Source organism: Pagrus major, chromosome 4 (assembly GCF_040436345.1).
Source record: "Pagrus major chromosome 4, Pma_NU_1.0".
In the NCBI taxonomy this organism is placed as follows: domain Eukaryota; kingdom Metazoa; phylum Chordata; class Actinopteri; order Spariformes; family Sparidae; genus Pagrus; species Pagrus major.
Genome location: NC_133218.1, coordinates 36,188,737 through 36,332,915, shown reverse-complemented (window position 1 = coordinate 36,332,915; position 144,179 = coordinate 36,188,737). Strand labels below are relative to the sequence as shown.

General features: G+C 41.4%; 3 protein-coding genes across 3 annotated transcripts; 2 read left to right on the top strand and 1 right to left on the bottom strand.

Annotated features, from left to right (window-relative positions):
* Positions 1-27,750: 27,750 nt before the first annotated feature.
* Positions 27,751-30,008, bottom strand: cartl (cocaine- and amphetamine-regulated transcript-like). Its single transcript, XM_073464099.1, has 3 exons — positions 29,793-30,008; positions 28,762-28,839; positions 27,751-27,945 (listed from the first exon to the last, which is right to left on the bottom strand). The coding sequence occupies exons 1-3, from the start codon at positions 29,928-29,930 to the stop codon at positions 27,838-27,840; spliced, it is 324 nt and encodes a 107-aa protein (XP_073320200.1). The 5' UTR covers positions 29,931-30,008; the 3' UTR covers positions 27,751-27,837.
* Positions 30,009-33,878: 3,870 nt separating this feature from the next.
* iqgap1 (IQ motif containing GTPase activating protein 1) lies at positions 33,879-77,420 on the top strand. Its single transcript, XM_073464098.1, has 37 exons — positions 33,879-34,019; positions 35,236-35,338; positions 53,819-53,975; positions 54,346-54,423; positions 55,346-55,422; positions 56,480-56,547; positions 56,972-57,085; positions 57,783-57,961; positions 58,477-58,564; positions 58,664-58,821; positions 58,911-58,995; positions 59,556-59,719; positions 60,717-60,877; positions 60,967-61,091; positions 61,678-61,841; positions 66,493-66,583; positions 66,723-66,890; positions 67,437-67,579; positions 67,663-67,833; positions 67,916-67,999; positions 68,573-68,644; positions 68,957-69,026; positions 69,109-69,473; positions 70,336-70,499; positions 70,596-70,820; positions 71,677-71,817; positions 71,909-71,993; positions 72,615-72,847; positions 72,933-73,065; positions 73,206-73,308; positions 73,572-73,707; positions 73,804-73,891; positions 74,826-75,035; positions 75,128-75,294; positions 76,383-76,505; positions 76,744-76,852; positions 76,932-77,420. Exons 1-37 carry the CDS (start codon positions 33,974-33,976, stop codon positions 77,043-77,045), a joined length of 4,962 nt encoding a protein of 1,653 aa, XP_073320199.1. The 5' UTR covers positions 33,879-33,973; the 3' UTR covers positions 77,046-77,420.
* Positions 77,421-82,990: 5,570 nt separating this feature from the next.
* On the top strand, positions 82,991-127,967 carry crtc3 (CREB regulated transcription coactivator 3). The gene is made up of 16 exons (XM_073464138.1): positions 82,991-84,216; positions 89,192-89,302; positions 91,560-91,691; positions 98,687-98,745; positions 107,089-107,151; positions 110,090-110,193; positions 114,432-114,482; positions 114,569-114,654; positions 115,985-116,034; positions 116,951-117,171; positions 119,288-119,523; positions 120,347-120,406; positions 120,879-121,076; positions 121,635-121,718; positions 122,634-122,844; positions 123,725-127,967. Exons 1-16 carry the CDS (start codon positions 84,085-84,087, stop codon positions 123,928-123,930), a joined length of 2,004 nt encoding a protein of 667 aa, XP_073320239.1. The 5' UTR covers positions 82,991-84,084; the 3' UTR covers positions 123,931-127,967.
* Positions 127,968-144,179: the final 16,212 nt, after the last annotated feature.

Here is a 144,179-nt window from a genome sequence, read left to right as displayed (position 1 = left end):
CTTCAGTGATTTTACAGGTTTGTCACCTTGAAAGTAGTTTTGACTTTCAGAGTTCACCTTTTATCTGATGTGCAGGGCTGAGCCGTGATTACCAGCTGCAATCAAGCGATCATTGAGAGGGGAAGGCTGATTTATCAAACTACTGAAGTCATTTGTGCAGCAGGTGACCTCTAGCAACAACATTGGCACTCAGTAGAGCGCATACCTCCACCAGGGCACACCAGTCCCCTTTAACTCAGTCAAACCTAATCCAACACCAGACTCGACTGCCCTCATAATCTCCACTGTGTTGTGGAAGAATAATAGAGAAGAGAAGCACTGATAAAGTCGAGCTGGAATGAAAAATGCCTTTTTAACCATTTGAGATCACGTCCACGGTCACGTTGTGCACCGATTTAACATCGTATTTTATCGAGACAATGTAACAGCTAACAGTGGCTAACAGCTAACAGGGGCTAACTGTACCAGGCTCCAAGGGAACAAACACAAACTCTGAGACCCAAAAAGCTAACAATGTGAAAGACACGTGAGCATCACAACCCAAAATGCAAAATGACTCGGTTCACTGTCGCAGCTTGGACCATTCGCTCCGATAACATTTGGAAAGTCTAGAGGTGCAATTCAAGTTAGCGGGGAGCTAAACTGGAAGTTAGCCGGCTCGGTCGGGGGAAGTCTGTAGTCTTCCCTGGAAGTCAAGTTTTTTTTTTGGCTTCAAGCACCACTGAGCAACTTTTATAGGAATGAACAGGGCTCCATCTCTCCATCTCTAATGCTGTATTCAGGTCTCATAATGCGTCCATGGATGAGTAGTTTTTGAGTAATCCAGCTGACAAACCAACAGACACAGGTGAAAACATGACTCTCCCTGGCCAAGATTTTGAAAAAAGGTCAAAATTGCTTGTTTTTTCTCTTAGAATTATTATATATAATGTTTCAAAACACAAAGTGTTGTGCTGAATGATAAAGAATCTAATTGTTAGTCTCTGTGCAGTAAATCTCTGATAGCATCATAATTAATAATGATAAGAAAATGAATGAAATAATTACTCTGAGCTTCGTATCAGTGATAAATGATGTCAGGAAGTAGAAGCTGGTGGAAGTGAGAATAACTGCAAAGCAAAACAAAAATATGATCAGCTGCACTGAACATGTTCTCCGCCCCTCGGCCACAATATGATATAATTTTACCTCTTATGCAACCACTGATCCCACTGTGATAATGCAAAGGATGAATGTATACACACACACACACACACACACACACAGTATGGACTGCTGTTGTTGCATGTATTGTGTATTTAATCCTGTGCCGGAGTTATTCAGGTTCACTGCATTGATCGCTGGTTTCGGGTCCGTCAGCAGAGACGGAGACGAAGGAGCAGGAAGCTTTGATTGTGCTCCAGGCTGCATGACTCATGTCTCTCTCTCTCTCAGCTTTTTAATGAGTGAGACACCAATTTAACATTTCATTCACAACAACCAGGCGATTCCATTCACCGCCACTAGTTCATTAGTTTTTTTTTTTCACAATATGCCTGACAGTCATCTGCCGAAGGCTCACAGTTCACGGAGACACTCGCCTCGTCTGATTTGTGTCTCGGGTGGTTTCGGTGTTGTGTTGAGGACGTCAGGGGATTCTGGCTCAATCTGCTCTCAGATTGTGTACCAAGCATGAATAACAACGGTGTAGCTGAACAAATTATATTTAGAGCTCGCTGACTCAACACTTAAATAAATGTAAGGTGTAATAAACCGTACGCCTCGGTCACAGAAACTTCATTTATAAGCTGGTGGGACAAACAATCAGAGCATGTCCATGAAAAAGAGTTTGGAAACCTGTGACCACTGATTTTTTTGGCCACTTGGGGGCAGCACAGCAAGCCTCAACTGACATATCATCACCTTATAAAGTTGGGACGGCAAGTGTGTCAGCAAGAGGAACGTTAGCATTCATTTATCCCTGTTTCTGTTCGCCTGATGAATGTAAGGCCACTATTCAGTTTCATTTTTAGCTCCGTTTTGGTCTCCTGAGAAAAATATCAGCTATTTTTTGCTCCGTTTTGCAGTGGCATGATCTGTGTTCAAGTTCTGGATGTTGGCGCTTAAATATTTTTTCATCTGTCTTTCCATCATCCAGTTGAAAAATCAGCTCTGAATCACGAAGCCTGGATGTCACAGAGAGATTAAAACTTCCAGCTTTGTGATCGACGGCAAGTCGCTAAAACAAATATTAATTTCATAACCCCTGATAGTTGAATTCAAATGTGTTAAGTTTGCCTACTTTTCTGTCTCTGTTTCAGTTGGCTGAAAGTTTGAAAGTGAGACTGAAGTAAAAGATGTAAAAAAGAAAAAAGAAATAGTGGCAACAGTATCTTATCACCGGCCTCCACAACACTCTCACTCTCAAGTTTGCAAATACAGCAGCTCGGTCACATCGAACTATATGACTCTACCTTCCTCTCTAGCGTCAGTTAGCAATAATAAATATGCAACATCTGATTAGACTTTTCAAACTAAAGCTTGCTGACAAACACTCCACATATTGGGACATAGTATGACTTTTTAATGTTATGTCATGGCATGGTTAGGTTTAGGCACAAAGAAAACGTGGTCAGGTTTAGAAAAGATCGTACTTTGCCCTAAAATAACCACACTCTTGGTCACAAACAGGACGTGAAAACCTGTCTGCCCTGGGAAAGCGCAGCGTATGACCTATCCAACCATCCCAACTTGGACACTTGTTGCTCTTTATGCTACTGCACTAAAAAGATGCTTCAAGCAACTACAGCATCAAACCTTAAAGCGTCAGGCCGCTGACCAGGCTGCTGTATTTGCCGCGTTGTGAGTGAGAGCAGGCTGACCTCCATGCTGCTTTTGTGACCCCTGAACAAGACATACCATACCTTTTTACCTACGTTTAAAATAAACCTGCATATTTTGGTGTAAAAATGGAGATTGTGTTTGTCTACTGTTTGGTGCTTGGCAGGTGGACAGCAGGTTTATCAGAGCTTTCCAGTGAGAGTTAATCAAAACAGCGACGTTTCTGCCTGTAAAACCAAAAGAACGAGTTGAAAGATGCTAAAATGCTCCGTAGAGCTGAAGGTAACTGTTACAGGTGCATCGCTCTGAGCTTCCTCTTCCTGTTTTTTCATTGTACATTGATAAGTGTAACTTGTGAAAGATTTGAAACTGGGTTTTGACAGCTCTCATTTTGTTCACTAGTTCACCATGTTGTTCCTTTTCTTCTATTTTTAGTCAAATAATTTGGAGCAGTTGCCCCAAAAGGCAGCGGAGCCTCAACAAGTTCACAGATTTGTCCCTCCGATCGTCCACTGTTCGAGAGTTTATTGATCAGTTGATCCAGCTTGAAATCAGTGAGGATAATTATCAAAAAAATCCCACAGACACTTTGAGTCTGACTGGCTTTTTGTCCTGAGGGGAAATAATTCATTCAAATCTTATTAACATTCAGAAAGACACGTAGAGGAACACGAGCCCTCATTTACACCTGTGCAGAGTTTACAGTTTTCTAATAAAAACTGGAATATAACATTTACACCTACAGGCAGTTGTAAGAGTTTCAATTTAACTGGAGGAAAAACCTTTGTGCTGGAGCAACCAGGAGATATCTGGGCAAAAAGTTTCCAGAGTTTCCTTTTAACCTGACGTGCAGGTTACTGGACGGTGGAGGCAAAACCAGATAAGTAGAGTATCATCTTATACATGAGGTTGCACATAATATTTGTCAGCTGAAGCCAACCTGCTGATCTGCACACACCCAAAAGATAAACCACGTGAGCTCACTGTGATCTAAAGAGAAGTAAAGGTCCAGATCACGAAGCCCGGATGTCACAGAGAGATTAAAACTTCCAGCTTTGTGATTGACGGCAAGTCGCCAAAACAAATATTAATTTCATACTCCCTGATAGTTGAATTTAAATTTGTTGTTGTTTGCCCACTTTTTCTGTCTCTGAAGAGTTCAGTTATCTCCTGCAGCAGTTTCAGCCCACCTGTTGCTCTGCTAACAGCAAACAGCAGGAACCAAAAACAGCAATAACAGATGTGTTGGGACGGAGCTGAATGCTGAGCTGATGTTTCATACATCCATCAGAGACATTCACTTCAAGTCTGTTGCCTTCGATGACACCACAGTCATCATATATTGTATTTACTCTTATTCTTGTCCTCTTTAGTTTAATCTTACTTCTGATATGTTTGTGCAAATACGTCATCTATAACACGTCTGTCCGTCCTGACAGCAGGAACTGTTAATCTGCCTGAGATTTATTCCTTTTTCCCTGGTGGACCCAAATGCATGAGACACAAGGCAGGAAGGCAGTGGATGAGGATTAACTGGATCCCGGCAGTACCAGGAACATCAGGGAAACAGAATCTAGACAGAAGCAGGATTACAGACAGGAACAGGACCAGCAGGATCAGGGAAACACAGCAAATGACTTGGCAATGACTGAACAAAAGACTGGACTTAAACACAAACTAAACTAATGAGGGGATGAGGTGCAGGTGGAGTGAGGTGGAGAAACACAGGTGAGGGAAATGAATGGAAAAACACTAGAAACGGGCGGGGCTGACAGGCTGGAAAAGGCTGGAAAAACACTGGAAGGAGTGAAGTAACGCAATGCAGCTGTGGAGGGAAAGCAGATTGAGTGAGGAACTCAGGTAAAAGGGCGGGGCTAATTAAACAGATACAAGACAGGTGTGGAGGGAAAAATCAGGCTGGTGAGGAGCACGAGATACAGAGATTTTAAGTCAAAACATGATCTTTTTCAAACTCTGACCAAGTGGATTTTGTGCCTAAACCTAACCAGAGCATGAGCACAACGTTGTCACCTTAAAATATAAAATTGAACGTAAAGAAATACAAAGTTTCAACATTCAATGCTTCAGTATTTCAGTCTCATGAGTGGGTTGTGTGCCCTGTAGGAAAGCTTTTTTTTTCCTCCACTCATTTATTCCTTTAATCACTGGAACATTGGACTCGGTGGTTTCCCCTCATCAGGTTAATCAGCTCACATGCTGCCCTGTACATTTGTTACCCGGAGTGAATTAATTGACACCAATTCTAATGAGTTCTCTGTTTCCAATATCTCCAACAGCTTTTAGTTCAAGAGGCATCTAATCAACGTGTGTGTGCATTTGTTATGTGCATGCTTTTGCTGAATATAAAGCGCCGGGCTCATTGTTTTTTTTTGTTTCTGGCCCGGTTGCTGATGCCATCCCACCCATTTCTCTGGCATCAGACGGAAACCTCGTCCTGTGGTCTCACATCCCCAAAATGTTTTCAGTCAGGAGCTATAAATAGACCTGCAACCTCTCCGCACGTCTAAAAGTCCAAAATGAGGACGGCGGACCGATGTGCAATCATGACGAGGGAAAAAAAAAACATAAAAATGAAGTGTACTGCAGGTGGTGTCATTAGATGTTGTAGGTGTTATGTTGCATCCCAGAGGCATAATTACTCTCCAAACCATTGAGATCTTGTTTTGGATAAATTGGGAGTTTTATGCAGAGTGTGAGGCAGCAGATTGAGGGGGGGGGGGGATTATTTGCAGAGCCCGGCCTTAATCACACCGATACGACCGCCGCTGAGCCGCCTTGTTTGCAAAGAGCGTCTCCTTTTCTGGAAAACACCTCTAACTGAGACTTGACGAGGAGGGAAGGAAGGACAGAAGGTGACATAAGAGGATCACGTCAGAGCTATTCTGTATCTCCCCCTCACACACACACACACACACACACACACACACACACACACACACACACACACCAGCATGTCTTCTCAGTGCTGCTTTTTGATTGGTCATCAGATTGCGTACCAGCCGGGCTCCCGCAGCAAAGAACCACCAGGGTCGGTGTTAATTCCAGTGGTGACTCATCACTAATTGCTCTATCTCGAGTTTCACGAGTCATCTGTGTGAAATAAGACGGTGATTAATGAGCATCATTACTGTACTGGTGTCAAGAAACTGTGATATAAGTTTAAAAACATGAAGCAGCCTCTTTAAGTTTGACTCCACCAGCAGGCTGTCACCTCTAATTTCATGACTGAGTGAGTCATCTGTGTTTCTGTCAATCTTCCTCCCTTTCAACCTGAACAACATAAAGTTTAAATGAGTGATTTTTTACTTCAGAAAACATTTCCCAGCAGATATCTCTACAGAAGATCACTTCCGCTGCAGATCATTTCAGGTTGCGTGCCATCGTGTCAAAGACGTTCGCTGCTGTGATGCTCCACCTCCCCTGCGTGCGATCAATAAAGTTTATCTGTATCACTTTCCAATAATGCACCCATAAAGCGTTTATAAAGAAAGGGCTTTATTAGTGCCACTATTAGAGTGCTGCAGGGATGACGTTTTGCAGATAGCATCGCCCTGGTCCTCTCCACTAACAGCCCTCAGGATTTTTCCATTAGATTTTCGATTATTGCAGAAATCAAGCACTGTGGCAAAACACAAGTTTATGATACTGAGATGTTTCATTCAGCAAAGTAATCTTCACAGATGAACACCACTTTTGTGATTTTTGTAAATGAAACCGCCAGAAGGAAAAAAGCTAACGTTTGGTGATAAACGATCGCATGACTTCAACATCACCACCACGAAGCTTTCCGACTACAACGTGCTACAAATTGATCGATCTATAAGTTGTAAAGTTGTAAAGATGAGTCTCCGTGTTCGACATGCTATCATTTAATCTGTCTTCTCATTTAGCCACTTGTTAGCAATCATGTGTTTTATGTTGTAGAACAAAAAATGTAAAAATCTTTTGGGAACCAGAAGTGCAAAATGCAAACTGTTTCAGGGTTTTAGGACTCGTCTCTGTGGCACTCTATAAGATTATGTTTCAGCTTGAAGGTGTAATTTGTAAGAAATGTCCAGAATACGAAGGTAGCTCCAATATTATGCTGTAGCTTTCTTTGGCTGGAGAAAATAGCTGCCTAGATCAGATGAAGCTAAGTGGTAGCTGAGGGAGCCTGCCTGCACCGCAACCTCTGATGATGGCGGGAGGACCTGTTGGTAAAGGGGCTCAGCAACCAGCCTTCCAGTGAGCACAGTGGACACCAGACTGGGACTAAACCTCTGAGACTGGACAGATACCAGTTTGGAGACAGAGGATACAGTACAGAGGTGGAGAGGAGACAGAGAGAGTCGGACATCAGCAGCGTGTAGAGCCAGAATATTTTCACATCTGACTGTGAACTGAGGATTTATTTGGACCGAACCAGAGGTGACTGTGGAGACAAACCAACACTGTTCTGGTGAGTGTTGCAACAATGTGAGGACTCATTCGCAAGACATGAGGAGGCAGGCAGGTGAAAGAACAAAAGATGAGCTTTAATAGCAAAGCTGAGGTTGAAACCCAAAATCCCAAAATCCAAATACAAAAGGCAGTCAAAAAAACGCTGACAACAAAAGACAACAAAAACAGAAGGAGCAGGCAGGGGCAAATCTGAGGATTAAAGAAGTATTAAAATACAAAAACGAAATCAAGTACAAACCAAAGAAGCAGTCAGGAGACACGGGACTGACAAAGAGAGAGGGGAAGACCAGGACTGAAATACACAGGAAGTGATGACTAATTGAACACAGGTGAGCAGGGAAAACGGCGGGAAAACAGACAAAGAGAGGAGGAAAAACACAAGGACCAAATTCACAGGAAGCTCAGTCACAAGGGAGAGAAAACAAGACAAAGACAGGAAGTAACACAACATGACACATGAGGATGAACCTTACAAAATAAAACAGGAAACAATAACTAACCCAAAACCCTGAAACCATGAGTGAGATGATTTTGTCATTTATAAAGCTAACAGCTAGGCTAGCATATCTCCCAGCTGAAGCTCGTCTCTTGAGGAACAAAGTGGTATTAAGAGACAGGTCGGGCTGAGGCTAGCTGGTTAGCATGCTAACTTCAGTATACATCCCAACATAATACATAGATGTCTCTTACATAACGTCAATACTGTTGTTTCTACACACTCTGTTGATAATGATAGCTCCTTTTTTATGTTTTAAACTAAAATGATGGCCCTCTCTTACAAATTGCCTCTTTAATGGTGACCTGCCACATTGTGAAGTGTTGTGTCTTGTTTCTATTGCACCCGGGTGGCCAAGAAATCAGGTATTGAAGGTTTAAAAACATCCCTTAAGTCATTATAGCTTCACTTTACCATCTAATTAACGGTCTCATGTTTAGAACCACGATTTAACAATCACAGAACAACAAGAGAAGATCGGTCAGGTGTGAAACAACGAGCCCTGCGGTCAATATAAGGAGGTTTCTGTATTGATTAGGTTACATGTTGGTGTGGTGGCGCTCTGTGCTGCCCGTGAAGCTGATGATGATGATTGGAGATAAATCAGAGCATCCTGCAGAGGCCGTCAAGAGTCAATCAGCAGTGCATCCAGGTGTGGCAAGGTGTGTTTAACGCAGCAGGAGGCGGTGGTCATGATTATATGAGTGATTTACTGATTGACAGACGGCCTGCGACAAGCAGCTTCTGGATTTTCTGTTTCAATGACCTTGAACATTGACAACAGACGCCCAATTAGACCCGACTGAAAGCACTCCAGTCCAAACCTTCTGGGTCATCCCAAAATTAAATATTAATTTTAGATTCTATAAAATGCCCCCAAACAAATTTTCTCACCTCTGTCTTTATTTGCTCTTTACCAGCTTTGGTGAGACGCCTCCGGCCCAATTTACGCGCTCAAGCAGCTGCTGATTTTCCTCCTGTCACAATAAATCCCTTCACTTGATCCGTCAGATATTCTGTTTTTCTTTTTATATACTCTCCTTTTAAGTGTTCCTGGTTTGATCTGACACAATCTGCATCATTATCACGTAGGGAGGAAGAAAAGCATCTGTTTCCAACCTGTGTGGGTGGAGGAGATGATTAATGCAAAAAACCTGCCATTAAATCATAATGCTAAGCCCCTTGAAGGCTGCCCGCCACACACTGAAGACGCAGGATGTTCGAGGCGTGGGCAGCCGAAGTCCGTTTTAAAACTGTCTGTCATGTCGCAGAGCATTTCAAGCGTATTAAAAGGGATGATGAAGCAGCTTTGATCTTCCCTCGCTGGGATAAATATTTGAACTTCAATGAACTGAAAGAAAGGAATACTGAAGAAGAGAATTTGAAAAAAGAGACATAATAAAGACACACGCTGAATAATAAACTATTCATGAGGGAAAAGTACCTTACTCCGCCCTTTTCCTTTTGAACCCTCAGGACAAAGCTGCAGCTCGCTGGATCGGTAAATAACATACACTTGGACAAGTTCACTCTGTCAGCCCAGCATCCTTCAGGGGCGCTGCTGTGCGTCACTGTGAGGTAATTAAGGGTTGTGGGTTCGGGACCTTTTCTGCTTCTGTCTGCCTACACGACGCACATTTGTCCTTAAATAATGCACGCTGTTCTCTGCTCTGTAATTGCAGTGTAGGGAAACAGTCTGGTGACAGTTTTTTGCAGCAATGATAAGAACTTCCCTCATCTCTGCTGCTTCTCTTTAATGTGTGTGTGTTTCTGCACGTGTCTCTGCACACACACACACACACACGTGCAGAAACACACACATGCATACTTAAACACAAATACACAATGACACGCAACAAGGAAACACACACACACATGCTATTCTTTAGCAAACAGCACACTGGCATTAGAAAGTTTTGTGTTTATCCTTAAATAAATGCTTTTAACAGATGTGCAGATTTGTTTCTTTATTGCTGACATGAGTAACTGATTAATCAGTGAGTCAGTTAACAGAAAATTAATCAACAAGCTTTGAGAATGATGATGATGATGATGATGATGATGGTCTACTCAGAGGACTCTGCTATTTGTAAGAAAAGTTGATTTTTTAGTCTCATTCCTAACTCGCTCTGGGATCCCAGAGCATTGTTATTTGACGAGTTGGGAACGAGGCTCAAAAATCAACTTTTACAAATAGCACCTTTTAAGCTGCTGTAAGCATCGTCATTGTCATAGCTGACTTCCAGTCCAGAAGTAGTACTTTACAGAGAAATTCAGTTGTTTCACTCTGTTGTTATTTCTTTTACATACACATCCTGCCCCGTATGAATGCCAGGGGTTGGGTGCCTTGCTCAAGGGCACCTCAGCCGTGCTCAGGAGGTGAACTAGCTCACTCTATATATGGTCTGAGTGAGAATCAGCAGTCCTACAGTCCCCAAGCTGAGTCCCTGCAGACTGAGCTCCTGCAGACTGAGCTCCTTCCACCCAGAGTTAGAGATCCCCTCCCTCCTCTCTACGTCACCACATTTGCACGACTCCTTTATTTTTCGAGGCGGTTCTCTTCGCCTGTTTCTCTTCTTCATGTGTTTTTTCTCCGCTTGGCGTGTTTTGCAGTATGTCACCAGGAGCGCTTGGATTGGTAGCTTACCCTGTTCCAACATGGTCGGTAAACAGGAAGGTCCTGCTCTCAAGACAAAAAAACACCTCCAGAGTGTAAAGGTCTTTAAGGTCACCATTATCATGTAGTTGGTTGACTTTACATGAGGATTTTTCAAACTTAATGGAGTGAATGAAATGAAAATCTTCCAGCATCTGAGCCATTCAAAATGTTGGTGGTCACTGCTGAGCTCCATTTTACTCAAAATGGGACCATCATTTACAAAATGGACACCATACTTTATTGAAGAAGACTTGAGAATAGACATTGAGACCATAAAATCATTAAGAAACATCTTACTGGGGTAATTAATCAAGTGAGATGTTAGGATCATTTCTCATAAGCTTACATAAAATTTGACTTCTTTCCAAAGCAGTGGATCATTGCCATTCATGCATTCAAGTTTCATGCTTTTTGTTTTATGTCATTACCAATTGAAAATCTTAAATATATATATATATATATTGAGTTCACATTGGGCTCTGTTGATCATCATCACAATCATCGCCACGATTCTTTCGTACTATCACTACAGTTTGAAGTTTCCACTGTGGTCACACAAGGTGTTTGCAGACGCCAGCACCTGAAGCTGATTCAGGATCAGCGTCTACCTGTTAGACAACAGGCACAATGAACATCACGTTACATAACAAACAGATGAATCATTGAATCTTTGTTGCATCATCATGTAGCTGAGCTCTACTGGGACTTCAATCAATTCCAATCTGAAGTTTCTGTCAGTGTCAGAGGTAGATACAAAGTCACTGCTTGCCACTCAAGATGGGAAAAAAAAAATCAATAACGTCTGAACTATTCCAGGCTTTTCACAGCCATAACGTGGCAACTCGAAGTGACAAGGGAGGTCACATGGAAAAGAAGAGCCAAACAGGCTGGAAATAGTAGAACGGCCTGAATGTCTTCAGGAGGAGGCATTTTTTATGATGTTCAACACAGAAGAAGAAGAAAGATTTACATGGGAATGAAAACATTTGTTGTACATTAACAAATATTTTACTGAGAGGAAAATCTTAACATTTATAGACTTTTGTTTGCTGCTTTCTGGTGACTTGAGTTCACTGCAGCAGCATTTTTCCCTTAAATACTTAAAATTTAACTTTTTTTTTGATTCTCATGAAATAATGCAGAATAACTGGCACCTCTTAATTGATCCCACTGAGCAAAAACAGAAACAAAAGACCACAATTCAACATGTCTGATCATCAGTACCATGTTTAGGTCATCCAGCCTTCATCAGGCGGGTTAATGCTCCAAGGTTGGATGACCAAAACATGGGATTTAAAGTAAGTGCCACATGCAGGCGGCTGAAGTTGAGGGTTCAAATCCACCCCGTAGCTTTTGAATTTGACTGTCATAAAAACTTTCATTTTGAACCTCAAGGAGTCCTTCAGACGTCTGTAACTGAAGTTGAAAAAATGTCTAAAAACTACGCCACAAAAACTTCCTCCCCGGCTCTGCAGTGGAAGTCTTTTCAGCGTCCTCACAGATGTTGAATTGAATCTTTTGGACATGTTTTTGCTCAGAGGGCTTAACCACATCCACAACCGTCCGACCAAAGGTTGCTGGGAAGGAGCAGCAGAGTTGTTTGTTACGATGCACACTGAATTTGTATCGCCTGAAATTTCCTCTCGTGCTGTGTGTTGACTTTTACCTGCTTACAGTGAATGAGCTGCGGTAGAAACACACTTAATAATGACAAGAAGATTAATACGCAGCTTGACAGCATCACTCCTGAATCAATGGAGGCAATCAGCTGATGCATAATTAGGCAGCTCGGTGGTGAAGCTACGTTCAAAAGCTGCTTACTTTAATTCATGTAATTCTGGGACGAGTTTTAAAGCATTTTGTTTCACTACCAGAGAGCGGCAGCAAAATGAAGACATTTCACTGACAGCAGCCCGGAGAGACATGTTTTTCAAGGGGAACAAATGTTGGTACAAGTTATAAATGTTTTCTGCCACGCTTTAAAATCCTCGCCTGTCCTTTTCCAAAATGTTTTAGCTTTTCACCGTACATTCATTCCAACCACTTTTCCTCTTTTCCTTGCCTGAATGTTAATATTTAAACATGACAAATATGATAATGTGGCACCACGTTTGTGCCGTATAATCGTCTCCTGACAACACTGTGAATCTGAATTTCAGATTCTGTGTCCATGTCATGTTTTTTTTTTAACACTTTGATATTTTAAGGAAACATCAACATCGGAGCTGTCACATCAGACCGGTCACCAGAATAATATGGTGGCATTTTACACTTCTGAAAACCACACGCACGTTTGCACATGTCGTGCAAGGAATAATTAAATTTCTACCATATGAGTCACATTCAAATTACATACGGTGGCTTTCAGGTAGGGAGGCAGAGAGGATGGCGGTGGTATCACAGCTGCCAAGCCAGAGACGACTGTACGACACAGGGTTTCAACATTTGTAAATGTGAAATCACTGGATCGGGACATTTTACAGCTGTGATTGTGCAACAAAATCAGGAATTGTAAGCCAAAACATGGTCTTTTTCTAAGGGCCCCTGTCAACAGAGCTTTATTTTCTGAGTACCAGCGTCTTCTTACAATTGTTTCCAATGAGGACCGAGCGTCTGCGGCAGAATGCGGACGCCTACAGAAAAAGTGCTGCGCCAGGCGTCTTTTTATCAGAGCGCTCTGCCTTTTTTGGGCTTCAAATCTCAACTTGAGAAGGTAGAAATTAGACAGTTCAGAATGAAAAGATACAAGAAAGCACGGGGACGGTGTGGATTAAAATCAAGGATTTTATGTCTACATACAAGAACATCAATCTGGGACAAAAAACACCTGTGTGACATGATTATTTAAAGAACGACTTAACCAACAGCTGAAGCAATAAAATCAGACTGTCAGTCATTTCAGCAAAGGACATATGTTTATTTTCAAATGATAAAGAGCAGCTGTAGTCATGGAGCTGGAGTTATGACTGTATGTTGGGACGAAAAGGAAGAAATAGTGTGACAAAGCTCCTGCGAGTCGAGGAGGACGGGTTGGTTTAATAAGCCACAGAAACATTGAACCCTGACACAGGAGTCCGCCGCTCGCTTCCAGCTTCCTCCCGACTGTCCAACAACAAATTTTGTTGGCCAATTTGGAGGACAGATTGGAAAATAGAGTTTTTTTCTGACCTCCAGTCAGACTCAGGTTGTCTGAGGGGCGACAAAAGTTTAAAAAAGGGCAGCGGAGTCACCAGAAAGTCAGGAGGCAATTAAGGTGAAACTTCCAGACTGGTTAAGATAAAACTGTTTTATTGTGTGACAACTAACAAACATCTGTAATAAAAACACACAGGGAACTAACTACATTTAGGGGCAAGCAGAGGCCAACTCATTTTCTAGAACATCGGGAAGCCTACGGGGCACAACAGAGACTTTCAACCAGAGAGGGCAGTACAAGAACGACTTCTCAGCCTGGTGTTACATTCAAGACCAGTCAGTTTTATTTATACAGCCCAAAATCAGAAGTCACAGTGCCTTGAGGGGCTTTACAATCCGTACAGTGTTGAACACCCTCTGTCCTCAGATCCTCGATTCAAATCAGGAAAAACTCTCTGAGTTTTAATTTATCTGTGGTTTTGCAAAAACGTTCTTAGCTAACATTTATTTTGGCAGTTGGGTTGATGAGAACGATCTTTCCCTCAACCTAACCAGGTGGTTTTGATGCCTGAACCTTAACTGTAGTGTTGTCACGTAAAACAGATGATAAATGTTCGTTCTGCTGACCGAGGCGTTAAATCTGAAACTCTTCTATGTGTTTTAGAGGTCATTAACAAACAACATATTCTGCATTTCTCTGGTCAGGCTGAGGCGAAGTTATATTTGCAGTTGCGTTTAATAAAAGAGTGAATGTTACTCGATGAAAGTACACAACCAACCACCGACCTGACCTCCACAGTCTGTCTTACTTCTCAATCTCAACTTCCTGCACTGACTGATGCTTCGTGGTGCGTCACAGATTTCCTCCAACCTCTCAGACACATTTTGAACACCTTGGAGGAGAAAATGTGATGAGTTTCCTGGAGCTGCTGATCCCCAGGCTCCCCTCCTGACCTCCAGCACTGCCCTCCACCCCACCCTGCCCTTCTCTGAGGCACCGTGATGATGAATCCATGTTAGCAGCTTTCCTCCAGCGGTGCAACCTCTCAGGATCATTATAAGCAGAAACACCTTTCAGAGAGCCATTAAGACGAGACGAACAAGCTAACAGCATAAGTGGAAAAAGTGAACTTCTGTCCAAGTCTGTCTGAGTGTTTCCATTATTAGAATTCAGGCGTGAGCGTCAGCACATTTTTACATGTTTTCCCCGAGCTCAGATCACAGACTGACGAGAGGCACTTTGTCATTTTGGAAATCCTCAGCTGAAATACAAGTTGTGAGCTCAGTGCTCAGGAGAGTCTGGACACCTTCGCTCGTCAGGTAACAACTGTCAGGAAACAGCTGACTGCAGGATTCTGATTCTGACATGTTGGGATTTATTCTGAAACATCTGCTGCTCATCGTCCGAGACAGAAAAAGATTATATGTAGGTAAACCTGTGGCTTAACAAAGTATTGTCTGTGTAAATATCAGAGAGAGAACAGAGCTGATCGAATCCCTCCTCCGTACCACCACCTGTATTAAATGTGTTATGTATCAGACGTATAAATGCTGCTGAGGATGCCGGAGTCTGGTGTCACTGCCTCTTTAGATTATGAAGATCCTCTGAGCACCCAGCCCAGTATGAATTATGTTCTTAATGGATGATTCTGCACCTCATGATTTAAGTGTTAATACAGTTAGTCCAAATACACACTGATCCCTGTCTCGGTGTCAGGAGCACCGGTGCCGAAAAAAATGTGTTTTTCTTATTTTGGTCTCTTCTTCACATCACAGGTCATTGATTTCTGTCATATGTCGGAAACTAACACATGATTTGGTTCAGCTATCAGATGATCTTTGTGTGTTTTTGTTTCCTTTTTCTTTGTGGCGTCGTGGGTGGACTTCCGGGGGCATAACACACCCGAGAGTGTCGGCCAGCTCAGCCGGCTGCGACCTCATCATTCATGTTGCCACGCCGTTAGTCCAATTCCTCTAAAGAAACTTTTGCAAAGACGTGAGTCACTGCACCCACTTTTTGAACATCACTGATAAAATCTGTCACCATATTTTAGATCTGAGAGACTTCCTGCCCCGGCTGCACATCATCCCCAAAATCCCACATACTGTATGTAAATAAACAATATGGCTCCAAGTTTACTTTTTGAATTATTTTTTATTATCTAAAATATGGACAAAAATTCCAGATCTGAAAAGTGAAGCCAATGCAACAGTGCTTTAAACCTGTGCTCTATCTAATGGCCAGCAGGGGGCGACTCCACTGGTTTCAGCCTACATTACCCACAATGCAACCTAGCCACTGAGTGACATCACTAGAAGCATGTATCAGATTACATGCAGCCTCATCTTTATACTATTCTTTTTACATATGCAGTCGTACGCCACAAGACCTGACGAGTTACCCTTTCATTTTCTTCTCTGCAGCATCTGGTGGAAAGACTTAAAGCCACAGCTGTAGATTCATCCCCATAGTTTGAGAGAGATGGTCACAGGTCATACAAAGTGTTATGTTTGGGTGTCTACATACTTTTGGCCTTACAGTACATCAGCTAACTAATGCAGGTCAGCAGGCAGCTGTCTTCAGTTTGTCTTTGTAGCAGGATCAGTGTAAATGAAACTCTCACAGGAGAACATGATGTATTCTCACTAATCAAACAGTTTACTACAGACACAGCCCGACCCTGCTGATGTGGTCATGTGACGTACCGACCGATAAATGTGACGAGGCTTTAACATCCATCCATTTGTTACACTGACACATAAAAGCAGAAAAAAAGCCGCCGTCCAACAAGCGTCCAAAACTAATTAACGTTCCTACATAATTAATCGTGGAGAGCAGCTGTTATTAGAGTTGTTGTAATGACTCACATTAGTCACTGAGGGTTTTCTCTCTTTCCAACTTAATGTCTTTTCTGTTTGACAATCAAACCAGAGTAATGTCTCAGTGAGGAAATTACACCAGGGCCCAAAGGTCAGTAGTGACCAGCTCTAATCCCACTGATAAATCATCACTCACGTCGGACTGGAACCGACACGAAAGCTTCACGAGACGAAGCTGAACAGAAAACAAAGAAAAAGTGTCCGTGTTACACTTATAAATACACACTGTAGTTCTACGAATCAATCGAACGCTCATATTCAGAGAAACATGTTAAATGACATTTTATTATTCAGACTGCAGGAAGCACTTTTATAAAATGTCAAGGTGAAGACTGCAATTTCTTTAATTTTGGAGCCTCTCGCTTGTCACTTTACTTCGTTTCTAAATAACAGCTGTTTTGAACGTCGTTAACACGCCATGTGACATTAAAGAGCGGCTTCACTCTGACAGATATGGAAGGAGAGGTTTTCATAATGGGTTGGCAAATAAATGCCAGACTTTTGAGGGTTCAGAGTTTTTTGCTTGACCTTTGAACCAGGAGCTTTCAATCACGTCATGTGGCCTTCAGCTGTAGATGGAGTTCACTCAGCTGTCACAGGATATAGTAGATGTTTACATGTCCGTCTTTTTCATGAACGATAAGTCTCAGAAATAATGGGAACATCTGCAACTGGACGAACTCCATCTGATGAAGGTCATGTGATATGACCGAGAGCTGAATGGACCTGGTGGTGAGATTATGTGAGGAAATATATCTAAGACTGACAGTAAAAACATCACTTTAAACAAAACCAGTTCTGCAGCATGGGGGCGAGTTTCTACAATCATAAATCAGGATATTTAGGACTGATATATGATTTATATTCTGCAGCAAAAGGTGTGAAACTGTGCGCCACCAGCTGATTGTTGAAGTGTTTTGGTCTGGAGTGAGAAGAGTCCTGGTACATGATGGTTTCAGACACTTCACACAATCCTGCCAATTGTCTGTCCTTTGCCAGGTTGGATTAGAGATGATTCAACTGAAAACCAGGAGGAGCAGAGCCGCCACACAGCAGGAGCCAACACAGGTGTCAGTGGGCATTATTGAAGAAGCAGCGCCATCTTCTGGAAGCGACCGCAGTCGCACAGGATGGAGGGGGAGATGGAGGCATTTTGCAAAATCATCCCAGTTAGATTTTATTTAATCTGGTTTCTACTTTGTCTTTAATTTGTAAAGCAAATAAAGGGGAGGAGTTTTGAGCTCGTCTGGCAAATGTTTTGTTAAACAAATAAACTTGCATGCATGTTTGCAGATGAGCGAGGAGAACAGTCTGATACAGGACAGTGATGGGCCTGGGAATCAGTCTGCTCAACATCTGATCCCTGTTATCAAAAACTATTTATAAGTTAATATGCCTTCACTGCCAAAACAGAGTACAGCAAAGATCAGGCTGTTCCAGGCTGCAGGAGGATATTTTTTAAAATACTCGACTCTGCTCAGGACTGTGTGGACAAGTACAAACACCATCAACCTCAATCTTGAACCTTTAACCCACATTAACATTAAAGGTGTGTGTTTTCCCCTCAGCTAGTAAAATTGATATTTTCATCATTGAGTTTGGTAAGCAACATGTTGATGAAGGTTCTCAGTCATCCAGGTCACGGTAAATCTAAGTGCTGTATCGTAGGCAGCTGGACTTGTTTCAGTTTGTTGAAGACGGTTCACCTCTCATCCAAGCGGCTTCTTCACTTCTAACTAACTGGAGGAGCTGCAGGCTTTTAAACTCTGTGTGGGAGTGTCCTTACAGAGTCGTTAAGGACATGTGAGCTCTGAGTTTCAGAGTCGTTAGGGCCACTTGTGGGTCGTTGATTCAACCAGCCTTCACGTGGGTTGCTAGAGCTAGGTGAGTCCAGGTGTGAATGGCTGTTAAGCGTCTGGGGAGAGAACTCAGTACTGCATCGTAGGTGGCTGATAAGTAATGTCCACCTCCTCTGTTCAAAGACGGTCGTTCCAGTTTGACACAGATGGATTATTTTACTTCTCTTTCAAACCATCTGTCTTCTCTGGACAAGATGTTCACATTGTTGTCCTCGGAGGAATGATTTGTCTCCTTCAGAAGAAAGTGGACAGCAGAGTCTGGACCTGAGGAGTTGGACCTCCTGTGTTGTGCCATTCATTTATGGAGGAGGTTGTTTTGTCTCCTCAATGTACAAATCTGTGCAGTCCTCTGCATTGGACAGCATAAACTCCATTACTCTGTGTATTTCTGGGTGTTTTGTTCTTAGGATGGACACGTTTCTGCCTCAGCATGTTGGTAGGTTTAAAGTGAACCAGGATATGATGTTGTTATGTTTTCTCGTCTCCTCCTCTCTGTCTGCTCTGGATCTTTTAGCGGTTTTGACAAAGGTCCAGTTCTGGTAGCCACGGGTTTTAAGTGCTCCCCTGATGTGCTTCTGTTCCTTCTCCTTCCCCTCTGACTTAGTGGGCACGGTCTCAGCCCGATGGTTTAGGGTTGTGCTCCAGTGAGTGATGAGAGTCGAACAGCAAGTACTGATCAGACTCTATATATACTACTGTTTACTGAAAGCTAAAATCTCACCCCCAGTTCTCTCTGAAGGATAGAAACCAGTGTTGACCGCCTCCCCTCTCATCCAGACTCGTTTAACCTCCTGCTTTTGGTTTTGTCCCACTGCAACACGCTAATCTCCGGTTTCTTTACATCTGCCTCCCCATGAGATCACATGAGATTTTGTAATTTGGGTGAACTGACCCTTTAAAAGATGAACTTTTGACTCCGCTCTCCGTCTCCAGCGAGTCCAGACAGCCACTTAATGTTCTGTCTGCTGCTTTATTCTGTAGTAACCCGGTCTGGAGGAATCTCATTAACATCAGTGATGCTGGTGGCCGACACAGATTGTGTTTTTCTTCCCTGCAGGTTTTTATCATCCTGATGAAATTATTTATAATCTGAGCAGCTGCTTATAATAATTACATTTCCATTCTTGTTCACAGCTCTGATGTTTTGTGTGCATCCATCCATAGACACACACACACACACACACAAACAAAGCGTGTTGGTAAAGACCTAAAAAATGAGAATGAAGGTTTGATGCCTTGAGTTACATTTGAATTACATCTCAGTTTTAATGGATTTCCCTTTCATGCCGCTGTGTTAGCTCAATACTCGAACCATTCATATCGAAAATGCAAGAACCCAATTACCCGTCTTGCCCAGAGATATGCGTGATGGATCCTTTCATAAGCTTTTACAGCTCGCAGAGTCTGAATGGAATCACTGTGAGTTGTCTGGAGCATTAATGTGATTTATAAACACAGGAGTGTTTCACGAGGGTTCAGCTGATTCTTACATTCAGCTGAAGAAATGCAGAAGTAGGTGACGTTTTATGGCAACTGAAAAAAATAAACAGAGTCAGTGTATTTCTACATCCAAGCAGAAGCACTTCAGAGCGTGTAAAGCATCATCCATGGAAGCAATGACGTGATTTACGAGGCGACACATGCTCCCACAAATCCCACATTTAAAGCAGCTACAAGGAGCTTTTATTTTTTTAAATTCTGGCGCCCCCTGTGGACAAAAGTGGTACTTGTTTTGAAAGCGAGGGAAAGAAAGAAGCAACATATCTTTAATACTATATGCCTTTTTTAAACACAGTTGTTTGCAGGTTGCAGAGTGATGAGTGACTATGTAAGATTAATAACGGTAATATGAAACAAAGCAGATGTTGTTTTAGTGCCGTAACACCAGACTGCAGAGCAGCTTCTGTCCTCAGGCTGTGAGCCTCCTCAGTTCATCCTCAGCACTCAGCAATAAGGAAAAAAATGGTTTTAATTTTATGATTTACCCAACGTGGTTAAGTCTGAACCCAACCTTGTGACCGGTTCCTTGTTGTATGTTTAATTTAATGTGATTTTTGTTTTTATAATTGTTAATTTAACTTCCTGTAGAGGCCGGTTGTACGCACATCACATCACATCGGTGCGAGGCGATCAGGAAACATGAGAAGAAGGTGAAAAAACATCGAGGTGTATTTGAATGTTGTGGAGTTTGGAGGATTAACCACACCTGCCATCACGGAGCCGTCAGCCTGTTGGTTTGCAGGATGTGTGAATACAGCCGTGGCTTTTCAGCGTCTCAAACAGTTCGACCTGATGAAGATCCAAACGTCGTCTTTATTAAACTTCTGAGTAAGTGTTCAGGCGTTAACTTCTTTTCATAATTAAAATTTCCTGCGTTGTGTGAAGCTCCTTGTTTCGAAAAGCTTTAAAAATAAAGATTATTCTGATTATATCACATTAATGTGCTCTGGATTTTGTCTCCAAGGCTGCAGGCTCACAAGATGATTTGCAAAAACAAAATATATTTGGTGCAGAAACAATCATTTGATTTATTTTTCACCTACAGGCGACACTTTATAATTAAAATATACTAACGAAAGATGCTGTAATCCAACAGTTTTTTAAATTGATCTAATTGTGGTTGGAAAAATACAGATATTAACATGGAATCTCTTTTATTCAGCTACTATTATGACAACACGAGAGCATAATAACCAATATTAATGTATTTAAGTGCAAGAATTAGCATTGTTTCAATGGTTTTAATACATAAACATCTTTTTAATGTTTGCTGTAGATTTTGTGCAGTTTTAATCTTCTTGTACTATTTTTATTTAATTATTTTCTTTCTGTCCATTAATTTGTTTTGTCATTTCTGCTTCATTATCCAGTGCAAAGACATAAAACTTGATAACACCATTAGTGTTGTCAATACATTACACATAAACCTTCGACACCACCCGTCTGCATGATTCACACTAACCCATCGAACATGAACCGTCCAGTATTGAACAGCTTCACTCACTGGGGAGAAATCAGCAGTATTCTGTCGAATAGATAAAAAATGTGCTGAGTAAAATAATGAGTTCAGTGTTCTGTGGCACCGGTCCGTTACTAATCCATGTCTGACATTAACAGAACCTTATCACAGCGTGTGGTAATTACCTCAGTGTAATTAAATGCTCTGAGCATTATATCCTGCAAACAACACCACAGTTTAAACCCCTTTAATCACATTTTTCACAGTTCAGCTTCACACAAATGTTTCAGTCACAGTGAAGTTAGATTTTTATATCATGAATTAGACTTTCTGACCCCAGACGAGCCTGTTGGCAGCCTCAGATCTTCGGGTCGGGGCCCTTCTGATGGCTCCAAAGTCCAAGCTCGAAAAATAAAGGCGACTGTGCTGCTGCCGTCAGGACCCCTCGACTGTGGAGCAACCAGAAGAATCAGTAACTTCTTTTAAATCACTTTTTAAAACACACTTTTATAGACTTGCTTTCATGTGAAGACATCTTTCAACTGATTTTTCATCTGTCATCCGTCTGTTTATCTGCTTTTAATTCCTCTGATGTGACGTCGTCTTCTGATCGTCCTTTATTGATTTTATTCTGTTGTTTATTTCTATTTCTGTACTACTTTTCCTCCCTTTCTTTTTCTTTTATCACTTTTATTCCTTTTACTTGTAATGACTCATATTGACTTTTTGTTTTTACATTTTCTTGTTTTAACTTCACCTTCGACTCGACTGTTGACTGTTTATTCTGCAATGTTGTCTTGTTTTATCGAAGCACTTTGTAAACTCTGTTTTAAAAATGTGCTATATAAATAAAGTTTATCATTATCTATAAAGGTGGCCCATCCTACATGTGATCACAGGACTCTACTGTGTGTCAAACATAGAAACATAGAGAGATTTTTAGACGAGCCCAAAGAAAAGAACATTTGTTAAACAGTATGTAGTTTTAGGCAACATTATGTTTAAGTACCTGATGAATAAATGGCTTTTATTTCCCATCTCTTTAGCTTGTATGTAATGTGAAAGAGATCACTTATAGGCGCGTCACACCTGCAACTCCTGCAGAGACGTCGTACAGACACAGTTAGAGACTAGCTGGTGAACGTTGTGGAGCATTAAGCAGCCAAAGATCCAGATATTTCCCCGAGGAGATGATGGAGACCAACACAGAGCTGAAGGAGAGTGAATATTGAGTTTACATTCATCAGGTTGACACGACTCCAAATTAATGATCGTGGTGCTCTTGTGCTAACTGTCGGATGTGTAGGTAGGCACAGTTGCCATATAATGTTTTTTAAGGTGATAACATGTCCGTCACACTGGAGCAGAGAAGGTGGAGCCAAATGCAGTCGAAGGCAGGCGGGAAGATCGATGGACGAAACAAAGAAGCACAAGAAGCATAACAGCAGGCTCAGGGGAACAGAACAGATGACTGGACGAAAGACTGGATTGAAATACAAAGTAAACTAACAAGGGGATGAGGTGTGAGGTGGAGAAACACTGTGGACAGGGATAATTAAGGTGATGCAGTCCTGGTGTGGAGGGAAAGCAGACTGGGAAGGACAACCGAGGGAAAAACCACAAAACCAGGACACAAAATCAGAATTATAAGCAGACAGAATCTGCAGGAACATTATCAGTGTTGTTAACAGCTTGTTCTGCTTGTTCTATACAATCGATTTCTATTTTTAAATATAGATAACATATTGAATGGTTCCCCGTAAAAGAGACATTTACAAAACAACTTGGAAACTATTTGATATCATAGCTGATACAGAACAAATCTCTGTTTCTTCCAGATGAACACACCATCCAGTTTCAACATTAACTAAACAGAGATCTACACTTGTTTGGAAGAGTTATATTATCTAATGTCTTGGACATAATCAAATGTGGAGACGGTCTTTTTCTTCTGAACCTCGTTTTAATCCCTCATCATCAGGTAAGCGGGGTTTAATCATGCTGCTAACGTGAGAGTGCAGCTCATTTGGGGGTTTTTGCCAAATCTCTAATCAATAAGTAAAGTAATACAGTCAGACTGGAGGGCAGCAGCAGGGAGCATCAGTCATACAGATCCATTTCATCACAGGGTTAAAGGTTAACAGCTGAGTCTTTAAACGTCACCTCTGGGCGCTCACTGAATGACTCTCTGTGCCGTCTGAGTCTGCCGGTCGTCACATTAAACAGCAGAACAAAGTAAAGTGAGGTCTGTTACAGTAATTGCTCTCACATCTCATCTGACTCTGGGGAAACATTAAAGTTTACTGTCTGTCTGCAGCAAAGGAAACCTTTAATGATCAATATTCATGCAGGTCTGCTTTTGGCTCCTGACCTGTGACTTTACAGGAATGATATTTATCCGTCTGCCTACAAACATGATCTCTCTTGTTTGTATTCTTCATGTGCTACTAGCTGTCTTTTATTCTCATGATCTAGTTTGGTGTACTGTCCTTGCAGCTGGATCACATTTACCTGGGTGTATTTGGGAAACAAGAGCCCGTCTCAGCTGCCTAAACACAGCTCTCTGCTCTGTGTGACAGCTGTTTGTACAAACACAGGAGCGCTTTGTGGCTTTCAGCAGGCCGGCATCAACAAAGGCAGAGAGCTCAGGTGAGCCGGTGTGTCTGCACGTGAAGTCAAAAGACTGAAATTAGACAGGAAAGAGTCCGTTTGGTCAGACTGAGGGAGGCTCTGGTCAAAAATAAATACGTATGACTGTATATGAGTATTTCTGAAGGTTTGTGCCACAGTGCTCATCAAATATTGACTCATTTCCCACATTAAAGTGAAATTATGAATCCTCTGATACATTCTGTATATATTAGGCTTATTAACGTATAGGTTTTGAAAGATTTTCTATATACTGGTAATTAACGGCAACTAAAATACAGCTAATCTTTGCACCTGTAGTGTCCAGTATAGATGTAAATATAACATAGAAATGTATTTGCTATTACTAAATACACATAGCAGTGTTGTGATTGTTGCAAAACAGGACCCAGACGATCTCCAGGCAGGAAAATGGTGGAACAAAAAGCAATCTTTAATAAAAAAGCTGATCAAAAAACAGGCAGGTGGAAAAAACTAAGAACCAGGGAAATACAAAACACACAGAAACTAAACCAAACCAAATAAAGAGCCGGGAACTGAGATGCAGATGAAACAGGAGGAACAGACAAAGAGGAAACACACAGGAGGCTAATGAGGGACAGATGACACTCATCAGGACAATCACAAGGGACAGAGACAGAATATAAAACAAACATGAAACATAAGGATGAACCTGACAAAACAAAAAAACAGAAGACAATAAAACAGAATCACAACATCGTGACAATGTGCTGAGACTCTCACATACTGTAAGGAACAAGAGGAGGGTCATACACATAAAGAGTTCATCAGTGTGATGAATATTATTGAATATGAAACCTTCATTTCTGCAACAGGCAAAAACAAACAAAAAATAAAAGCAGTGAAGCAGAACTGAACAATGAAGACACTTTTCATTCACTATTGACTTGTTTTTATTACATCCTGAACTGCTTCAGGCGTTGGACGACAGAAACATTACACTGCTGTTTGTCTCCTATCTTCTCCCCAAAGCCAAAAGCAGCCAAAGGACCTTTAAAGGAGCTCTTCAGCCTTTTATGGTTCTGAAGACTCCCGGGACAAATGAAAAAGCATGTATCAGCTGGCTGCAGGCCACATTCACCGGCAAGCTGGACTTGCACTTTTTTTTTATTATTTGGAAGTGTGGCTTTTGTCACAGCTGGATGCTTTGCTTTCATTTGTCACAGTCTGCGGCGACAAACGCTGTGAATGAGCTATATTTAATACAAGCTGTGGGTGAATGTGTGCAGCAGCGGGGAGCCCAGACTCTGACAGAGTAAAAACTTAAAGAAAGGTCAGTTTGTAAAAAAGGTTTCTGAAATAACTCAAGCTCAGTTTTCTTAAGTGCAAAAGGTTTTCATGCAACAGCGTGGATTTGAATACACGTCCAGAAGTGTTTCGCTCTCATGCTGACAGGGATTTGTTTGTATGTGTTGTAGGTGAATTCATCCTGTGCTACGTTTGGACTGTATAACACACATGGCTCCACCATCTCTGCAGCCTTTCAGCATCTTTTAGCTCGTTGTTTTTGGTTTTACAGCACATTCACTCTTCGGTTTAGTCTCAGCTCTCTTATCAACCACGTTTCCAGCTGTGACAGGCAGCTCAAATGAACTCACTACAATATTTAACCGTGTGGCTCTTTTAGATTTTCCAAATTATGATAGTGGAACGAGTCATTTCCTGGGGTTTGTGACACTTACAAATAAAAATGTATCCACTGTATTAGAGACACTTCTTTCACGATGTAAGCTTATGGGAAAATGTCTTTTCAGGCCCCTCTCTCTGGGGGCTTGCAATGGACGGTGTATAGAGGGGCTTTGGATATTACGGGGTTCAGTTAAGACAAACAACAACATAAAAACCTGCAGGTGTCCAGCTGTTGAGATGCAAAAATGAGCAGAGCCCTGATGCAGCAAGACTCTCAGCAGGGTCTAAACAGAGCAGAGTGTCTGAGGTCTGCAGTGTTACATGGACAGACTGCCCTGGGTTTCATCCTCCACCTCTCTTACGTCTTCACAGAAGGGCATCGTCACACCTTGATTGGCTGAGAGGAGGAGGCCCCAAGCTGCTTTTACTCATTAATCATGAGCCATGTCCACACCTGCAACAGGTGATCTGAAGCCACTGCGATCCATCCAGAGGGATTCTGACATTCAGCCAAAATAAAAAAGAAAGCAAGTGCCACACAGTGTGTCTGCTACATGCTGATACATGTCAGCCATGTATGTCAGGACAGGACAGAACGTAAATGTCAGTGGAAATATAGTATGTCAGTTAGGAAAGGCTCCTGTTCACAGTCTCATCAGTGATATTTGGTCAGACCTGCTCCGTTAGATCACAATATTATCAGCCCTGTCAATCACCTGGATAAAAGAATCAGTGGTTAACCTGCTCTCTGAAGTGTCTGAGCCGGTCTGCATCAGAAGATGAATGTTGGGTTTTAGTGTGTCTCTTCATGCATCTCCCATAGACTTCAATACAGCTGACACCACCGTCTGGCCCCAAAGCAACATTCAGTGATGTGATGACCCTTCCTTCTTTATTCTTCCTTCACTGTTTCTGCAGCTTTTTCTTATAAGATATCAATATTTCATTTTTTGATTATCACGGTTATCGGCGACACCCCTACTTTCAATCAGAAAAGATTGTTCACATCCACAGAAGAGCAGAACAAGAACAGGTTCATGAACCTGAACAGTGACTTTGTGTGTGAGGGGGGAAAGATATTATATGATATTATCACTGCAGAAGAATCCAACTCATTTCAGTCACTGTGAAAAGCTCTCACTTGCAGAGTACTGTCCTTCCAGCTGAGTACACGTCATGTGTTCTGGCATCAGCGCTGCACAAACAAATACTATACAAACAACCTTTGCATTATGCATCACGCGTGACAGTGCATGAAGTCGACGCGCCCCGTGACACAATGAAAAAACCCTCTTCACGGGTGAACTGTGTAGATGACTGCTTTCTGATTAGTGAATTATTGTTGATAACAGGTGAAAATGTTGAATGAGGCGAGTAAAGAAGCTGCTACACGATGTTTGTGTGCAGCTCGACACAAACTGCTGACAGTTTGAAACCTGAGATCGCATTCGCCTTCTATTAAAGGAGCAATACGTAAAAATTTAAGTTTAAAACATTCTGAAATTAACTACAATTATCAACCAAATTTGAAGAAAGAAAAAGGTTTTACATCATGTCAAAGTTGTATAGATATCTACTGAAGTTAGCATGCTAACCAGCTAAGCCCAGGCCTGAAAACCTCAGTCAAAAGGTCCTACGGTAGCGGTAGCACCAACTCTCTGGCTAACTGCACGGCTAGCAGTGACTACAGTCATGAACAGAATACAGTTAGCAGCAGTTAACTACTCTGACGATATGCTGCCACTATTTGTTTGGTGTATGAGTTCAACAGGTGGCCGATTCGTACATTTCGTACCTTTTAAAGGTTTTATTGATCATTTTATTTGAAGCCATTATTACAAAAGAGGAGACTGACAGACGACAAGAAGCTAAAATAAAATTCCAGAGAACAGGTCGAAGCGTGTGTTGATACCAGGATTTATTCATGTGAATATACAGCTGCAAAATTCTTGTATCATCCCTGAAATTGAGCAGAAATAACAGCAACATGGACTGAGAAGATCCTGTAAATAAATAATGAACTCTGAGAAAAAACTAAGATAGATATAAGTTGATAAATGTGTTTATTGAACATGAAACATTCACATGCATGTCAGAAATACAAAACCCATGCTCATCCTCAGGCAACGATGCATAACGGATATAAATAATGAAACCAGAGGCGTGGAGTCGGTCTGTGACAGTCTGTTGAGCCTGCCGACGTCGTGAAGGATGTTCGCTGTCCTGCAGAAGTGAAGCTGTGTTTGTGGAAAAAAAGGACACAACCTCCTCAGATGCACTTGAGCAGGTAGGAGTTGCAGTTGGCTCCTCTGCCGCAGTCGCACAGCTTCCCGATGCGAGGCCCGAACTTCATGGCACAGCGGTCGCCCATCCCACACTGAGGGGAGACAAAGAGCTCGGTCACAGACGTTCACATACGTTTAAATGAGATTGTGAAAAGACCGAAACTTCATCACTGATGGAAGGAATCCATTAAAAAAATACAGAAATGCATGAAGAGAATACAACCACAGGCCTTTTCCACTGACTCATTAGCTTTGATTGATCGTCCTCATTTACTTTTAATTCTTCTGGTTTAAGTGACACGAGAGAACGAGGGTGAGATCTTAATCATTCCAGTGAAATAATTAAATCCTGCTCGTGAGCTGATTCTGTGTTATTCTCTCAGTTTCACTGAGGAGGACGGAGGGATTGAAAGGGTTTTTTTGTAGCTTTTCAGCTAATTAGCGTCAAGCAGCAATCTTGATTAGTCTGTAATTAAACAGAGTAAAAGACTGTTGTTGGCATTTTCTTCTTATCTTTTAATTACTGGCAGGTTTTTTTCTGCTAACTGGTTTAATTAATTAGCAGTGGAGTGATGGAGAGAATACACATGAATGAGGATGAGCGTTAATCGCTCAGTTACACCTTTTTTCCTTTTACAGGGCAGTGGTGGAATGTAACTAAGTACATTTAGTTACTTGTACTTTACATTTCAGAGCGAAACATTGTATTTATTTGGTACATTTAGCTCCTCGTTACTTTACAGATTCACATTATTAAGACAAAACATTATGAACAAATGAATTATGACGCAGATTAAGCAGCCCTGCAGCATTAAAGTGATATATATATATTGAGTACATCTACTTTTGGTACTTTATAAATCACAGATATTGAGGTAAACGTGCATAAATACAGAGAATAAAGTTACCAGCGGGATGCTTCCTCTCTTCTCGGTGGAGCCGATCCGACTGTGCATCCGGCCCAGCAGAGCCTCCAGCGCTTCAACCTGCTCAGACAAGAGTAGAGTATGAATGAGAGGAGGGGAACACCTGCAGTCCACACCACAGGAGATTAATAAGCTGTTTGAAAAATGTAATTAAAAAAAACCACACACCTGTATTTATACATCATGCACACCAATAGGCCGACCAGCTCTAAGACACCAGGTGAAGTTAATGATACGAACTAACAGGTTAAAAACAATTTGATAATCAGGAAATTAACTCCAGATGCTTTTTAGAGCTGAACCGTCCACTGAAAGTGGAAAATTCTACATGTCGTTGATCATTTTAAAGACATTTTCTCAAAATTAAGCCTGACACACGTGGAATATCTGGAAAAAACTTCTCCACCAGAAGTTCTTGATAAAAGGGAAGCACGATATGTATTTTTTTCAGCTGATACCGATAACTACCGATGATTAACTGCTTGTCATGGCTGCTACTGATGAGATAACCATGATTTTTCACTTTTGTATTTTAAAAAGAAGTTGATAAGCTGTAGTTTGTTATCACCTGAGGTTAGGAGAGGCTCAGGTGTACAGTAGTGAGCAAAGATGGCTGAACTAAATAAACTAAATAAACTAAAGATATGAGAAACGTGTTTATTTCATAAAATCCATATGAAAGAGAAAGAGGATTCACTTGTATTATTTAAATTCAGACATTTAAAATCATCTTGCCAAAGGAAAAGGAAAATTAGCCAGCACGTTTATAGAAATGTTGATTCACGTGTGTCGTTCTTATAAATAAATACATGAAATTAAATATGCACAGGTCTGAACACAAACACAAACACAAACACAAACACAAACACAAACACAAACCAAGAACAAACAGATGTTACTAACAATTACATCGTTATTTATTCTGCAAAACAAAGATGTTAAGTGTCTCTAAAGTTTAATAAAAGAGACGTGAACAAAGATAATCATCGATAACAAACTGTAGAGGTACTGACCAGGTCTCTGTCTGCAGCTGGTTCCGGTTTGTCCACTCCAAAGTCCTCTGCGGACACTTCCTGGGACGTCTGTCCGTGACACATGACGGACAGCAGGCCGACGAGCAGCAGCCCGCGGAGCAGCCCGGAGCTATCCATGGTGCTGGAGGAGGTGCAGGAGGTGGAGGAGGAGGCAGCAGGTCAGGAGTGCAGGAGCAGAGGGTCGCAGCAGGTCCACGGGAGCTTCTCACTCCACCCACCGGACCTCCTCCTCTCTTATATCGACTCGTGAAGCCCCGCCCGAGAGGAGAGGGGGCCGCTGCGGGAGGGAGCATGCGGGAGGGTGTCGGCTGTGTGCGGGGGTGTCAGGCTGCAGGTGGTCGGGGGATAAACTCCCACTTCTTCTAAATAATGTTAGAATATGTGAATACATCTGTCTGAACTTAGAAAGAGTCAGAGCAGGAGTCAAAAAGTTCAAATCTCACCAAGTATATCAAAAAATATCTCCTCACACCCATAAACACCACGCAATCACATAGAAGGTGAAAGTTATTACAGCCAACAAGATCTGAGTCACACACCTGGGTATTTTGAAGGACACCTGGAGACATTTCCATCCATCAAAACAGGTGTTTGAGGCCAAACCATGATGTTCTTCTGACCCTGACCGGGTGTTTTTTGTGCCTAAACCCAACCAGAGCATAAACACAGGTTTCATTTCATGGTAAAGGTACCGAAATACATACAAATACCAAAAACAGTAGAAAAATCTAATATAATGTTCACTTTTTAGAGAAATAAACAGCAAACATGTTTGTTTTTTAGCATTGGGTCCTCTTTATTTCTGCTACAAAACATTGTTGGTTTTCTTTCCAACAAAGGAAAATATTGCAAAAGACAAGAAAACATTGCGTTTCCATCTCGACCTCGTCTGGTTGGAGGTGCAACAACACAAATACTTAAATTAGATCCAGTTCTGATTGGATGCTACGGTACAAAACATTGATGTTTGCATTAAAAAACTGCAAAAATAATGCAAAACACAAGAACATATTATGTAGAAATTAGCCTTTTCTGTGATTTGGCGCCCCCTACAGTTTCTGAGTGCAGCACCACTGTCGTAAAAACAAATCCAGGTGTGTAACGGTTTGTCAGGTGTAATACGGTAATACTTTATGTCGTATTATATATATACGTCCTTGTAATAAGTGTTAGTTAACAAGTTATAAAATGCTTATTAAGATTAATAAGACTACAAAAGTCTTAATAACAGCATCATAAACATGTTTATTGTTAGATTATAAGACATTCAGGGTTCAAGTCCAGCCTTCTGCGATCGTACTAAAGGTAAAAGACAATAAAATAATATTTTAATAAGTGCATAATAAAACATTTATTAACCTTAATAAGGATTTGTTCTCGCTTTAGATCCAGTTGCTGCAGAAAGTTAACTGCTAATAAATACATAATAAAGTATGTATGAATCTTAATAAGGTACTAAAAAACGCACATTTTCCACAATGACATGATATGTAAGTTAAAATCAATAAATATGTTTGTAATATTGTTAGAAACAATTATAAGAAACTTATGACGCTGTTATTAAAGGAGCACTCTGTAGTTTTAGGTAAGACATTTTAATCAGAAGATAGAAATATCTTTTTTTTCTGCCTAAACAAACGAAATAATCAAACTCACTTTGTTTTCATGACTGAATAAAAAGGACAACACAGTTTATACTGTTTAACTTTGTTTATATGTGGCGGACCCTGCCAACTTTCTAGCTTCAAACAGTGTTCAGGACCTTATTTTCAGTTTCACTTCCCCAAAACTACATATTGCTTCTTTAATGTTGTTATATGTCTCGATAGATGTGTTTATTATGTTACTATTAACATTTATAAAGTCTTATTAATGTTAATGAGCATCTCATAAGGAGTTATAAAGGCCTTATTATCTATTAACTCATGTTTATTAAAAGGATCTTAATATAAAGTGTTGCTGTAGAGTTTCTCTGTGAAGTAAAACCACCAGTAAAAACACGCCCACTGTGGTTTTCCTTCAGATTATTTAAAGTACGGCCGACCGCCAGCACTCTGAGGCAGCTCCTCTTTAGAGAAGAAGAAGAAAACAGATGCAGGTCGCTGTGATGTGATGTGCGTCAGATAAACTCACCTCGCTGTCTTTTAGTCACTGATACATAAATGATCTCACATGAGATTAAACAAGCGAATAAACACGTCTCTGAAAGTGAAATTGATTTTGTGTGATCGTGTCTTTGCCGTCGGGGAGAGCGAGGTTTTAAACCGCCGCAGACCTGACTGATTATCTGAGCCTCTGTGATAATTGCTAACATCAGTCTTTACAATAAATGCAGCCCAAAGAAAAGCTTATCGCCGCTGTGATAGTGATACAAACACAACCGAATACTTCGATATACTTCACCTGAGTCATTTTATTTTGTAGTTTTGACTCAGCTACTGCACATTTGTCTGTTTCCTGCAGGTTCATATCTTACATCCCACATTAGATGAGATCATGAGCTGCAAAACAACCAACATTTACCTCTGAGATGTTCATGTTCATGACACAACCGATGATCTAAGGAGTTTAAGAAAAGGACAGACTGCAGAATCTTCTCAGCCTGCAGGAACAAGTCGTCCTTCATCTGATCTGAAATCATGAAAATACACAAAACTGAAGACACACAGAAGAGGTTCTCGATGAGGAAATGACTCATTGGTGATTGCTGTCAAAAGAGCTACGTCAACATACGTTTACATCCTGAAACCTGCGGAAGAACCGCCGAGTAAATGTGCTTCGTACTTCTTGTTTTTGACTCGTGAGCTTCAAGTTTTCAGAATTGTGTTCATAGTTCCAGTTTTTGTGTTTATGCAAAGGAGAAAAAAACTGTAGTAAAGCTGCTGACGAGGCTCACAGGACAGAGATCTGTGCCGGCAGTAGCTCTAGTCGGTGTAGAGTGTGGCCCGGTAGCTGGAGAGGTGCCAGTCCACCACCTGAGCACTGCCGAGGTGCCCTTGAGCAAGGCACCAAACCTTTACCTCACCTCATACATGTGCAGTCCCCTCGCTCTGACACCTCTCCATACAATAATGCATGTGTAAAGGTCCTAAAATCGATACTCAAGTCATGTCGGTGCAGGAAACCTGAGAGAAAGAGGTTTTTAAAAGTCAGTGTGTTCAGCTCTCAGTACTTTCAGCTTCTCCTTCAGCTGTTTCAGGAGTCGTGTTTAATTACTGCTGGTGAAAACGCAACGTTTCCTGTGATGCTGCTTCATAATAAAAGCTTTTAAATGACTAAATAACAGGGGGCTTTTATTGTGGAGAAGTCATAGCAAATGAAACATGTTTCTAACTGAATTAGCGGAGCCACTTTGTTGGCGGTGAGTCTTGGTGGAGACGAGCGTCATCAGCACAGCTGTGGTGGAAATGCACATCCCTGCCGCGCCGACTCAAACCGAGTAGAGCCAGGCCGGCAGATGTGATGGAAAAACGGCACTGTGTAGTTTTGAAGAAGAAATTCAAACTCAGAAATATTTATCTTTCCATAAGTGAATAAACGAGCTGTTCTCAGAGGAAAACAAGGTCCCAGAACACTGTTTGAAGCTAGAAAGGTGGCAGGGTCCGCCACATATAAATAAAGTAAATCAGTATAAACTGTGTTGTCCTTTAAGGTCAGTTTGTTTATTTAGTTTTCTCTTCTGATTAAAGTGTCTTGCACCTTTAATAAAGTATTTCTTCTTCTTCTCATAAGTTTAACTTTAAACTGAACATAAATCCTGAACACGTGCTCCTTTAAACAAATTCCCCATCTTGTCTGAACTCTCAGTGTCCCACTGAAGGTCCCCGGACCTCAGTTTGGACACCCTGCCTGCAGCGGACAGCAGGGGGCGCTGCGGCTGCAGCTCGGCCGCCTGGACGCAGCTGAGCTCCGTTTCCTGAAACGCATACTTCAGGATTAGGAAGAACACACCCAGTGACATCAGTGAGGTTTGAAGAAGAAGAAAAAGTGTGAGCTCAGACTGCAGAGGAGGAAGAAGAGGGCCGAAAGGTCCTGCCCCGGGTTACTTCGCTTCTGACTGTGTTTTTTAGCTCCGGAAAGTTCTGGAACCAAACCGTCCGGACTGTGCGTAAAGTTTTCTTCCGCGGAGCGCAGAGAGACGCGTTTCTCAACAGAGGAGGATGTCAACTTCAGACGAGACAGACGGGCTCCGGCCGAGATATGGCTGTAAGTTCAGACTTTTCTGTGCTCACCTTGAGGTGCCAGGGTTTCCCCTCACTGCGCAGAGGCAGAGGCAGCTCCGGACCGCAGCTCCGGCTCAGATCCTGCTCCTGCAGACGCCCCCAAACTTCAGAAAAAGTCTGGTTTATTTGTAGAAAGCGCTGCCAGCCTGGTGTGGGTTTTATTTGTGACAGCATGCTCACAGCTTAATTATGACTTCCGCGTTTTATAATAATGCAGCGCAGAGTGGAGAGGGAGGAGGCCTGCTCACAGTTTACACAACTTTTTATACTTTTGCATTCATGTTAGTTCGTCCTGTCCATATGGTAACTTCTGAAACGTGTTAGAACAGGACAGAATATGAGAAGTTTTTTATGTTTGAGTTCTTAGACATGACATTACCCAAGAACCACCGCCCATGGATGTTTTTAAAATGGGGTCCTGAAGTATTTAAGATCAGAGTTTGAAGTTAATGTCTCCATCTTTCATGTGGATTTGCACAACACAACTTTATTCTCTTTAATCCATCAAACATAGAAACAGAAGTAGTTTACTTTGCTGACATTTTACTGAAACGAGCAGAAACTGGTGCTTCAGAGGACATCTCTCCACTTTTCATGGCCTCGTAGTCTCAGTTTTTGTTGAGATCAGGCTTTACCTGTTGATGAAGTGGCCTGTGATCAACTCTCCCACCTCAGATCTGACAGGAGCCTATAGTGGGGCCTCTTTGTATTACGCGCCCTCCGGTCCCCCATCCCCCCTCTCTCCATAATTTGGGAAAAAAAAACCCTCTTTGGGGGGAAACATTGCTCTGCAGGCAGAACCATGGCTCCAGTCTCCCTCCGCTCTCGTGGGAATCGCCCTGTTAACTCCCCTGCATTGTTTTTTGTTTGCAGTGTATGAACAAGCATGCCGTTAACAGACAAAGGCATGCCCACATCATACAGCCCTGAGCCATAATGAGCTCATGTGTTAACGGGCCGCACAGATGACTCATAAATGAGGCTGTTTCCTTTGTAAAACACCTCAGTGTATGGATGTTTGGAGAGGCCGGGGAGCGGGATGGAAACTTTCCCCTGCTTGTGCAACCGGGAGGAAGTTAATAAACAGCTGGATGTAAAGAATAATACAACATTCATCAGTTAATCTATCTTATCCTTAAGATTCTGTTTGTGCTGCTGATTAAAAAAGTCTCATTCTGTGTCTGTGTTTTGGGCTCCAGCTGTCCTGGATGGCGTGGAGCGGCTCACAGCGGAGGAGATGGATGAGCGGCGGCAGCAGAACATGGCCTACGAGTACCTGTGTCACCTGGAGGAGGCCAAAAGGTAAGAGCTGGAAGACGACTCACCTGTGAGCTGACCGACCCTCTGCAGGCCGATAAGAGCCTGAGGAGACGGCAGCTCTGATTCACGTCTCAAGAGTCTCTCACACTGTGGAGCTCAGCGTTTATTCACTGAACATTCGGGTGCTGCAACTGACAATTTCAGTATCAATTCATCTGCAGATTATTTTCTTTGGTCATCAAAATGTTAGAAAACTGCATAATAACTTCCTAAAAACCAAAGAGAAGTCTTCAAATAGCTTCCTTTCTAAAGATCATCAGTTTTACTACCAGAAGAGAAAGAAAAGAAGGAAATATTCAAGAACTGAAGAGTTTTTTTTAATATTTGTGCTTGATTAAACTTTCGATCAGTCATCAGAATCGTTGCTGATTAATGTTCTGCGGCTCAGCTGACCGATTCATCGACTGATCGCTCATCTCAAGCTGTCGTACAGGTTTTTTAAAAGATGGTAACAGAAATCTGTCAGAAACTGGAATCAAAGTTCGGAAATTTACTCTCCAGTTCATTGCGGTTGTTTAATCCCCGCAGGGTTAATCATGCTGTAGAGCTGCAATGATTCACTGGTTGGTTGATCAAAATGAATCACCATCAGTTTTGATAATCGATTAGTCGTTTGCGAAGAAACATTTGCTGGTTGAAGCTTCTTAAATGTGAGGATTTGTTTCATTTCTTTAAGAGTAAATGAAGAGTTTTTGGGTTTTAGACTGTCGGTTGGACAAAAGGCAGATCGATCTATAAAGAAATTAATCAGTTGCAGCCCTCCTCTTCTGAAGTCCTCTTGGGTCGGGCTTGTTGTCAAACCTCAAGTCTTTTTATGGTATCAACTGTGACAGAGAATCAAAACTGTCAAGAACTGAAAGTAAGAACGTGTGGCCAGATTCATCTCAACTTTCCTGTCCCGCACATCTGCAGCATTTATCATCTGACAACTTTGGCTTATTTTGTAAATGGACTGAAGGTTGTTTTAAGAATAATATTCACTCATTCAGACTCGGGTATTTGTGCTGTGGAAACATTTTAAAATGACGCCCACACAGCTGCACTGTTTGACATTTTAAAAAACTCAGGAGATCTGCTGTATAAAACGAAGTAAAAGATAAATGTGAAGCTAAAAAATAAATTATTTCCTGAAAGGTTTAAGAGATTTTTTGAGATGAGATATTTTTGGCGACATAATATCAACATTCTCGTGATGTTTAACGACATTTGTGATGATTGTAATTGGATTTTCTGAGTTCATTCATAGAGGAAAATTCTACAAGATGACTTTATATCTAGATAATTTTTAGCCAAACTTCTAACTTCTGCAATCTATAAGTATATGAAGAAGTAGTGGAGGTCTGTTAGTGCACACACACACACAAACACACACACGTGCGTATATCTATGTGTGTTCGCATGTGAGATTGCTTTTAGTGGCTCTGGAGGTCGACCCCTCGCAGATTCAAAAAGAGGAAGGATTGTGCGAGACAGGAAGTGACTCAGTCCCTGTTGATTTGAGTATCTCCCACTGTTGCCACAGAAACCCACAGTTGTCATAGCAACAGGTTCCGGTGTTGCGAGGTTGCGCGCTCTGATTAAAGAGAGAAAAGGCTGAGTGGTTGTATGACTGCGGCCGGTGCGCGTGTTTGTTGTCCTCCATCTTTCACCTGCTTTGTGTTTTTTTTTTCTGTGATGTTCAGGAAATTCCTGGAATGATTCGCGTCCGGCCCGTTTATCCTCCGCCTGACACTTCTGCTCCAGTTGTTGCTCTCGTTTATTTTCCAAAATGAAGTTCAGAGAATGTTCCTGAACTTTTTGTGTGTACTGTGTGTGTAAATCTTGTGTAACCACCAAAATAAGAACCAAAAAGTTAAGTTTTTCCAGACGACAAACTGATTTTAGTCAAACTCTGCCCGTCTTGCTGCTGCAGTCTGCTCAGTCTTCTGCTGCTGTTTGTGTCTCACAGACAAAACGACCTCGTGAAGATTAATATAAAACTTCCAGTTGGGGTTCTTCATGTACGTGACTTGGCTTTTTCTTTGTAAACCCGCCACATCACCGGTGTCACGTAGTGTTCAGGGTTTCCCCCAAGACATTTGCATGTGAGGAAGAGTTTGTGTTTGCAGCTTTCGATGAGCTCGATGACCAAAAATGGTCTTTTAACTGATCCCAGTTTGACGGGACACGTTGAATAGTTTTGTCTCTGTCTGAAATCACTATTGTTATATTTACTGGCAAGCTGATGGCTATTGAGTTAGCTCCTATTAGCTCATAAGTGGTGTGTACATGAGACAGAAGATGAGCCAGTGTTTCTTCTAGGGATGCATGATGTTGGATTTCTGCTGTTATTTGATATATATCATATTTTCAGCCCATTAAACGTATATACGCACATATTTCTTCTATTTGAATGTGGAGAACATTAAATATCTCCTGTAGTGGACTTAACACATTATACCATGATGGCAGATGCAGACATGCAATGCTTTTCATAATGTACACAACACAAGACTACACTACAGCATGACTACTTTGTCTAGCATCATAACTAGCATCATATCTGCCCGTCACATCCGCAGATATTAAAGGAGCAGTTCACCCAAAAATGAAAATCCAGTCATCATCTCCTCCCTCCATGCTGATGGAAATTCAGGTGAAGTTTTCGTAGTCCACAAAACATTTCTGGAGCTTCAAAGCAAAACCGCATTCTCCATGCAGCTCATCCGACGTAATCCAAGTCTTCAGAAGCCCTGAGATCCCACATCGATTTGAAAAGATGTTGTTTACACACTGAACCTGAAGTCGAGCTCGTTCAACCACGTCAGATGGGGTGCACACTTTTGGCTTGGCAGCTAAAGTGGAGATTTTGGCTCAAATAAAAAAAATAAAAAGGGTGAAAATGACATCTTTTCAAATCAATTTGGGATCTCAGAGATTTGGTTTACGCCGATGCGCTGTATGGAGCCATTTTCTAAATGTTTTACATTTTAGCCCACATATACTTCAGTTGTTTAGGAGAAAGCTGCAACACTGTTTTGCTGTGAAGCTCAAGAAATGTTTTGTCGACCATGAAACGTGAGGAGATCAATTTTCTTTTTTGGGTGAACTGTTCTTTTAAATGAAACATCGGCATCCTTAAAATCTTCTTTAGAAAACAGAAAAGGCTGCTGCTTTATTATGTTCTCAGTTTCAACATTTAATGTGCTGTCAGTTCGACCACGTCAGGTGTTTGAACTCCTGCGGGTCTTCGTCTCTTCTTCAGTTGCAGATATGAGTAAATGCTGCTAATCCCTGTAATTGATCCAGGATTTGTTTCCATGGCAGCTCACGGATCTGTGATGAAAACACACTCGATTAGTCACCAAAGGTGCAGAAATCCACCGGTGCATTGAACTGTAAAATATTATCAGGATCTATGACAGGTGATCTTGTTAAATATTTGCTTGTGTCGCTGCTGCGGTTCTCGTCCTCTAAACTGCTGCACCTCCACACTGTGAGCCTCCTGATTGGCTGATGAGCTCCCATCTCGTCTCAGGCAGGTGTGTGTGTGTGTTGTTCCTCCATCAGGCAGAGTTTCAGGTAGACCGAGCTCCATGTGGGGAACACCTGAGCCTGCAGGGATCGCTGGGAGAGTGTTTTCGATGCAGCGTGGTATGATGGGAATGTCTCTGTCACAGCAGGGTGTGAGAGCCTACCTGAGGGCCTCGCTCGGATGGCTGCAGGAATGCATTGTTACTGCTATAACACCTCTGCTGTCAGATGTGTGTTTGAGCGTAGAAGGACTGTCATTGCCTCACTGGACTCACTCTCTCTCGGTAAAGAGATGCAAACTATGTGTTATCACTCTTATTTTCATGTCCAATGCAGAGAAAGAGTCTGAAGCGACCTGCTGTGCACGTTATCACACAACATTTGAATGCTCAGTCACCTGTTCATCTATATTGGCTCTTCAGATAGTAGCTTGTGCTAGATGTCACTTGTGAAGCTCGACTGCAGAGCTACAACTCTCACTATTTTCTTTATCCTTTAATCTGCTCATTATTTTTGGGCTTACAAGATAATTTGTTTAACCTGTTAAATTTTTAAATTGCTGGTTTTGTCCAAAAATAGAAAAAAAGCAGCAAATTCTCACACTTTTGGGGCATTTTTAAATGACTTACCTGTGTTTTAGATGAGAAGAGAAATGTGTAACTTATAGATATCAGCAAAATTCCCTATTCAAACAAAAACATGGTGAATCGGGTAAAAATGTGAGCGAGCAATTTCTAAGATATGTAGAATTTTAAACATTCAAAAAATGAACAAACATGAACAGAATGTGAAGAAACGACAGTGCTGACATTGTTTTAAAGACGTTTTATGTTGCAGAAGTGTTTCCTAAAGTTAGCATGCTAACCAGCTTGCCCCCGCCATCCTGTCCCCTAGTACCACTTTGTTCCTGAAGAGGTGACCAGTTGAGCTAAGCCCCCTCGCCCGCGGTGACCACAGGTCCACTCAGCTCCAGGGCTAACTGAGCTACTTGCTAACGGCAGCAAAGAGTGTAGTGAGCACCAGTTGGCGGTTACGCTGCCCCCTATAGTTTCAGAGCTACCCTTCAATTACAAACTACACCTTTAACTGATAGATATCACTATGAAGCCTCCTCAGCTGATGACTTACTGTACATTAAGGCAATTATTTGGCTTTGTTGCCTTCTAATTAATATGTACTCATTTGCGTAATTATTCAGAACAGAAATCTGAACTAACTTAAAACCTGAATATTTGTTTTTTTGTCATTTTTCTTTCCGCTGGTCTGAAAAAATGGTGTTTTCACTTGCAGCGTCGACCTCCTCCTCTGTGTTCTCTCTCTGTATACTCAGCTGTCTTTCTGTCCTCCTTTCACTCTCAGGCTTCAGCCTCTCTGGGAATGCAGTTGGACGTGTTTTCAGTCTGATACTTTATTGATTGGTGCACATTCCCTCCACATCACATCAGTGTACAACAAAACCGTTTCAGGTGGTTTCACCGTAGATACGCTGATGATAAACGACACACAGAGGCGTCTGAAGTCAGGCCGTCATGACTGCTTCCGTCACACGTCGTCCACAGTCGTCTCTTGCTCGCTTCCTGTCACTGCTTCTCTGCATGCAGTGAAGCGAAGCCGGTTGTAAATCACTCGCTCAGCAGATGTTTTCAGCAGGTGACGTAGTCGTTTTTGGGCGTAGCTGACAGATCTTGACTCTGCAGGTGAACCAGATTCCACACAGATCTGACGGCTGAGTGAAAGTGGAGGAGGAGCGTTTGATTTGTTTCTTGGGGTGGAGAGGAGAGATGACAGATTGATATTTCAGGTTGATATTGAACCGTTATATGTGATCAGATACCTGTCAGCTCTCTGAACTGAACTGCCATCTTTTCTCTGCGATTTTGTAGTTTGATCCGACCGGCTGCAGACGAACCTGCAGTTTTTCAAAAGCGCCTGAGGAAGATAAAAGAAAATAAAGACGAATGATAATCCATCACCCCATCGTCTGTTTTAGAGTCACATGTTGGTTGAACTTGGAGGACGGCTCCGTTCTGTGGAGGACGGGAACAGTTATGTTGGGTGTGCTCACTTTCAGTTTCAAATGCTAATCAGGTTCAAACGAGGGGTTTGTTTACAGCCTGTGTGATTGTTTGAGCTCGTGTGTCTCGTGGCGCTGCCTTACTGGACCTACTGGTTCCAGTGATTGTCGTCGTGTTTTCAGGATCTCAGTAATTAACTTTGTAATTAACTGGTGCACGAGTTACATTGTTGTCATAACTGGTTGGGAGGACGACCTCAACTTTAAAAATCTGACCCAAGTGGTTTTTCACTGAGCTGGAAAAAAAGCTGTCTCTTTCTTTGCTCCCTGGAATAATCAGCAGATGATATTTTATTAAAGGAACAGTTCACCCAACAATGCATTCTCTTACACACCTGAAGTAGCAGGGGACTTGATTCAAAATGTTAAAACAAAGCCACCAGATCCAAAATAGATGAATGAAATGACCTTATTTACACCCCTGATGTGTGTCAAGCTCATCCACTTCAGACAGAGGGGCTCGCTAACACTTTTAGCAGCTACAGTGAAGATTTCGGCTTAAAAAAGGGTGAAAATAATGTGTTTTTAAACCAGTATGGGATCTCGGGGCTTCTGGAGACACAGATTATGACCAGACGAGCTGTATGGAGCCATTTATTTATTTTTACGCTGTTTTGCTGTGACGCTCCAGAAATGTTTTGTGGACTACAACCACAACTCATGATGATGAGTGGATTTTCATTTTTGGGTGAACTTCAGGTCACCAAAACATAAAACAGCATGACAACAACAACAAGTATTATAAATAGTATAAGAAAGAGTATAAAAAATACAAATAAAATACATATAAATATTGACACACAATGAAATCGAACAATTATAAACAAAACATAACAACATATAAAAGCTTTACGGTCATTCAAATATCGGCAGTAAAAATCAGCGCGGACACAACATCAGAAGTGTAACTTCTGTGTGCGTTTGTTTTCTCCGTCCTGCCCACAGCAGTAATTCTGCAGCAGTTCTTGTTCAGACAGCACTGAACAGTGAGAGATAGCGTAATGACGGCTTTAGAGGCAGAGCAGCTCACTGACGGTCCCGGTCTGATCATCATCTCATCATCATCATCCCTCCGTCACTGCGGTGAGAGAAAATACAGAGCAGTGTCGAGAGGGTGGTTCACATTCAGGTCTATTTACAGCACACACACACACACACACACACACACACACACACACACACACACACACACACACACACACACACACACACACACACACACACACACACACACACACACACACGGCGTTTAAAGCTAGATTGGTGTCTAATTAGTGTTTTGTGTAAATTTGTGAAATGACAGGGTTCCTTTTAAACGTGAAATGTCACGAAGGTTTTAAGGATTTGAGGTATAAAATATGCACTTTTGAAAATGAATGGTCTCGAAAACGTTTTAAAACCAAGTAACCAAATTACGCAGCGACTCTTTTTGAAACTTCATAGCAACGAATCAGAAAAGGGAATTGAATCGGGACCTTAAAAAATCAAAAAGGTGACCCCCTCAGTGTTGAGTGTAGCGAGCGTCGCACAGCGACAGCACAGTTCACCTGTCGGCCGGGCAGGTTTCCTCCTCACTCTCGCTGACTGACATGCAATCCTTTCAGATGAGGTCATAGTAACTGTGTGTTAAACAGTGTACGTGTGTGTGTTTGTGTTTGTTTGTGTGAGAGCCCGGTCCGACAGCAAAGTTCTGTCCCCCCCAGACAAACAAATACGATTTGAGTGAAATGACAAATGTTTGATTACATGAAAAAAACTCCACATTTGTAAATCGGTTTTATCTCTTTGTGACACTAAAGAATGATCAGCATCCTGAAATGAGTTTGTTGTTGTTGCACAAATGTCAGAGGCATTTTTTTATTGGGTGACATCACTGACAGTGAGGCCACGTGTTTCAGGGTGGAAGACATTTGTAGTTGCTTGATTCATGGGGTTAAACTTTGGCTCATTATTTGTTTTTTTTCCACTTTCCTTTTATGGATTAGTTCACCCCAAAAATGAAAATCCAATCTTTGTCTCCTCGCCCTCAGGCAGATGGAAAGTCAGGTGAAGTTTCATAGTCCACAAAACTTTTCTGGAGCTTCACAGCAAAACAGCGTTCTCCTAAACAACTGAAGTAGCTGGAAGCCCCAAGATCCCAAATTGATTTGAAAAGATGTTATGTACACCCTTTTTTAAGATGAAATCCCCACTTTAGCTGCCAGTGCTGTCAGTGCGCACCCCGTCTGAAGTGGTGTAAATAGCATCTCTTTGTTTGGCTGTTTTTTATGTTTTAAATAGAAAACACAAATAGATGAATGAATTGACCTCATTTACACCCCCGATGTGTGTCAAGCTCATCCACTTCAGACAGAGGGGCTCGCTAACATTTTTAGCAGCTACAGTGAAGATTTCGGCTTAAAAAAGGGTGAAAATAATGTGTTTTCAAACCAATTTGGGATCTCTGGGCTTCTGGAGACACGGCTTACGACCAGACGAGCTGTATGGAGCCATTTTATATGTTTATATATTCTTATTTTCAGTTGTTTTTCACATTTTAAAACAAGTCTTCGGCTACTTCAGTTGTTTAGGAGAATGCTGTTTTGCTGTGAAGCTCCAGAAATGTTTTGTGGACTACTGACTTTCCATCAGCATGGAGGGGAGGAGACGATGACTGGAATTTCTATGGGGTTGAATACTGGGAATTGAGATTCCAACATTCGGCAGGAATTCTCTGCAAAATCTGGTCCTTTTTCCTTGAAGAAATACCTGCAGGACCACAGGAGTATGGAGGGATTGTGGGGAAGTAATAAATATAAAAATAAGCTGAAATAGCTGAGTACAGAACAGAGAAGTGTGCACAGTTGTTGAATTTTTTCAAACATGAGTATAAAGATGTACAAAGTCATCATGAGCAAACTTATTGAAGGGTTGAGACAGACTATAACGCTGAGAGTCAGACAAACTTATCACCATTTATGAAGTTGTGACATGATCACCAAAGTTACAACACACCGTGCCACTACTTACGTCACCTTTTTTTTTTTTCAAGTGTGGGAGCTCTCTGGATTGTGCAGCGTCTCTGTATTTTAATCTTCCCTCAGGAGCAGCTGTTTGTTTAAAAAAGAGCGAGATAATCCATCACAGCAAACAGAGAGATAATCTCTGTTTTATCTCTGATCCACCATACAGAGCCGAGTGTTGTCACATCAGTGTGTTAGATTACGCTCCTCCGTCTCCTCCTGTCTGTTTTCTGACGCTCGCTATAATAATAATAATGATCTCCAAGAAAAACACCCATCACTTTGAAAACGTACCTGTCACATCCATGACTGTGTTTTTGTGCACGGTTTCTTAGCTGGTTGTGAAATAAATAAACTTTAAGAGATTACTCACTCACAGAATTGCAAAATGAGGGAATGAATCGTTTAAATTGTATCACAGCAGTTTTCAGAGTGTGATAAAACTCTTACACCTTTACAGGAGCTCAGTCTTCTCAGTTTCACCCTTCGCTGAGAGTCCTGCCCAGTTCCTCCTCCAGCTTTGGCCTTTTGCCTGTAATTTCCTGTTTTCAAACAGTTTCCAAACACTCTTGTGTATAGCCCGCTGCTGCAATGAATATTATGTAATGTCAGACCCCGGCATTGTGTTACTCTGCGGAGAACAATGGCACAAGAGTGATGTGTTCGAACCTTTTCATGGTGATACGATCTGTCCTGAGGGGACTGATCCTGAGATTGTATGGACCCACCAGCTCCAGTAAACAACTTCTTTAATGTTTGTCCAGTTCAGGAAACCTCCTGCGTTTACTTTTATTTTGTTTTGATTGATTTTCTTCAGAACTGAACTGATGAGTAGTTATTTTCATAGTCAGTTAATCTGTTGATTATTTTGTCTATTACTCAATCAGTTGTTTGGTGTTTCCCAAAGCTCAAATCTTCTTGTTCAGTCCAAGATATTCAGTTTACTGTCACAGAGGAGGAAAGAAACCAGAAAATGTTCGCATTTAAGAAGCTGGAATCAGAAAGTTCAGATGCTTTTTCCTTAAAAAAGAGATCAACTGATTATACAAATAGTTGTCGATTAATTGAATAGTTTACAACTTATCGATTAGTCGGTTCATTCTAAGATTGTAAATAAATATCAAACCAAGTCGCTCTTGTTGACACTTTGAGCTCAGTTGTAACATTAGCATATCAAGTTGACGTGTTAATGTTGGTATATTTGCATACTAATGTTTAGCATGCTAACAGATTTAGCTCAGTTACATCGAGCACAACAGGAACTTTGTTGTTGGTAATCAGAGTATCAGATCATGAAGTATCACAGTACGTGTCCAGGATGCTTCCCATTCATTGTCCATGTATGCAGCCGTGTAAAACATTGCGTTCTGAGGTAGTCCGTCGTGTTGCACGCTCCTATTTTGCATAAAGTGGAGGTCTAGGCTACATTACGCAAATTAGGGACATCTGGCGCGACTTTCCGCCTCGGGAAACTCCAGAAAAACTATTTATACGAACTGCTGTCTAGTTAAAATGAAGACAGATTCAGGAAATACATTTCTGAGGCTTATTTCTCGCCGTGTGAACAATCTTCTTAATATAAGAAAGTTAAAAGTTTCAAAAGGAGTCGCCATGTTGGTTGGTCCAGTTTGAAATCCCGGTGCAGACGGCCCATGAGTGGCATTGGTCCAGTCAGGTACAGCCGTGGAGTGTCTGCGAGGGTGTAGCCTGTATTGGTCATGCATCGAAAGACATCCTGTGGACACATGGCAGTAAGAAAGTGGGAAGTTTGATCAGTTGGTGGTGTTGGATGAAACATCATAAGGATTATTCCGCAGTGACCGTGAACATTAACTACATTTAATGACAACTCGCGCAGTGTTTGTCAAGATTGTTCTCGACCAGAGTGTTTGACAGCAGACAGATGTTGTCCTCCTCAGAGCCACGGTGCCAGAATGAATATAAAGAGGAGTAAAGTCTGATTCTTGCCCATAAACTCACTAACAGTAAAACTGTAATCTTGTGGACTGCCTGTTTAAATCAACAACACTTGAGGTCCACGTCTCCACTCTGAACGCTGTGTTTTGGGCTGCTGTGTAAATGTTACCTGCTGAGAGCTGAGGGTGAGATTAGGAAAACCGGCCTGAGTCACCGGCGGGCAGTCAGCAGCAGGGAATGTGGGAATGAAAGAGAGAGGGATCAGTGCTCCAGAAAGGCCCTGCAGGAGCGCCGCCCCACCCCTCCTCCGCTGCCTCTCACCTGGCCGTCTGTGAAACCTGACACTGCTAGTTACTCCTCTGGTTTGGATGCTCGTCACAGTCAGGGAACGGTCTGTGAATCCTGCACGCTGATGAAACCTCTCAGTCGTGAGCTGACACAGCAGTTTCATCTGACTGACAGTCACCCCCTCCCCCACCTCCACCACCACCACGACCTGATCACCTCAGGCCTGCATGGTTTTCTGTAAGTATGTCAGCCCTCAGCTGGTATTTGCACTCAGATTACCTGGACTGTGGACAGTGATGTGTCTGAGGCCGCAGGTCAGATGTGATGGATGGTTGTTCTCAGAAGGAGGCTCGCAGCTCCACTGTGGGTCAAAGGTCCTAATCAATTAAAACTAAGCACATTCACTCAAGTACTGTACCCAAGTACAGTTTCGAGGTACTTGTACTCGAGTATTTCCACTTTCTACTACTGTTTACTTCCACTGCACTACATTATACTTTTACTCCACTACATTTATTCAGTAACTTTAGTAAATAGTTCATTTGCAGATTGCACGCTGCATCAGAGCCAAAGCACTTTTAAATTTAGTTTTTTAGCAAGTAAAAACAAAAACAGTTCTGATAATCAGAATATCTGATCGATTATTGGTTGTGAATATATGTATAATTTACTTTTACTTGTGCTTTTGATACTTAAGTACATTTAATATCAGATACTTTAAGACTTTTACTCAAATGTTTTCTGGATGGGTGACTTTCACTTTTACTAAGGTCATATTTTAACACTTTCTTTACTCAAGTATGACTTTTGGGGACTTTTTACAACACTGCTTAAAAGTGACGGAAACACGATGGTGTGTGTGTGTGTGTGTGTGTTTGTGTGCGTCTTGTCATCATCTCACAACCCCTCAGATTCATCCTGTCAGCCCTTATGGTCTACAAGACTGACTGACTTGTTGTTGAATGACTTTCTTCCAGTCTTCTGATTGATAGTCAGCTAATAGTTTCAGCTTTAACTCAGTGATGCAGATGTTCAGTATACGGACCAGATGTGAGTTAATGTTGTAGTTTTTCTCACACTACGTTACACAAAGAGCTCAGTGTTACGAGCTGTGAAGTTAGCTGTGGTACACGGGCCCGGCCTGGTTGAAAAGAGAAAACACTCTCGCACACTGAGCTTGGATTTCGCACCGTGACACAGTGTCAGTCCAGCTGCTATCAGGTTGTTTGAGTGCTGAGAGGACGAGGTCAGTTGGTGCACAGATTCCAGTGTTGCAGCAAAGCATGTAATGGACAACTTGGCACTCACTCATCTTTTTTTTTTTTTTTTTTGTGTTTCCCTCTTGTCATTTTTCTCCTTGTTTTCTTCCCATCCTGTCCTCTGTGCAGCAGGACAGTTCATGAAACACCTGCTTTCCACTGAGGCTGTGATTTATTGATTCCCATAATTTAAGATCGTCTTCACCACACAGACACTTTTCTTAAAAACATGTTTTTAATCAGACAACAGGATCCAGAACAGGGAGCGAGGCGTGTGTTTCTATACCTTGACATTGTGCTGATGGTGGAGCGTCCACATGTTATCTGCCTCTCCAGCTGTTCTGTAAACACACTGCACTTCCCCCTCTTTCCTTTTCAGACACAGATGTATTTATAATGCCAGGGACAACTCAGAACAGGACATTGTTGAAAGTCGCAGGCTAATTGTTTCTACTGAAGCCGTGTTTGTCGTCACTGAACCTTTTTCCCGACAGTCCATCACACTTCAGACCCTCTGTGGTCTAAAATTAGCATAACGTTTTTCCTTGTAAGGCCTGTTTCATGTGTTTCTGGACAGACTTGCATTATTGAGAACATTACAGCAGGGGTTTTCCTTGGCTTAACTGAAGGCTTGAGTCGTGGTTGTGAGGCTGTTTTACCTGATCGTTCACCAAGAACTGATCTCTGACAGAAAGGCAGTGAAATAAGGGCAACATCGATGAGACCAACCAGCAAAAAGTAACTTGATGTGACTCATATCACAATCACAATATCTGTCAAAATAATGGCAATGGCCAATTTTGTTTTGGCCGTGTCATTCAGCCCTCGTTCAGATCCACAGAAACTCTACTGTTGTGAGAAAAGCAGTTGGTGATTGGTATCTTTTGCCGGAGGTTTTTATTGTGAAACAACAGGAAGTGTTTGGTGAACAGCAGCACTTTGTCTCTGACGTGTTGTTTTAAAGGACAGCTGTTATACTATTTTGTTTTGGGAAAGTTAAAAAGCTCACTGTCAACGGGAGCTCCTCTCTCCCACAGAAAACACTGCTCCTGAAACGCCTCGTCATTGTCCCGCCTCTAATGGAGTGGAAACCCAAAATAAAATTATGACCTGAAAATGAGCAGAATATGTCTCCTTTAAGGTTTTCTTTAAATCTCAAACACTTCAGTAAAAACTGTTAGTTAAAGCTTTTATGTATTTCTCTGTAAACTCAGTGACCCAGTCAGCTAAATTCACAGGATTTTGTGCAGCCGGATGTTCTTTGTCCTGCAACGTTTTTGTTTTCAATGCCATAATTCACTGTTTGTGAAAGGCCTCCATCTGGTTTCTCAGATGGAACAATCAAGAGAACAGAATGAAATCAAACTGTGTGTTGACGCCCGAATAAACTGCTTGACTGAGCAGAAATCTGGGTGTGTGATCCCAATTATGCACTTAATGTGGTGAAGGACATCTGACTAACATGCTGACATGACAGTTTCCGCATTCAGGACGTTGTTTCCATTTAGCATGGCTTTAATCATTTTCATCTCAAAACACATGTTGACTGAAATCTGGCTACAACACTTGTAACCATCCCTTTAACGTTTTCATGACAGACACATATCATGGGGACAACAGCTAGCGGCACACTAGACACAAACGATCATTGTGTCTTTACAGCCCTGACCCAGCTTTTCTAAACAATGCGGCAATGAAACCTATTAGGCCGCTCCCAGAGAGGGACGAGATAACAATACCTCTGAGAATTACAATAACGAGGCTTGTGGTCAGGTAGGATAAGCCTTATTATTGCCCAGAAGTTATTAAACATTAACTGCAGTGGAAGCGCTGTGCCTGGGAAAGAGGAAGTGTGTAACTGAAGTCCAAAGTTTCTTCATCGTCACGCACTGAACGTTATTAACAGACCCCCTGCAGAGAAACAATCTCTGCCATCCTCTCAGTAAAGCCGGAGAAGCTACAGCAGCCGAGGCATTGTGAAGAGGATGTACCTCGAGAGCGGCCGGAGACGGTCCTGCCCGGCGAGGTGTCTGTGTCTTCCTGGACAGACACTGGTCAGTAGCAGAGCTCTTCCTATGAGACTGACCTCTGAACTCAGCACTGACTGCAGCTTCCTGTCCACACACAGGACCTCAGGAGGGAGGAGATAACGATCCTCTGTGTTTCCATGTTTTCCTGTGCTGCAGTGCTGCTCGGTTTCTGACATTAAAATGTTTGACAGAAATCTCCAGCTGGAGTCTAAATATGTGTCCTGTTAGTTTAGTCTGCAGAGTGCTAACAAAAGCTATTGTATCCTGTAGTACGACCATATTATATCAAATTCTGAACAACTATTACTATTTCACGTTAGTCAAAGTGGTTTCTGACCAGATTTATAGTCAAAACTTCCTTACATTTATCCTTCATTCACACCTTATCAGCATTATGGGATGGATGGGGAAAATGCCCCATTGTTACAACTTGGCAACATTCACATGTTATTCAAAGAATGTTACACCCATTAGCACCGTTTGCTAATTGGATTAGCTGCATTTCTATGTTATATATCTGTAGCAGCTCATCAACAAATTCAAGCAGATATAAACCGACTGTGTGAGATAAACAGTCCCCTTATTATTGGCTTCATTGATTCTATTACAATTAATATTTCATTTTGTAAACATGGAGCCACGCTACCTGCAGGCGATTTTGGCTCCGCAGCCATTTTGGCAACAATTTGAGGGCATTTCTTTTATTTTTAATTTCAGTAGGCTGCAGTGAACTTTTTTTCCAGTTGTTCAGCGTTTTGGACCAGATTTTTAAGTTCTTATTATGTGTAAAATGTATTGTTTTTGACAAGCTAACTACTTAATGCTAGCTGTGGAAACAAATAAAAATGTAAAGTTTTAGGTTTATTACAAGAAAAATACACAAATACTAACAGTGTATGCCTGTAGCTCCTTTTTAATTGGCTAGTTTGATTATTTTCAAGTTAATATTAGATTAATTAATATTAATATTTGGATGTTTGCAGCTGTTTTGCCTCTGCCTGTAGCTCTTCTGTGAAGTTGGGGATGTCCTAGTTGTTAGAAATTTTCGATATCTCCAAATTGCAATCACAACTTGCTGGGTGATGCAAACTTTTGTTCCACTTGGCTGCGCTTTATGTTGATTTGTTTGGTATGCCATGAATGTAGCATTAGCCTTCAGATAGCTTGTCTCGGAGGCCGCGCTTGCACCTTCATATCTCTCCTCTGACGTGTTATTTGTTTAGCTGGAGTAACTAAAAATTCCAGACAATGCTTTCATATTTGTGGCTATTGTTTTAATTTGTAGACACGTCTGTTGGTGTCATAATCACAACTTGACATTTATTTTGGCTCTTCTCTTCTGTTGTTGAAATTCAGCGTTTGACATTTTAACATCTCATTCATAGCTGATGTTCTCACTGGTTAAGTGGAGGGTGTGTCTGTGTTTGTGCTGCCCTGGAAAGGGTGTGTAGCCCTGATAAAGGAGCCATTAGTTAGCAGTCTTTATGGAGCCTTTCACTGCTCCAGTGTGGAGTGAAAGGAGGGGCTTGTTCCTGCCTGGCAGGCCCAGGCCTCGGGCCATGGGTCGGCCACCTCCGCCTCAATAGCGGGCCTGTCTGGAGACCCCATGTCACGACTTCCTGGGAGGGAAGTTGTTTCAGCTGGTTGTGAGTTGGCCTGTGCACTGCAAAGTGTGGGTTGTGAGTGTATTTTGTGTGAGAACGAAATGTCTGCACAAGAATTTAAGAAGTTAGAAAAAATCCCTGAAAGTGAGGCTCAATCAGGAGGAAGACTTGGGTGTAGTTTTAAGATTAGTTTGGATTTAATTGAATACAGTGAGTGAAGGTCTTCACAGCTCTAATAATACGTGTGTGTGTGTCTGTGTGTGTGTCTGTGTGTGTGTGTAGGGGGGGTCTCTGTGGGAGGAAAGGAATCTTTTAATCTCACTCAGGATACAGTTAACCTTGTTGTTGCTTGACAAAGACCTTAGTTAGAGAAGAGTGGGAGTGTTTTCTTAGCAGATGAAAAGAGAGAGAGGCTGTGTTTGACCTCCCTCCCTCTGCCCTCACGCTGTGAAATTCCTCACAGCCAACGATAAACTCAAGGTTTTTTCATAATCAGAGCTGATATTTGGAGGCCTTTAATAAAAGCGGGGCGGACACCACCGTCCACCGCTGGGAAAAGATACTGTGAAGCTATTAATTTACAGGAAAGTGCAGTATAGACAGCCGTACAGTTAACAGTTGATTCAGGCGCAGAACATCAGGCATCATTAGATTAAAAGATGTTTTTGATGTTTCTCCAGTAATGAAATGGAAGAAAAGGACCACGTGTGACGTAAGTAAAGCTGAAGAAGGAAGAAAGGAAGTTGAAGTAGATTTCCTGAACTTTTCCTTCGAAGCCAGCTGTCTAAATCTGTGAGTCTCAGTAAATGTAACTGAATTACTCATACTTGAGTAAAAGTAAAGATAACATGTTAAAATATTACTTTGGTAAAAGTGAAAGGCACCCATATGAATAGTACTGCAGTAAAAGTATCTGATATTAAATGTAATTAAATTTAAAAAGTAATTTTCTGACAATAAACGTACTTAAGTATCAAAAGTACAAGTAAAAGTAAATTATACGTATATTTTTATATATTTTTATTATATGAGTCAGGTTTTTTATTACCTCATTGCCAATAATATATAATAATATTTAAAAAGTCACTACTTTGGCTCTGATGCAGCATTTAATCTGCAAGTAACAAGAGCAAAATCCACCGTAGAAAAGATTTTCACACCCAAAGTAGCAGAAAATGGACCAGAATGCAGCTATGAAGACCAGACGAGCTTTAGACACAACATCTTCACTAACAAACTGTTGAACTATGTATCTATAGTACGTTCATAAGCTCATATACAACCTGTGACTGAGAGCTTTAAGTTTGTGGCTCTGAAATCTTTCTATGAAATCAGTTACTGAAGTGGAAATAAGTGAGGCAGATTGGATCAATGAGGGCTCGCTGAAGGAGAAAGTTGCGACTCCTCCTGATGAATGAACTCTCAACAGATCGATATCTAACTGAGTGAAAGGAGATACAAGGATTGATTTGTTTTCCTGCCGTGAATGAAGTTAAACTGGACTGGGCTTCGTCCGTAGTTACTGGACGGTGATGACATGAGGTGGTGGAATCCAGTCCGCCAGGCCCGTCCCGGTCTGAGAGCTCAGCATGTCTCCTCTGTGGCCCAGAGCTGACACGGGCACGTTGCAGGAATGCGACTCCACGTTATGACCTAAAAGAAATGAAATGTCACACACGAGGAATGCTGGGAACCTGGTGTTCAGGAGGAGAGGTTACCACAAGCCACGCCACTGTAGGTGTTTGTTGTCCCGGAGCTGCAGAGCGTTCAGCCTCAGACAGACGAGTTTCTGTTGGTGCAGAACGATTCACAAGATGGTGCTGTGTCAGGGAACATGAAGGCGAGTGGTACCGCACCGCACCAACACGCAATCCACACGTCACATCTAATGTTGTGTTTATCTATTATCAGTCTCCTTTTGCTGTGAGGTTGAACCCAAATGATGAGAAATGATCCTCCCTGAGGGCTCCTTATACACTATAATATATATGAATGTTCTAATATTAATGATACTTTTCTGGTCACAGCTTCATCAAAGTGAAGAGCTGCTGGCTTTCTTCCATTTTGCATCAGTTTGAATCCTTTGGGGTCTGACTGCTATGATTTCAGACATCCTCTGTAAGTCTGTGGTCATATTGTGTGTGTGTGTGTGTGTGTGTCATCTTGGCAAAATGTGATCCTGGAAACACTTTTTGTGGCGGGAACTAACACAGAAGCAGTTTTAAGTACTTTGCCAGGTTTTTTTACGCGTCTGTCTTCCTGTCGAGATGTTGATGAAGGTTCTCAGTCATCCAGGTCATGGTAAATCTAGGTGCTGTATCGTCGGCAACTGGACTTGTTTCAGTTTCTTGAAGACGTTTCACCTCTCATCCAAGCGGCTTCTTCAGTTTTGACTAATTGGAGGGGAGTTGGCAGGCTTTTAAACTCTGTGTGGGAGTGTCCTTATAGAGTCGAGAGACTTTTGTCAGCGCGATAGCAGTGCGATGCAAGATGCAGTCATGAAACTTTACAGGTGTGTAGTTGAGATCAGAATGAAGGTGGTTGTGGTCTCATGTAAATGTGTTGTAGTCACTACTGAATAGTCATAATGAAGATTGTTGGTGGGTGTTGTGGCCGGTGTCTCGAGTAAAAAAAAAAAGAACTGGTACTGCAGCGGTTTCACCAACAGTAATTATCCCTGTATGTGACTCTAGCTGTATACTTAAACATGGATGTATGTTTCCTCCGTGTGCGTACTGTGATTTGTGACGTGCGTGTGCTCTCCTCTCCTTACAGATGGATGGAGGCCTGTCTGGACGAGGAGCTGCCTCCCACCACAGAGCTGGAGGAGGGCCTCAGGAACGGCGTCTATCTGGCCAAACTGGGCAACTTCTTCGCCCCGCACACCGTCTCCCTCAAGAAGATCTACGACCGCGAGCAGACGCGTTACAAGGTGAAAACATGCATTCAGTATTTATACACCAGAGGAAGATAGAATTGTTTTTCCATTATTAATTTAACACAGCATGCAATCTGCAAAGTAACTAGCAACTTAAGCCATCCAAAAAAAAGTAGTGCAGTAAAAAGTAGCAGAAAATATAACAATGGTGGGTGTCGAGACCTTTGAAGGGATAGTTCATCCTAAAATTAAAATGCCCTAACCCTTTTCTGTAAATCCAGTGTGTGTGACTGTCCGTGTGGTCCCTGCTTTGTGTTGTAGCATGAAGTTGTTAGCTGAACTGGGCGTTTGTATCTGTTGTCATCAGTGTAAATGAGGCTGTGAGTTGAGACTGAACTACATGTTTGTTGTTCCTCTGTTCCAGGCCACAGGTCTCCATTTCAGACACACAGACAACGTCATCCAGTGGCTAAACGCCATGTCAGAGAAAGGACTGCCCAAGGTGAGCACAGCTTGTACCACACACACACACACACACACACACACACACACACACACACACACACACACACACCAGTGCTATCAGTCTCATACAAATGTACCTACGGTTGAGATTGTGTGAGAGTAGTTAAAGGTGCGATGTGTAAGAAATTTGGTTGAAAACATTCAAGACTGCACTTAAATTACAGTTTTTATATTGTGTTGCAATGTTTAGCATGCTAACCAGCTAGCCCTGTAGCAACACAGTAGCTTGAATATGACTGAATTATACAATATTTTATAAGCTTTTGGTCTTTTATTTTAATGCAGATATTGCTGTTCAGTTGTTACCTCTAAACTCTTGGATTGTGGAGTTTGTCTCTGAAAATCAAACTTGTTTTTTTAATTGCATGAATATGTATATTATGTATACTATAGATTTGCTAAAACAAATTGATTTTCATACTGTGATGAAATGAGCTGCAGCCAGGGGCTCACTGGAGACGAGAAGGGGTCGTAGATTTGTTAACTGTTTTGTCGTTAGGACATTGAAATGGTCCTTTAAGTGACTACACAGTCTAAAAGAAATAAACAGAGGCCTATTATAGCAAGAGAGCTTTTCTGAGAACTTTCCACCATGTCAGCTCTGGGCAAACTCTGAATATTTGTCGCCATGATGGCATGAAAATATTGAGTATCAGCCCCAAAATCTCACCAGTTGGCAGCTGCAGCAGAAAACATAAGTCACTGCCTTCAAAAGTTCCACTTCAGTTGCAGCACTCAAGACAATGCCAGGGCGTGTGAGCGCACATTTACATTGTGTAACCCCGTATTTGCGCTAATATCCTGATTCACTCCTGCACACATGCTGCTACACGCCGACACGCTGTCATGGACCTGCTGAAAGTGCTCTTGTTGACTCATTGTTCCCGTCTGTGTTTCAGATCTTCTACCCTGAAACCACAGACATATATGACAGAAAGAACATGCCACGCTGCATCTACTGTATACACGCACTCAGGTACTGTATGTGGTTTTGTTTCTGTGTGTGTCTGTGTGACTGTACGATCAGGCCTCGAGCTGTGTGGCCCTGCAGCATGTCAGTCAAACACAATCAGACCACTGGTTACATTCCTCTGCTCATTTGTTTTACATTTTTAAAACACTGTATCAGGTCAACAAACAGATATAATGCTTTTAAACGTTTGTTACAGAGGTTATAAAAATGAATTCCTCATTTACTGGATTCTGAGTGCTCACGACTCACTTGACAAGCTGTGTATTCCCTTCAGCCTGTGGTCTGAGCATGTTTCACATCTCTGACATTTTTATGAGGTGAGCGTTTTTCAGCGGTACGAGGTATGAAGCAGTCTGTTTTAATAGAGCATTCCAGCTCAGGTAGGATGGATGCAGAGACACGGTGTTAGTGTTTGTGTGTGTTTGTATGTGCCCACATACGTACACACAAACAGGCTGTGTAACTTGCCCCAAGCACAAACCCAGTAACACCCAGACGCCACAGTTGAACGCTCATGAATTCTTGAAAACCACATGGCACAAACAACATGATCTGTCGTGTTGTTGTGGTGGTAGGCTACTGTATCTCCACAGATTGATTCACAGGTTTTAATCTCTTAAAATTGGACTTTACTGCAGAACTGCTACAGGTAGTTTATCTTGGACAGCTGTGGAGCAACATGAGCACAGGTGCTTTCATAGCAGTTTATCAAGAAAAATGTATTTCACATCATTTATGGGATTCAGGTGAAGACACGGTGCACCGTTTGACTCTGCTGTCAAGAACCAGACCATCTTCTTCATGACCTTTTCTACATGTTGTCCATATAACATATATACTGTCAACAATAAATATAACCACAGTTTAATGTCTGGTATTTTAAGTTTAGTTTAATTTAGTTTAGTTTGCATCTAACTATTATGAAATTGTAATATTCAGAGATCAAATTCAAAAATCCCAGCATTGTTTTTCATGAGTTTGTTTCTGTATTGTTGCTGTTCATGTGTAACCTCCTCTCTCATGTGTCTTTAACTTATTGAATCTCTGCCTTCTGTCACAGCCTGTACCTGTTCAAGCTGGGCCTGGCCCCTCAGATCCAGGACCTGTATGGAAAAGTAGATTTCACTGGTAAGAGTGTGAGCGTGAACACGAGTCTGCGCATCTGTTTTCCTCATTCTGTCCCTGTCAGCCCAGTTATGTCATCTTAAATCCAGAGTGTTACAGACGTCACCATGCTGCCAGAGTCAACATGAAGTTTAGATGTGTTGTATGTGTCTACACCCTGAGAGGAGGAGCTTTGTTTTGCAGCTTTTTTTTTTTATGGAGGAGCTGCTGGAAATGTGAAACTCATTAGTAACTGCGAGAGCTTTTCCTGTCAGTTCCCGCTCGGCTCCCAGAAATCTGATTATCACACATGAGCCAGGAACAGTCTGTCTCCGCTGACTCTCACTTCCCTCACCCAGCCCATCTGCTCCCCTCTCCCCCTCTCTTCTTGTTTTTACACCTCCATCCGTCCATTGATGTGTTCCTTCTGCTCTGTCTTCTCTCCCAGAGGAGGAGATCAACAACATGAAGAGTGAGCTGGAGAAGTACGGCATCCAGATGCCCGCCTTCAGCAAGATTGGCGGGATCCTGGCCAATGAGCTGTCTGTGGACGAAGCTGCATGTGAGAGGGGCTCAGATGTCACGGGGAGGGGCCGGGCTCTGATCACTGCTTGTTAAATACTGTAGTTTAGTTGACTCATGCTTTCATAATGAAACGGATCCAAACATCCTGGAGTCTCTCCACGTCAGTGCTGTTTTTGATTCGTCAAAATGTTGACCTAAGAAACATCTCAATAAGTCTGTTTATTTACACAGATCCAATTATGATGAGTCAACAATCTTGTATAGAGACATCGCCTGCTTCAGCTCTATTATGTCTATAGACTTTGATGATACATTTATTTTGGGGGATTTTCCACCCTTATCCTATCTAAGCTGAGCGATTAACACTTTTATATATTGTGTGCTTGATTCATACAAAACAAGACATCAGGACAAGAAATAGAAATTGTCATTATTACACTTAAGTTATTGTACAAACGAGATATAATGTGTTAATTAGTGAGCGTAAAGGTATCTGTTTGCCCCCTTCTTGCAGTCTTTATGCTAAGCTAACGGTTCCTGTGTTGTGGCTTCATATTAAATGGACATGCATGAGACTGACTTTCTTTAAATTAAAATCTCAGTGACACAAGATGGAGTACAAAAAGATAAAAGATTGATTGATCGATTGATATTAAACATCAGCTCTCAGTAAAATAAGATAAAACATAAAGATCATGAAGCCACCTGCTCACCATCTTCTCCTCCATCCTCAGTGCATGCTGCTGTGATCGCCATCAACGATGCCATCGACCACGGCATCCCAGAGGGCACGATGGCTGCCATGCAGAACCCCAACGCCATGCTGGTCAACCTGGATGCAAACGGCGCTCGTCAGTACCACGACACACTTTACCAGGCCAAAGGAGAGAAGGTGGCCAACTCACGCAAACGGGTACGAAGTCTTAGCACCAAGGGATCACAGACGGTGGGCGATGGATGGTGTATACAGCCTTTATACGGTGTCCTGGGGCATATTATCCTTAAGAGACCATAAAAGGCCCATACAATTACAAATAGTCCATTTTTTCATTAGTGAAATAATTGAACATACAGCCTGAAGCAGAAGAACATTTTGGCATCAGACAGGAAAATGCTGAGGCCACTCAAACCACTGAGGCGACAGAAATGACTACAGTAAAGAACGGTGACAGGAATAAAATCACTCCATCCTCTTATTACAGGTTCAGTGAGGGATAGATGTAGGATGTGTTGGGTCACTGTGTGACTTGAAATGTAAAAAGTATGTTTTGCCAACAGACAAAGCAAATAAATGACCAAAATGACCCCGAGAGAGAGCGAAAGTACCCTCTAGAAAGAGGTTTTACTGTGGATTCCTGCAGGACGGATGTGATGATAAGTGTTAAAGTTAGTTTTGTTCACTGTGTTTTTGTTGCTCTGCTCCAACAGCAAATGGAGAATGCCGATGCAGAGAGAGACATCTACGATGAGCTCCTCACCCAGGCTGAAATCCAGGGCAACGTCAACAAGGTCAATGGTGAGTCACATGAACACACACACAGTTATTTACTGATGTGTTAATTCGTCTTGGTTTCCACGGTACAACAGCAGTTAAATGTCAACCTCCCTCCCACAGTGAGCAACGCCTTGAGTGCAGCGGAGCAGGCGGTGCTGAGCGGCGATGAGGATAAACTTTATGAGGCCCTGAAAGCCATGGGCGTTCAGAACCTGCAGCCCCAGAACAAAGGCTGGTACCTCAAACAGCTGCAGGCCGACCGAGAGAATAAAGAGCAGGTGGGGAACCAAGCTGTATGTTTATGTCAGGAAAAAATGAAAAGGTCGTCTTCTCCGAGTTCATCTCAACTTTCCTTCTTCTTTATCAGCTGTCTCCAGGAGAAGCACTGACGAAGGATGAGTTGCAGAGTGGCGTGGACGTGGCCAATGAGATTGCAGCAGGCTACCTAAAGAGTACGCGCATAACACACACACATGTTAAAGGTCCCATGTTGTAGAAAGTGAGATTTCTGTGTCTGTTTTGATTATAAAGAAAGTTTAAATATTCAGAAACTGTGCCTTTTAAAATAAAAGTGGCAGAGCTGCTACAGAATAAAGCTTAACATTCAATTCAAATTATAGCTTTTTGCCCTTAAATTAACAGTTTCCCTTATGGGAGTTCTGTATTGCAGTTAGCGTGATGCTAGCAGGGGCAGTGCCAGCAGGTCACGCCAAGCGCTGTGCTAGAGGGAGATGTTTAGTGATACAACAAGATTAATATTACAAGCTTAACTCACAGCTAGGTGCTGAGAAAATCATCAGTTATTTGAGACTGCTGAGCGTTCAGTCTTTTGACTAGAGACCTCACCTAACCTCTATTTATATTTTGTAAACAGTCTGGGATTGACTGGATTGTTTAAGCATGTAAAGATGACAGTATGAACCTGTAAATGAGCATAATTTGGGACCTTTACCAGGTAACAATTTCTCAATTCCTTGTGATTCACCCGTGACGTTTAATGCTCTGTGTGTAGTGTTGAAGGCAGTGGAGCGCATCAACGCTGCCATCAGGGAGGGCGTCCCAGAGAAGACGGTGGAAGAGCTGATGAACCCTGACGCTCAGCTGCCTGAAGTGTACCCCAGTGCTGCAGACCTGTACCAGAGAGAACTGGTCAGCCTGCAGCAGCAAAGCCCGGAGGTACACACACACACACACACACACACCAAGTACACGGAAATACATATGTAGAAGAACCCACACGATAATACGTGATCATGTGGCTTTTGAGGCTTAACTATAGAAGCAGTTGACCTGAAAGTGGAATCACCTCACCACACCAACATCTGTACAGTTAACTGTATATGACTGCGGGTGTCGTTTGGCCATCCCCTCGCTGCTGATGTTTATGTTATGTTGACCTGATGAGACACGCTGAAATAAAAACACTTTTTCCAAATGATAACATTCATATTAAATGCACAGGATGTTTGCTCTCCTCGTATTCTGATTATCAGTAAATCATTCTTGATAGGCACAAGCACCTAACAGAAGAGATTAGAGAGATCACCGAGGCCCGGCAACTTTTTTTTCTTTGTTTACTATTTAATGACGTCTGCTAGACTAAACACATGAGTCAGAGATGGAAGTTATTGTTAGTTGCAGTCCTACGGGGACATTACTTTACTGTAGGGGGATGGGCAATCTGATCCTGATCGTAGAGATATTTAATGTCCTCATACTTCTGTTTCTAAACTTCACATAACCTCATCGACTAGCAGATCTGGTATCCTTTTAAAAAATGATTTATATTGCTGTAAATTAAATATCTTTTGTTGGATCTGACAAAACAAGCAATTTTAAGATATGACCCACGGCTCTAGAAGCTGTTGATGGGCTTCTTATCGACTAAACAGATGAGTCAATAATGTAAATAATTGTCAGCTGCTCAGCTTGTTATCAGTGTACCTGAAAGACGTACAGTACGTAACATTTCCAACCATTTTTAAAAGCGCACAGTCCTCATCAGTCAAAACTGCCACATTCATCACGTTTCTTTCGACCCAGTTTGATGTCTGGCCATGTTTCCTCTGATTTGACTATCGAATCACAAATCAAGACACCGTCAACATAATGTTGGCCGCTGGTCGTCTGGCAGTTTGACATATGAGGTCAATTTGTGGCCTGTTTGCTGCAGGGCTCGCTGTCCCACCCCGAGCTGCTTGTTGCCGTGGAGATGCTGTCAGCCGTGGTGCTGATGAACGAGGCGTTGGATGTCGGAGACCGAGCCGCCCTCTGGAAGCAGCTGTCCAGCTCCGTCACCGGCCTCAGTAATGTGGAGGATGAATATGCACAGAGGTGAGGACAAGTCACCCGGAGTCAGTGACACGACGCCTCAGTGATGTCTGAGGTTGTTGATGTGTGTAACGTACCGGTGTGTTCCTCAGGTACATGGATGAACTGATGCGTCTGAAGGCAGCAGCCAGAGAGGAGGGCAGCGACTACCTGACCTGGAACGACATTCAGGCCTGTATCGACCAAGTCAACCTGACTGTGCAGGAGGAGCACGAACGTAAGAGTCTGACCCTTGCATCCATTTACAAAAAGTTTAAAAATGCTCACCAGATAAGCTAATAATAGGCTAATAGCTTGAGTGCTAACAGATGTGCTGCCCATTCATTTATTCATTTATAAAGCGCTTTTAAAAACAAGCTACAAAAAACCAACCAAGTCTAAAATAATGAGTTTCTAACAGTGAATTAAAAGAAGACAAGCTTCCCTAATCTCATCAGGCTGGTTGTTCATAACTCAGGGGCCAAATGGAAAAGATCTGGTCAACTTGAGCTCAAGGTTTGACCGAGGAACGACCAGGAATGACTTATCAGAGGACCTCGGGATGCATTTAGGATCGTAGACGATCAGCTATATATTCTGGGGGGAACCCTCGATGAGCCTTAAACAGATAGTTCAGGTCTTTTGATGTGGGGTAGTATGAGGTAATTATCATGAGTCAGTGTGTTACCTGCAGTAGATGACCGTCAGCTCTCCACATGTGGAGAAGCAGCGCGTAGAACCAACAGGGAACAGTATTTTAGCCACCTAAAAGAAGGCACACCTAAAAATACATATCCATTTAAGTGTAAGCTATGTATTTGCAGGTATTGCCGCCATCGGACTGATCAACGAGGCCCTGGATGAAGGGGACCCCATGAAGACCCTGTCCATGCTTCAGAACGCCTCAGCCAAGCTCACAGACGTGGACCCGTCGGTGGCTCAGCACTACCATGACATACTGCTGGAGGCCCGCAGGGAGAAGGCTCATGTAAGACACACACACACACACACACACACACACACACACACACACACACTAGAGCTGCTGCATGGAGCTACCTGCAGAAAATAGATGTCCTGGTCTTCCTGTGTGGTTTGCTTTTTCATGTATATCTGGTACTCGGGGGAACATTATGCAAACACTTCATGCAAAGAGCATCTGGCTACAGCTACATCCAGACTGCTGATGGGCTTTTGACTGCAGCTCATACAGTTGTCAGGCAGCTATACATAGCATGACTGGGCATATGATACATGTAAATGTGTTTTAAAGGAGCAATTTGTAACAATTTTAGTTTAAAAACTTTTGTCAACAGTTATCAACAGAGTGAAGAAACACCCCCCCATCATCCCAGGTTGCTATGCCCAGAGGTGGCAAGTCCACACTTTCTGTCCTCCAGTAGAAGTACAGATTCAACTTCTTCACTCCAGTAAAAGTAATAGAGTACAGGCTCTGAAATGTACTCAGAGTATCACAGTAAAAAGTCTCCCTCTGAAGGACATTTGTGGTCAAAGCTAACTGAAGCTCACGTCATATTAATATAATTCAAAGACTATTAAAGTTAAAGGTAGAATCAGTAGGATTTGTCCCAGCTGTTCCTGAACGCACCACAAAGATAGTTGATTGTTGAGTCTCATTCCCAGGACGTCAAATAGCCACATTTTGGGTTGGTAAAGCGTCCCGAGCAGCAACAAAGTGAGAAAATAAGAAAATCTCTGCAGATACGAGACACTAACACGCCTTTTCTCCCCATTCCAGCCTCCCTCTCTGTCTGTTTACGTCTTCTTACGTCTTTCGTCTGCCGTGTGTGATGTGTTGAAATCAGTCTTGTGATGTTGGGAAGGCGGCGTGCGATGACGCCAAATAAGAATAATCCATAATTCCCCTCAAATGCATCAAACTAAAGTAACCAGCCTGTTTTGAAAATGTGAGGAGGAGAAAGTTCAGATATTTGTGTTCAGATGTAGAGAGGGAAAGTCAAAAGTGTCAGAAAAATACATATTCAAGTACAGACACCTAAAAAATATACTTAAGTACATACATAACTAAGTATTTGTACTGTGTTACTTCCCACCTCTGGCTATGCCTCAACTAATAGCTCCACAGCTAACTGAGCTACTTGCTAACAGCAGCTAGTCGCTACAGCCAAAGATTAAATTGAGCAGCGACATGCGATTATGCTGCCTTCTATTGTTTTGGAGCTGCCTTCAAATTCTGGCTATTTCTTACAATTACACTTTTAATGGATCTAATGAATGTAGTTTCTCTCACTGTAGTTGTTATAGTAGGTGCAGAAAGAGGCCAGTTTCCTGCTTAAACAAACTGTGAGGGGCCAAAAATGTGCAGCTGTTGGAGGTTCAATATTTGTCCTGATTGAGGCAGGAAGCTGCTGGATAAGAGCTCAGGTTTCTAAGTGGCTTGAAAAACACAGGCACTTGGAGTATTTTTCCAAATTTAAGCATTTGGTATTGATTCTGAACATTCATGTGATAAGTCACTGTAACACCGACATACTGAATAGATGTATCATTGTGATGTGTGGTCATTTAGTTCAATAGGATCTCAGAGTGAACGTGGTTGCGGATGGCTCCATGTGACTCAGACCTCTGAGCACCACATGACAACACCAGACTGCTGATGTCATAGTGTGATCATATTTTCCCCCCCACTCACTTCCTGTCATACATCTGACACGTCTGTCTGTCCCTCCTCACTCTCTCCGGCTACTCAGTTTTCAGATTTTTCTATTTTCACACGTGCATCCAGCGACGGACGCACAGAAGCGCCGTCTCTCTCGAAAGCATTTCATCAAAACTCTCTGACTCATTTGCCTTTTGTTATCGATGCTTGAGTGAGGCGGGCTGATGAATGTGGCTCTTGTCCACGTGTGTGTCTGTGCAGCACTATTTGCATCTGATGTGAAAGGAAGACGACCATGTTTGGGCTGTTTTCCAGTCGTGGGAGAAGCGAAGGCCGACAGAGGTGGCGGTGAGGTCAGACTGTAGGAGCTGGGGTTTTTTTTTTTTACGTCAGAGCACAAAGGTGAAGAGGAGGTGAAAATTCCTAATAAATGTATTTAGTCGGGTGTTCGCGACAGATTTCATTAGAACAACGTCTGTAAGTAGAACAGCCCCTCGGTGTATCCATTTCAGTCCTGAGCCTGTTTTTATTCTGTGTAAATACAGATAAAGGAAGTCTCTTATCACGGCTGGACAATGCTTTGCCGCTGCCCACACTGTTTCAAATGTCAACAGGCATCAGTTACATCTAAGCCCCTTGAATACATCATGTGGGAACCTGTCACACTTTCACAACAGGACCCAGAAAAAAATAAGTAGCCAAAAAAAATAAGGAGAGAGGAAAAAAGCTAAACTATTTTCCTGTCGATTTCACAGCAAAGGAAATAACAGGCCGGGCCTCAGTCACTCGCTTCCATAAAAGGGCAGAAAGCTGACCACTATATTAAATGAGCCAGACCCATGGGCACACACACACACGCACACCGTCCTCTGGTTGTTGGTTGTTGATTGGTGAATGTGCCCATTTGAGATGATGAGAGAGCAGTGTGAGCTTCCTGTTGGGTTTCGAAGGGGTCAGCGCTGATGAGATGTCCCCCGCTGAGATGGAGAAAGACCAGCAGATTCAGTCAGACTGTCACAGGGTGTGTTTCCAGGTGACCTGAGGTCACGGGAGTTCGCAGAAGAGGGAACAACAAAGCTTTGTTTTTTTCGCCTGAGGTTCAATTTGCGAGACTTAGCTTCTTGGTGTCGCCTCATTAACTCTGCAGTATTAGAGCAGTTAGTCAGAAAGACAGTCAGGCAGAAGTTGGCTTTGACTGTGGGCTGAGGGCTGTGCCTAGATAAACAGCAGGAAGTCCTGCCCAGACTCTACTGACTAACAAGCTGAATATAGTCCACTACAGTTTGCCTCTTCAGATGGTTATCGCTTCACTTTGTAACTCCGACAATCACGACAGGGACCGTGAAAGTTTCAGTCTATTCATGTGGGCTGCAAATAATGAGAATGTTGATTAGTTGATTAATTGTTTGGTCTGTACAATGTCAGAAAATGTTGATCCGTGTTTCCCAAAGCCGGAGATGACGTCCTTCAAATGTGAAGACATGATGCATGATGTGATATCAAATCTACGATCTAGAGCCAGACTTCAAGTCCTCCGCTGCCTTCTCTATAATCTGTTGTCCACATCTTTATAACAAACACTTCTAACAACCCCACTTCAACAAGTAAACATTGTTTTAGTGCCGTACCAGCAGACTACAGAGCTGCATCTTCCCTCAGACTGTGAGACTCCTCAAGTCATCCTCAGCCATAAAAACCAGTCTCAGTTTTAAGACTTGTCCGACTTGGATACATCGTAATCTGACCCTGTAAATAACTATTTTGATTATACAGAAATAGCCACTGATGGTCTCGTTGGCTCGTGTCATAACCAGTTAAACACTCGGTGTAGTACGTTAACTAGGTAGTCAATAGTTGACTAATCATTGCAGCTCTACTTTGTTCTGTATGTTTTAAGGTTTCCCACACTTATGTGCCTGAAGACACGAATGAGCTCATAGTTTCTCAGGAAGTTTAGAAAAAAAAAAAAAAAAGGTGTCGTGCAGAAAAAAAGTTTATAAAGATGAATTATTGCCCAACCCCCTCAGCTTTCACTTCCTCTATTTCCATGATGTGCCTGTAACGTTTGACGAGCTACACCCTCCTCCAGTCCCGTGCCCACTCTGGCACCACACCCTGTCTAGCGCCTCCTGCCAGCTGCAGTGACTCATCACCCACAAATAGCAATTAGAGCGCCATGTGCAAACGTACAAACAGTAATCAGCGCTCGCACAGGTACGGCTCTGTTTACTATAAAGATGGAGCTCATTTGAGTGCTGCTGCATGCTGCTGCAGATGTTGGCTGACAGCCTCCTCCCCTCAACATGCATAAGAAATCTTCAAGATCAGGTATCAGTGTTACCCGCCCACCTCTTTCACACACACCTCCTCTCGTCTACCCTGAAGCACGACATGAAGGGGCGGGACATAGGGACGAGGAGGAGGAGGAGGAGGAGGAGGAGGTGAAACCAAATGAGCCGCCTGTTTTACCGGGCTCTAGAAAGCAGCAGCAGCAACACTTTTATATATAGACAGTGTGCGCCATCTGGATGTAGTTGTGTGTAACTACAGCTCAGGATGATATATGGTTTGATTCTGTACTGAGGTCTTGGTGGTGAGCAAATGGAATCAAGCGACATAAAAAAAATCCACACTGCTAGAAACACATCTGTTGGTGACGTTTCTTAAGTTTTTAGGACGTTTTGTGGTATTTTCCTGTTCCAGTGGACCAGAAGTAGCTGGTGTGACAGCATGTCTGTGTATGACTATAGGAGCATTTAATTGTAGGGTTGATACATTCTGGGAATATTCAAGGTGGAAGCTTTCCATGGGAATTAAAGGGCAACTCCGCTAATTTGACACATTAAATTGTGTTGAAAGGTCTTGGGCAGTATGACTGCATATGTGGGGGGAAAAAGGTAGTATAAAGCCTTTTGTGGCTCCAGAGGAAGCTGCATGTAATAAACAGATGGTGTGAACTTTAGTTAGTCTCTGAACATATTTTCTCGTGTCCTTCCAGGAGACCCAGGACCCGTCTGCTGTGCTGTGGCTGGATGAGATCCAGGATGCCATTCTGAGGGCTAACCAGGACACAAAGGAGGCCCTACAGTGTAAGAGCACACGCCCACACTCATCCCATTTCACCTATTTTATCTAAAGACTGCAGAACATTTGCTACCAGCCCTTCTAGCTGTGATGTTGGGCCAGTGTGAGGAGCAGCAAAAGGCTGATTTGTGTATGTATCCACAGTCTCACAGTCCATCCAGGCCATCAATGAGGCTGTGGAGCAGGGAGATCCGGCTCAGACCCTGGCTGCTCTGCGTAGCCCCGGAGCTGGACTGTACGGTGTCACCTCTGAGTGTGCTCAGACCTACCAGGACGACCTGACCAAGATCAGAGAAGAGAAGAAGGCAGAAGGTGAGGACACAATTAGGGATAAATGTACTTATCACAGTTATTGTCACAGTTACTGTACATTTCTGATGAAACTTGGAGGAAGGGGAATAAAGGTGTTGCAGCAGTGGACAGCGTGAGAAAATGAATATGTTTTTTGAACATTGAAGCATAGAAGACACTTAGAATAAGTATGCACCTGAACATAAGCTTCATATGGGGTCTTTAGGTTACTCTTATGGCTGCACAGTTAATTTAGATATGATTGAAATATGACAATATCCAAATCACAGTAAAAACATCATTCTAATGAAGTACTGTAGTGCTGCTGAGACACCCTGGTCTTCAAATCTTCTTCTCCAGATGTAAGAAAACTCGACAAATGTCACATCATCAAGATTTTTAGCATATCGTGCAGCTGTTGTTACATTCTTTCACCTGATGAGAGATAATTTACTCTCCAGATTTAGTTCTAGCAGCATAAATGAAGTAATGATGCTTCTTTCTAGTTACTGGCCAAAGTTGAGCCTCCATCTTGTTCACTTGCACTCTCTAACGCTGTCTGTCCAGGTGATAATGGCAGTGAGTGGGTGAAACACTGGGTGAAGGGAGGTCACAACTACTACTTCAACCTGAATACCAAGGAGGGCACCTGGGTGGAGCCAGAGGGCTTCGTCCAGAACAACACCCAGCTCAACAAGGAGGACATCCAGGTAGGCCTCTGTCCCTGTGCAGCGCTGCATGAACGGAGCTTTTTTTAAACGCCACATTAAACTTGTTTTATTCTTCCCGTCAGTCGGTGGTTTCCGGGGTAACCACAGCCTACAATCGAGAGCAGCTGTGGCTGGCCAACGAGACTCTAATCGCCAAGCTGCAGGCTCGTTGCCGTGGCTACTTGGTGAGAAAAGGCCAAAAGGAGAGGATGGACTTCCTGTCATCCCAAGACCCAGCTGTTACACGCATTCAGGTGAGACGGGTTTATACGTCGAAACTTCTGTCAGCAACAGAACTTTATTATTTTATCGATTCTTAATCGTTTTTATTCTCAGGCCCACTGGAAAGGTTGCAAACAGAGGAGGAAGTTCAAAGACCGTAAGCAGTACCTGAAGGACCACAGTGACGAGGCTGTCAAGGTAAAACTGTTACTTTATTTGGTAACTTTTTACAAACCAATGAAAAATACTAGTTCACGCAGACATTTCCATTTTATTTTACCTCTGCGCTGATTTATTTTTAAAAAAGGTCGATTTTTCTGAGACTTTCTTGATAAAGATCTTTAAATGTGTGCAGAAATTACTTTCTGTCATTGGACTTGTTCTTTGTCTTCAACTCATCTTTTTAATAATCATCATTAATTAATACTACATTTGCTTTTAATCAACACTGTTATCAATGAAATGCTTCATAAACGTTTTATTTCATTTTTTATTGTAAAGTTGCAACTGATGCTTATAATACTTAGTAAACTGTTAATAAATACTGTGTAGTTCATCTGTAAATAAAGTAAAACTGCTTAATAAATGTTTTATGAAGCATTTTATTGTTTGTTAACAGTCATAACACTGCAAAAAATCCAGATAATGAAAAGATAAGAGATGTTTAATGTTAATGTTAATGTTTAATTTTCTTCTACACTGTCTGTATTTTGTCCTCATCAGTCGTGTAAACACCGTCCAGAATAAGGGATTTGTTTTTGTCCTTCTCAGATCCAGTCGATGGTTCGGATGCACCAAGCTCGTAAGAAATACAAGGATCGTCTAAAGTACTTCCAGGATCACGTGAGTGTTCGCTGCAGTTGTGGACAATTAAAACGAACCGAGATGAGTCATTGTAAATGTTGCGTCACAGTCATTAGGATTTAAAAGTAAACATATTACACTGTCGTCTAATGAGGCTTTAAATCACTCTGCATAAATTTCCCCTGACACATCCGCTGACATTTCCGCCTCGTCCTGCGGGGTTTGAGCGAGGCAGATGGCTCATTTAACACTCTGACATGTGTTTAGTCATTTCCACTCTGACTCACAGTGGATTCCTGCGGTCTAATGAAGACTATTGATCAACCAAGTGATTGCTGTTTTATATTGCAGATCAATGAAGTGGTGAAGATTCAAGCTTTCATTAGAGCCAACAAGGCCAGAGATGACTACAAGACGCTCAGTGAGTAGAATCCCGACTATGCTCTGAATTGATCTCCAGTGTTGGTGTTCGCTGGACTCTAAAAATGTCCTTCTTCACGCAGTCAGCGCTGACGATCCTCCGATGGCGGTTGTGAGGAAGTTCGTCCACCTGCTGGACCACAGTGACCAGGACTTCCAGGAGGAGCTGGAACTGATGCGGCTCCGCGAGGAGGTGGTCACCAACATCCGCTCCAACCAGCAGCTGGAGAACGACCTGAACCTGATGGACATCAAGATCGGCCTGCTGGTGAAGAACAAGATCACCCTGCAGGAGGTGGTGTCCCACAGCAAGAAGCTGACCAAGAAGAACAAGGGCCAGCTGTCCAACATGATGATGATGAACAAGCAGAGGGGAGGCCTGAAGGCTCTCAGCAAGGAGAAGAGGATCAAACTGGAGGCCTACCAGTACCTCTTTTACCTGCTACAGGTAACAGCTCTGTCCTTTGAATGCTCTGTCTCTGTGAGCCTGTTTACAACTGACATTTACACACATCAAAGGAGATCTGATCATCTGTGGGCAGCTTTCAGTACGTCAGTTCACACCAGGCAACAATCTCTACTGACATTTTGTTATCAGATCTTACTTCTCCACTTTCTTGGCAAATAAACACGTACATCCATGAGACCAACAGATACAATGTTTTTTACATAAACAAAATAATAACTTCACATATAACATATGCCGAATATTTAATAAGGTCCATATTATCAGGAACGTGTTGAAGACATTGTTTCATAAAGTGTTTTAAGTTTCTTCCAACTCAACAACTCACAAAACTGAGCATTTTTTTAATGGAGCCTGGGGACTGACTCCACAAGCAACAACGAGCTAGCTTTTATTGGTTACCATTTACTGTATTCTAAAAGATTTGACATGTTTGCCATCAATAAAAAGTTGTCCTCTTTCATAAATTGAGCGTAAATGGTGAAATCAGGTGAAACTGTGTTCAAACAGCTGCTAAATGATGACAGGTAACACACAGAAGCAGAAACTTTTTAACAAGGAAAGAAACAACGTCATGTATTGCACTTAATGCTGAATTTACAAGAAGGCTCAGATGATTAACAATTTGCCATGGCTGTTTCGAAAAGTTTACCAAGTCGCTCCTCAGTCAGTAACTCTCAAAATTGCACAATTTTTTAAGGGATATGGCTGTCACTAGTTCAAGAAACTACATAAATAATTCAAGAAACACATCATTTGCATCAAAGTCAATCAAAGAGAAAGCAGAAGCCTGCAGCTCGATACCGCTCTAATAATCTTTAACCACATTTGTGCTTCCTTTCAGACCAACCCCACGTATCTCGCCAAGCTGATCTTCCAGATGCCACAGAATAAATCCACAAAGTTCATGGACTCTGTGATCTTCACCCTGTACAACTACGCCTCCAACCAGAGAGAGGAGTACCTGCTGCTCAAGCTCTTCAAAACTGCCCTGCAGGAGGAAATCAAGTGAGAAGCAGACACTAAAACTCAGCCAGTAATCGTTTAGATGAGGCCCGGTTCATGAACACACAGTAAAATGTTGCCTTTAACAACTGTCTGCAGGTCGAAAGTGGACCAGATGAAGGAGATCGTCACAGGGAACCCGACGGTCATCAAGATGGTGGTGAGTTTCCACCGAGGTGCGCGGGGGCAGAACGCACTGCGGCAGATCCTGGCACCCGTCGTCAAGGAGATCATGGATGACAAATCGCTAAACATCAAGACGGACCCGGTGGACATCTACAAGAGCTGGGTCAACCAGATGGAGACGCAGACTGGAGAGGCCAGGTGAGCGTGATGACAGTACGGTCCATATACCAACAACAGTTTTCCATTCTTACTTATTTCAAGAATCAGACCAATCTTCAGATTCAGATTCACTTTATATTTACATACACAAAATGAAACAAAATACCGTTTCCACCAGCTCCGATGTGCATCAGTGCTTTCAGCTGTAATAAATATCTAATATAAAAAAGTTAAAAACTATTTTTAGCTTGTTGTTAACTCTTCATATAGATATTTACTACAGTTATACTGTAATAATAGCAAATTCTCAGGGAAACGACAAGAAAGTGAATCTGAATTTTTTGTTGTTGTTTGTTGAATTGGTCACAGGCAAAGTCCTCACTTATAAACTATGCATTCAAGTGTCTTTTCTTATATTGAGGTTTCTTTTTGTTTTTTTAAAATCTTTTTTGGATACGAAACTGAATGACTAATGCTAATATCTTATACAGATATTATTGCCTCCCCCCTTGGCAGATTGTTGTAGGAGTAACTTCAGTAATAAGCTCTGAAGTGCACTGAAGCACACAGAATTAGACAACAAACTTTAAGTCTTAAGCTCTTAAATGGTTTTTATTTCAAGTTTCTATCTGCTCCAGAGGCTGATGCCTTAGGCTTTATAAATCATTATTAATGGGCTCCCAGGTCTTAATAGTTTAAAGGACTCTAATGAACACAACCATATTTGTGCTTACATTAAGTCTGTTGCCCTAAATCCATATTTCTGAAGTCTCTCCTGAGGCTTCTTCTCTGAGAGCACCTGACAGGCTGGAGTTCTGCACACTAGTAAAGTAAAAAATAAAAAGGCTTCAGAGGTTGTGATCAACTCCATCTCTTTCTGTCCCGTCCTCAACAGTAAGCTGCCGTATGACGTGACTCCGGAGCAGGCTATGGCCCACGAGGAGGTGAGGACGAGACTGGAAGCCTCCATCAAGAACATGAAGACCATCACTGACAAGTTCCTGTCGGCCATCATCGTCTCAGTGGATAAAATCCCGTACGTCGCCCGCTTATAGCATCAGTCTGCGTGGACAAGTCGGCTGTTTATTTCCTCTGTCTAACCTCGTCCGTCTCTCACTGTCTGTCAGATACGGGATGCGTTTCATCTCCAAGGTGCTGAAGGACACCCTCCATGAGAAGTTCCCAGATGCTACCGAGGATGAGCTGCTCAAGGTTTGTATCCTTAATGTTTGCTCCACAGTTTTGTGATAGAAAACTGTTGAACACTGTGTGAACTGATCCTTTAGTCCTGTGCTGGACCTCCATAGCTCCTCTTCATTGGCCACTTCAATGAAAGCAGTTTCTTTCTTCTCATCTTCCGCCTGGCTCTCCTGTCACTGTTTCTCACATGAATCTTTCCCTTTTTTTTCTGCTCTTTCCGCCTTGCCATCCAGCTGCAGCCTCTCTGTCGGGGTGGAGGTGTCCTCCCTCTCTCTGTCTGCTGACATTAAGGCGAGTCGTGCATCTCTTCTGGCTCTCCTCCTTTTTTCCTGCTCGAGCTATGTGTGCTAACACGTTCAAGAGCTTTCCTTCATTCTGCAGTAGCACCCATGAAACTCTTAAACCTGAACTCAAGATGCCAACAAAGATGTAGTTTTTTGTATGATAACAAACGTAGTCTGTAGATGGTTTAAGTTAAATTAAAATAATCTCATGTTAATGTCTGCAGTCCTGCATATACCAGTATCTCAGCACCTTTGAATACAACTCAGTTTCTGTCTGAACAGTGAGACTAATAGAATAAAGTTATGTCTGATCATGATAATTGTAACTGAGGTTGTTTTTGCATTTCAGATCGTGGGGAACCTCTTGTATTACCGCTACATGAACCCGGCCATCGTGGCACCCGATGCCTTTGACATCATCGAGGTGTCGGCGGGCGGCCAGCTGACCACCGAGCAGCGACGGAACCTGGGCTCCGTCGCCAAGATGCTGCAGCACGCCGCCTCCAATAAGATGTTTCTGGGAGACAACGCCCACCTCAATCCCATCAATGAATATCTCAGCGCCTCCTATCAGAAGTTCAGGTGTGATGTTTGTCATTTTCCAGTTTCTTTCCTTTTTCCTCTCATGTCTGTCCTTGTTGTTTAACTTCATCTTCCTCCGTCACAGGCGATTCTTCCTGGCAGCGTGTGACGTTCCCTCACTTGAAGATAAGTTCAACGTGGATCAGTACTCCGACCTGGTCACCGTCACCAAACCTGTCATCTACATCTCCATTGGAGAGATAATCAACACTCACACAGTGAGTCTGGACCACATTATGTTTGCTGTCTTAAATCGCTCCCGCTGCATGCTGGAGCGCCAAAAGTGTTTTTTTTTCCTGTCATGTTATCTGGAGGTTTTGTCTCGCATGACTAACAAACTGTACTTCTGTCCTGTTAGCTGCTGCTGGACCATCAGGACGCCATCGCACCAGAGCACAACGACCCCATCCATGAGCTGCTGGAGGACCTGGGAGAGGTTCCCACCGTCGAGTCTCTCATTGGTGAGTGGATTTGGAAGATCTTCTATATCACTGTGGTTCCAAAATTGTCTATACAAGAAGTGTAATAAATTTTAAAACATCCAAAAGCAGGCTGAAAACACGACTGTCAGAGTTTACTTTTTGTTTTCCTCATCTAACATTGAACGTATTTACAAATAATATGAAAAAATGAGTTTTGCACAGAAATAATTCAACCACATTATTATCATCTGATCCTTTGAACTCGGTGCTCCTTCATCTGATTGGCTCTCTGTCTCATTCAGGTGAAAATCCTCTTCCCCCCGACGACCCCAACAAGGAGCTGATGGGCAAAACCGAAGTTTCTCTCACACTCGCCAACAAATTTGACGTCCCCGGTGAGGCCAACGTGGAGATGGATGCCAGGACTCTCCTGCTCAAGTGAGTTCACGCTATAGATTTCAGGCTGATTAAAAAGAGATGAAATACGTTTGTTTTCAGGAGATTCACAGGTTGCTTTTATTTTTGTCTTTCCAGCACCAAGAGGCTCATCGTGGATGTGATTCGGTTCCAGCCTGGGGAGACTCTCACTGAGATCCTGGACTCCACAGCGAGCACTGAACAGGTCAGAAATAAGATTGAGGGTCAACAAAGCTACGACAGCACGCTGCTGATGTGATGGAGTCACAATTTATAAACACTCACAGGTGCTACTGTTATGTTTATGCACTTAACATTAATAATTTAACGCCATGATTGCGGTAAACAAGCCAGGCCCTCAGCCAGTGACTCACTGTTTTTATCAGCTTTATGGCACAAAACAGGAAGAAGGTGTTCCACTTCCTGTCGGATAGGCTTAACTTAATCAGTTAAGTGCTAACTGAATTTTTAAAAAATGACAACACGCACCGGCCTCCTCTATGACAACATCCTCTTTCCAACAGAAGCAGCTGTGACATGGGGAACAGTAAATAACATTATAGCTAATGATACCATTAAAGTACCATTTACTGTAGGTGGAGGTTTGTCTTCATCACAGTGTCATTTATTTACTGCGAGTACTCCAAATTATCATCATAGTGTATTTATGTACTGGTGGAGTACATGTTACGCAAATGTCAGGCAATTTAAAGGTGCAATATGTAAGAAATTTCATTGAAAACATAAAAAAAAAACTAACTAAAACTATCAACAGATTTGCGGAGAAATAGCCAAAGAAGTTTTGACATTATGACTCTTTGTATTATTTTTGAGATATCTACTGGAGTTAGCATGCTAACATGCTAGCCACAGCCCATACTGTTTTTTTGCAATGATCCCTCAGATGTGGTTACCAAACATGTGACAAAGATATCAGGGTTCAAGGTGATTTATTTGTTATTACACAACACAAACAGAACATGCAGTGATTTAAGCCATAAACACAGAAACACGTGTCTGCCCGTTGAGTGCAACAGCTTGATATGAGATGTTGTGGACTGGACCATTTAAAGATATATGGTTTTAAGCTCTTTTTATAGAAATGTTGTTTAACTGAACCTTGTTTCCCTGGATGACAGGAAGCAGAGTACCAGCGTGCCATGCAGAGGAGAGCCATCAGAGACGCCAAAACTCCAGAGAAGATGAAGCAGGTCAAACCGGTGGTGGACGACAGCCTGACGCTGCAGGGCAAGAAGGACAAGATCAAGAGCAACCTGCAGAGGCTGGCAGAGCTCGGGAAGGTCGACCCCCAGAACCGCTATCAGGACCTGATCAACAACATCGCCAAGGTAAAAACAAACAGACCATCTCTGGAAGTGGACAGCTGAAACAACAGCCTCCTCACTCATTTATTTTAACATGATGTGCATGTGTGTTACAGGACATCAGAAATCAGAGGCGGTATCGTCAGCGTCGGAAAGCGGAGCTGGTCCGACTTCAGCAGACGAACACTGCGCTGAATTCAAAGACCACTTTTTATAACGTTCAGATTGATTCTTATAATCAGTATATCAAGACGTGCATGGACAACCTGGCCAGCAAGGGCAAGTGAGTGACTTTTGATTTATAACTTTATATTAGTTCTGTCTTCTCAGGGTTCGGGTCACCACTAACATGTTCTGTTGTGTAGCTGAACTTATATCAGATTTGATTCATTTTTGGCGGCATGTTTACGTCTACCTTTAAAGGTGAGTCGTGTAGGATTCCTGTTTACAGGCGAAACAGCCCACATGTGTGTGTGATTAGACTGCAGACAGAAGCCTTACCTGTTAACATAGATTACACTGGAGGGTCTGCAGTGGCTGGGCCAAGTGTTTACATACCAGGTGACGGACCGGGACGGTGGTAGGGACCTGAAGTATCCCTCCCTGTAAGTTTGAGGGCACCAGAAAGAGGGAAAGAGTTGAAAGCAGAAAACTGGTCTTAAATAATCTGTTTTTGTGTTTGGAGCACTTTTCTTGATTGCACCACACGTGCAAAAAAAAACCCAGGACTGGGTCACTTGTGGCTGGCTGTGGGTCACAATGTTGATCCTCAAACTCCTGCTGGTTTTGAATTTGGACTTTAATTAGGGGCTGTTTTACTCCTGGAGTGCAGAATGCAATTAAGCACAGCTGCTGCCTGGTTTGATAGAAAACCAGCACTGTGGGTACAAAGGACCAGCATCCAAACCACAACACAGCACCTACCCTTTATGTGAGGCGTTTGTCAGTCAGAGGTGAAATGATTCTTAATTTTACACTGGACGAAAAATCCCACGGACATCTGTCTTTTGTCTTTGCTGGGAATGAGTACAATCAGCCTTCATCCCCAGGTCAAAGACTTACGATTGTTTATCGGCTCCACCTCCGATCGGCTGTGATGGAAACATGACAGCCTGGACACGCTCATTTTTGCCCCGTCAGCATGTTTTCCATCTGTCTCTGTTCAAGCAGCACTTAGACGTTGCTCCATCTGCGTTGAGTTTGAAAGAAAGACTCAAGTACACGACTGAAAATCTTACCACAAAAGTATTTCTAAGAATAACATGAGATGTTGAGTGATGCAGCTCAGCTCTGAAATAGTGAGACTTGATACTGTGTGCTGAGAGACGGTATCATTTTGTACTGTACACGTGTCGCTGTCTCTCCTCTCAGGCTGTCAAAGAAACCGGGCGACAACAAGGCCAAGAAGAGTAAACAGGTTTCACAGAAATACACCGCCTCCCGCCTCCATGAGAAGGGCGTGCTGATCGCCATAGAGGATCTGCAGCCAAACCAGTGAGTTCTGCTTTCTGTCACTGAAAACCAGTCAAAATATGTGATATGTGGTCCTATCATTTATGTGATTGTGTTTTTGAGGATATTTCAAAATATCAAGATAGCCCTCGACATGTTAGGGCACATTAAACTGGAATATTAGAGCAGTAATCATTTGTAAACATCCGTTAGTAGGAATGTTGTCTTTCACTAAACCTCCACATTAATCTGACTCTTCCCTCCTTTTCACTCCTCACAGGTTCAAGAATGTTATTTTTGAGATTTCTCCATCAGAGGCTGTTGGAGTTTTCGATGTGAAGGCCAAGTTAATGGGCGTGCACTTGGAGACATTACAGTTAGAATACCAGGTATTATTTCCTTTATATCTGTGTTGGTGCATTTTATAGGGACTGTAGGCTGTGATTTAATCTCTTGTGTCTTTCTCAGGATCTCCTCCAGCTGCAGTATGAAGGCGTGGCAGTGATGAAGCTCTTCGACAAGGCCACCATCAACGTCAACCTGCTCATTTTCCTGCTCAACAAGAAATTTTACGGGAAATAGAAAAAAGAAAAAAAAAAAGGATAAAAGGGCTAAAGACACTGATTTCAACCACAAAACCCTCTCTGAGGGTGGCAGAAGGCCCTGACCTGACCCAGCCTGGCTTTCCTTCACATTCCTTACTGCACTTACGTGCCTATGCAAATTTATGTGCATTATTTTTTATTATGTGGATCACCATATGTGCTTTACTCTTAATGGATCACTCCATTGTGCGACTCGAGCCGGCACACCACAGACGCTCGCTGGAGTCTTTTTCTTACTGTCTGTAACTGAAGCTAGGTCAGAGGTTTAAGATTTGTACGTTTTGCTTTAAATATTATGAATATCTTGTGCATGGGCTTTGATTAATTATAAAAAATGTATGTTTTATGTAAAGAGATCATGTTTTGTGTCTTTTCTTAGCTGTTAGTTTAGTTGCTCACCTGACTGATAAAGGCCAAAGTGCTAGCGTACTTTTCAGCGGGGCTGTAGTACATGAAACGATGCTTCAGATGAATTGGAAAGAAAAACTAAAAGTACAGTCCGCTCTCCTTCTTCACCATGTTTTATTTTGAAAACACTGTAGTTAAAGGATGATTTAGAAAAATGAAGATTCAGTCATTATGTCCTCACCCCCGTGCTGATCAGGTGAAGTCAGGTGAAGTTTCTTGGCCACACAACATTTCTGGAGCTTCACAGCAGAACAGCGTTGCAGCTCCTAAACAACAAACAACAGAAAAAAACACAATGGCTCCGTACAGCTCGTCCGGCGTAATCCAAGTCACTGGAAGCCTCGAGATCCTAAATTGATTTTTTAAAGATGTTACACCCTTTAAGCGCTCGTGCACCGACTTCAGACGGGGTGCATGCTAAAGCTTTAGCTTAACAGCTACAATGCAGATTTTGGCTTTACAAAGGGTGTAATAAATGTCTTTTCAAATCAATTATGGATCTCAGAGCTTCCAGAGACTTGGATTATGCCAGATGAGCTGTATGGAGCCATTTTATATTTTGGGGTGTTGTGTTTTTTTACATTTTAAAAACAAGTCTCCAGCTACTTCTGTTGTTTAGCAGAATGCTGCAACGCTGTTTTGCTGTGAAGCTCCAGAAATGTCTTGTGGACCACGAAACTTCACCTGACTTTCCATCAGCATGTGGGCGAGAAGATAATGACTGAATTTTCATTTTTGGGTGAACTGTTCCTTTTAAAATAGTTCTCAGTTAGTTGAATGTGAATATGATTGAGCTCTTTGGATTTGACCCACCTCGCTTCATCCTAAACTCACACAAATATTCTTATATCTATGCAAATATCTATCACACATGGTATTTAACAATATTTGAAAAAAAAAAAAAACGTGCCATGCTCATATTGAGCTGTTGAACTCAAAACGTGAGGTTTTTAATTTAAAATAATATAGAATTTGTTGCATGATCATGAAAAAATCACATCACGCCCTCGGATCCAGTCCGTGCTGATAGAAACCGGCTCCGTCGTCTTTTCTTGACCAGTCAGGATGTCGGTTTGTCTCGGACTGGACTGGGCCGGGTCATGACTACAGCCCTGAACTGACCTGCTGTGCATTTCTGCTTTTTGGCTCTGAGAGACATTGCACTCCTGCACTCGCAGCTCACACAGCTGTGCAGATGTGCTCATTCATTGGCTTTCTCAGACGACTTACTGGAAATTACATTTCTTTACATCTCTCAAAGGCTGTTTATCTAAATGCTGAAACACAGATTATTGTCACCTTATAAAAATCAGTTTAGTTAACGTGTGTTAATCTGTAAAACATAGGATGGGATCCAGAAGTGTAAGCTGGATATTGAATACAGAGATATTTTTTTTTATGTCTTGTTGAAAATAACTCAACAAAGTTTCCCTTATTTATATTTTATGTTGTCAGTCCACATTGTGCTGTAGTGACAGATCATGTAGGTGAGCCTGAGGATGTGCAGTATTACAGTAACTATACGTGTGAGTCCAGTAGATGTCACTCTACACCATCCAATTTTTAGTTATATGTTTATTGTATCAGAGATTGACTTATTATAAGAAGCCTTAAATTGAGATTCAACGCAGATCTTATTGAACCAGATGTTGATTTTCTGCCTCATGTTAAAGTTGCCATGTTCAGAGGATGACACTGTTTGAGATGGAGGAGGCTGAGCTCTCTGTACATTACTTTCTCTCTCACAGTCCATTAAATGTATTTGACCTGTTTTAGAATAAAGCTCTACAGAGGCAACGTGTACATTGACTCAAGTACTTCTCACATACTTGTACTTTATGCTGCTTTGTAATTTTACTCCACTACTTTTATGTAAGAGCTGTAGATAAGTGACGTTTGACCAACTTTACAGGAGAACCGAAACAAAATGTGCCCCAACTTTGTTTATTTAATTCAATCTTTAACATTAAAACTTCATAAACATGTGGTTGACAATATACTAAATAATCAATATTATGACAATTATTGATTTAAAAAAAAAAAATTATATTAAGTGCACTCGCATCCTTTTGGCCCCAAATAGTTCTGAGTACTCCGTGTTTTTGATTAATGACTCTGGATTGGTTTTGAATTCACATGTGCCCTTCTGCCATCAAGAGATATTATTTTATAAATATAACTTGTTTTAAGCCAAATAAGTAGTAAGTTCAAACCTGCTCCCTTTGGACCAGCTAACAGATGAAACACATTTAAATACTGCTGACATATTAATAATCAAATATATTCAGTATATAAGTGCAAAATATAGAAGTCACATACTGCTACATGATTAACACTTTTTATCGCAAAAATGTATTTGTTGGGTAAAACTTATGTTTTACTTGTAAAAGAGTGTCTTTGCTATTTTTATACAATACGATTATACGTTCAGCAACCAGATACTGAAGTACATTTATTGCCAGAAAAGTACTTTTGAGATAATTTAAGACTTTTATTCAAGTACTATACAGTATGTGTGACTTTCACACACCTTGTACTTGAGTGTCATTTTAACACAATATCTTTACTTTGACTCAAGTATGACTTTTGAGTACTTCATACAACACTGCTTTCTAGTAGTGTAGGAGTTGGTTCTTATAATCTTTAAAATAAACCATTATACTTTATTGACTCAAATCAGAGTAAACCCCACTCTGACCTGACTTTCTCTACAAAGAAGAAAACCTCACTAGAGCCGATGGATCTGTATTTGAAACCAGGATTTGATTGTAATCCAGAACATCTACTGAAATTATTAATTACTGCCTTGTAGTATTAAAGGAGCACTATGTAGTTTTGGAGAAGAAATTAAAACTCAAAATGTTCATATTTACAATATTAATGAGGTAATAATACACATTTTTTTTCCATAAGTGAATAAACAAGCTGTTCTTAGAGGAAAGGTGGCAGGGTCCGCCACATATAAACAAAGTTAAACAGTATGGAGAGCTGAAGTCACGGCCCATCCTTTGTCTGAAAGACATTGTACAGTCATCAATAGAGAGAGACAAATACATTTTCACTCTTCAAAACAAGTTAGGGATATTGGGGTATGGGTTCATATATGCAGGTGCATGGATGTGCAATAAACTTCAGATGAAATGTGTCTTTATTAATTTTTGGAGACCACAAATAAACACAAAATAAAAATTCAGATATGTTACAGAATAAACAACCAAGTGAAACACTAAAATATCCCAAACTAATGTTGAGTAGTCATGTTCCAAGTCAATAAAGTCTCAATTTGTTGTAAATAAAGTAAAACATCATGTAGTTTTGTGTTAAAACGCTCAGTGAACTACATCGTCTCGCTCAACACACGTCACCAACAACAACATGGAGCCAACTGGGTACTAAAAAAGATGAAAATCACAATAAACCTGCTCATATGGACGACTACAGTTATGTGGAAGGAGAGTTTGTCAGTTCTGTGAGAAAGCAAACGTACAGGATTGACTCTACAGGCTCTCAGTTACGGGTTCTGGTGACCAAAAAGTTTTCCAAAATAAGATCCCAAGAGGGAAACCAGAGGGGGCGTGACTTCAGCTCTCTTTGAAATTGTGTTGTCATTTAAGTTCAGTTTGTTTATTCAGTCATGAACACAGAGATAGTTTGTTTATGAAATAAGATAAGATGATCCTTTATTAGTCCCACAATGGGGACTTTTGCATTATTACAGCAGCAAAGGGGAAAGTAAAAATAGAGTGCATCAATAAAAAAGAGTAATAATAACTAGGTAGAGAACATGAAAAAGATAAGTAGGAAAAGCAGTCGGAACAATATAAACCGTATACTGAACATTTAGATCCTGAACGTGCCCATCGGCATATTGTGTCAACAGTTATCTACTTTGTTTAGTCATAAAAAATCATAGCTGCAGCTACAATAGAGGACACTGTCCTCTGGATTTTTTTCTGGGTCTTTCATATCTTCATATATATATTTGGTAACACTTTCTAATATCTGTTATATCATTAAAATAAACAATTATATACAATATAAAATGCTAATTTATAGTTAATAGTTATTTCACTGTTAACAAGCAATGAAATGCTTCATAAACCATTTATTAGCAAATGTTCATTGGAAACTTGCAATTAATGTTCATAATACTTTGTAAGTGGTTAATAAATACTGTGTAATTCATGTATAAACATTATTTGGACGCCATTAGAGAGTTGCAACTGATGTTTTCAACCTCATTGTTTATTAAAGAGGTCATGTTATGCTAATTTTCAGGTTCATACTTTTATTTGGAGGTCCTAGTAGAAAAGGTTTACATACTTTAATTTTCTAAAAACACATTTTTTTTTCTCATATGGTGCATTGCTGCAGCACCCCTTTACACGCTGTGTCTTGATGCTCCGTTTTAGCTACAGAGTGAGACATCCCGCCTCTGTTCAATCTTTGATGAGAGTTGCACATGTAGCCGATCAGCGGCAGAGTAGGCAGGGTCATGCCGAGCAAGGTAGCGTGATCTAAAATAACACCGCTAGTAGCGACTGTATGTCTGTTGACTGACTGGAGTGTATTTATTTCATAATAAATATATAAAAATATATATTTATATAACGCCTGTTACATGGTGATGCACATAAGTGACGGAGGTAGAGACTCGAGTCCAAACCAGGCGTTTCAGGCAGTGCAGGAGCAGTGCTTTCTGTGGGGGAGAGTTACTTCATTTGGTGTGGACTTTGGGCTTTTATTAATGATGGTTATTATAAAGTTTTACCCATGTCAATAAGTCCAAATTGGCCATATTTGTTACTTATCTTCTTCTTCATCTGTTGGAATTCGAGTCCAGTTTGTATCTATGTGCTGGCCCTGGCTGATATTATTTAGGTTTTTATTTGATTACTGCTCCTGTGAAAATGCAAATAAATGCATAGATGTATGCTAAAGGTGGTGTTTCTTAAACACTTTTCTTAGAAACCCTGGCTCCGGCCCTGAGTGCTCAGAGATCTTTACATTTACAGACCAAATTGCACTTTATATATATATATATATATATATATATATATATATATATATATATATATATATATATATATATATATATATATATTTCTACCTGTACATAATTGAACAACATATATCCACACTGTAAATAATATAATATAAATATACTTAAATATATATTTATATATTTATAATAGTCCGGACTTCTGAACACTTTTTAACTTACTGTTCTTTGTTGTTCTTGTTCCTTCTAGTTGAATGTTGTTATGTTTGTTTATGTTCATGTTTACGTCTATGTACATTGTGTGCGAAGAATAACCAAGTCAAATTCCTTGTTTGTGTTTCACATACTTGGCCAATAAAGCTGATTCTGATTCTGAGATATTACTGATAATAGCAGTCATTACTGGACCCGCACGGAACCAGCAGGGCGCTTGTGTGGAGTTTGTCGCCGCCCCGTGGACGCCGCCGGTACCGCCGCTGTTTAACGAGGCAATGTTTTTCTCGCAGCAGAATGAGGATAACAAGCCAGCGGATCTGAGTTGCGGTTACAAGCCCCGTCAGCCGACGGCTAATAAGCTGAAAAACATTTGCAAAGCAGGCAGTCAGAAGCAGAATCGCGGCGGAGCAGCGACGAAGGAAGGAGCCTCTCTGTCGGCGCTGTTTTTGTTTCTCTTCGTGGAGTCGTCGGGTCGGAGTTTGTCTGAAATCTCTCAGCTGTCCGTGGATTAACGCAAGACTCGACTCAGACGCGCTGTCAGATCATTTTTTAAGCGATACACTTGTGGATTTACGCCCCTGCATCACTTGTGAATATTTTTGCGTGTTTTTTTTGCTTGTTACTCCAGTTTGTGGGCAACATAAACTCGAAACAAGACCCAGCGGACACTTGTTGAAATACAATTTGCCGAGCGAACCTTTTGCCCAACTGCTCGGGAGCTTTGCTAGCGTTCCTAGCCAGATTTAGCTAACGAGGCTAACAACTTTCTCTTGACACGGGCGGCTCGGTATTTTGGGCTCAGATTGCGTCTGTTACGTGTCTTGTTAGGTGTTGGCCGAGTGTCCACAGGTTGGCAAAGTGCGTTTGTCACAGTCGTTGCGATGGCACTGACAGCAGCTTAGCTAACTCGGCTAGCTGCAGCTGTTACTCGGTTTCGTTAGCAATGACGGCTAACGTCATGTCAACGTCAGATTCAAACAAGTGGTTCGCTGGAAATGTGTCAATATGAAGTTATATTTCGCCGTTAACTTCTCGTAATCAACACGGCACACCGTGTGAAAGTTATCAGAGTTGACTTACAAACGGATAAAGCACACACGCTTTGATTTAATCTGCTCTCCGGGCATAAGAAGTCAACTTTTATTTACGGGCAGCTTTAACGTTAGCTTAGCTGCGTTAGCTGCTAGCTCGGCTTACAGCACAGCGTTGACTGTGGATAAACTTTGGCTAACCGATGATGTGCGCCGTGGTTTTGACACGCTGATGGGTTCACTGCAACGCTCACTGAGAGACTTTGAAAAGTAGACCCCCCCTCCCCTCCTCCCCTCCAGCACCGTCTTCCACTTCCCCCCCCCAAGTAGCTGAAGTTGTGAACACTGCGGCCCGCACGATGTCCGGCTCCCCGGGCACAGGTGGCTCAAACCCCAGGAAGTTCAGCGAGAAGATCGCGCTGCACAACCAGAAGCAAGCAGAGGAGACGCGGGCCTTTGAACAGCTGATGACAGACCTCACTGTTTCAAGGGTAAATACACTTCATTTCTGTAAGCTAATTATCTTTTTTTTTTTTATCAGTGGGAGGGGGGGACAAAGCTGAGATTTCTGGTGTTCAACCAGAACTTCTTGTTTCATTCAGCAGTGGCAAACCCACTTTGTCTGTCAGCAGTGCACAGAGGTGCAGTGATGCACACACACACTCAACAAGACCTGTTGTTTTTCTTGATTTATTTCATCATCAGCAGTGCAACAGGAAATGGGAAAGTGGCTCCTCTGCTGCTGAGCCACCCGCCAAAAAAGCTCCCTGGCGCTGTTACAAGGTGCTCAGAAAGCAGCAGTGTCGTCTGGGAGAGATGCAGACAGTGTGCATGTTTCTGCAGACTGCTGTTTACATCTCTGTCTTCCTCTTCATGTTGAATCAATACCCGTGGGTTAAAAACCTGAAGTGCACCCGGGGCACTGTGCACAGAGAAGGGACCGGCTCAGAGCATAATAACACCGGGCTGTGCTCCCAATCGTTCACAGTGCTGATGCTCAGATGAGCTAAATTATTCAAAATGTGCTTTATAGTCATCTTTCCAATGTAAAATAACATCGGCTGCATTCATTTGTGTTTCAGGTTTAGGCGTGAAAGTGTTCTGCCTCGTTTTTAGAGTTGTTTTTCAGTTGCTTGTATCAATATTAATCAATCTGGTGATGTTTTCTGATTAATCAATGACTTGTTTAGACTAAAAAATCTAAGAAAACAGTGAAATCTGTCCAACATGACATCTATAGATGAAAACCAAAACACAAAGATATTATTGTTCTAATGATATGATGATATGAGGGCTGTGTTATACGGCCATAACAAAATGTGTCACTATTTTAATTTTATATTGCAACACACGATATATAACCTTTTAATATTTTGGCATCTTGATAGCAAAACAAAATCAAATATCAGCTTATTATTGACCAAATACCTCTAGTCATATTGCAACAATATTGTAGGGATGACTATTGGTACTTTCACAAAATATTAACACAGTGAGATTTTTGATAAATAATCATTAGTTATGTGACTATAATGACTGAGTGGGTGAAGGAAACGGTAGAACAAGCAGAGCAGTCTGGGAAGTCCAGAAAATGACATCACTTTACTGTAATGCTGCCTTTTTCAATATTTAGTCTAATATCACAATAATGATGCAACATCGACATATTGCCCAGTCTTACCAAACCCTCCCACTGAAGGTCAGAACCAGACAGTGTTTGGATCGTTTACTTGATAAATGACTAAAATGATACAATCGTTTAACAACTGGTGATTCATGTTTTGCTGACTTTTCCGTTAATAGTCATTTTGTTAGTTGTACTTGACAGGCCAACAGCAAAATCCAGATGTGTTGACAAAGGACATGTACTGCTTGTTTATTTGTTTTCTTTTACGGTAAAATAATCTAAATAATAATGAGCTAAAAAAATGCGTTCTGTGGTGTTTGCTGCTCATGAGCAATGTGATCATGTGATGGTCGTTTAAAATAATTAGCAGTTTAATTGATAATAAAAATATTCATCAGTAGCAGCGTTTAATCTGCAGGATTGATATCAGCTGATGGCTCATCCATCAAATACTGGTGACACAGATATTTCACAGTTTAACACGACAGTGCACTGAAACAGTAAACTTCACTGGGAATTTAATAATTATATATTACCCCAGGCATCGTTTTCTCTATTTCTATTCTGTAAAATAAGAGTTTTCATAACATTGCATATCATGCGAGACATACACCAATACCAGCATATCTGTGATCGGCCAATATCGGCTTGAAATTCAGCCATTCAGTGTATCGGCGGGGCTCTAAATATTAGTACCAAATATCTCGTTTGTTAGTGTTATTATTATTATTATTAGCTCCTCACTGGACTGATCCTAGGTCAGACTTGTAACCAGATTTGCAGCACCACTACCTCAAGATGCTTCCTCAGGTGTCTCGTTTACTTAATGCTCTAGGTATGTTGGATCGGTTCACACTTGACTAGGACTGAACGATGTGCAAAATGTTTTTTTTTTAAAAATCATATGAATGTTCTCACAGATGAGTCATTATTTTAGTGGGTATGGTAATTTGTGCTTTTTCATTTTCACCTGGAAAAAAATCTAAAAGTGTTGGTGATGTGATTTTTGCTGAGATCTGTACCAAACAAACATGAACTGTACGTCTGGGAAACATGATATGCAGGTCGGGGCGTCTCTGTAGCGCCACAATAATACCTTTTGTGATGGTATGTTGTGACCAGTGTTGTGAAACGGTACCCAAAACCCATACTTGAGTAAAAGTATTACATTGGTAAAAGTGCAAGTCACTTATACAAATAATACTTGAGTAAAAGTCTTTCATTATCTGATATTAAATGTTCTTAAGTATCACAAGTACTTGTAAAAGCAAATTAGACACACGTTAACATGTATGTGTATATAAACTGTATACTGTGGGTCAGCTGATTATCAGAGATACAGAAAAATTCTGCAGATAAATTACATTAAAATGTGCTCTAAAAAAAAGAAATGGCTCGAATGCAGCATGTATTCTGCAAAGTAACTAGTAACTGAAATTATCAAATAAATGTAATGGAATAAACAGTACAATATTAGCCTTAATGTCCCCCCATAATGTCCGGGAGTGGAAGTAGAAAGTAGCAGAAGATATAAGTAAGTAAGTAAAGCACAAGTACTTAAAACCTGTAATTAAGTATGGTACTTGAGTAAATGTACTTAGTTACATTCCATCAGTGGCTGTGACAGTTTTTCTTCGCAGCTCCTGTGGTTTGGAAATCACATTTGGCAATATTGTGATTTCAGTAATATTTTTTATTAATGTCTCAGCTTTATAATACACAAGTAATATATTAGTCCCTTTTTTTTGTATCCATGTCTTGATAATCTTAAGGACATACTGCATATACCACATACTGCACATTGTAAGTGATAAATATAGTGACCCTTTAGAGGACATAAAGGCTCTTTTCACATTATTCTCATACCATTGGTTTACAATGTGCTCTTTCTATGAGAGGGAGAGTCCTGAATGGCCGGTCGAAGAGGATGTGGTTTGAGGCGACACTGAATAAAGTTTGCCATAAGGTATGAACTGTTGCTGACCTCCTGTGAGACAGAAAAGCCCAGTCAGCGAGCCCGAGACTGGCTGGATGCAGGAACAGCTGGAATTAGAAGTAGCTGCTTCTAGATTTTGACCAAAGGACTGAATATAAACCCCCCGAGGGGCTCTGAACAAGTGTACATGGTACCATAGTGCACGAACAGACTGCAGCCTTCCCTCGGCTGTGAATCATATATGTGTACAGTCTGCTTGTCTGATGTTATGCAACAGCTAACGCCAACACTGGAGTAAGAGGTTTAAACGAGGATTTATTTTCTGAATATTTAAATATTTTTTTCATTTGTCCTAGATGGAAAATGAAATGTTCCTGGTGGGACGTCCGAGTTAATCACAGTAATGTCTGTAATATGTTTGTCATTATGTCCCTCTGCTTTGGACAGCTGGGACAGTTGTCATCTGACATTTATTGGCCACAGTTCACACAGAATTAAACTGACATTTTGGGTCCCTGCTCCGTGTTGGATATGAAACTGTAACGTGTGCCTCCTTTTAAACAGTTTGGGAGCAGCTTTTATCTATTTAGATGCTGCATCATGGAAGCTTCAATAATAAATTTGTATTATTAGGGCTGCAACTAATGTTTCATTTTATTGTCGATTAATCCCTCGATTAATTTCTCAACAACTCGATGAGTTCTTTGGTTTATAAAGTGGCAAAAAATGTCAGTCAGTGTTTCCCAAAGCACAAGATGACGTCCTCACATGTCCTGTTTTGTCCACAACACAAAGATATTCATTTAACTGTCACAGAGGACGTAAGAAACCTAAAAATAGTCACAACGTAGAAGCTAGGATTTCTTAAAAGATCACTCAAACCGATTAATCGATTATTAAAATAGTTAAATTATTTTAATAGCTGGCAATCTATTAATCGTTGCAGGTCTACTTACTAGAATCTCTTCAGAAAGAGGAGAAAGTATCTGCAGCAGGACTGTCGGAGCCGTTTTTGCTTATTTTAGGACGGTTTTAGTGGTTGCAAATATTTTTTGTTGATGAATTAAAAAGATAAATAGACCAAAATGTGTTGCTGCTTGATAACATCATAGTTGCTGCATATAAACAGACAAATATTGCAGCAGAGGATTTGGTCATTTCGACTTACATTTCCCAGCCTCGTCCTGATTTCTTGTCATATTCACAATCTCTCCGTTCTCTGTAAATCCACGGATAAAATCTAACAAGGTCAGTCTTTGAGATTCAAATTTTGCCCTTTCGGCAGTCTAAGGAAGAAATGCCCCTCTGATTTGCCTATTCCTGATCACAGCTGATGATTGGATCTGTTTTCCTCACCTTGGCAGAACAAGCTGCCTTCTGTTTTCTGCGAGGTAATCGTTGTGGCATCTCGTCTGGTAGGGTGCCTTTTGGGAGGCCAGGCTGCCTATTTCCTAGAATGTGTCCCCTTAAATTGTATCTAGGTCTGCTGCATTTTTAGCATTTATTTTGGTTGCATTCGTATGTTACTCCATTAGATAATAAGAGCATATGATTCATTGGGTTGTAAAATGTATTCGGTTAGTAGTGGTAATATGTGACAGTTAATGTTTCGACACTGGAGTAGCTGCTTGTGCAACAATACGACTTCACAACATTTGAATTCTGTACGTCCACAGTTTTCTGCACATACTATAAAGAGGCACACAATTAAAAATTCAAATAAGAGCGCTGAAAGTGGAAACAACAGTATGGTAAAGCAAATCTCTGTCTCTGTGTTTATTTCTAATGACAGCGGTGGGAAAGAAGATTGTAATTTCATCCTGAAGCTATATTTTCTTCACATGTCCAGATTTATAATTCCTGACAATTGTGTTTTTGTTTTTGTCCCCCTTTCGACTGACAGGTGCAGTTTCAGAAGATCCAGCAGCTTCGTTTGACTCAGACACGGGCGCCATACTATGGAGGCTCTCTGCCTAACGTCAATCAGATCGGCAACACCAGCACTGAATTTCAGGTGGGATTTCATCACAACATCACCTCAAACTACTTATTCAGAATATATCTCTTAGACAATTTAACCTTATGGACTACTTTACCATTAATGAAGTCCGTCCACAGTGAATTCACTGCACCACGTCGGTTGTCAGGAATAAATACATAGAGTACTTTATCAATACCAAGAAGAAGTAAAGGGGACATACAGTACCCAGACCTTCATGAGCGAAGTTGACTGATAATCTTGTCGTCCTTGGCCTACACGACAAGAAAGTATGGTTCAGAGTATGTGTGGGTTCTCTTGTTTTCCTTGACTTGGCCTCAATGCGCATCTTTTTGCCGTGTCCATAAAACTTAACATTGTGAATATATCCTTCCATCATGTATTGTAGTCCTTGCTGTCGACTTCTTGAAGCTATAATGCCTCAGTCCCAGAAACTGTCTCTTAAACACTGCTGCAGCTGCCTAACGGGACCAGCGTCGCCATGTTTTTTAATGTCAAGATTATGCGACCTAGCAACAGTATCTAAGGGGCGGGACTTGGGATCGGCCAATTGTCTTGACTTTATCAGACCATGCAGTAAAAGTTGTGCCAGGTTGAACTACTTTGCCAGCATTTTTTCCACATAGTGCTACGAGTGTCGGTGTGATCTCAGCCTTGCAGATGTGCTGCTGCTGGAAATCAGTGCAGCTTATTTTGTGTGACTGGACTCCTTAAGCAAGAGGATGTTTCATGTCAAACTAAACATGAATGTTTTCTTCCAAACCCTGCTTACCTTGGGCTTACTATCTACAAAATTCAAGGTCTTGTTCTCATTCTGAGGTTTTCAAGGCCTGACCACAGTGACCCGTAGATCTAATGTTGTCTAGTTCAGTGGTTTCCAAACTATTTTAGACCACAGCACCTCTTCCAGGGAAATGTTTTGTTATGGCTAGAGCCCCAATATAACATCTTTATATCTACACTGAGGGTTTCAATCATTTAACACCTGAGATTATTATTATTATTAGTGTTAAATGATTGTTATATCACAATTATTATATCAGTATTAAATTGTATAATATAGGCCCATTCTCAGTCACACTCTGCTGATGTAATGATAAATATTTATCTTATTATATGCAATGAATGCAATTCAATACACTGTGTATATTGTTCATAATTAAAATGGGCTGCTGTGCCTGTGTTGAGTTGTATCATCATTTCTTCATTTCTGCAGCATAACTGCATATTAAACAGGAATTTTTGATACAGTGATTTTAATATTTATTATTTGATGTCTTTGAAAAGTTTATGTAAAACATAATGTAAATGTCACCGATATTAATAAATGTGAAAGGTTATTAAAAATGTACGAAAATTAACAATGATAATTAATCTTGCAGCACCCATTTAGATTGTCGATTAATCCATCATGTATTTTCTCGATCAATCGATATCAGAAAATGTTGAAAAACAATGATCAGTGTTTCCTAAAGCCCAAAATGACGTCCTCAATTGTCTTGTTTTGTCCACAACCCAAAGGTGTTCAGTTCACTGTCAGAGGAGGAAAGAAACCAGAACATGTTCACAATTGAGAAGTTGGAATCAGGGAATTTTGTCTTGTTTTTTTAAATTATCCCAAATTAATTATCAATAGTTCGTTACTTTAGTAGTTGACAACTATTCAAATGTTCGTTGCCGCTTTCCCCCAGTTTGTGAACCAGTGGTAGTATGACTGCAAAAACATCAAAACACTGAAGTGGACGTTCTGAAGTGCAAACAAGCTTCTGCAGAGAGTGTTAAATAATTTAGCTGCCGACTGAAAAAAAGGAATAAAAGATCAGTGCAGTATTTCTCAGCACTCCTTCGAGAAATGCAGTATTTTAACCAAGAGTTCTTCTCTGCAGCACCGGGCTTGTATCTGTGTCAGCTCTCCAAGGACCGGGTAGTGCTGGGACACAGAGGGTCCAGGTGAAAGTGCCCTTGTTACTTGGAAGAATGGCCCTTTGAGGTAGAGCAGTAATTGCAATTTCAACACTGTGGCCAGGTCCAGAAATCAATCCCCACATGGAGGGAGTCCATTCACCTTCTCTTCAGGGAACAAAACTCGACAAACTCAATCGCGTCTAGATTCCACCGGATGATAACCCGCTTTTTAACCCTAATTAAATTAAATGAGTGCGGAGACCTTAACGTAGCTTAGCAAACCTCACTGAAACTCACAGAAACAGTTTTAATAATTTAAAGAAGAAACTTTGAAATGTATGTCATGTGTGTGATGTCTCTTTCTCAGGGTGGCTTTCCATCAGGTTTGGACTCGGTCAGAGGAACCCGCCACCACGGGCTGGTCGAGAGGGTCCACAGGGATCGGAACCGCATCAACTCCCCCCATCGCCGACCCATCGACAAGCACGGACGGCAGATATCCTTCCAAGCCTAAATCATTGACAGTAGGAGATCTGAAAGGGCAATCGGTGACGTGGAAGCGTTGTGGCTTCCAGGTGGTTGGTCTTCTTTGTTGTTGTTGTTGGCGTTGTTGTTTTTTATGGCAGTTTGTGTTTATGGTGTGGTTTCGAGCGTGACGACACTTACCAGTGTAGGCAGCTGTTTTGTAGCCTCAGGAACAGAATTAGTCATTATGCTAATTTGAAATGTGACGCAGAGACACTGCGCTTTACTTACGCCTAATGGACATTGACAGTAGGAGATTCTGAGCGTACTCTGAATGCACACACTCGGGCAGGTTGTGTGTCCGTGTGTCCTCAGCAGAAGGTGTGATTTTCATGACGAAGCTGCAGAAGAGTCTAATCCTTTTAATGGTGACAGTACACAGGATGAGGAGCAGAGGAGTGAGTGTTTGCACTTAAACTTTCATCCGCGTTCTTTGAAGTCCTTTTTCCCACAGTTTCGTCAGTGATGGACTGAGAACAAGCAGAAAAATCAAATATATTTCTGCCTGATTCTGCTGCTGTTTTGGTTACAAATTCCTTGGTCACATAATTCATTCGTTCAATTTCATAAGCCGTATTGTGTTATATAAACTGTCCCCATTTACACTGCACAGCTAATCGCCATGAATGTTATTACCAGTCAGCTATCACATGTGCAGTGTGTGTCAGAATTCATTATAGCTGCGTAGGTATCTTATGTGGTACTGAATAGAGACAACAGTGGTTGAATTTAGACCAGAATTATTAACAGCTGGATCGCTGTGTGTAATCTTGACATGCTGTTTGGAAAATTAACCATAATTAAAGCACTTCAGCACCTCAGGAATCATTATGTGTTTGATTTGGAGAGCAGAAAGACCAGAGTCCCACTTCTGTCAGACTTGCATAAGACCACTGTGTACAGTCCCTGTTAGGGTTGCAATAGTATGCGATTTTCATGGTACGATAACAATCTCAGAAAATGTCATGGTGTCACAGTATAAGGTATTACACAATTATTATAATTATTATCAGCTACAGTGATCTTTAACAGAATAAGGACAGAAAGGTTTATTATGTTGAACAAACCCTGTTATTATGAATTAAAAAATATTATGTCCTGGCAGACCTGAAACTTGATATAAACTTGAACTGTTATTTTTTTAATAACACTACTACAGTAGAATTCAATACAGTAGATGAGCAATTGTCAACTCTCATACCACTGTATTGAAAATGGTATATCACTGCCACCCCAGTCCCTATTAGAGCCTGAGCCATGCTGGATTTTTGCGCGTGATGCCGATAACGATATTGGGGAGCAAAAGAAATTCCAGCCGATGATATATATTGATATATCGGGATAATTTACAGCTTAACCCTAAACTTTGTTGTCTGAAATGACATTAGAGCACTGAAACAGTATTCCTCAATGGGAATTTAATAATTATGAATTAGCACAGGAGTCTTTTTCTGCATTTGAATTAGGGCTGCTCGATTATGGCAAAAATCATAATCACGATTATTTTGATTGATATTGTAATCACGATTATTAAAGACGATTATTCACTGATTTGAGAACAAGCATTTATTGAACTTTTAACTCTGGTATTTCTTTTAACACGATACGTTTGAACTGAAAAACAAGAAAAATGCAAATAAATAAGAGAAAAATATATTAATAAAATGAATTAAATAATATGTAAAAATAAAAAATAAACACTATCCCAGACTTAAAGTACTATACACTGAAACAGAATTACTCCTCTTTACCATAAAAAAAACCAACTCCAACTATGGTGTAATGCACTTGCTACAACAACCTTACCTAGTACTGCAAAAAACACTTTAGTAATAATCAGTATATCAATGATATAACAGTTAACATGTTAAAACTATATTTTGAGGTAGAGGCACACCCTTTTGGCCAAAATTAGTATGAACAAGAATAAACTGACTGACACACACTGACAAGAAAAATCAGCTGCCAAAACTTCGCTTGTCCAATGTGTTAATCAGTTTATTGACCCCGGGTCGCTAACGGTGTTGATAGGGCACATGTCTTTGGCAATCATGTATGTGACGGCATCCGTTATTTCTTTATGCCTGCGGGAGCTGGGTGGATATGCGGTGGCATTGTAAAGTGTGTCCTTAGTTGAGGACTGTGTGGCGGTGGCAGGAGTCTAGGAGCTTTTCATTTTTGAGTTTTTTTGTTCCTTCACTGATTGGTCATGTATTACTCTGTGTGTGTGGACTTGTAATGGTTAAATAAATTGGTCGTGTTCCCTTGAGGTGGAGACACGGTCGCGTGACATAACTTGCACAATATCTTTGTTTGTTCCGAGTCAGACTCCTCGAAACCGAAGTATTTCCACACCACAGAATTTGCTTTACCTTTCTTCCCGACCAAAGGCTGACTTTCTGCCATCTTCTACCATCTTTCGTTTTTTCCAAACACCCACTGGCAATACGCACCGCCGTGGCTGAAAGCGAAAATTTTCAGGCGGGGGCGGAGCGGAGTGCACAGGTGGAGATGGAAGGGTTCGCTGCATTTACCACACAAGACACGGCGTGTGGCAGAATGATCGTTTTATTACGATTACGAATTTGAATCTTTCTTTTTTTTACATCCGCCGGTAATATGGGGCAGCTGATATATTGATAATGTTGCGCCAACAACAGCAGTCCATTCTGGTTAGACTGCTGACCATTGATTTGCATGGTGCAGATATTGGAAGTCAGCAAACTTGTTTTGTTTCTGTGGTCATTTATAGCCGTCTATGTATTGTGTAAAGATATATATAGCCAAATGTGATGTACCAACCTCTCCTACGTTTCTGCTGTGCTTACTTCATGAGCTTATGTGCTCTGTTGCTTTGCTTGCGTCTTTGAAATCTACACAACATCTCAGACTAACTGCTAGTTTTGGGTAAACTCAAGCTGTCATTTTTACTTGCAGAAATCGATGATTGGGGTGATTTATGATTATTAAAATTCCAGTAAAGTTTACTGCTTTTGTGCACTGCTGTCAATTTAGACAATTCACGTTCTTATGACAAAGTAATGTAATGGAGTTTAACAAGTGTTTGATAACCATATTTGGGGGATCACTGCAAAGACTGTGTATATATTGGCCGATATATATCGATATTGGATTTTTTTACTCCCTAATGTTGGTATCGGCATCGGCCCTAAAAATTGCATATCGGACCGACTCTAGTTGTATACATGTTCTCACAAAAGCGGTTACTTCTAAAAAAATGGTCCTTAGACCAGTTGAGTCAATAGAAAAACTTGTTTTTCTCACTACAGTACAGTGCCTCTTCTCCTTTATCAATACTTTCTACTTAGTAATTTATTCTGTAAACAAAACTGTTTGTATTTTGTTTTGAAAGGATTTTTATACATGATATCTAGTCGGTGAGCTCCGTTTTGTAGTAAGGAGGACATGGATTAAATGTCCTTATCTGTATTCACACCAAATATGTTTCATTTACATGAAACACCACTTAGCCGTCTGATCCATCAGTACGCCCCCACCTCATAGCATTTTAGTAAGCGGATATGTTTATTTCCTGCCTCGGGATGGAGATGATTCAGTGACCTGTCACTGTGGTGTGTGATAGCTGGAAGGGAGTTTGTCCTGTGTCCCAGCATGTGATGTCATACCGGCGTATATATCCACGGAGAACAATCGGAACAGATGCATAATGTAACGGTTAGGCTCAGTATGTTTGATGTATGTTGAGGAAAACGTTCCACAAATCCACGTGTATTTCTTCTTTCATTGTCAGAACAATGTGACATCTTTGATGAAACTTGGCTGTTTCTACAGTTTGTATACAGTCTGATGTGGACAACAGATGTTGGAGACATACATTTCGTGGGTAGTTTAAATTGAAAAAACTTCAACCAGTATAGCAGAACTCTAAATATACTTTGAGAGGGGTTGGCTAATGTATACATACAGGCAGGGTGGAGGCACTATAAAAGTCTGCTTTTTAGTATAAAAAAAGAAGCAGCTGGACCATTTGTGTTAGGTGGGTGGTGTTGGTTCCACACTTATGCATACTTTGCATGTATGTATCCTGTATACTTAGGGATTGTTTGGTCAAAATGGTGTAAAGGTCACTGGTGAAAGAGATTGTTGGTGTTGTTTTGGCCAAAATAGACTGAACTATCCATCTCCAAGTGCATTTAAAATCTCAGCAGAGGGAATGATGAGCACTGAAGACAGACCTTAATTCTGTTGACATCTTTTTATTCTTTGAGAAAACTGCATTTGTTTGAGCAGGCTTGTGTGTTAAAGAAAGAGGTCAGAAGTCATGGTAGCAAAATCTGACACAGAAAAAAGAGGCCCAAACAAGAGTTGAAGAGGTCTAATATCTAGGTCATGTGGGATGGTCTTGGTCTTTAACTTTTTCTATTTTTCTTTTTCTACTTTTTCTCTTTTTTTCAGGATTTGTTAAGATGCACTTGTTCTTTGCTTTGAACTGTGTAGTTACTGCAAACAACTAGAAATCCTGATTTAATAACCACAAACAACTGACCCAATTATTTGATCAGATATAACCCACATGGATTAAGTTAACATATGAGAAGTTTGGATTGAAATAAATACGTGTTGTTGGGTGAATATTCCAAGGTGTTATTGATGACATTCAGACAGTAAATGTGGCATTTTCATCTCCCCCTACTGTACCATTGCATTCACTTAACAACACCGCTGTTGTTCAAGTCATCTGCCCCCTGAAGTGGTTGCCAGTTGTTGCACTAGCTAATGCTAACGTTAGCTGGGTGCATACTGTAGGTCAAAATCAGCCATTTTTACGTTTTTTAAGACTCTTGATGCTGACGAAACACAGATATCACGTGACACAAACGGTGTTATACTATTGGTTCACAAATCTTTTCAGAAGCTGGAACCAACCGTCAGAGTTTTTACACAGATGTAAACAAAACAATCATTTTGGACCAGACCCGTAAAATTATTGATTCACAATCATAATAATGTTTTTAAGGAAAAGAGATACGTTTCTTCTGCACCTTTCTGCAAGCTCTGTAGATGTATTATTTTTTAACAAAATGACTTGTCTACATAAAAATGTTATCAATATGACCTTTTAAGACATCCAAGAGGCTTTGTTCAGTTCATGAACTGAAGAAGCCTCTTGGATGAGAGGTGATGTTTGTGGCTTATCCAATCATGGTCAAAATGGAAAAGTGGTTTGTGGCTCTAATTGGTTAAAGAAGTAGAGGGCGAATTGTAACCCAATGTTACAGTTGCTGTTTGTGTAGTAGAGTGCAGTGCAGGAGTGTGTATTGTCTACATACTGGACACTAGGGGTGTCACCATTTTAGTTTTTATTGTTGAATCACTGAAGGGTGATGTTTTTTGTCGAACTCTGGAATTTTTTATTTTTGGTCAGTATATTATTTGAACTTGCCAAACCCTGACCTGCAAAAAGCCACCAGGATAAAGTAAAGCCATAGTGGTAAAATACCCCCAGCTTTATAATGAAGATTTTGCGAACATAAATGATGATATAGATGTCATTGCTGAGAAAAAAAACTAATATCTAATCAAATCTTCAATTTGGAGAATCGTGACACCGCTTCTAGACACGTAACTGAAGCATGCTACTGTTTGGGGTTGAGCCCACCATTATATTGTGTTACGTACGAGTGCATGAACCAGTCAAATAACCAGTTGGACAAGTTTGTTCCCTTCCCTCCTCTGTATCTGAAGAAGCCAAAATAGTGTCTTTTCCACTTAGTTGTATTTGTGTATATATGAAAATGGGCTTATCCCATGCTTTGTGTCAGGGGTAATGAGTGATAGCAGGACTCCAGTCTCTGTAAATCTGTCTCACTCCTGATAATAATTTGTCCAAGGCCTGAACAGATGCTATGTAGAGCAGTGGTTGGCCTTGTGGGGCACCAGACCTGTGCTTTATTTTGTTTTTGGTGATTTTTAACAGTCTGTCAGACAGGAGACTCTTTATCTAGCACAGGAGCTCGACTTGAAAACACTGAAAGAGTGACTGTCGGCAAGATGAAACGCCACCCTCCTCAAGTCCTGCCCCTTCAGAGACAATGCCAGGAACTCTGCCTCAGCTCCCAGTTGCAAATGAAATAATGCTGTCATTGTTTCATTAAGTGTTTGAAAGAGGCAGCTCTATTGTTCACACTTGTCTTCAACCGCAGTTGGACTCGGTTGAGAATGTGCTCACAATATGAATGCTTTCTTTCTCTTTGAACATTTTCAGCTGTCATCCAGTATGATTTTATTTCATTTCAGCTCAGAACTATAATCATACCTAAGGCTGCATAGTATTGGAAAAAACTGACATTGCGATATTTTGGTTTTCTGCGATATGAATAATTACTGGAATTTTTACCAGATAACTTGAATGGCTCAATTTGGAAAGAATTAATCATTCTAGAGTGACTGGAGTGACATTATAGAGGAGTTGATTAAGGATGAGTGTGATTGGTGGTCGGCTGTGCATGCAGAGCATGTATGTCACTCACAAGCAACAAACTCCTGTGTATCCAATAACCCTTAAGTAGGACTCAATTACGTAATATCAGAAAGACCTCTCATAGATTAGTCATGGAAAATGGGAACTGAGTTTCCCTTTTGTATCAAGCAGCAAAAAGTTTGTAAGATGATGTGTTCATTTGCCTTAGATGACACTGCATGTGATGAGACTATTGCGCATGCACGCATTGCAATGTCAATGTGGAAACGATGTACTGTACAGCTCTAGTTATAACTCACTCTGCTGTCATTTTTATGTAAAATGAAGGCTCATTCATACTTTGGAGTTTAAGTCAAATTGGAAATGTGTTGTATTGTATTGGTCTTTTCTTTACGATTGGTTATATCTAAGAACATGGAAATATGCACATGTAATCTTTAAAATGAACTGGCTGACTGATGTTTCTGTGTTTACAACAATAATTTCCTTGACTAAGAACCTACATAGAGAGCTCTCCGTATGGAGCTGTGTACCTGTCCCCACCTCTGGACAACAACTGGAGAAGGTGAGTAGCACATCTGTTGAGCTGCTGACAGAATGGTTATTGTCTTATCTTCTTCCTCTAACTAGATTATTTTACAACAGGAACTGTTTCCTCTTGCCAGCCTGTTTCCTGTATCAAGCCTCTCTGTGCCAACTAGTATTGTCTTTCTATATCTAGCCTCCAGCCATCTCGATCAAACACAAATCAGAAATGTATATAATCTGTGGGTGACGGGTAGAGTTGTAGACCTGCACAAATGTTTCAAGTTTCAGGATGCTGCGTTAGCCCTGGGACGGCTGCGTCTTCCTAAAGGTGTTTGACAGATAGCCTTTTGCTTTAAAGGTCATGCCCAACAGCACTTGTCCTACTGTTTAGGGATTTTATGTTGTCGCAGCACCTCTGCCCTGTGGTGCAGAATCTCCAACTTAGCAGAAAGTCAATAGCAGTACCTGCTGGAAAACGTTGCTACACCAGCTGGCCTTGATGTCGGCTACAAGATTCCTTTTTCCAGCTCTGGTTGTGCCCACGTAGAACAGTAAGTGTATCGGCCAGCAGCTTTTCCTCAGTGTTTACAAGGGAGTGAATTATGGCCTTGTGATAAAAAGCTCAGCCAAGCTCCTCCCCACTCACTCTCTTTCACTCTTGCTCTGTCTCCACACTTGTGTTTTGTATGCTAGCTTGGCCCGCCGCCAACCACCCTGCCTCGTCTTCTTGTACAGCGCCGGCACAGACATTGGCCAGGCTCCGTGTTGGGCCTACTATAACAGCTTGTACTGTAGAAGTGAATAAGGCCCACGCCCTCTCGTCATTGTTGACAGCACAAAACAGGTTGGCTGACAAACGTCCTCACGGAGCAACCAGACATCAGTGTTCTCACAGTGGGTGTGTTTGTGGGAGAGCCATGTGGCACAAAGCACTGAATGCAGACTCGCACGTTTAATTTACGCAGCGCTGCTTTGTTTCACACTGTGTTTCTCAATAGCTGTGGTTGCAAGGACAACATTTCTTCACTCCGATAGAAATCGTTCTGATTAGAGATTTCAACTGTTTACATGAACACTAAATAACGTGATCTGATAAGATGTCGGTTTACATGCCGCAAAGCATTTAATCAAGATATAACTTTTTGTTAATATGCGCTAAGTGCCTACTGTCATCTGTAAAGCCTCTAATCTACCAAATATATAACGTTGTAAGTTTTTCCCAGATTGATTGAGAAAAAATGTCATTCATTCTTTTGAGCCGCGTGTAAATACAATGTACAAAATGGACTCGCGTCACGTCCTGGAAGCAGTATTTGTATTTCTGGTTCTGTGGTTTCTGGCTTCATTCATCTCATCAAACACTTCTTTGAACAAGTCATTTTGAGCTTTTCCGACCCTCAAGACATCCATTAAGTCTTTTAAGATATCCAGCAACAAAAAAAAGTTGTATCAGACACAAACCAGTTCTGTTATTTTACCAGAATGTTTCCGTCCCTCGTAGAATCAAAGAAGCAACGTCACCTAATTTTAGGCCCACATGAGGTGTACATGTACAAATTAATATTAAATCAATTCCAACCCGAGAAAAACTGATTGAACTGAAGCGTTAACATGTTTACTAGGTGCTAATATTTTCCTATTAACCAGATTAACAAAGGTTCACACCACCCCACTTGATCTGATTTTAAAAAAATCATTCAGATTGGGCCAGATTGAGTCTGTCTCTTCTGATTTATGGCCTTTATATATGATTGGGCTATTATTCTGATTGATAGATGAATATTAGGGTCCTTGTACATGAAGTGAATGAAGCAAATGAAAGGCTGAGCATCATCTAAAATTCAGCTGGAGTATGAAAAAAATGGGTCACATCTAGGTGGTAACCACAGATCCACAAAAGATCTAGCAAGAGTGATCATATTAACCTAAAAACCATCATCTCTTCCTAAATTAACCAAGTGCTTTTGTCCCTAAACCAAACCAGTGTTGTTCACTTTATGAAAACATAAAAAGAAACAATGCACACAAAACTCCAAAATCTACAGCTAGCATCTACACTGACCAAAAAGTGTGACAACTATTTTCATTTATTAATATAATTACTTTTTTCTATCTTGTAGGCACAAACAGGCTCAGCTAGTTGACCTTTAATTCATTTTCTACATGAGGTGAATCTCTGAATTGATTAAATGAATCTTCCAGGTTATATATAGTTCTACATGATTATATTGGTTACACACATTATGTTGCCTTCAAAAATAAAGGCACATTACAAAATAATAGACCCAGAGACAGCCAACAAACAAACAGACGACACAAAACAAGGCAACACCAGAAACATAAATCAACATCCTACATATTATAAATACAATAAAAATAAAATGTTAATGAACATATGGACTTTATCCTTCGGGGGTCACTTAAATCTCAAAGTTGCAAAACCTTTTAACATTTTTTCAGCAAAGTCATCTCCAATAAAATCTATAACACGACTCCAGACAGAGAAAACCCATTCAAGTCTCCACTGGGAACATGTGTGAGCTATTCCAGTGGGAGAAGTTGCCAAACATTATCGAGCCAACACGAAACAGATGGTTTGTCATCATCCAGCCAATTCTGTAAGTTTGGTAAACAGGCACAGTATCACAGAAGAGATGGCATAAGCCTGTTTGTTTGTGGACCAGAGCCGTTTTGTGACTACAGTATTTTTCATTGGTTGCCATCAGTCCGTTTTTGATTGCAGCACAATCTCCCTCCTCACAAGGTTAACTCAACAAACAATTTTCATGTCACCTTGTGAAATGACACACCATTCATCTCCACTTTATGCTTCTCGTGCTCATCTCTGCCTTCTCCACCGATTTAAAATCCTGTATGTGATTGGCATCAGGTTTGTCAAGTCTCTGCAGGCCAAGCCGAGCCTCCTGCTCCAACCTGCAGCAGATTGTTGTCACAGTGTGTAACAGGGATAAACTTCCCCCTCTGCCTGTATCGGTGAAGTGGGCCAAAATCCACTGCTGAGATCTAGAAGTTTCCCCTTAATATACTGGCCTTAACTGACTGTGTCCAAAAACCTGCAGTGCTCCCAAATCCATCTGCTTTAAGTACACATATCCACTTAACCCTGACACAAGTTTTTAGTTTAAATGTCTTTTAAGTTGCTTTTTAGTGTTGATGTATTGACCATAGTTTAGTTTGGGGTGTGCCCAGCTCACTTTTAAAACAATGCTCTGATTTGATCTAGAATCTTTGATGCCAAGACAAACAATGGTGCTCCTGCCTACTCGCTCTTATTTCTAGTAGCTCTCTGTACTCCCGCTATAAAAAATCTGGCCAGTAAACCCTCCGGAAACTTTGCCTATCGCGATCTGGCAGGATGTCATGAGTGAATTAGACTTTTATGGTTCCTGGTTGATTTACAAACTCTGGTTTTCACAGAGCATATGAAAGGGTCGAATGACAAAAGAGGATGGAGATGAATGTTACATAGAAGAAGTGGGATAGAAAATGCCTTAGTTGAGGTGTAACTTTATATGCCTGCAGCAGGCATGCTTCTCATTGGCTGAAAATCAGACCAGAGAGCCCTTACAGACAAGACAACTAGCATAATTGTTGAAAGAGTTGTAGAACGTTTAAAGAGGAAGGTCACAGAGAAAAACAATCCAGGATTACACTTAAGAATTGGACAATGACTCACCATCATACTTTATCATAGCACACCAGCATTCTACTTTCAAAACAGGATGTTGGTGCATATTCTCATACAATGAAAGAGCTGCAGCTAAATATTACTTTCATCAACGATTTGCTGTTTATTTTCACAATTGAAATGAAAAACTCTTTGCCAGAGCCCGAACTGATGTCTTCAGATTGCTTCCTTTGTCCAACAAACAGTCCAAAACCCAAAGACTCTTCTTTTACTGGCATAAATGACGAAGAAATGCAGCAAATCTTTACATTTAAGAAGCTAGAACCAGCAGATGTGTGATGCTTTTTCTTGAAAAAATCTTTTTTGGGCAACTAATTTACTTCAGATGAATCGACTAATTGTTGCAGCTCTCAAAATATGTCAGCATTAACATTTTAAAGTATGATAGCTGCATTATTCCCATGCAGAATCCCTCAATTTAAATGTCTTGTTTGCGCTAATTGTAAATTGCCTTTTAACATTTTACCAGCGTCTTGGACCCAGGAACAAAATTGCACCACTTGTCAGGGTCATATTCAACACAGATGTTTCCAGTGCTTGTAAGTTTCATATGTGGCCAAAATGAGTTAACAATACATAAGGTTGCTTTTACACAATCATTTAAAGTAAAGACATAACACAGTGTTGGAAGGGAAATGGGAAATCAAAGTCTGAACTGAAGTCTAGCCAGATTAGGGAGGCTCTTCATCCAGTAGAATGTTGGGAAATCCCTTTGGAGAAAATTCTCGTTTGTTACGCTCTTTACAAGAGACTGTCGATAATGTACTCTGATTAAAGGAAAATTGAAACCATTTTCATATTGTTTGAGAACAAATCATTGCCTCATCTTAATATCCATCCATGTTAATGGTCTTAGGCTCTTGTTTTGTTGTTGTGAGAGGCAGATCCTCTGCTTGTCCGTCTCAGGGGAGAGTGGGGCGGTAAGTGTTTACAACGCCAACCACATCTGCACTGCATTACCGCCAGTCAGCTAGGGAGAAGAGCCACAGAGCTCTTTAACTGTTTCAGTGCTGTAACTACCACAACAGTGAACAGCTATCTGCTGTACACCCAGCCTCTCGAGCACTGATGACTGAGAACCAGCGCTGGGACGATATGCTTATCATCAGTGTGATGCTAATTTCCGTTAGCATGTTAATGGTAATTCCTATTATGCGTTAGCATCGCGCTTAAGAACTTGTTCTCTAAAATCGGTTCAGTAGTCAACGAATCAATTCAGGAATCAATAAAGAGAAGAATCATGATACTCAAGTTAACTTATTTTATTTTTTCCCACCCCCACTTAACGCAAGAGGAGAGAGAGATGTGCTGCATACATATTTTGGAAGACATTATACTTTCACTGCTGCATGTTTATATTAAGATGACTCATGCCAAGCTTCCCAGCCTCTTTTAGATCGAGACTTGGAAGCAGTGGACCAGTGCTAAGGGATTGTCCGGCATGACAGAAATGCTGGGGAACAGAGCTGTTCACACAGCCTTCATCTGATCTATGACCAGCAGTCTGGCCAGCAGATTTTATCATCTCTCTGGATTTGGTGAGGCCATTATTTTCAAGTAGTGATTTCACAACTTTGGCCATCTGTAGTGAGTCAGGGTCATGATTTTTTTTTTTTATATATATCCACCATCTGTTCTATTAAGTTCATTCAAAGTATAGTGCTTGTCCGGAAATGTGCCAAAGAATATTACTGTACACTGGTGTCCGAGAGGAGGATTTCTTCGTAGAGGGTTTCCTTGGTCCTGAGGTATCAGACCTGAGTACAGCCCTGGATGCGTCCCTTCGGAGACCATCTGTTTCAGGGTCAGATCCAGTCCCACGCCCTCCTCTTCTTGCATTCACCCATCTTTAGCCTGCTATTCCTGTACCAGCCTCTCTCGGGATGAAATCTCAGACCAAGCTCCCCGGAGATTTTTCTGCTGAAGACGGAGGAGAGATCTTAAAATGTCCACTTTGGCAGATGTGGTGTGATGATTCTCAGGGGGTGTATACTCCATCTAGGTGGTCTAATTGCTGCACCCCTTTTAAAGAAGCCAGTGTTTCTGCTTGTAAAAGTACATTTTTTTCTCACTCTAAAATCGCATCAGGCACTTCAGACTGATCAAAAGCATCGGTCAGCATTAGATGTACTAAGCTGCACATACACGACCATCCTTGCATAATATTCGGCTGGTTTACCCCAGTTGACCATCAGTCTGTCTGTGATTCATCCTTAATGCTGCGCTACTGTGGAATGATTAAAGTAGCAGAGCCTTGTTTCTCAGCATGAGAGAATCCAGCAGGAAAACTGAAGGCAGTAACAAACAAAATGAAGATGTTATTTTGTCAGTCGGATATTTGTTGTTGGCCGGGTGGAGCGCCAGAGCTCATCTGCATTCCACAGCCTACATCATATATCTAAAAATAAAATTTAATATAAACAATCACACCCAACAGTGATGAGCACGGTGACTAAACCAGGTGTCATGGTGGTTTTGTAGCTTTTGTTTTTACATTCCTCTGTGTGTGACAGTGCATGAAAGGACACTGCCATGTCAGAGATGCTCGCCTGCTGTATGACTGCAGACCTACAGGCTGTAACGTTGCATCGTGTTGAACATCTTATGACAATTGTTAAAATATGGACAGGTCTGAGAGAAGAAGCAGAAGTGCCTTAAACTGGATTCTTTCTAATGGTAAGCAGGGGGCGACTCCACTGGTTTCAGAAAGAACTCTGATTGTATGTAAGCTTATGAGAAAATGAGTTTTTACATGATTTATTACCTCAGTAAACGGTTTCCAAATAAGTTTATGTTCTCAATCTCTAGCTCCAAGTCTTCTGAAATACAGCATTATGTTCATTTTGTAAGTTACGGTCCCATTTAGAGTAAAATAGACGATACAGCAGGGTATGTTTTGGGGCATGGCTACCTTGTTATTGACAAGATGCTACAAAAGTCCACAAACTAAAGGAGGATGCCACGATGGATTAACACTTGGAAAAAGCCTTGTTTAAAAAGTTATTGGAAAGTGGCATAGGACTACTGACTGGTTTCTGGGGCACGAGGCAAGTTACCATTTGGTTTCGGGAGATCATGCGATCACATAATCTTGTAAATTCATCTCGACAGTCTTCAAGCTATGTGCTTGTGTCTGAACCTCAGATGTTCTGACCAATGAGAGTCCTATGAGGAACTGCTGGCAGCTACAGGTTATTTTAACCGTGACAACCAACAAGGGAAACAACTGTCCGTTTTTAAAACAACAATGGTGGCTCCTGAAGAGGTTAGCGTAGCTGCTTTAGCATCAGTTCTATCAGCACTGGGGAGATAACCTCACTGAAAGAAGAGCAAAGAACAACCCTGAGGACTCTTCTCAATGGAAAAGATGTTTTGTTCTCCTCTCAACTGGCTTCAGTAGTTTGATTTCACATACGTAGTTCATTGATCTGATCGGTTGAAGTTGGCCTGTGATGAACAGTGATAGACAGATGGTTTAACCAGTCACCTGCCAGTATTATTTTTTTTAACTACCTGTCCTTTTTCCAAACAGTTTTTAGCAGCTCCTTCCCAGGTGGCTCTGTGTAACAAACCTTTGGCGCATCAGGTTACAAGTCAGGATACACTTACTGTTTCTGGGGCACAGGGGCAAAAGGAAATTAGAGACAACCCGCATGTACCTGCTGGGTAATTAAAGGCAACATGATATGTACTCAAAGGCACAGAGAGTGGGAGGACTAATTTTACCTTGTACTCAGAAAGTTGATTGCTGAGATCTGAGAAATGAAATGTAACAAGACAAGAAAAACATGTTTCAGATTTACCACCTTACAGTGGTTTAGATAATCGGGCTAAACGATGTTATCCTAACCAAAAGAAATAACCAAAACTAAGAAATAAGACCCAAATTTTTAACAAACTGAAATAATTTTGTGTCATTGAACTTTTTCAATTAAGAAATCACCATGTCATTTTTTTTAATTAAAGCTGAAAAACATATTTATTGGCGATATATTGCTGTAAGCAAGCATACCGAGAACATGACCACCCACATGGCTGAAAAGACAGATGGTCCAAACCAACAGGACATTTGGGTTCTTTTGTGTACCATTTGTAATTTCAGAAGACTACTTGTATTAGTTAGAATAAGTGGTTCCTTCTACATACTTTCAGCCGAAGGAAGAGTCAAGACCCCTTTTTGCTGAACACTTGAGAAAAATCCACTCAGTCACTGTTCCCACTCCACCGTTTCAGGCTTTGACAATGACCCTTCACATCAAGTTGTTTATGTCGTTTCCCTCTCCGGCCAGCCATTCTCCAGAGAGCCGGTGGTGTTGCACCATTTTTCTCTCCCAGTTGGATATGAGAGAACAGCTTGTACTGTAACTGCTCTCAGCTGCAGGTTTATAAATCTGCCTTCGAGTCTTTCTTCTCGTTAGCACTCCTGACTTTGTTTGTCCTCAGTTTTTCCATCCTCTGCTTTTGATTTATTTCTGTCGTTCCATTTTCCTCCAACGTATTGTGCTGTATCTGAGTATTTTCCAGGGTCTTTCTTTCTTCTACACACTGACTCATCATATTTTTTTACCAAGGTGTTTTCTCTCCTTCACCACTTTAAAGGCAGGAGCCAGGGGTCTCTGCTCTCACCCAATAAATGTGTCTATCATTCTTTCCCTCTGTCTCTCTTTGAAGGGAACAGCAGCCATGGACCGAGGAAAAACGGCCTGGGTTTAGATTAATATCACAACTCAACAGGTGACCCTTGACCCCCTCTCTCTCTCTCTCAGCCTCTTTCACTCAGTCTGTCTTTACCACTTTATCCCTCGCTTGCACAGAGGCCAACAATTCTGCTCTTTGTCTTTTTGCAATCTCTCATCCTGGTTTCTATCCTTTGTAAATCTCCGCCTGATTTGTAACATCTCAGTAATCCCCTCCTTTCTTCCTTTGAAGCACTGAGATAGAGAGCCACACAATCTCAGCTGCAGCCTGTTATTGTTGATTTATTAATCTTTTTTTCTTGTAGTTTTCCACTCATCTTTCCAGTTTGGACTTTCTGAAACATTAATCAATACCTTCTCTCTTACTAACCCAGCTCTAGGACTCACGGCTCCTTCACAGTCTAACACAAGGCTTCTTATGCACAATTTCTTACTTTCAGCCTTTTTTAAAATCAACACAACTGTTGTGTTTGCAATGTTTTTTAAACTGATGTCTTTGATAGTTAAAGTCTTCTAAATTTTGTTTGAGCTGACCATTGACAGCACATGGGCTGTGCTATGAGACAGATAGGAGTTTGAGTCACTGAGGGAAGTTTCTTTAATAATTAATTTTGGGAAATATGCTTATTTGCTGTCTTACCAAGAGTCTTACCAGAGTCGGCTTCACTGTAAGCAAAACAGGACTTCTGAGATGCTGTCCAGTCACTGTACCAAGCTGTGAAGAAACGGCTTCAGTGTCAGGCTAAATGCGTGTTAAACCGATAATTTAAAATATGTAATTAATTACACACATACAGAGTGCGTATTTAAGAAAGTATGATACCAGAGTTTCATCACAGATGCAAAATGTATGTTTTTTTCCTTTCCGTTCGTTAATACCTGACTTTGGAAAGTATAAAACTTTTTCCACAAAACTCTTTTTGTCATTTAAAAAAGAAGCCGATCTTCTCAAATGTTAGAAATAAATGTCAAATCAAATGTTGAATAAACACACAAGCAGGTGTATAAAAACTTAAATATAAAGTATACAGCACTATGACACTGACGAGATCATATGATGTGTGACAACGTGTTCATTTATAGGTCGAAATGACATTGATTTCATGGAACTCTCTTTAAGACGGCAAAGAAACACATTTCCCACAATCAGTACTCTTAAAAGACGAGGCTGTAAAAACTCATTGTGTTTATAAATGTGTATATTGTGAACAAAACTACATAATGAAACTCACAATAGTTGCTTCAATGTGATGAAGAGCTGACCTTGCTGTTAATGTAAAACCTTTCAGATTTATTCCATTATATACAAAGAGTTTTCCTTCATTGGAATAGTTGCTACGATACTGTGCTGCCTGCCATGTTTTTGAATTTTAAATACAGCTTTAAAAAACATGGAAGCTGTTTCGATCATTGGTTCTCAACCTGGGGCCAAGGAAGATCATTTCCAGCCGTTGCCAAAGGTTGAAAGTCATTGGTTTAAGGGCCCGTGTCCACATAACATTTTTCTGAGCACCAGCATCTCTTTTCAATTGTTTCGAGTATGCAGCCGCATTTGGCCACCTAGAGAAAATGCGCTGCTCCCAGCGTCTTTTTTTTTAAAGAGCACTCTGCCTTTTTTGTGCGGCCGCTCTGAGTGCTTTGAGTTGAAAATCTCAACTTTTTTTTTCATAAAGGTGCTGGTGTCGTCACCTTCGCTCTTTTTCATGCAAGTAATCAAATGTTAGATCACCCGGGGCTCGTCTGTCCATCCTGAGCTTTATCAAAGATAAACTCTCATAACAGAGACAGAAAAGTCCATAGACTTTTATCACCCTACGTGTTGTAATCTGTTATTAACTGTGTGGTCAGCCCTCTGTTATCATAATGTTATCAGATGTCAGTCAAAACCGACGTGCAGTGTTTTTTATCTCGGCGCACAAGCGCTTCAACCCAGCGCTCCTTTGCTATGTGGACACGGGCCCCAAGTCTAGCTGGTGAGAAATGTGATGACCTATATTCCTACCAGCACATTTCTTATTTATGTGACATTATTGTGTCAATAACCTTAACATCTTGCCCAAACAATCAAACGGTTTCCCCCAGAAAAATCATTTTAAACTCTGAACACTTTACAATCTAATCTTGAGGTAGCATATGAGTGTTTTTTTATTCCAAGCCAATTCTGTCTGCCATAAATTGACAAAATAAACCTGGCAGCTTGAAGAAAATTACAAATTCAGATGGATCAACCTTAAGTGTTATTACTACACTTTGCTACAATCCACTAGATGGAAAGCGGGAATGACGCATGAAGGAAGCCATTGAGGCTTAATGGAAAGCACTAGAGAAAGCTCGCAGCTGGAGTGATAAAGGACTCGGGGGTTTGTGTGGGTTGGCCCGTGTGTGTCTTTTTATGTGTGTGTGTGTTTGAGAGACTGGCACAAGTCAAAGGTGTGTAAGAGTGAATTTATTAGATGCACACAAGAAGAGGCTGATTTCAAATTTATCTCTCACAGTTGTGATTTAAAATTTGATTCCGTTGAAAAGCTTTGCAGACTATTAAACAGGCATCCCTGTCGAATCAGTTCCACATAAATGTCGTCAGAAAATTAAATTCCTGAGCCTGAAAGAAAGTTGATCGTCATTAGAAAACTTACAAATATTGCAGAGTTGTCAGTTTCCTCTGCATTTCCCTCTATCAATATAATTAGATATAGCGATCAAAAGCGTATTTCTATAAAGCGCTTTGAGGTGATCTTTATTCGATCACTGAGTCAAACTGTGTTTAATCATAAATATTTAGTGCGGTGCTGTGAGGATGTTTATGAGTAAGGTCAGTGTGAGCTTTCAGATGAATGCAGCTTGTGTGGAGGCAGAGCAGGAAGCAGAATGACTCACTGACCTCACGGCCCTGAGAAATCCTCTGCCTCTGTCCAAGGTGCTGGAACACTTAGCATAATTTTCCTCTTCCTCCTCCTCCTCTTCCTCCTACACAGAACCAACTCAGACTCAGCTCTCCATACGAGCGCTATGAACCCAAACCCTCAGGACCCCTTTGGCATGAACATGCAGATGGGTCGAGGTCCCCCCCAGCGTAATGGTGAGAGTAACACGCACATACACACAAACACACACACACACTGCGAACACAAGATACCTTCAGAGACACTGATCTTTGTGTCTGTGCTTGAATTTTTTTTCTATCCACTCATTATCTTTAACAACATGCCAACTTCTGGAAGTTTGTGCCTCAGCGGCATCATTTGACCTGTTTTGTCTTTTTAAACTGCATCTGTGTTTAGTTTTATTTGCACCGATTGATCCGCCAGTGACGGAGACGGTCAAATTTACAGACGTACAGCCCAGTAACTGGACCACCAGACCAAACTGAGAGAGAGAAATAACATATTTTATGTCATTTAACTAATATATCCTCACTAGTATCATTTCAGCCCAGTGTGAGAGAGTCTTTACTGAGTTTTGACGTCATTTTCAGTTGGATTTTATTTGCACAAAAAAGCTCTGTCCAGTAATCTGAAGCCTTGGCTCAGTGAGTGTGAAGCCTACATACTTTCTTTGTTCCTTTTTTCTTTTTTCCTTTTGTTTTTTTGATCATCAGTTCATCAGTTTGAGTCAAGAAAAAATATAAAAATCCTCTGATTCCAGCTTCTCTTATGTGAATATTTTCTGGTTTCTTTACTCCTAAGACTGGGCGGTATGACCTTTAAATTATTTTTTGGCCATATCGCAATATACGGTATATACCTTGATATTTTCGAAATCTTCACAAAAACACTTAAACACTTAAATGTTAGGACTGGGCGACAAAATCAAATATAATATTTTTGACCCTACTAAAATATCGATATTGCAACAATATTGTAGGTATGATGATTGGTACCCTCACAGAATACTTACAAAATGAGATTTCTGATCAGTAATCATCAGAAATGTGGATATAATGACTAAGTGGGTAAAGACAAGTATTAGAGCAAGTAGAACAGTCTGACAAGTTCAGAAAATGACATCACTTTACTGTAACGCAGCCTTTAAAACACTTATGTCATATCACAATAAAACCATATCCAAAATCTAACACGATATATAGTATAGACTCATAACATGATACAAAGGTAACTGAGTATCTTTGGGTTGTGGATAAAAAGACACTTGAACATGTCTGCTTCAGGAAACGCTGATCAACATTTTTCACCATTTTCTGGACCAAACAACTGATTGATTGATTAATTAAGAAAATAATCGACAAGTTAATTGACAATGAAAATAATCATTAGTTGCAGTCCGACACAACATAACGTATTAAAATTTGTGCAGCTAAACTAGAACTAACTGGATCTTGCATGTGTTGCTGACCTGATGCAACACAAAGGTGTGTTGTTGATTGCAGTGAGTGTGAATGGACACGGAGAGCAGAGCTGACAGGATTACAGTATATTAGCAGAGGGAAAGCAGGTGGAATATTTGTGCACCACCAACAAGGGCAAGAAACCGCCTACAGAGACTAATTAAGATCCACTTGTGTATTGTGACATCACCTCTAACACTCATCCAGTGCATTACACTGTGATGCAGAGCTGACCTGTTTTTAAACTAGATACCGTCTCAGTGACATGCAGTATGCAGGCGGCTCCTGAACTGGGCCCGTGTCGTAGTAATCATGCTAGTTTATGATGTTTGTGTTTCTGTTCCTCTGGTCATTTATTAACAGAACACAGTCCAACCAGCCAGCTGCTCTTCAGTCTCGTAAGCTGCTCTGAGCTCAGTGACACAAATCACCAACAGGCCATTGTTGGTTTAAAATGTTCTGTTTATACCTTTGTGTTGCTGAATTATAAGTGATCCAACAGATTAATCTCCCTCCCTCTTCTGTCACACTCTCCATCCATTCCCTCGTGTCTCCTGAGCTGTTTCCATCGGAGCGTCCAGTGTGTTTCTGATGGTGTTTGTCTGATCTCAGCGCTGATGAAGTGTGGAGTGGATGAGAGAAGTGCTCCTGCTCTGCATTACTACTCAGTGTTTAGCCAACAAGTTTAAACAGGATATTGCCTTAAGATCTTGGCCAAGTTTGAGTTTCACATACAAACAGAATCAAACCAGTGTAGATATATGAATTACTGTTGTTGTGCTTTAAATGGCTCACCTTCGACCCACTTGGAAATGTTGGCGCGTGTGCGTGCGTCTGTGTGTGTGTTGCTTACAAAAATAGCTGATATCAGGCATTTCATGTTTATGATGGCTCCCTGTTTGTTATACTCATGTCCTCTACAATACAAGGACTGCAGCCAACCACTATTATCATTGTCCGTTTATCGGTCATTATTTTCTCAAATATTAGATTTGTTGTTTAGTCTGTAAAATGTTACAAAATGGTGAAAAAAGATGTTTATCAGTGTTTCCCAAAGCCCAAGATGGCGTCCTCAGATGTCTTGTTTTGCCCACAAGCCAAAGATATTCAGTTTACTGTCATAGAGGAGGAAAAAAACTGAACATATTCACATTAAAGAGGCTGGAATCAGAAAATTTCGGCCTTTTTTTCCCTAGTGCAGTTACATTATTGAGTAATCTAAAGATGAGTTTCTTGAATAATCATTTGGTTCCTTAGAGTGTCAGCAAAAACATCCCATCACAAGTTCCCAGAGCCCAAGGTGACATTTTGAAATGTTGATGTGTTAATAGGCTAATATTTGTTTAAAGGCAACTACACACCCAGTTGATGTTAATTTCTATATGCAACATTTTTTAAACTCAGAACAGTGGCACCCTGGAGCCGTGAGAAAACCATTTAAGATTACACTTTCAGAAGTTTGAACCAGAGAATATTCATTACTTTAAAAATATTAATAAGTATTAAAGTTATCAAACTTGTTCTTACTAGTTTTCTGACGTTTAACAAATCGATTAATCAACAATTAGTTTCAGCTCTACTCTTGTGCAGACCAACAGCAGAACCAAGTCATCATAGTTTAACTGGGTATGTAAAGAGATGTGATTTATGTTCCCAAAGGTGAGCTGAGCTGCCGTTGGAGGATCACATAGTATACACACAGTAAAGCCTTACTGCATAGTCTGCTGTATATAGTCCAGCAGCACATACTGCACATAACTGCACAGGCTCTATGTCCTTCCCTCAGCCTCATCGCCTCACTGCTGCCATCGCAGGAGCGCAGAGAGCTGTGAAGCCTCGGGGCCTCGTTGACACTTGTAAAGGTTTCAGCGGGTTTTGAGTGGTGTTAAAGCCTGGCTGATTAAAGAAGCATCTAACTAAGAATTACAGCTATGAGTCACACTGCTGAGGTGGAAACACTTAGAGCAGGGGAATTGAGCTACAGTCTATTTGTTGTGATCTCTGCCAATTGTTGTCAGTGGAAAAGGAGCAACACCAGTCATAAGAAATGTAACGTTAGCCCTGCAGCTGAAAAGCCTCTGATTACTGCTGTGCTGTAGAAGCAGGCAGTGATTTTTCTTCTGAATTCAGAGCATTTCCAACACCCATATTGAATGTAAGTGATCCAGCCAGGGACACAAGCCAGCCATTTTCCATCCCAGTTGTCCTGTTTCCGTCCCAGTTGCGCCTCTGCGAGCAACAGCGACTAGACACCTCAGAAGGGGAAATGTAATGATGCCAGACTGTTGTATCGCCTCATTGTCCCATCTGTTCCAGCAGCCGAAAAGCTGCCTCTCCAAATGAATGGGCCTCAGAGAGACTGAGAGCATGGAAGGAGAGGGAATGGGTGGGCTACGGATCAAAGGCTAACGTAAGAGGAGATCGTTTTAGGCCTGAGCGACGAGGAGACTTGATGGAGACACATCAAGGGAAACAAAACATATTTTCCTAATAAGTAACAGAGTGATCTGGAATTGTTGTCGCAAAACACGAGTGTTAGACACGGAATAGACAAAAGTTAAAAGGAGGGAAAGACAAAGGCATGTGTATCTGGCATCGGGTCTCCAGTGAGGAGGAAGAGAAAGAGACTCTTTGTGGTCGGAGAAAAACAATGGCACTCTCTTTATTCCTCATCGGTCTATGAGCCCCCCCACCCAACTTCTTCCTCCTCTCTTCATCTGTGTGACTAATAACATGATGCCAGATGCCCAGCTGTTGTGTTTATGAAAGTGCGCAGTAATTGCAGTCTGTATTCCAAAGGGCCTGTTCCTGTCAGAGGGACTGATTATTGTGCCAGACATGTCGGGATAATTCAAACAGCTGGGTAATATTGAATATCCTCTAATGTTCCTCCGCTTTTGTTTTTATGTCTTTCTTTATTTCTCCATCATCCCTCCCCTCGTCCTTTTATTGTTTGTTTGTTTCTCGTGGAGGCTGGCATGCAGCTAGTGTAAATGAGGCAGAGGTGGACGGCTCCGGAAACAGTGAGTTCTACTTTCTTTTTTATTAGAAGATAACTTGCATTGCTGCAGAACATGTTTCATTAAAAGTGCACTTTTCTCCTCTGCAGTCTTCTCCTTCCCCCCCCTGCCTACTGATGAGAGTCTAATAGGTGTCGGTAAGCCTCTTCCCAAGCAGCTGTGGGAGGCAAAGAAGGTGAGAGAGTTGCTCACTTATTACTTCTTACATTAATGCCTGGTTGATACTTTCTGTGATGTTTGACAGATGGTAACTCAATATGGAGGCAGATTATCATGCGTGTACTCACTGCTCTGTGCCTTAAGTAATGACTGTAAAGACAGGTTTAGACTGCACAACATTTATGGCTTTGAGAAGAGTCACATTGTCACAGTAGGTGATCGTGACACCTTACATTTCTGACATGCCGGTCTACACGTCAAACCAGTCTTTCCTGTGTGACTGTAAATAGGTGATCAGGCAGGCGGAGCGTGAGACACATTTCTGGGATCCAGAATGTCAACAAAAACCGCAGCATCCAAAGCATCATGGAAATAATCCTAGAGGACGTCAAACTAGATGAGAAAAGGCAAAAAACAGTCTGAAATATTATTCTCTCCGTGTGGGCAGAGACTCAGAATCAGTCTTTATGCACATTTTTAAAGTATCGCATTAGAAAAGATGGAAATAATTTTTCAATTAACTCACATGACTGATCAGCTGTTTCCACTTTGAGAAATGAAGAAGAAGCTTTTTCAATGTTGCCGTCTTCCCACATATTAATACCAATATTAATTGACATGTAAGAATAATAATCACAACTTAACCAATTTTAAAAAGAAAACCTTTCTATTTTCTTTCCTGTAGACGGTCGATGTGACTGCTTTTGTTTCTTGTTTCACATTTATTGGCAGTGGCAAACAACTGGATTTGTTTGTGGTTTGCGACCTCTACTTTCTCTACTCTGTTGCGATGTTATTATGGGCATGCAAAACATAGCCTTTACTGCCAGTTTTGAACAAAACTACGCTTTGCTTCGCCTCACTTCAGATGAGTTGATGGAAGCGGGCCTAATTCACTTTTTTGCTTTCTTGCATCACTCCAAAGTATTGCTTAAAATCTGCTTGACAATTGGTTGGAAACGATACAGAAATCTTTCAAACCAGATGCTCATTTTTGTTCCTGACACTAAATATCTTTTGGATCAAGACATTTCCGTCCATTTTCCGTTCAGCTAATCCTTAAAAGAGGCATATTTTAGCTTATTTGAAACTTTCCACTTTGCAGCAGATTTCAGGGGATTTTCATCTCATTACATTGAGCAATACACCAATCTGACACCAGCGTCAGCGACAATACTCACATATAGCAGATCGGAGCTCGGACATGACATGACAATACACATTTAAAAAAAGGTTTCTTTGTCAATGTCATAATAAGAAACTCAGATCTCAGACTCAGCTTTCAGTGTTGGACTGTTATTATCTGGTTGAGATAAGTAATGTTAGTGTTTGTGCTCCTGTCGCAGGTCCAGTCTCTGGCATCAAGGCCTAAATCATGTGAAGTGCCTGGAATCAAGTAAGTCTGAAGGCAGTGACACAGGGTCAATATTTTGCTTTGTAAATACCCTATTTATTTTTCTTCATCAGTAATATGATGTGTTGATGCCACAGTAGTGGTTTCAGCTGGTGAACAGAAACAATGGAGTCCTGGAAATGAAATACCACACATTCCCACCACGTCAAACAGGATGTCTGTGTTCCTCTTTACACGTCGAACTCTTTTGAAATAAGAGGAACGCAGTCATTACAATCAGACTCCACTGACATTGTTTAACAACAGTTTGTTAAGACTATTGTCTTCCCACTGCAAACGACCTCCGGTGTCATTTCATGATTTAAAAGCAAACGGATGTCTTCATTTTTACTAGCAATTCATTTGCTTTACAGCAGCAGCTTTTCCTTTGCATTGTTGCCAGTAGATGATACAGACCAGGCTGCATAGTATCATACAGAAAGCCTTCAGAGAGATTCTTAGAAAGCTGTTCTCCTGTCTAGTGTATAAATAAATGATCGATGAACAGAGTGATAAATATGATAGACAAAATATTTTGACCCGTGCAGCCAGCATCAAGAAACCGACACACTGTTTGTGTGTTTGTGGAGGCAAGCTTTTGTTCATTGTTTTGTGTTGTCGTCCCAGTTTGTGTGTATTTGTGTGGGAACAGACAACAATGAGTCACTGTTGCTGTTGTCGAGGCAGCATATCAGCAGAAATGGAAATTAGAGAAATAATAGAGGAAATGGAGAGTGGGTGGAAAGAAGAAGAGGGTAGAACAAGTGGATGGGAGTCAAACAAATGTCTCATCAAATTGAAATGCACATTTAATAATTTTACCTTCAATTATGTACAATATTTATATGAATTCAAATGCACCCTGAGCACCAGTGTTGTTCCAGCTGGGTCAAATGTTTTGTTTGTACCTCCCCTGCAGTATATTCCCGTCTCCGGAGCAGAACCCTGGTCTGTCCCACTACCAGGGCTTGTTAAATACCGGCGGCTCCCTGCCCGACCTCAGCAACCTGCACTTCCCCTCACCACTCTCCACCCCACTGGACCCTGAGGACAATGGAGGGTACCCCAACCTCAGCGGGGGCAGCAGCACCGGAAACCTGCCGGCAGCCATGATGCACCTTGGCATTGGCAACTCGCAGGGTGGGTGGAGCTTTGTGTTGGTGTGTGTGTCCGGTCTCTGCCTGTATGTTTGCGTGGTTCCCAACTTTTTTGACACATGATTTACAGGATTGTTTGTTTATGATGTCTCCACGGCAGCAACAGTCATAGGAGGAGGGCATCATGTTTTTAGGTTGTCCATACGTCCGTCTGTAGGTCCCATTCTCCTGAAGGCGATATCTCAGGAACGGCTCTCGGGAATTTCTTCAAATTCGAACCCTTTTTATTTCTAAATGGATAAATTGATGACATTTTATATCCCAAAGGTCAGCTTCACTGTGACATCATAATGCTCTGCTACTCATCTCACCATTACTTGACACCATAACTCAGGACCAAAAGGGGAAATTGTGACCATATTTCATCTGTGGTTGGACAAGTTGGTGACACTAATCTGTAGTGTCCATCTTGAAACTGGTGACTGATTCAATCTTCTGTGCTGTGGAGCTGAACGTGTGTGAAGCATCCACGTTTTACATTTTGTAGCTTCTTTGTATTTAATCAGAATCAGATTTATTAGCTGAGCTTGTTTCTTTCAATGAACTTACACGCTCAGAGACATACAGCAGTCGTCCTCCATGAGCTCATTGAGCTTCAGGTGATTGTTGTTGCACCATGTGATGAAGCTCTCTATCAGGCCTCTGTTCCATTTCGACACAACACTTAATATCTTGTATTGAACTCCTACAAAGTTGTCACTAGATTCACACGTGAATTCAAAACAGTTGGGACGCTTTGGAATATTCCACAGGTAAACAGGTTCACTGGTAACAGGTGATAGGATCATGATTCGGTTATGAGCATCCTCGAAAGCCTCGGCCATTCACAAGCAAGGATGGGGCGAGGTTCACCACTTTGTCAAACACATGATTTTATAAAGTGTATTACTACATGGGCTCAGGAACACTTGTTGTCAGTTAACACACTTTATTTTGTAACGTTTTACACAGCGTCCCATCTTTTGGAAACAGGACTAGAGTGTGACTCAGGCTTCATTTTTCTGTCTGAACCCCACCAAGTCCAAGAGAGAAATAACCGAGCCCGACCCAAACTCGGGGCCATTCTGTTTTTTTACGTCTGAACCCGACTCAGCGCAGTTAATGTAAGCTGAAGCACTGAGTTTGTGTTACCCTGTCACACAGAGTCCCACATGAATGTTTGCCACCTGAGAAGTAACACATTTAAGGCTCGTCATGTTAATAACAAATCCCAGCACTTAACACAACATGTAGCCCCAACACACACAGGTCCATCACACAGTATCACTTAGCACTTATTTTTACATTATATTTTCACTAAAAGAAACTGCACCATGTTGATTATCGTGAACAAACCTGACCCAGGTTTAAATCGGGTCCTGACTGGAGGATTTCGGTGGATTAAAAATATGTCGCCTAGCAACATGTCCCTAATCATAGTCTACGTGTCATTCGGTGTATTATTTGAATTTATTTAGTCATTCAACATGTGGTCCTTTTGACTCTCAAGACTATAAAATCTGTGTGCGTGAGTTGAAGTGATTCATCGCCTGCTGGGAGTGTAATTCTTGTCTGTAGGTGTAATAATAATAACACGTGTTACAGCTTCAGACTTAATGTTAGGAACCACTGACTGCTCCAGTGTTGTGAGCAGGTTCCACGTCTCTTTCTCTGCCAGCTAACTGTACTTTAAGGATAACTCATTGAATGATGTCTCTGTCTCCCTCTTCCTCACTCTGAACTCTGCTGCCTGATCTGATCACACCCACCGCTGCTCCCACTCAGTCTTTCCTTTCAGTGTTTTGTGAGTGTATGCGTGGTTGGGCTCTCATGTCGAACACAGTTCAACTTGGCCGAGCACCAAAGTGACAGAGGAACTCTGACCCTGTTCTGGCTCACTACAATCAGCTCTTTTCTTTTCCCTGTCTTTGCCCTACATCCCTCCCCAGTCGCACAATAAAGTCCAGTGTTTTGGGTCGGGGACTGGAGAACATGGTGGAAAATTGAGTACATGCGACATCATAACTTCCACATGATCTTCTTGGTTTCTAATGGCCCATATCTGCTGCCTCATTATTTTCATTCTAATGTACATTTACACTTTGATACTGTCCCTGCAGGTCTGTCCTCCTCTCTGAGCAACCCCTCAATCCAGGCGTCCCTCAACAACTGCCAACTGCAGTCGTCGCTCAGCAATCCCTCCATCAACTCGTCCCTGCGTATGTCCAACAACTCCCCCCGGCGGCGGCCCGCTCCCATCAGCCCCCTCACCCTGTCTCCTGGCACCGAGCAGCGCAGGGGTCTGGCCAAGCAGCTGTCTCCGACCATGTCGCCCTCACTGTCCCCCATCACACAGGTACACACACTTCACACCAGAGTTTGAAGGGATTGTCTCTTTTGTAGTGCAGTGGAATAACAATAAAATCTTAAATTCATGTAGCAGACCAACACATATTTGCTATATTAGGCCTTAAAAGTCATTAATTTTGAATATGCTAGGTCTTTAACACTTTTAGTTTATTTGAATGTATTTTTGTCAAATGATTAAGGCTCTTCTGCATGAAAGTCCACATTTCTGATTTCTCATTTCCTTCCTTTCCTACCACTGAACATAAAACTGTCTGTACTTCACCTGTTGGCAAAATGTAGATTAGCCTGCCTCATTCTCACAACCATAGTCATACATATAACCTGCCTTTTCACAGGGCCGCATAAATACAACTTACCTTCGTACTTAGGTGCAATGCTTCAATAAGAAAAACACGATTTGTCCAAAAGTCGGTCTGAAATTTAAATCTCAAAATAGGTCTTCGCTGAGGAAAGTCAGCTGAAGTTTCGTGTTCCACAAAACATTTCTGGAGCTGCACAGAAAAACAGTGTTGCAGCCTTCTGCTGAACAACTGAAGTAGCTGGAGACTCGTTTAAAAATGTAAAAATAAGAGACAACTGAATAAAAACATGAAATTACTCCATTCAGCTGCCTTTTATCTGGTGTAATCCAAAGCTTTGGATGCCCCGAGATCCCATATTGATTTGAGAATATTTTATTTACACCTTTGAAGCACGGACGTACTTGTGCATCAGAACAGGGGTGTGTGCTAACACTTTTATCTTAGCAGCCACAGTGAAGATTTCAGCTTTAAAAAGAGCATAAATAATGTCTGTTCAAATCAATTCAGGATCTTGGGGCTTCCGGAGACTTGAACTACGCCAGACAAACTGGATGGAGCCATTTAATGGTGAATGTTTTTCTGTGAAGCTCAATAAATGTTTTGTACACTATGAAACTGCACCCGACTTTGGGTGAACTGTTCCTTTATTAAGCATCAAACTGAATTGTGTGATACCTGCAGACACCCTACTTGAACTCTTGATGATTTGAGGCTCTGACATCTCCAGTTTCTCTGCAGCTCGTTAACTAAGAACCACTGCTGTCAAAATTACTAAAGCTAGAGCTAAATCCAAAAAAACATCTTTAACAATCGGAAATGTACAGTGATGTAAAATTAGATCCGACCGCCAAGTAAAAATTCCTCCTGTTGCAAAAAATATCCCAAAACACTGGTGCAGTTGTTTCTACCCGAGCTTTGATGGGAGAATGTTGCTGAGTAATGACACAACAATCAGAGTAAATACATTTCAAGTCCTGAGTCTGTATTCAAGTTGTAGTCAGTCTTTAGTGACTCCTGCTGGCTCCTTTGTCCTGTGTAGGGAGTTGCTTTGGATACCAGCAACATGCCAAGGGAGCCGCCCCCACCCTATCCGCTCTACCAACAATCCCAGCATGCAGTGGACCCGAGCCGACAACGCCAACAGCAGCAGCAGCAGCAGCAGCAGCAGCCACAGCAGCAGCAACAGCAGCCTGTTTCCCCCCTTCAGAACATCCAGATGGACTTCAACGCGAGCCAAGTGAGTGCCATGAACAGCGTCTTTGTCAGGGTGTGTGTGTAGAGAGTACACACTCATCATATTTTGAGCACCAGTGTTTGTGATGCTCTGTTGATGATAATAACTTGTTTTTATCTCCCTGCAGGGCAGCAATTAGTGTGGAAGATTAGATTCAACACAAAAATTGTATTAACTCAACACAAGTCGGGTAATCACATTCACGGTGGAGCTTGTTTTTCTTGCTCCACAACAGTTAAAAATATTCTGTAGATGTTTTCCTCAGCGATGAATATAAAGCTCTGTAGTACCTCCAAAAATCAAGACATTCATATCTTGATGGGACTCGTAGGTTACATTCATGTTGGACACCATATCATACTACTTAAAGTGGAGTTCATTCAGAGGTATCGCAGCCAACCAGTGAAGTTTCATATGTAGACAAATACATTTTTTCTTTCAAGTCTATAAACTCAGTTAACAGATTATCAGAACTGTTAGAACATCATTTTCTGTCGATATTTTTTTCCCCCCAAACTCGACAACAAAGTCATGTTTCGCGACTCTTTTCTTCCCTGACAGAACAACAACATGGCGGCACTCTTCAACGACCCCTTCATGGAGCCACAGTTCTCCAATCGCCAGAGCAAGACGCTCCCCTATCAGGTAGAGACACACACACACACACACACACACACACACACACACACACACACATAGTAGTGTGTGTTACATCTGGATGGGCAGAAACAGAGATTTTTGGAAACAATGATGCAGACACAAACGTTGCTTTCTAATTGTGCCGTATCAGTGTATGTGGCATTATCGGCGAATGTGACTCCATTGACATCATGGTGTTACAGTATTATCCAGGAGGATTCTGTGAAGAGCAGTCACGTTTCCTGTTTTCAGGATACATTATCTGTTGCCTCAGTACCAGCCCTGGTGCCTGTAACATATGTACTACAAACTAAAGTAAAAAATCTTCTGTAGTTCTTCTGCAATTAAGCAACCAACGGCAGAGTGCACAGTCTGCTTCCTGTTCATGCCCAGTTTACATGAATGGCCATGTAGTATGTGTGTTCAGGTTTCAGAGTTCTCTGAAACAGTGTGGAAACACTCGTCTGGACGGAGATTGCAGCAAATGAAACTGTGACAGTGATGGACACTCACAGCAGTATCCACCTGTTACACAGAAGTAAATCTTTTACATAAACAGGTGATATCTAGGACTTTTTCCAGCTTTACAGGAGAAACGTCTCTGTGACATCAGTACACTGAAAACGACATGATGTTTTCTCCAGGAGTTTGTGAGCAGGATAAATGTATATCTCATGAATGGATTCTCGTGAAATCTGGCCGACAAGATAACTAGTAATTCAGTTTCTTGTCAGACAGCAGAGCTGAACAGAATGTGCCATCAGTTGCAGTGTTAATAAGGTTTTCTATGCACTGTAGATGTTATGAGAAAACATGTGAAGACATCGAGCTGCCAGGGCGAAACACAACGACAACTCGTCTCACTGATTCTTTGCATTTTTTCTTTCGTTTGCCATTTTCTCTCCGCCATCTGTCGGCTAGTTGGACCAGTTTAATCTGTTGGAAAACGCGATGAGTTCCACAGCGGGGGGTTCTTGCTTCGACCCGTCCTCCTCCTCCTCCTCCTTGCTCTACTACTCCCAGGCTTCCCTCGCAGGCCTGGGTGGCAGCCATGGCAATCTGCAGGACCAAATGAGGTCCAACATGCTGTACTCCAACTGCAGCGGAGGACTGCCCAACATCATACTCACAGGTAAGTCTAACGGTTGGTTGGTTGGTTGTGTTGGTTTCCATCACAGGCCACCGTAGGTGCACCCTGGCAAGAGGAAGTCAGTGTTGTTGTGTTTTATTTAGCATGTATGGGTCTGTGAACTGTTTACTTTCTTTCATTGTTTGTCTTATATTTTTAAAGGACAAAATAAACCAGTCATATAACAAACAAAAAGAGACATTCAAACTCTGAATTTTAAACTTACAATATTAATAATAATACAAACAAAGATATTAGAGGAAGGATCAGAGGAAAATAAGGTCCCCAGAACACTGTTTGAAGCTAGAAAGGTGGCAGGGTCCGCCACATATAAACAAAGTAGAACAGTATGAAATTGTGTTGTCCTTTAAGGTCAGTTTGTTTATTCAGTTTATTCAGTCATGAAAACAAAAGAGTTTATTTTTTAAAGTTTGTTTATGCATTAAAAAAATCAGTCAATGAAGATCTTTCTCTTCTCATTAAAATTTCAAGAATATTTCCTTAAATTTTCATTATTCACACTGTCACAGAGTGCGCATATTAGCAGGAGTGTGTCGTCATGTTAGTGATTCTTTCCTGAGGCACAAATCAAACGAGCGTCGGCAGAGCGGCGTGTTTTCCAGGAATCAATCATAGCAGGTTGACATTTCTCCCAGAAGGAAGATGAACATACATTCATGAACTCAGCCGCCTCAGGCTCCAGCTTTGTTTTTTGACTGCGGGTGCTGATATTTTGTCTTTTTCTGGCAGCGTCAGATTTATCTAAAAAAGAGCTGTCAGGACTAAGGATGAGTGCAGCGACTCTGTGAGTTATATCGAGAGGAAGTGTTTTCTGAGCAGGAGAAAAAACGTTCACCCACCATCATCTGTTTCTCTCTCTCAGATGACTCCAACCCCAGTCTGTCAAAGGACATCAGCAGCGCACTGTGTACGGTGCCTGAGTGTTTCGACTCGGAGGGAGGCTTCCCATTGGAGGACGAGCTGCGCATCGAGCCCCTCAGCCTGGACGGCCTGAGCATGCTCAGCGATCCCGACATGGTGCTGCCGGACCCATCTGTGGAGGATACGTTCCGCAGCGACAGACTCTGAACATAAAGAGCGTCACGGGTTCAGCACACATGGAGTTGCAGTGTATAGAGTGTACAAATCTGAATATGCATGCAAACGATCTCTATATGGCCACTGTGCATGCGTCCACTGCCACTAAGATTCATTAAATGTGAAAGACGAGAACATGTGCACAGTCATGCACAAACACTTTTAAAGGAGGAGACGTGTGAACAAACACAGTTTACACCTGCTTCATGCAAAGTTACCCTCGCACACGCACAAGCTCGTGTTTCTCAGACTTTATTATTTTAATCGAGGCGAGTCGATGTCAGTTTGAAATCAGCTCTGAGCGTCTGCACCTCGGAGGGACACGTGAGACGATCCAGCGAGGAGCCGAAGTCCTCCCGCTCACAGCCTCCCCGAAGCCATGGCAACCCCGTCGCCATGGTTACACACCATAGCAACCCCATCGCCATGCTGAGGAGCAGCAGAAATGCCAAAACACAATTTTACTTTTCTCCAGTAAATGAGGGAACGTTACTGATCACAGCTGGAGCAGTCAGACGTGTCGGCGGTGAAACATCTGGCAGCCCGGCTTCCTTCAGGTGGAGTGAAAAGCCGCCGTGCCGCGGCCGCTTTAGGCTCTCGAACTATCGTGGTAGAAATGAAGAGCTTTTGTTTTAAATGTATTTCTTTACACATGCTATCAGATTATTTTTGAGATGTTTGCCACAGATCTATATAAATATAAATATAAATATATACACAATTCAATTTGTCTGATTAGAATGTATTTTCCAACTAGACACAAAAAGGGCAAACTGTTTACAAAGATGAGATTTTAATAAGTAAATATTACTTAAGAGTATAGATTTTTGAATTTCTAACTAAGAAATAAATTCTCAGATGAACTGAATAAATGCTATATTTTCCTTGTGATCTGGACGGATACTCCCCCTCTCCTCGCCTGCAGACGAGTCGCCTGTGGTTTCCTCTGTGACAGCACTGGGACAGCGTCAAAAAATCTTTCTTTTTTTTTTTTTTATCAAAAAGGAACTTTACATTTTTTTGAAAATACTTCTACGTACATTCATTGCATATGTTTTATTTTACATTTTGTACTGACTTGTAATGGCGCTTGTACTGTACTTTAAATCTTGTTGTGAATAAGGGCATGCGCTGTGCTACTGTGGATCGATTAAGTCCTGAATATGTTCTTTTTGCATCCGGCTTTCTGTCCTCGTGTTCCGGCTGTGCAGTGACAAACCCCCCCTTTCTAATAGTGACTCATTCAGAGAGCAGATTGTAATCATGTGGACATCGGACATCATGTAACATTGCACTTAATCTCTTTTGCACTAATTGGTTCACAGTGTGTAGACTGATAACGTTTTGGTTTTTTTTGTTTGTTTTTTTTAAACCTGATAACCCAAAGAAGTTAAATGAAGCCATTACAAAGAAAAGGGGCATTCCGTGACAACTCACGAGGTCCTCCTAGTTCATGTCATGGGTTGTCTTTAAAATAAATTCATGGGACCTTCTGTAAACCTGCAGCTGTACTCCAAAAACATGTTTTTGTATTTCTATTATGCTAAGTCTCACCACATGGCATCGTTTTTACTGGATTGGGTTTAAATTTATACTTTACAAGCTGAAACTTGCAAAATCACAGAATCTACTGAAAACAGCAGAAGACAGAACACAGCACAGATATCTGCCCATGAAATTAAACCACTGAATGTCATCTGACAGCGAGTGAAATGGATATTTTAAAAGATAATTTAATGATGGAACGATGTGACATCTTTGAATATTCTGGGAATTCTGGTAGTTTTATACCTTCGCCCTATATTTACATGTTTTGGTGTGTAAATGATTCATACTGAACCAAAACTTCTGGAGTTGGAGGCTGCAACAAAATCCTTCTTGGCAGCTCCAACTGTCAAAGTTATGCTTGTTTTTGGCAGCGACAGGCTGAGTTTGTACCTTTTTGTTAAAGGTAGTCTCATTTAAGGAGAAGTTTGGTCTTTGAAATCTTGCGAGAGTTGAGTCGTTACACTTGTTGCTTCATCCAGATTGTCAGAATCTGTTAAATATTCATCCAAGACTTTGGAAATAAATTCTTGCTGGCAGTTTCTCTACGTAAACTCCAAACTCCCTCTGCTCAACTATAACTCACATGTTTCCGGTGACAGAAAGGATTTTACTCTGTAACAGAAAGTTCTCTCTCTGTCAGACACTTAAAAAAACAACCTCGGCCTGTTGGTGACAAATATGAGCACTTTTAGTGGACGTAACTTTGACGGCTGTGTCGATCTCCTGCCGATCCCCTTTAACACTTTCACATGAAAAAGTTTCGAGGGAAATTAAAAATCTTTAAAAGCGTTTGTTTTTGTTTTCAGCTCTGAAGCGATATTTTGTAACATCTGTGGCACTGAACTTTTTAAGCAAGACCAAATAACTTGTAGATGTGACAGAACGACATTGATGCTACACAGAGTCAACATTTGGTTACAACGAAGTGAAAACTGGTGGAAATATGAGTTTTGGAAAATGAAAGATTATTTGTTCAGGTCAGAGTGATAAATCTTTCCTAATTTGATTATATAATAACCATAAACCGTCTGCAACAACTATTTGAATGAGCGCATGTTGCACATTAGGGTCTCTTAGATGTTCAGGACAAATTTCAACCCAGTCCAGAGAAATAAAACGCAATTTGTCAGACTCATAAATCTCAAAAATGACTTAATTCCGCTCTGAAAGGCCAAACTTTAAAAAAAAAACATAAATCAGAACTAATAAAAATATTTGGAGTTCGGGTCCCGTGAATTTAATAGAAGTTTTTTTCATGAATTCCTTTTAGAAAATCCGTCGCATGAACTTGGAAAAGTCCTCAACTCTGTGAGTCGACATCAAAATGACCCAAAAAGTGAGACTTTTGTGACTCGACAGTCGCTGCACATTCACTCAGTACACCAGCAACAGGTGTGATTTTGATACGATGTGAGGAACCTGGTGACCGTGTGGTCCTGTAGTAGTGTTTTTGTAAAGAGATCATATTTAAAGTTATGTAATAACTCGGCCATTTAGGGCATTGAGTGCCCCCTAGTGTTTTAATAAAGTGAAAGAGTTATTTTTAATATTGCTTCTGAGAGGATGTGGAGCAGATGTCTCCTTTTAGCTATGCAACTTTTTTTCAATTGAGTGCAACAACCTGTTGAACAGGTGCAACTTGTACATTATGCAGTGCAACATGGCTTGCAGGTTTATTTTGCCGTGTTCACAAATGTGGGGATCAAATTTGCTATAAAATCACAATATTACATGTGTCCAGTGTCCACAGCGTGTGTGTCGGCTGTCAGTTAGCAGAATTAACTGATCGGCGGTCAGAGAACAAGAGCGTTTATAGTGAATGGTTCACAGGAGCTCGTGCTACGTGTTGGACTGTTTGTGTTTTTAGTTTTTTACCCGCCTGCACTGTGTGGACCGTATGAAAGAGATTCAGTGTGATTATTTGTTGAATATGAAGTGAAGAGGGGCGTCGGTGTTTTATAAGAGTTTATATTCAGTTACAGCTGTTAAACATTTGTACCTGCTCTCTGGTCGCTCTGTGGGTGAGCGATGGAGCCACTTTCCTGTTGGTTCCTGATGTTTTCTTCCCGCCTGTTCCTCCCTCTGTCCCGGCCTGTTTGCTGCTGCCTTCTGCTGCCTTACTTTGTTTCGATTTTTGACTTTTCATATTCCAGCAGTAACCTGTATCAGCTCGTAATCACTTCCCTTTAGCTTTAGCTCTGTTTGGTACTAACTTCTCGTCGTTCTGTTCCGTCACTGTTTGTTTTGTTTTTTTTGGTGTCTTACTTTTTTAGTTGCATTTTAAAATGTACAGTTCTGTTATTTAAAGAATGGTCTTGTCCACTAGTGTTACTACTTTTTTTTTTTTTTTTTTGTAATGTCATTTGAGTTTGTTTTTTTTCTCCCCCCCAAGATATAAAATGTTCTTGGTTTGTAACGTATGTTATAGTGCTTATCTTTCTGATTTAATATAAACAATAAAACTCTATACTGTGTATTAAGTCTAAAGGCTCTGCTGTGTGGAAACATCACAGGATGTAGTTGTTGTTGTGGCCAGTAGATGGCAGCAGAGCGATGAGGTTCAGCTGTACACACCCCATGAAGAGAAACATCTCTGTGTTGTTTGGAGAGTTTTTTACATCCTTTCTTTTCTATTTGTTTAATTTATTCAATCTAGTTGGAAAGTTCTGAGAAGAAAAGACGTGTTTATAAACCGTCAGTGAAGGAGAGACCGAGCCAGGACTCCAGTTTAGAGTCTAATTAAGTTCAACACAATGAAATAATTTTTCCCTCATGTCTTCTCTAATTTGTTGTTCGTCCTCAGCCAACACTCACTGAACTACATCATCAATCTTTAAAAGTTTCTCCACTTTCTTTCTTTTTTACATCTGTTATTTTGTATTTGTTTAATTTCAAAGTTCAGAAGAGACATTTGTTTATTATTTAATGAAGTCGAGCTTAAGTGCCTCTTTAATCATTGTAAAACACTACATTCAAACTCCACATAGACCGTTTGTTAATAATGGCCTGAAGTTTAGTTTGAAACATTCAAAAATGGACGTGAAGAAACGACAGTGTTGACGTTTTGTCGAAGGATCTTTGTTTTTTTGTTGCAGAGGCGTCCGCTGAAGTTAGCGAGGGAATGCTAACCAGCGAGCCCGTCCTGTCCACGTAATACCTCTTTCAACCGACATGTCAAGAAAAGAAATACTCCTTATCAAACAAAACACGTCTGAATTAAAGTTCCTCTCCTTTACTGAAGGAAGACGAGCCTGATCGCCTCGTCAGCTCATCGTAAAACACACTTGATTCAAACCGGACTAAACTAAATAAAACTCACCAAAACAGTTTTGGTTTGTCTTCCCACAATCACCTCTGGTTTGGTTGAGATGAATCCTCAACTCACAGAGTAAGATGTGAAAATATTCCAGTCAGAGCTGCTGTAAATCACCTCTGTACTGAGTCCCCTGTCTTCAAACTGACCGCCGTCGGTGTCGGAGGCTGTGTTCATGCCCGGTTCGTTGTCCAGGCTGCTAAACCCGTTTGAGCTGAGCCTGGTTGCCCGTGGTGACTCCCCCGTGATCCAAAGTCTCGCTCCAGACGAACTCCAGGTCCGCTGGCTCCACGGCTAACTGAACCATGAGCTAATTGGCTAATGGTAGCTAGTTACAGCCAAGGACTTGTCGGTCAGTGTGGTGATCTGCTGCCTCTGACCATATTCTACAAATGTTACCTTTACTGACAGCTTTGTATTAAAGGTAATGTATAAGAAAGACAATATTTTGGAGAAACGTGGACTTTCTTTAGAAGTTTCCCTTCAAGTTTCGTCCTGACCCCGGTCCTGTTTTAATACAAAGTGGACAGTTTTGCTTTTTTCTTGGTGTTCCAGCTCATCAGAGGCCACCAGGAAAAATCCTTTCAGGTTGAAATTGACGGCAGTAACACTTTCTGTGTTTGTTCGCCAAGATCCAAATTGGAGTCAGATGGTAACAATTTGATGCTGGTGTGTAAACTCCCCTACCAGCCTGCAGAGACGAGCCGACTGTGGGATTAAAAGATGAGGGGCAGAAATCTGTTTTCTTTTTCTACCGAATTCTTTCACTGTGTTTCCTCCAAACTGTGATTGTTTACGAGCTGCAGTGGAGGAACAATAAGAAGAAAGAGTAAATGTACCGTAACTTCATGATACCACTGGATTTGACCAGATTAGCTTCACAGAAAACATCATGTTAAGTGGATTTTGTCCAGGGTCACTTCCATTAGAACGGTTCTGTGGCCACAGGATCACTTTGGATTTATAAATCTAACATTTGGTGCCCGGCGGGTGGGAATTGCAGCCCATGCGTTCACACACAAACACATACACACACACACACACACACAGTGTATAGATAGGAGTGTGTGTGGACAGTATAGTCTGACAGATGGACAGTGTGGGCTCCTGGAAATCAGCCAAACCTCGTATGTAGAATGCAATCTGGGAGTGAGTTCCCAAAACAACACTCACACACACACACACACACACACACATTGGGCGCTGAACAGATAATCACAGTCATCAGTCAGAGAGCTGGAGTTGGTCCACATAGTGAGTCTGTGCAGGTCAGGATGCCAGCCTGAAATTCCTCTGAGGATGATGTTAGAGTGTGTATGTGTGTGTGTGTGTACCGTCCAGCTGGTGGGAACCTGAAGGAGCTCTGAACTGAGCTGCTGGCTGAGAGTAATTAATGAAGTCTGTTGAGCCCGCGGCAGCCACACTGTGTCGCAGCAAACAGTTTTTATTGTTTTTAACTTTGATTTAAGTTTGTGAAGAACAAATTCTGACTTTGATGACCTGTTCATACAATTTTGGATTTGAGGATTTAAGAATACACAGATGAAATGTGTATAATCTAAACTTACCAGCTTCTCCACAAGCTTTAAATCACCTTTCACTGTCGAACACGGCACCACAACTGCCAGAAGTAACATCGCACCACTTCAACACTGAGCTTCTTACTACACTACGCTGTTCACACTGTACTATAAACTGATCAATGTACAAGTTGTTAAGTTAAAGTTAGAATAGTTTGTAACTAAAGTGGGCCTGTAAAGACGGACTCGTGAGTAGATGAGTCTCCGTGTTCGCTGTGATGACACGTAAATGCATTAAATTCACAAGTAGGGTATTTACAGACGTAGAAAAATCTCTTAATCTTGTTTTAACCACAGACCTTATTGAAGGTATTGATTTTGAGATGAGGGAACCAGAGGTGCAAAAATACTTTTGCAGGTTTTAGGACTCACTCCTGCGGTGCTCTACGTCGTGGAAAAGGGCCGTATGAGTTCTGAGTTTTCAGTTCGTCCAGCTGCCCTCAAATGGCCAAAAAGTCAATAAATGCAGCTTTAAAGTCAAACTTCACAGTTAAATTCATGAATTCATGTGTGTAAAACTGATAATTGTGAGGCGCCGATCAAACAGATGTGTATTTGTCTGCTGTCACGCCACATTTTAAAAGATTGACTCAGACCTTTATTTTCTGCCCACCGGCTCCTTTTTCTAAACCCAAAATAAAAGTACTTCCACACTAACTTCTCTTCTCGGAGCAGTTTTTTTCTTTAGACTCTTCTTCTGCTTCTGTCATCAGAACAAATGCTGTGATAACGTGTATGACGTGTATTCAGCAGCATGTCAGCGTCTCCTTGACTCTTTGCCATGGATCGGGGGGGACAGCTGCACACAGACCCTGACCTCCACAGAGTCCTGAGGGTCTTAAAGGCTTCATAAACCTCGTCCCTCTGCGGCCCCACGTCACCTCACCTATCTGTCTCTCTATCTCTCCGATCTCACAGAGTCTCGTCGGCTTCCTGGCTGCTGCAGCTTGTTAACTCATCGTCTCATGATTTTCTCCTTTTTTTCCCCTCGTGTCGTCCTGAAACTTCACTTTTAAACCTCTTGTTATTTTCCTGTATAGATCTGGTTGTGTTCAGCTCATCTAGAAATGTATTATTTTGTGAAAAATCATTATTGGTTTTAGCAAATCGGTGCATTTGTGGATCATTACTATGGCAACAGGTGTGTTGTTATCCACCTTCTTCTTGTCAGTTTGCAGTAAAAAGATTCTGAATGTCCCAGAAAAGTTTATACTCTAGGTGGAGGAGGAGAAGTTGGTGTGTTGACAAAAGCAAAATGTGAAAAAGTTTCTCAGAAACAAGCACAAAATCCAAGTTTCCATTTCATTTTTCAAAATGTTGTTCTTTTTGAGGTTTGACTGGTGCTTTTTATGACATCGTCTACAAGTTTTAATGGAAACTGACACGAGACCGAGGACCACCCAGTGTTAATCTAAACGAGGGAGCTCCTGATATTCAAGTCATATTTTATCCAAATCCCCCAAAAAAATGCTGCATTGTACATTTCTGCAAACCACGAATATGTTGAAACTTTTCAACTGTGTGTTGTGACAGCGCTGTGCTACTTGGGTTAGGAAAAGATCATGTTTTGTTTTAATATACCGGGTTATTGTGACACAAAGGCTGCTGCTAAATGTCCTGATGTTTTATCGAAAAGCTGTTTCACACTTGTTTTCACACCTCCACCATTCTCACCTCCTCCTGACATGAAAGTGAGCTCATATACATGTTAGGTGATCGTGATATGACTCACATTGCGGAAATGTTGAAATGAAATGTACAAAAACAACTTATCTGTGGTTTGAAGAACCGATGCAACAATGCCTTCATTTTATTCTGCCGGGGTGGAAAAGTACATTTAGTTTTGCTGATTTTGTGGAAATTACTTAAAATTTCTCCTAAACTTCGTTGGAAACTAAAGCCACAATGTGTTTGGTTACTAAATTCTTTCCAGCTGTCTTTTAGCGACCAAAGCCAGCTATTTTCACAGGAAGGCGGACCATCAAATCAGGGTGTTTTTAAAAAAAGGAGACCTGGAGACATTTACAGCTGTTGAACATTGAACCTAAAGTAAAGAAAAGTGAAGTTTTAACTTATTTTTTCAGGAGCGTAGGTAGCTAACATTTATTCTGGTGACTGGTTTGGTCCTATGTGGACTTTCTCGCTCTTCATACTGTATTACGTCACCTGACTTCCTCCTTTGCTACCGTAATAATTACTCTGGCCACTGGAGGTTGTCGCCTAACAACAAAACATCAATATGCGTCGTCGTAAGCTGCTCACAGTCGACCTGCGTGGTCATTTCTCTGATGAAGTCAGGCTGTAATTATTCATTTTTAAACCCGTTTCTTGCGCAGCAATAATTATTACAAAGATCATTTAATCACATTTAAATTCTACACAGTTAATTTGAATGATTCATTGTTAAAGTTGACCAATTATAACTCAGACTTAATTACTGACCCAGACAAAGTTCCTATCGTCTCCACAGTCCTTTCCTCTGTTTTTAATTTTACTAACTTTACATTTTCTTTCTTGTTTTTTCATTTGTTTGCAGTTAACTGTTCTCGTGTCCTTGTTCTTTTACTGTGTGCAGTGAGAAGCACCCTTGACTTTCACTGCGTGTTTTCACCACATGTTTTGCTGATGTTTATGTGGCTGAGCCGGTTCGGGTCTCTCTCTGTGCTGTTTGGCAGCTAATTCCACCCAGACCACACAGAGGAGAAACTGCGAGCCGCGACCGAAAAACGTCTCCAGATCGAGTTTCTTCAGGTGGTTGTAATATTGATAAAAGAGGAGATAGAAATGTGTTTCGAAACATTTTGTCCCGTTTTTCTATTTAGACGTTGGGTGGATTTCAAAAAAAGTGCTGGCGTGGAATGAAAGTCCGGAGCGGCCCGCGCTTTGTGATGGACCCAGTGCTCATTCAGCGCAGGATAAAAGAGTCACAACAGAGCTGCTTGACTCTTTTTGGCTTTCTGAGACACAAAACATACGATGAAGTCATGTCACGCTCTCTCACGCCTCTGCTCCTCTGGCATTAATTGTATCTGTGTGTGTGTGTGTGTTGGAGACGGAGAACACAAGAAATCCACGTGTGATTCAGTTTTGAGACTTAAATGCTGCTGAGCCTCAGAACAAACTGCACAAACAGCTAAATAAATCCCAACCTATATTTTTCCATGTTTTTTGAAAACCTGGTGAAGCATTTAGTAAAATATCAATTAAACACAGAGTCCACCAGTCAGGGACACTTCCTGTCTGTTTGCTGTCCTCATTCAGTTTCATTATATTTGTGTTTAATGTGTTTTCTGGCGTCTTTTGCTGTTTCCCTCCTGTGCTCCTCGCCTCCACACCTGTCTTGCATCGCCTTCATTAGCCCGGTGCTTTCCAGCCTATCAGCTCACTCCCTGTTCCCAGTGTTTTCTCCACCTGCACCTCATCCCCTTGTTAGTTTAGTTTTATTGAAGTCCAGTCCTTACGTCAGTCTTTGTCGAGTCATCTGCTGTGTTTGTTTGCTCATCGTGTTGCTGTGATCACAAATAAATCTTTATCCACGCTCGTCTCTTGTGTTTGTGTCGACCTTCTCTGCTCCAGCGTGACGGACAAGGTGATTTTCTCCAACTAACCATAGGGGGCAACAATGAGCCCATCAGAAAGAACGGGAGAAGATACATGTATTTAATAGATTTTTACTTTTATGTAAGTGTTTTACATCCATTTAACAGAAACTTGTGTTGAAAGGGACTTACTGACTTGGAAAATTATCTTTTTAATTCATAAACATCATATGTGTGATTCATGACACAATTCAAACAGGATCAATAAATTATTTCTCTCTCTTCATTCACTTCTATGCACATGTTTTCCAAAATAAGGTCCATGGGGTCCACCTGAAGGGGCGTGACTTCAGCTCTCTATGATTGGATCGTCATCGTCATCTTCGGTTGATTCTGGCGCCCCCTGTGGACGAAACTGGTATGAGCACCAGCGCCTCGTGTTGTCAAAGATCTTCCTTGTGCCTCCATTTGTTTTGGAGGAAAGACTCAGCACATTTTTTAATACTATTTTTCTTTTTTAACAATATTAACACTCCAGTTCTGTTGGTCAAACTGCAATCATCTTTATTGTTGCCATCGTTGTGACCACGAAGATTTCGATGAGGGTTCAGTTAACAGTTAGATGCATCCTATTACTATACACTAAGTCAAGTGTGGGTACATTTTGACTTCGCTGCTTCAAACCCCTCAGTTATCACACTGTATACATGCTTGTGATCTGTATTTTTAGCGTGCTGGTACTCATGTGGCAGCTCGGTCACATCTCCGGTGTTGTGTGTTGTGACTGAAAATAGTTTAATCCCACACAACAGGAGCAGGATCAGAGCTGAGCGGGCTCGAATAAAACCTCGTTCCCAGAAACAGGAGGAGGAGCGGGCGGCATCTTGATCTGCGGTCCGTCCTGTGAACGGAGGCTTGGATGTGGTCGGCGCTGGTTTGGGCTTTTGTTTACATGCTTGTGTTATTCTCAGCCAACAAGGTTGAACCGCATTCCTGCCCAGTGGAAACATCTGTCCACAATAAGAAGAAGACGTTGTTTAGGTTTTAATTTGGTAAATGTGAAGTTATTTTTACACACACACACACACACACACACAGACACACACACACACACACACACACAGCAGTGTTGGTTCACTCCTGCAGCTGTGTTTGGTGGCTTATGAATGTTTGTACTGAGATGATGAGATGTGTAACTCAGACTACCGTGCCAATGATATAAACACAACCTGTCTGCTGCATCTGTGCAACCTCAGTCCAAGACAAATTGTGTTTATCTCTGCGTGTATGTGTAATTTATAGTACGTGCGGTGACATTGAGCGTGCTCTGCAGGAGGCAGCGCTGCACTGAAGTGTGAGATTTACTGGACTTGAGATAACGTCAGCCTGGACAGAAGCAGCAGATGTTTCCCATCCAGACGCCTCGTTTGGGCCGACTCTGACGGCTTACAGGTCAGTGTGGATTTAAAGGGGACAGGCCGCTCTGTTTACGAGCTCAGTGTGTGGGTTTATCTTCAGATATAAATGGTTCACTGTCACAAAACACTTAGCAAATCTGAATTAAGACAATTTTGGCTCATGAAGTGTATTTTTTAATGAATGTGCAGCCTATAAACACAACATGCTGTTGAACTTAGTGAAGTATGATGCTGCTGTGACCTGCGAGATGATAATTCATCTTGAAATTGTGCTGCTGCTGTTTTCTTACCCTTTGAACACAAACGGTCCACTATGTCATTTCCTGGCGTATCTTCAGAAGCTTCACATCCCTGACATCTGTATAATCTAAGCTAAAAGTATTATGTAAGTCATAATAGCAACTTCTCCTGAATTATAAAAGTAGTGAAATTATGTCATTAAATAAAAACACAAAACATGCATGCACAGCTTGATATTTTCACATTTGTCACATTGTATTACAGTCTGGACGCACACAAGCTCCACATTGTTACAACCTCTTCATAGTCTATATAAGCAAGTGTTAGAAATCTCATCATTATTGCAATATAGTCAGAAAATGTGATCTCTTATCATTTGAAAACTCTGTGTTTATGGCAAATGTTGGTTTATTTCATAAGATTACTCACAACTGTCATGTTTTTAAGTTTGTGGTTGCCTTATTTCCTGTTTTATTTTGAAAGTCTGCCGTCGTATCTTGGTTTGCTTTTCATTTCCTCCCTTTGTGTGAATTCCCGCCCTTTTTCTGTGTTCACCTGTGTCCTGTTTGTTAATTAGCCCTGGTGTGTGTATAGTCTGTGTGCTCCCTGCTGTGTTTGTGAGTTTGTTCCTGTGTTTCCTCGTGTCTCCTCGTTTCTCCTCTTGTCTCCTCGTGTCTCCTCGTGTCTCCTCGTGGTATGTTTCTGTTGTTTTTGTATCTCGCTTTATTCCTCGTGTTTTTCCTGTTTGTACTTTTATTTTAACTTTCGTGTTGCTACTTTGTATTTTGGAATTTGCACTTCTTGGTTTTTTGGTGCTAGTGTTTTCTGGATTTCATCTTGTTGTGTGTTGCTTTTTGTGTTCCTCATCCTGATCGCCTGTCTGTGCGTCTTGCATTTGGGTCCCCACCAATTTTGCTGACAGTAACTGCTGAAACAGTTTGGACCAACATGCGGCGCGGGCCCAAGATCAACGAGAGCCTCTAGCTGGAGGGGACTGCCATGTTGCATTCAGATCATTGTCTGAAGGACAGTCAGGTCCAAAGACATTAACGTTAAAGACAGCGAGCGGAGCCAGGACTGGTACTGAATGTCTCGGGGGATAATTTAATTTATTACACTAATGAGTTTTCTTGTTGTTGTTGTTGTTGTTGTTCTTCTTCTTCTTCTGCCATCTTTCAACGCCATATGTGAACGTGTCTGGTACAATTTTGCTACTTCAAACATAACAATCCAGCAACTAAGAATAAATAATTGCCAGTGATACATCCAACACACACAACATCTTTTCTAAAACATGGAATATTTCAGCGTCTTCATTTGAGCTCTTCTTCCTTCACATTCCAGGCTGTCAGTCCACATGTCCTGCAGACCAGAACATCCTCTCACCACAGACTTCCGCTGGTTTGTGTTGTTGTGTGGCGTGGAAGGTTTCACATCTGATGTTGATCACCACACTCAAACCACTCTGAGGTTTTTGAGAGAGAAACGTTTTGCATCATAAAAACCTGATGTCAAAACTGTTTGCTGTCTTTAAAAGCTCAAAGCGTGACATTACCCCGAGGAGCAAAAATAACAACACCAGTCCAAGACTGTCAAAACCATTTGAACTAAACTAAACAATTTAATTACTTTGCAACATTTTGGATCTCAAACGTTCATCACATCCTCTAACTCAACACACACTGGTACCGTACTTAAGTACAATGTTGAGGTACTTGTATTTTACTTGAGTATTTCCATTTTCTGCTACTTTATTCTTCCACTCCACTACAATTATTTGATAACTTTAGTTACAAGTTACTTTGCAGATTACGTGCTGCATCACAAATCTTTATATTCATTTATTTTACCGTCAATCAGATTTAAAAAAAACACTGATGCTGAATATCAGATTTATATTTTTTTTCTGCCCAAACAAACTAAATAAACAAACTCTCTTTGTTTTCATGACTGAATAAACAAACTAACCTTAAAGGACAACACAGTTTCATACTTGGTTTATATGTGGCGGACCCTGCCACCTTTCCTAGCTTCAAACAGCGTTCTGGGACCTTATTTTCCCCTGAGAACAGCTTGTTCATTCAGTTATGCTTATATTCAGAGAGCCCCTTTAAGTCTTTTACTCTAGTACTAGTCATATTGGGTAACTTTCACTTTTATCAAAGTAATATTTAATAATAATCTTTTACTTTAACTGAAGACTTTTGGTTATTTTTTACAGCTCTGTTTCTTCATCCAGTCAGTGGTGAGCATCATGTGATTGTTTGGTTTCTGTACATAAACTCTGGCTGCAGATGTTCTGCCTGTTTTACAGTATCCAAACACACCAGTAAATGTAGTGGATGGTATTTACTGGAGGCTTTTAAGTGGCTTTTTGCGTGTTATTTTCTCCGATGAGGAGAAAGCAGTTGGTAAAATTACCAGGGTGGTTGCATGTAATGAATAGCTCTTATTCTGATGAGTTTGGAGAACACATAACTTCATGACTGACTCAAGTCCTGACGAAGGAGCATGACTGTACGCTCAGGTCGTGGGATACAGCAGCTTTGTTTTTGTGGCTTTCTAACCTGAGTGTTACAGACTGTGTAATTCTCTCATACCTTCCTGCCGGCAGTAAATCAAAGTTGTTGTTCTCTTTGTTCCACCTCCCTTATTTTATGAACTTTATGAACCCCATACATCAAACCTTCACCGACTCTGCAAGCGCCTGCCCACTACATAATTCTGCGCCACATCCAAAACATGTCACAACATCACGTCCGTGTACGCTAATGTGTTGCCCAGGTGACGGACGACAGCTTGAGATGAAAGCAGGAAGCGCCTGCAGGCTCCTCTCAAGTATAAAAAGCCCGTCATGTCATCCAGCGGACACATATACCTCCACTTCAAATACCACCCATGGTGCATGCTGGGATGCTGCCATTTTATTGCATATGTAGACAATCACACAATTCTCACTCTTTCACACCTTTTCTTCTTTTTACCTCTTTTATCTTTTTCAGCTGAACCACACGTCCAGAGTAAAATGTTTTCAATCACTCTCCTTTCAGTTTTCCCACAACACCGTCTCGTGTTGACAAAATCCACAAATATGCCACTCCAGACGATTAGTATTTTTTTTTTTTTTTTCCCACTGCTTGATGACACTAATCCAGATTTTAATCACCTGTCTGTGCTGCCCAGACCTGCATGTTGTCTTGTTACAGACACAGTTTCAGCCTTCTGGGCAAACACGCAAAGACTAAAATGGTACTTAGAGTTTGAATACTTTGCCAAGGATGCTCACGTAACTTTTTTTGTTGTTATTGTCAGCTCCTGCCTCTGGATCTGCAACAAAAACACGGGGATATAATCACAGATGGAAAAGAAAACACTGAAAACGATTTCAAATATTGTAATATTTTATTTAGTTCACAAAGGCCCAGAAGACAGAGACTCACTGTAGACATAGATTTAAGTTGTATTTATTTCTAGGCTCCGTTATTACAGAACACAGTGTAAACTTTTCACCATGTGGTCTCTGTGTTTATAACCACTTACATAACATTAAGACTGCTGAACTGTTGAAAAAATAATACATAAAACATAATGTGACGTTCTTTGTGTTTTGTGCAACAGTCACTTCATACTGTACTGCTGCATTATAAAGACGTGCACATTAAACTGCTGTCATCTTGATGTTGCATAACTCTGTCCTGTACTGTTAAACTTAATGAAATAAGAAATGTTCAGTAATATTTGTTGCTCAGTGTAAGACACACAGACAACTGAACTATCAGCAATGTCTCAAAGCAACATTATGTAGAAATTCATGTCTCAGACGTGATGTAACGTTAACGATGCGTGCTAACTACGAACAAAACTCTGCACGTCATAACAATCTTGAAAACTTGTCTTGAAGTAAACATGCATCAGTTAAAGTCAGCATGAGTGCTGCACACAACTCAGACCAGTACGTCAAGCTAACATAACCTGAACCAGAGACCAGCCGGCTATAACATGCTACTGGCTAAACCTCTGTTAAAATGAGCTGACTTGGCAAAACATATAATTAACGTTAGCAAGCCAGCTAATATTACTAACTATTCAACGGCAACAAGTCCAGCTCTGCATCTGTTGAACGCCTTTAACTTAGAGAAGCTGTCGCTGACGACTAGAAGCCAGTCTGATATTTACTCTCTTGCTCGCTGTCATGATGTCTTTAGAAGCTGCTGATCTCTCTCTTTCAAAATTTGGAAAGTTTAGAAAAGCTGCAAGTTTAAACACGTGGTTTGCAGAAACATACAATGGCAACACTTACTCTGGCAGTTTGGTTGTCAAAAAGCTTTACGTGTTTGTGATGTACTTGCCTTTAACACTTTTAGTTGTTATGTTGTGTTTCGAGGGCTACCCCTTGGATGATGCTCGCCTCTGTAGGGCTGATTGTTTGCATCCTAAAAAAATAACACTACGTGTCTCCAAGATGCAGTTACGGACATGAACAGAGGGGGCAGTATATCTGAATGTAAAGGTCAGGTGCAGACTCTGCACAGCAACAAAAACCATGGTGGAAACTTTGAAGAGAAACTGATGGAGCTTGCGGCTGAGATTTCAACATTAACCACATGTGCCGTCACCATGTTTACCTCTGTTTATGTCATGCAAAATGGGAAAATCCTGCAAAAAGGCCTGATCTGCCTCACCAGGAGATACTTTTACTAGCCAGAGTTAAACCTCACCAGACGGCAACGACACACTTCTTACAAGCTAAAACACATTTAACTTCCCCGGCTGCGTGCTGTGTTGAAGCTGCATGAAATGTACAGGACTTTTCACACCACCACCACCGGCAGTCTTTCATCAGTGCTGGTGTGTGAAACCCGGTCCACCCATCAAGTTTCTCCATTCATGCTGGCAGGCTGCCAAGCTTAGTAAAACCTGAAAGAGAGGGGGGAGTGAAACGCTCCGACTCTCCCCTCCAACACCACCCCACTAATGTCTTTGTGGAGTGGTAAAGTGCCTCCTCAGCTCAGAAGCCTCTTATTACAGAGCAGCACACTGTCGGCTGCCAAGTGCACACACACACACACACACACACAGAAAGAGAGCGCGTACGTGTATGAATGTGATGATTACTGTAAACACTCGGCGATCCGTCTCTCAGTAAACACACACGGAGCTCTAAACAGTGAAGTGTGCTCAGTAAAGACGGGGGATCTATAGGGAGGGCAGAGGAAAATGTCTCTGCAGGCCTCGACAAGCACAGAGACCGCTGAGCACTTGACTAATCATTATATACACAGGTACAGAGGAGCCACTCACTGCTGACGTCAACTTCAACACAACTGTAATGTCCAACCCTTCTCTTACTGCATGTCTGTGCATCCACCTTCACCTTCATGTCAGTGAATCTCAGCACAACGCAACTGGAAAGAAGAAAAGGGAGATGACCCGGTTGTAAGAAAATGCATCCAACGAGGAAGGAGATGTTAAAAAGCCTTTATTATAGTGGCTAATCGTTAAAAAAAAGCCAACATGTTTCGACCATGAGGTCTTCATCAGGGCTCGAGAAATAAAAAACATTATGTGGCCTCACATATACAGTATAACAGTGAATATGAGACAATCACATGACCTACATCAGAAAATATACATCGATACATTTAATATGATAAAATATATGAAAAAACATTTCACTCTAACTCCTCATAGATGCTATTATATTGTCAACTTACGATCTCAAGTTAAAGGTCCAATTTGTAAGAAAAGTTGATTTTGGAGTTTCAGTTACTGACACTTTGGGACAGCGACCGGCCTACAATCCCAAAGCGTCAGTATTTGACGAGTCGGGAATGACACATCGAATTTTCATATAAATAGGACCTTTAACGGATAGATAGATATTTCTACTTGGAGGACGTATTCCTGTCATCTTCATTTCCTGTTAATTAACTGCACGATATGTAATTTCTGTCGCTCCCCGGAGAGTCGGGTGCAGAGCCAGACCTTTCAGAGGAATAAACACCCAGATTATGCTCTGCTCTGGAGGAGAGCTCAGAGATTACTTTTAAACTTCTGGATTAAAAAGTGGATTTTATCTTCACTCCTGTTTATCAACCTGACTGCAGCAGTGATCTGGAGGTGACCTCCGTTGTGAGAGAGAGGAGAGGGGAAGAAGAAGAGAGAGTCTCACAGATTATTTTACGGCTAATGCAGAATAAAGTGATCTGGCTGTTTGCGATGAATAAACATAATGATCCCATAGTCAAAGTCGCTTCACTGGTGGTGAACACAAAATCACAACTGCTGCTGAAAATCTACCTGACATGTCTCGGGCACAAACGTTCGTAGACGAGGTAATGATTCAGCTTTTAACACATTACGTTGAGTCGACTCGATTTCTCGCTCTCTGACTTTCTCCCAGAAGTCCTCGTGAAACGTTCCGTGTGAGATAATGTAGGTACACAACTCAACAAAATATATTACAAAGATAAAGTTGTTTTTAGACCTTTTAACGCAGAGTTTCTTACGTATTATATCCTTAAACCAAACACGTTATTGAGGGGACGAGAGCAGTGGACTGTGGAGTGACAGACCTGCTGTCTGCCTGTCTGTAGATTTATGGCGCTGCTGCCTCACTTTGTCTGCAAGTCAACATTTGTAGGTTTGTAAATCGTTCTTGAGGAATCTGTAAACGGCTTCAAATGACTGCAACATCACATCCTGTGTACTGCTAAGTGCTCCGATTCAGCATAATATTTACACTAGCAACATGACCCCACATAGTCAAAAACAAGCCGGCTACTTACTGGTTGTAACAGACACTGACAGTTGATCTCACAGTTAAAGCTCTGAGACAGACTCTGACACCCCTGCAGCTCCGTGTGGAGAAACTAATGTCGTCCTGTTTCCTCTGTTATGTCTGCACGGCTCCAGATGAAAGTTCAAGGTCGCGTGTTGAAACCGTAGCACAGCTCAGATGAGTCGTCTCCGCCTCGGCTGCAGCTTAAAGGGGACTGAGACAGACCGAGGTGGAGACGGTGCTCTGAGTTCACACAAAGGCCGTGTGGTCGCCCTGTCATTAAGACATCTCATTCGTACCGTTGGAAACTGGAGATGACCTGCATGTTACCGCCTCACGCACCACAAAGTGTGTGTGTGCTCCGACTGTAAGACAAAACCTGCTAAAAGGGGACGAGGTGCTTCAAGTGTAAAGCTCAGTGAGAAACAAAGGAGGGATACGGTTACACACAGTCAGAAAGAAAGAGGAGATTTTAGACGTGATAAAGGGAAGCTGGTGTGGAGTGATTAACACAAGAAGGTGTCCGGACACGTAGATGAAGATGAAGTTTATCTGACTGGTGAAACAGTGGAGTCACAGAGCCGGAGGAAGGTGAGGATGAGGAGGAGGTGACGGGATGTGAGAAAAAAAGAGGGACTGAGTGTGTGTGTGTGTGTGTGTGTGTGTGTGGACTTGTATGACTCATGTTGTAGGGACATACATCTGTTCGTCACATTGTGGGGACTCGCCTTCCTTATGGGGACAAAACACAAGTCCCCATAAAATAAATCATTAAATTTTAGGGTTATAGTGTAGGTGCAATTTGGACTTTAAGCTGTGGGGATTCACAAAAATAAACTCTAGAGGAAGTTGAGCTTGTATAACAGAAGTTTCATTTGCACAAGAATTCATAATCAGGATAACAGCAGGTGCATCACATCCCGACCAAAATGTTCTGATCCATCTGAAAATTACCATGAAACTGGCAAAATCCGACAGTAAACAAAAAGTAATACGTTTATTTGTATAGCACATGTCAAAACCAGCGTTACAAAGCGCTTCACTCAAAAAACACAACGACAAAATACACAGTAATAAAACTATTGAAAAGTATTAGGTACATTCAAGTAGAGCTGTGCGAGCCTTAAGAGCAATATCAAGAATAAAGTACATTGTTATTGTGTGTAACAGTTTGATTGTCCACCAAAAACTGATGACTGTCCGCTTTAAAGAAATCTAAGCAGGTAAAAAAGGTGTGGTTATAATCTGTCGAGCACTAAGAGAGAAGATAAAGTGATGCGGAGTCAACTGCAAAAGGAATCATATCATTATTTTAACCGTCTGTAAATCATGTTAATTACAGTCTCAAGTTGGTTCTCCTGTGGACGTCTGTCAAAGACATTTTCTTGCTCAGTGGGATTGCAGGTAATGAAAATATTACATTACCTGCAGCGATCACAGCAGCAGAAACTCCCAAAGAATGAAAAAACAAAACAACAAGCCGGCGCAGCAGCTTAACTTCACTGATTATATAAATCTCCTGACAGGATCGATAAGGACCTAGTGTTAATTAATGTTCTGTGTTCGGAGTAAAGCAGCCACCCTCCTGACAGATCCTGAGCTCCAACAAAGGTGTCTAAAAAAATTATCTGTTTCAGGGGACAAAACTTTAATTTGTGCATTTTTTTGGTTCGGCCACTCTGCAGTTCAGGGAGCCACCTGAACCAAGGAAAAGGTGAGATAAGGGTTATGGTCAGCATTGGTCACCAGGAAATGAATGTAGGTCTAAAGTCCTCAGAAGTGATGGAAAACTAACCTGAGGAAAGTAAAACCAAAATATAA

What these genes read in the sequence shown, in the direction of transcription:
- cartl (XM_073464099.1), bottom strand. Translation starts at nt 29,930, where the DNA reads ATGGATAGCTCCGGGCTGCTCCGCGGGCTGCTGCTCGTCGGCCTGCTG. An exon ending in CAGCTGCAGACAGAGACCTG is followed by an intron (nt 28,840 to 29,792) that starts GTCAGTACCTCT and finishes TTGTCTGAGCAG; the next exon opens with GTTGAAGCGCTGGAGGCTCT. An exon ending in AGAGAGGAAGCATCCCGCTG is followed by an intron (nt 27,946 to 28,761) that starts GTAACTTTATTC and finishes GTCTCCCCTCAG; the next exon opens with TGTGGGATGGGCGACCGCTG.
- crtc3 (XM_073464138.1), top strand. Translation starts at nt 84,085, where the DNA reads ATGTCCGGCTCCCCGGGCACAGGTGGCTCAAACCCCAGGAAGTTCAGC. An exon ending in TGTGAAGTGCCTGGAATCAA is followed by an intron (nt 116,035 to 116,950) that starts GTAAGTCTGAAG and finishes CCTCCCCTGCAG; the next exon opens with TATATTCCCGTCTCCGGAGC. An exon ending in TGGCATTGGCAACTCGCAGG is followed by an intron (nt 117,172 to 119,287) that starts GTGGGTGGAGCT and finishes CTGTCCCTGCAG; the next exon opens with GTCTGTCCTCCTCTCTGAGC.
- iqgap1 (XM_073464098.1), top strand. Translation starts at nt 33,974, where the DNA reads ATGTCAACTTCAGACGAGACAGACGGGCTCCGGCCGAGATATGGCT. An exon ending in CAGAGAAAGGACTGCCCAAG is followed by an intron (nt 54,424 to 55,345) that starts GTGAGCACAGCT and finishes TCTGTGTTTCAG; the next exon opens with ATCTTCTACCCTGAAACCAC. An exon ending in TGATCAACAACATCGCCAAG is followed by an intron (nt 75,036 to 75,127) that starts GTAAAAACAAAC and finishes TGTGTGTTACAG; the next exon opens with GACATCAGAAATCAGAGGCG.